Here is a 142,469-nt window from a genome sequence, read left to right as displayed (position 1 = left end):
AATTTAACTGAAAGCATCAGACTAAAATTATGACTTTTTTTTTTTTTGAGTTGCATATTTCTCGAAAGTTACTCATTTGCTCGCAAAGCACAGTAGTACTAAAGAGCCAGGAACAGCTTTGTTGAGTCATCGGGTTGCTTAGAAGTCTTCACAATATTGTCAAAATTAAACTCAGAGACATGAAAAACTTTCCTTTTTAAAAAAATCTGAGTATTTGTGGAAAAATATTGAGATTACTGGAAAAGGTGGACTGTGCGTCTCCTCTTGCTGATGTTATTTCTTGACTGTTCTGAAGAGCAAATAGGCCCCAGGGGTAGCCTCACTGAAAAGGGCTGGCTAAGTAAAATGGCCTCATCTATTATTTTTACAACCATCTTATATGGGCTGCCAAGGGCAGTATTTGTCCCATTGTTGCCGTAAAGCTGATTGAACAAATCCTTAAGAATCCTTAAGGATTAAACTTAAAGGATTTTGTTGGGGTTTTTTTCCCAGAAAACTGGTTGTGTGGGAGAGAGTATAATATAGAATGCAACCAAATCTCCACATTCTTTTAGGGAAAGCTGAGACTTCATCCGGTTGAGATGTACTGAAATAATAATAATATATGGGAAGAGTTACATAATTTAAAACTTCTGGGGTTATAATGATAATAAAATATTGATAAAGTTCAGTAATGTGAAAGTATTTGTCTTCTGCAATTTTAAAATTGTAACCAGTTCATAGTTAGACATGTTTTCCACCTTCCAATGTGTGACTCCTTCAGCTGCCATAAAATGTACCTCTGTTTAATCTGAAGACATTACTGTAATTTCTAAAGAGATACACTCTGCAAAACCAGTTTTGCAGTAGCTCACTGATAGAGTTCTGAATAAGTGTAAAAACAATGTGGTTACTTTTAGGATTAGGCCAAAGGATTTGATAATGCAATTTATGCTATCATTGCATGAAGAAGTTATTTTTTCCTCCTACTGTAGATTTGTAAGTAGCAACATTTTTAAAATCTGTGCTGTGCTCTGAAAACCTATTCTTCCAAGAACCATGCACCAAACCAGGCAAAATTGCTGTCTTGTGTATATAGATTCGCACCTTGCGTACACTAACACGAAGCTATATGAATTACAGAATACTGACAAGAAGTAAAATATCTCTGCTCTGCAGGTCTAGGGTGGGGAAAAACACAAGATCACTCTGCTTCATGTATTGTTTGCCATATATACAAGCTGCCGCCTGGAAAGCTAACAATGCATGGGGAATGTTTGCTTTTCCTTCCCAGCCAGTAGTTGTCTTTGATCAAACAAGCCCAGAGATGTTTGTATTAAAGTAGAAATACCCTCCGAGAATTTACTGAAGGATATGCAGAAAATCTTTCAGTCAAGCTTCAACAACTACCACAAAAGGCGCCAGCAGATTCTTCTTCAGCAGGAAGAAAGGCAAGTTTCGATGCAGCACTTTCTTAACTCTGAGCAAAGTAGTCTTAAGAAACAGTTCCCAGTTATGGATTACCTCTAAAAAGAACAAGAGAGATTAACACTGAAGGTGTTTCATGGCTATAAACGAGTAATTTGTGAGCACATTGTGCTCAGAGCACAAATAGGACCAGGAATTTGAAGCACCCCTAGCTGACCAGCATATACATTTATTATTGGTCTGGTGTAATGAAGATAACCTGATAAAGATCACACTATGAGAGTTTTTCTTTTGCACTGTCTGCTGAACAGTCAGAAGAAACCTTTTTCTGCAGCCAGCCAACTATTGATCCACCTCCTTACTGCCAAAGGTGCAGTTAATGGGAATTCCACAGGCAAATCAAAGCTACATTTTGTCTTCATTTTCGTCTGAAATATGAGCTGGTCTCTCCAGACAGTCATTTATTACTCCTTTTTTTATTGATGTTTATGAGTTGAAGCATGAAATGATTCTCAAATGTGGTTTAGTGGAGGAAACAGTGGATATTGTGACCATGACTACTGCTGCACCATCAGCTGCGTTAAGTCTGTAAATCAAGGTTTGCTTTCCATTCATCTTCAGGGCAGAATACAGTAGAAAGTATCCTTAAAATGCAACTTTGCTGTAGTTGAAGAAACATATCGATTTGTCCGCACAGGGACTGAGGGGGGAAAAAAATGCCCAAAGGCCTTAGCAACAGCAACAGAACAGTACAGTGTTTCCTATTACTTTACATTCAAGGGCTTTTCCCCACACCACATCTTAGAAATAATTTGCAAAATAGTCTTTCTCATTTGCTTTTTAATATTTTTCTCACTGAGTTATTACTAACAAAATGAATAGAAGAGCTACCATACACACAGCAAGAGGAAAAGCCAAGGCACTCGATTCATTTGTCAAATGGTAAATGACAATCGATACTGTGGGGTAGTATTTTTTATATGCGGTTATTAACTCATAAGCTACAGTATATCCCATCTCATTTCAGTAACAGCTGATGTCTTCGTTTCCCCCTAGAAATGCCTGCAGGTCCCATTAGAAGAATCATAAATAATACGTGTTAATGAGATATGGATTGAAGATCTTGGAAAAGCTGACATTTTCATCCGTCATTCTAAATTATGTTTAACGATGGATTACCAGCAAGTAATTCCTCTGATATAAGATTAAATAAAATAGCAGGCTGTTTCAGCAAGCTAGTCCAAGGGGATAGCAATAAATCTGTTCAATTATTTTATTACCAATCTGGTTTTCACTGCTAAGGATATTATTATTTCATTTAGACTTGTTCATGCATCATAGATTATTTTATTTCAGTCAGTCAATGGGAGAAACTGGAGTATTTTACTCTCAGAACTACAAATAGCCCAGCTTTGAGAGAGCACAGTACGTGCAGCTCAGTAAGCCTCAAGCAGACAGAAAAAACGCTACCAGGCTCCTGTCAGACCGAAAATGCATTGTGAAAACCACATTTTAGAAAGTAGCATTTTGTTTTCAACCTAGTTTGCTTCACTTATTTGAAGTGTCTCAACCAAAAGATACTACTGAGAAGCTGACCCATTGAAACGGAATTATTGGATCCTCTATGATTTGTTCTTCACCTTCGTCCTGTCGTATATCGAGAATTAGGTCATTCAGGCTGTCTTTGGTCTGGGAAATTAGAATGCAAATAACTGTAACAAAAAGAGTGCTTTTTTTTTTTCCCTCTGCCTCGTGCTCGGGAGGGGGGACAGCATGCAAAGTTCATTAGTAGAAGCTTACCACCTTACAGTCCTGATAAACTCCCCTTCCTTGCAATGAAATAAAAATGAAATAAAAGATGTTGCACTTCACTCAGTGCCCATGTTCTCCCCAGACTGTTTTGTAATGGCAGATAGTACTACAACACGGAGCATGTCTCGTGTCCAGCTAAGCCACCCAGATATGGGGGAACTTTTAGATAAATGGGTAAGTTTTAAACATCTATCCCAGACCGCAACTCAGTGGAGAAGGTGGTCTGTGGAAAACACATCGCACACTATCATGCCATTTCTGTAAAAGAAGAAAGGATAAGAATGATGGTTCTTCCACTCTCCAAACACCAGAAAAGTGACAGCCTTGCAGTGGCAAGTTGTAATCCATTCCTTTCTCTAACCTTGATCCAAAACTTGCTTCCCAGGTTTTTGCAGACCTGACCCTTTCCCTGTGCTTATGGGCATCCCCAAAATAAAGACATCTATAAGGTAGGATTTTCCTCAAAAGCAAAACCACAAGACAACATACACTGTAGTTATGGAAACTATGCACTTAAGTGCAGTAGCTAGATAGAGAAATGCAAGGAACACAGAATTTATTTCTTCCCCAGTTTTATCACTCAGGTGTCAACCAAGAATTAAAAGCTGCTGAAGCACAGTGGAGAATTCCCTTCAGTTTCCTGGAGGAAAGTTTCTTCCCTGACATTCTTGTTTCTTAGTCCATCAGATAAGCTTTTATCTGATAGATGGAAGCAAGGACAGGTTGCAGAACAGTGCCCCCATGGAATCATAACCTCAGTATCTATGCAGTGCTGGACTAACTTAGCTAACTTAGGGAGTCAGTGTGGATAGGTCTTAAAATAAACAAACAAACAACAAACAAACAAACAAATAAAGCCAGTTTGATTCTCATCATTAGTCAAAAAGGCAAGGAGAATTGTTAGAAGTTATTGGGACAGGAGTGGAAATAAAATTCAAACATGGTTATATCACTTCTTTGACTAACATCACCCATTCAAAAAGGATATGGCAGAATTAAGAGATGCAATGAAATCAGGAGTCGAGCCAGGCCTAACCTATTGAATAAATATTAGAAAAATTTTATCTCCAGCACAGCTAGATTCCAGCTACTGCTGACTTGAAAAACCTCATCCTGTTAACACACCAACAGCTAACTGCTAATTTTGAAAAGACAATAAATATGTCACAGATGTCTCACTTCAAGGACGCACAGCACTGCAGATTTTCATTTGGGGCACCTTGACAGTGTTTACTCTGTACGGATTTCTAAATGTATTCATGTTATTGATCTCTTCGTCCTTGACAGTCAAAACAATCACTCTGAACCCTGAAGATAAACCCAAAAGCCAGATAATTCAGTTGAAGGACAAATTCCACACATTATGTCCAAAGCCATGTACAGAAACCACCCCCACCTGAGCACATTTATGACGAGGTTGCTCCCAGGGCACAGACTCCCACAGCTGCGTTTGGCCGGTCTCACAGTTTAAAATCCCTCTGCAGATCCTGGCACAAGGAACACGGCTACCAAGGGAAGTTCTCAGACAGACAGGCTCCTTATTGGGTAAAAAATAAGTAGTTTTTATATTGCAGAGACATAAGGGGTCATAGGACATCATCACTTGGAGCAGACAATGGGCATTGTTAATATCCATTTTTCACCTGGGACAGCCAAGAGATGATGATTTCTGTTTTCTCAGACCAATTTTTATTTTTCCAGACTACTTTCCTTTTCTTCCAGGTAGAACAGCCAATAGCTGTTGCCAATTCCTACCTTCTCAGGATGTATCCCTCCTTTTCCAAACTATTTTTCACTTTCCAGATGATAAGTTGCTGTTACAGTTCCTTAGTTTTGTGCTTATCAATGGTATCACAGGATGTCTCCATTTATCGGTACTGATTGCATTCAAAGATGCCAGCTGTGCTTCTCAAGGATGTTCCTGGTTCCCAGGCTGCAACTGAGCTCTGCTTAGTCTTTAATGAATTGACAATGCTTGACTCAGAAAAATGGTATTTTGCAGATGCTACAGAATGATGGGAAAAAAAGGTGTTCTAAAGATGTAAAAATGCCATCTCTTCAGCATACAACTTTTTTTACCTCCTCTTTTTACTTTTCTTCTGATTCCCACCTTGCCATTTTTTTAACAACAGGCCGTATGACATTTCCTGAAGCTACTAAAATCTCCCTTGGTATAAGAAGCTAGTAACTCATGTACTTGCTCTGAAAAGCAAGGAATTCAATCTCTGAACTGTAGCACTGGATTGCTTGTAAATAAATATGAAGGAGCCTAAAGGAATTGCCTGATGGCATTTTTTTAAATATTTTCTCCATGCTATGTTGTTACATCAATTTTGATTCCTCGGTTTCTGTGATTTCCATGTTTAGGCCAGACTTATGGAGGCTGAAGTCTGTTTATTTGATGTAAAAACAATAATTCTAATAACAACACAAAAGGATCAATGAGAATGTTATATTTTTTCTGATGCTGGCCAAGGCTGCTAGGCTTTGAAGAGGAAGTGTGTGTGGAGAGTGGAAGTCTGGCTGCCATTCCTTTGCAAGGCAGCCCCATTTCTCACGCCCTGCAGCCTTCCTGGCAGCCCCAAGGGCTGATTCACAGACCCAGTGGGGGAAGAAGATAGTCATCCAATGCTTTGCATGGTCGCGAGTTCCTAATTTTACTGACTGTTAGAGATATAGTTTCGCACATTTTAAAACTTCTTCTGCAGGAAAGAATATTCACTTGTATACTCAATGCTAGTTAGCAGTTTTTGAACCATCTGTGCAAATATGCAAAAAGGTCCTCGGTGCAGTGCAGATTTAGGGAGATAAGCCCTCTTCTCTTCCTGGCAGGAATTACCTCCCACCATCTTAGTGAAAGCAGGGAGAAAAGGATGGAAGGTAGCAACTGTCCCTGTTTGTTTTCCTGCACAGCAGTAGCTGGTCCAGTGCCCTTGACTTTCTCGCACCCAGACTTCCTTCTGGGTTGCACAAACAGGATGCAGTTAGTCCCCTGCAAACACAATGGTGCCAGAGCAAACAGCTCCCACTCGAGAAACTGAGCAGCAGCACCCATTGCCTATTTATAGCCTGCACACTCCAGAAAAATTATGGAATGGAGGAGCGGATCAAGAAAGCAGGAGTACAGATGGCTGAGGCTAAGGTGGCATTTTCTTGCTAAGCCAATTCTTGCCTTGCGTAACATTGATGAGCTGATAGGCTTAGCATGGATGAAATAATAGGCCAAGTGTGCTGTAGTGCTATCTAAAGACCACTAAAGCTTCAAAATGTAGCCTACTAGGTAAATGTTGATCTGGTTACCTCCGGCTCCTTTCTGCAGTACACGCATTCGGTTGGTCAAACAAAAGCCCTGAGAAGCTGTCATCGGCCAAGACAGGAAACTCGCTGTCAGACATCCAGAGAGAGTTTGGATACCTCTGACAAGCACCCCCCCATCACCACCAAATGGCCCTTCTGTCACCCCCTCGGTGCGGGTGGCAGGGAAGCCCCGGCTCGAGGCACAACATTACTGCAGCCTGCGGGGAAGCTCATAGAATCATAGAATCATTTTGGTTGGAAGAGACCCTCAGGATCATCGAGCCCAACCATAACCTAACCTAACTCCTCCCATTGCAGGAGAGCGGAGCAGCCCCCCATCACCTTGCACCCCTCTCTCTCTCTCTCACCTAGCTTGCTCACAACTGGACCAGCTGCTTTGAAGTTTTCCATGTGACGTCTATTCCAAAAGAAAGAGAGATGCTCTAGCTTGGTTACCAAACTTTTGTTACCTTGTGTTGCACTTTTCCAGAAATACCCTTTTTTCCTGACTCTCTTAAATGGGTAAAAAACTTGATCTGTTTCAGTTCAAGGAAGTGTCTGCCAACACTAAATAAAAAGGGTAGTATTCACCTTCAGGGCATCTGAGACAGATTTTTTTTCTCTTTCTTCAATAACTGTGAGAGTTTTTAAAAGCCACAACAAGGTGAGTTCCCTTTCTTGGCCATATTTGTCCAGCATTGTCGGTTACACTTGCATGCAGCTGCTACTACCACAGCTAGGTAAATCTTCTGCCTCAACAAGTGATTTCTGAGTAGGTTTTTGTTAGCTTGTCTGCCCCACCAGTAACTGTATCAGGAAATCTAATAGTGCAGAAAGTTAGAAAGACATGGAGTAATCCTTCCTTGCTTTCTTTCATTGCAGCATGCTATCCTTCATCTAGGCAGACAAATACTCATCTTTTTCCTTGGTCAAAACTGCAAATCTACTGTATCTCCTTGTGTTAGTAGCTCAGTTTCCTGTCAGATGTGCATGAATACATAAATGAAGATAACGCTAGTGATGTTACCGTGGGTTGTTGAAAACACAGTATTACTTTCATTTCAATTGTTGCAATTCAGCAACATTTCTGCCTGTCGCACCTCCTGTTTAAGCCTCCTGTTTTCTCAGCCATTACTGAAATGGCAGCATTATACTGATGGCTTCTCAGTCACTGGGGGCATTTTCTCTGAGCTGATGTTACACAACAAACCTTGTCTCCAAGAAATAAAATGATGCTATTTATCAATCTTAACTAGTAAGTCTTTATTATACTCTTATTTAACACAAAACCTGGGAAATCTACCCTAATGAAGTTAACCTCTGTCACCCCTGGGTGGGGCTTACCTGCACTGGGTATTTCAAAACAGCACCCACACGCTGGTCGAGGGAGGTGATTCTGCCCCTCTGCTCTGCTCTGGCGAGACCCCACCTGGAGTCCTGTGTCCAGCTCTGGAGCCCTCGGTGCAGGACAGACATGGACCTGTTGGAGAGGGGCCAGAGGAGGCCGCAAAAATGATCAGAAGGATGAACACCTCTCCTGTGAGGACAGGCTGAGAGAGTTGGGGATGTTCAGGGTTGTTCAGCCTGGAGAAGGCTCCGGGGAGACCTTATTGCAGCCTTTCAGTACTTAAAAGGGGCCTGTAAGAAAGATGGGGACAGACTTTTTAGCAGGGCTGCTGCGACAGGACAAGGGGTAATGGTTTTAAACTAAAGGAGGGGAGATTCAACCTACACGTGAGGAAGAGATTTTTTACACTGAGGGTGGTGAATCACTGTCCCAGGTTGCCCAGGGAGGTGGTAGATGCCCCATCCCTGGAGACATTCCAGGCCAGGCTGGACGGGGCTCTGAGCAACCTGATCTAGTTGCAGATGTCCCTGCTCATGGCAGGGGGTTGGACTAGATGACCTTTGAAGGTCCCTTCCAATCCAAACTGTTCTATGATTCTATGCACCGTGTCTTCAGCAGGATTTTGAACTGGATTGCCTGCCACAGGGTAAAAACAGGCTAAGTTATGCAGAAGTGACAAAACAAACTTTGTGGACATTTTCAACCGTGCTGAGCCTATACAACTGAAAATCATTACAACCGCTCATCAAAACAGAGACAATCTGTTTCTGTGTAATTATTCTCATCCTTTTTTTTTATACGGCAACCATAACAATAGGTTCTGCATGTGTTGCCATAATACAGGTTATCGTGTTTGTATTTTGATCTAGTAATTTTGGATATGTCTTATCTGTTCTTGTATCAAATTGACTTCCAAACCCGTATATGATGTTTATAGCTTTAATCTTCCATGCACTTCCTCTTTGTAAAACGAATTTTTATTAATTATGGTTTCAGATTGCTCCCTACAGCCAAAAGTATACATATCCTTTAGGTATAAATTTTTAATCATGATAGTGTATTTTTCTGCAGGAACTGTGGTTTTGCCTGCTAGTATTTTTTCCATTTTAAAAATCTTTGTATTATTTACCTCCCTAGATATTTAACATTTATTTATTTTGTTCTATCTATATCTCTTTTATTATAGTAAGTTCAAGCTCTTTTGATACAGAGATGTTTAAGACTGGTTGGATCCTCAGAAGAAATTGCTTCTCTTGATACCTGAATCAAAGTATTAATGAAATACTGCCTCCAATAGTACATGATTTCCACAAGGTCCATTGTTGCTGTTGATTATTAATAGGAGAGAATTATTGCATTGTCTCACATTCACATGTCTGTTTAAGTCCTTTGGGATATATAGATGCCATTATGTTTTGTTACTGCATCAGGAAAACAAATCACAAGTTGTAGCCCAGTAAATCTTTTGCTTAGTTTAACTTTTTGTTTCTGTCCCTTTAAGTCTTAGTTGCTGTATTCAGCAGATATTTTACCTTTTACATCACTGATTAAATTAAGAGGCAAATTAATTGAAGGGCTCTGACTGCTCTTGACTGTCAGCAATTTGGATGCTTATTAAGTGGTTTAAAGTATATTTAATTAAGGATGTATCGCTTCACATCCAAGAATCAGTAAAACATTTAGCACTTATGTCTTCTTAAATTTATTTAAGTATTATCACTGTTTTCTGTAGTTCCAGAATGAGAGTTTTAAAGGCTGTATGCATAATTTCCTCATTCTGAAAGAATGACGAACCACTAATCGCTCTGAATATAGTCTTCTTGCCTGTCTTTTATAATTAGAAAAATTGATTGGTCCTTACAAAGTGTTATGTCTTCGCTTGTTCCTAATAAAAATATTACATTGTTGCTCACTACCTGTTTGAAAGGTTAAGAGAGACTGTGGATCAGAGGAGGTCAGCTAGTAAATGTTAGTAAATGTGTTTGGAGTTTAGGCATTGAGTTGTACACTGTTCGGAACCCTTTTTTCTCTCTTCTTTCCTCCCCAAATTAAAAACCTATCCTAGAAAAACAGCCTTTTTCATGCCTTCCAAAATAGTCCCAAAGGTGTAGCCACATAAACAAAACCAGCCATGACAAAGAAGGCCACGTAAACTGGTGTTTCTTGTGAGTTCATTATGCTTTCCTCTTCTCCAACATCTTCAGAAAAGTTAAACCATCATCTCCTGCCTGCACCTTCCCCACAAATCCTTTGGCCGTAACTACCAGGGAGGCGGAGGAGGAGGCCTAAGTGATGAAAACAAACCCTATGACATTTCTTTGAAGGCTTTTGGTGAGGAAGAAGGGAGCACACAGCAATTCAGAGTGTGTGACTATGCCAGCTCCATTTTAAACCTGGAAGGAAAATCCTGGCAGTTGTGGATATTTTTCACTTCTTTATAGAAATATTTATTTGGGAATACAAAGAAGAGATCATGGGCCCAATGTGAGTTAAAAAAAAAAAAAAAAGCATCAGTGACTTCTCCTTGTTTTTGAAGCTGAGTTGTTACACAATAATGGGATATGTTGAGAGTAATCAGGACATGACATCCTTCCCAAAACAAGCCAGTCTCTTTTGACTTTAGTAAAAGGAATTTGGGGTTTGATGTTTAAAGAAGCGAAAGCAGAACTGGAGATTTCTGCAGCTGGTTTCTGTGGAGATGAATTAACATCCTGAGGTTTATTTGCTTGTTTATTAAGGTCACCTAGGACTCCTGTTGAATCAATGGAAAACTACACCTACCTCAGGTGTCCCCCCGTTCCTGGGACGAAGAGGGGTTGGATCTTATTCGGGGACTTTAGACTGGACATGAGGAAGCATTTCTTTACCCAGAGGGTGGTCAAACACTGGAACAGGTGTCCTAGAGAGGTGGTCAATGTTCCCAGTCTGTCAGTGTTTAAGGGGCATTGGGACAATGCTCTTAACAACGTGCTTTAGCTTTTGGTCAGCCCTGAAGTGTTCAGGCAGTGGTACTACAGGATTGTTGTAGGTCCCTTCCAGCTGAAATATTCTATTCTATTCTATTCTATTCTATTCTATTCTATTCTATTCTATTCTATTCTATTCTATTCTATTAAGGTAGGGATCCATAGATTTGTCTTCTGCTGCCCTAGAATCACAGAATGTCCTGAGTTGGAAGGGACCCACAAGGATCATCAAGTTCAACTCCTGTCCCTGCATGTGACAACTCCACAGGTCACACCATGTGTCTGAGGGCCTTGTCCAGTCTCTTCTTGAACACTGTCAGGCTTGGGGCCGTGACACCTCCCTGGGGAGCCTGTTCCAGTGCTCCACCACCCCCTGGGGGAAGAACCTTTTCCTAATGTCCAACCTAAACCTCTCCTGGCACATCTTCCTGCCATTCCCTCGGGTTCTGTCATTGGTTGCCAGAGAGATCAGCGCCTGCCCCTCCTCCTCTCCTTGTGAGGAAGCACTACACCACCCTGTATCGCCCTATGCCACACTCACCATGTTTGCAGGGTGCAAGACAAGAGGTGGGAAGGGCAATGTCCAGACACACTCCTTCCCCGGCGCTTGGCTGGCTGGAGTGTGCAGCCAGACACATTAAGCTAAGCAATAAAGGCATCAGTGGAGTTTTCCTTGCTGGGCGGGTAGGGCTGTAGGGTTGTGCCACTGCTGTTTGCCTGTGTGACAAGCTGCTTCTTTTTTTAAGTTGCATTAGTTGCAGGTGCCCAGGAACTGGTGGGGAGGGGGCTGCAGGGGCCTCTGTGAGGATCGGCCGGGGATGCCCCACGCCAGATGGTTCCAGCTGTCTCCAGTGGACTCACTGCAGGGCACAGCTGAGCCCCGCAGCCAAGGTGGTGGCTTCTTAGAGAAAGCATACATAAGACAAGGCAGAAACAGCTGCGCAGGCAGAAGAGGAGGAAAAAAAAGTTAGAAACAGCAGAGGGAACACCCAGGTCAGAGGAGGTACTCCATGGCAGAGCACATACTGCCTGAGCCCGTGAACGACCCACAGGGGAGCAGAGGAGAAGCGGGAGAGGGAGGGCACAGCTGAGAGGCACGTTTGTGTGCCGACCATAACCCCCTTCTTGCCACTCCTTACCTTGCTGAAGGGACAGTGTAACCTGCAGCAATAACAAGGGGGAGGAGAGGAGCCTGTGGTGGCATTGATGCTGGGAAAGAGAAAAGGTGTTTCCCCTAGATATTTTAATGTTCTTCTTCTTGTTTCCTAATATCCAAATCAGTAATATATGTATATTACTTGGCATAAATTAATTTCCCCAAATCAAGTTTATTTTGCCCATGAGGGTAACTGGTAAGTGATCTCCCTGTCTTTATCTCACCCCATGAGCTTTCCTGTTTCTGTTTTTCCCCATTTCCTCTTCCCATCTCACTGGGGAAGTGGGGACTGAGTGGCTGGGTGGGAGCTTGGCAACCAGCTGGGGCTAACTGGCCACAGAAGTCCAGCAAAATACAAGTTGTTTGTAAGCTTTGGGCTTCAGAACAAACATGAACAAGTAAAGGAATTCAGGCTGCCAGTCACTGTGTTCACTTTGTGTCACTGACATGGGTTGTCCGTGCTTCTTCTCCATGTCTGTGCACGGAACTTCACATCAGAAAGTTAGGACACTTTTCATTTTAAACCGGTTTAGTACTTTGTATAGCTATGAAACGACAGTTTATACAAGATTGATTACACAGTTCTTTGAGTAAGAAAGTCTGTTTGATCTTTGCAAAGTCAGTGAGACCTTGAGCTGCTCAGGCTTTGCACAACAGTTTACAAGAGCATTGTTTCTAGAAACTCACTGGAAAAATAACACATTTTAATCTGCAACTCATATCCAGGTTAATAAACACAAAGGTATATACCATCCCACATGAACAACTTCCATGCATCTGCCTATATAATTTTCTTGTCGAATAGAAGGTATATCATTCTTCAATCTGTTCAATATAATTCCTACTCAAGAAACCCTTATTCTGTAAGAATCTCGTGATTCTTTCCTCAGCTCCTTGCCTGAAGGAGTACGTATATACAACACAAACTTCAAAATCTAATACAAAACACCCTACAAAAGACAGAGTTGTAAAGGATAATGGAAATCACAGACTCATAGAACAGTTTGGGTTGGAAGGACCTTCAAAGGTCATCTAGTCCAACCCCCTGCAATGAGCAGGGACATGTTCAACTAGATCAGGTTGCTCAGAGCCCCATCCAGCCTGGCCTGGAATATCTCCAGGGATGGGGCATCTATCACCTCTCTGGGCAACCTGTGCCAGTGTTTCACCACCCTCATTGTAAAAAATATCTTCCTCATGTCTAGCTTGAATTGCCCCTTGTCCTGTCGCAACAGGCCCTGCTATAAAGTCTGTCCTCATCTTTCTTACAGGCCCCTTTTAAGTACTGGAAGGCCACAATAAGGTCTCCCTGGAGTCTTCTCCAGGCTGAACAACCCCCACTCTCTCAGCCTGTCCTCACAGCAGAGCTGTTCCACCCCTCTGATCATTTTTGTGGTCTCCTCTGCCCTCTCTCCAACGGGTCCACGTCTTTCCTGTACTCAGGGTGCCCGAAATAGTTACAAAAGAAACAAAGCAGGCATAATAAAAGTATTCTTAAAATAAAAAAGCAGCATTTATTATGAGATTATAACACATGCCAAAATAAAAGTGAGTTTTAAATCACCAAGTATCTTTATGAATTGTATTTACAGGTTTTTCCTCCCATTTTAAGACTAGAATTTGGTTTTGTATTTGTGTGCATTGCTAAAAATAAATTTTCAAAAATGTGATTCAAGAGCAGATGCATGCTATGAAGTAAAGGGATCCTTGGCTTGAAATGGAGCCATTCCAGCAAAAGTCGAGAGCAGAGAATGTATTAGGGTTGAAAATTTAAATACGTCCTTTTTAAACTGAGAGGGTAAAATTTTGTAAAAACAAGAACAGGTCATCTAAAAATTAACAATGCAAGACTTTCTTTTTTTTTTACAATATCACATCAAACTTACACAGAAGACCCCAGTGATCACTAGGGAATCTGCCACAGTCTAGTTTTTCCAATCCGATTAAGTCCATACTTCGTGGAATAATATGTCCCCTGTCTGCTGCAGGCCGAAAGTAAATGCGATCAAATCTCAACTTGCACTTGTACTCTGCATTCAGGTTGGTATTGGAGTAGGTGTCCCAAGTGTAGCGGCAGTGTTGAGGTTTACCCAAAAACTCCCAGATATCCATGATGTTGTTAGGTAAGTTACCCAGTTTAGCAACCTGAAAGTAGAAGGGGAGGGAAAATCCACAAGATACTGAATTCACAAATTTTACCTTCAAAAACACAGCATCCCTTTTTTTCTGCGAAACATGAGTTGTTAAAAACAAAGATATGGGAGACGTTTCTATATTGTGGTATTTCTCAGGATACTCTAAAGCATGACCAATTCCTATCGTACCTTCTAAATCCAAAACATGTTACAAAATAAACATTCAGCTCTGAAATTTTGAGGTATGGGGGTCAACACTATGTCCTTGAAATAATGTCATTCCAGCTTACTGCAATGAAATTTCATGATAGGGAAAGATGAAACACTGACCTTTTAGTAATAAAGCACAAATCTAACTTTTAATATCAGCAGTCAAAAACAACTTGTAATTTTGAATATCTCTGTGATGGGGTATTAATTTTAAACTCCCAAGATGTATTTCTCCAGAGCACCCTCTTCTTGCATTAACTCTCTTGAGAATCAGAGAGCTGAGCAAGTAAAGGTCAGGTTCTCAATATCAGAAGATGCTTTTCAACTTGAAACTTCATCGACTACCCCTGCATCTCATCAGACATAAATATTACCAATGAAACATTTTGTTATTTGGGGGGGGAGCTCTTCATATACACGACCTCAGCTATAACAATGCCTCAGCATAGCAATGCCGCAGCTTCCACTTAGTCGTGCTTCCACTTTTTAAGAATAAATGTTGCGTATCTCTGTTCTGCCTAAGCAGGTAATTTCTCATAAAGGCAACAGAAAAGCCTGAGAAGATTTTGTCAGGGTACCTTCTCAAAATAACAAAGTTGCTTATTTCCATTTACCTCACTGTCTCTGAGGTTTGTATCCCCTCCAAATATAACGGTGGTGGACTCAGACTCCTTCTGCATTTTGTTTAACACTATTTTCAATTGCTTCATACGTTCTTTAGAGTGATCTTTAGTGCTCTCCAGATGAGAAGTCATAAGGCAAAGTTCATTACCAGATATGCTCACCTGTGCATGAAACAAAGAGGCAATGTTACTATCCACATCAGGATAAGAAGTTCAAAGACAAAATCTAATCACAAAGTAAATTATTGATTGACAAAGCTCTGGTTAATATTAGTTTTACATTGAAGTGGCTGACAAGTGGATAACAGGCTTTCAGTTTTGTTTTCAGAGGTTATGAGACTTGGAAACAAAGTATGGCCAGTAACTTACATAAAGATCTAAGTTTTTTAGTATCAAATGCAACTGGGTTTCTGTGTTTGAAGAAGTTTTTCTGCTGTTTGAGACTGTCACAGAGTAAAGCCAGTCCAGCCTTTCCTGGGATTTTTTGTTTTGAAGGGAGAAATACAGCTGTTCAGTACATACTGACTCACTCACATGCACAACCAAAAGGTTCCTCATCATAGAGGTTGTTGGAAAAGGTATTATCTCACATTTCAGTATCTTCACTCTTGATTTCTTCAACATTATAACAGTGAAATAGCCATCTATGTTACCTAAAGAAGAACAGGGAAAAAAAATGGTCGAGGATATCTTCTGTCATGCCATAAATAAGTTAAGGTTCTGCAAGAGACCTTTTTACCATGACCTGGGAGAATCGTCTTAATTTGTAAAATTAAGTCATTAGTTAGAAGTTTCGTAATAGTGGTGTGAATTTTTCAGATATTTTAAAAGCAAATATTAAGAAATGACTTCTCTATGGCACTTTTTTGGCTACCCTTGCTGTCAGTCTTTCAAAATGCAGAAAAAAATACAAAGGAAACCACCAGGCAAGCAAGCTTTTTGCATGCATAATTTGCATCAGACTATATCCTGATATCAAAACACAGAAAATAATTTAAGTGCTTTCTTCTTCACTTTCCTCCTTTCATTCCTACAAATGGTCAGAGATTTAGGTAGGAGAGACAGAGTAAAACCTAACTTACTTTTTCTGATTTCTGTCTTTAGAAACTGAGGGTTATTTCTTACCTGGAATAACAGTGTAACTGCTCGCTCTCATCTCTAGAAAACGGAGATGTGGTTGGACGACCTCTTGTAAAAACACAACATCTGGACTATATCTGAAATTGGCAAGAAAAGATTTTAAATTAACCACTACAGTCTGGGGCCAAATGGAAGAGGATCAGGGATTTCAGGTGCACCTTGCCCTCATATTCCTAGATATTGTAAAAATCTGTTGGGTTTTTTTGCTTGTTGGTTTGGTTTTGGTTGTCAGTTTTTGTTTGCTTGTTGGTTGTTTTGTTGTTGTTGTGGGGGGGGGGGGTTGTTGGTTTGGTTTTTGGGTTTTTTGGTTGTTTTTTTTTTTTTTAAACTCCATCATATTTAGCTGCATATAGACACATTGCCATAAGGGAGGAAACTATTATTATTATGGAGAGGGAACTGACAAGGTAACAAAATGCATTACTTCCTTGTACCTTGATCTTGCAAACATTTGCACAGGTTTCATATACCACATACATGAGGAATTCAACTTATGCAGCTTTGGAACATGTTCTGCAACATCCAAGTTCTCCAGAAGACTCCAACCACCACCTCATTCCCTTACAAGAAATCCTCCCAGGTAATCTGCCATTAATTTTCTCCAGTCTCATCAATACCAAGCTCTTTTATTTCTTAAAGCTGTGCAATCAGTAACAGTTCATGTGGGGCAGTAGTCCTGAAAATACTGGTTTAGATATGACTTTATAGCTGTCCCTATTTTTGCTACACTGCTGAATAACCCTCCTCTAAGCAGGTGAAGGACAAACCTAAGGCCTTATTTACAGAAGAAAAATACTGTCACCCCAGATTAACAAAATCAAGTGAAAAGTGATTTAGTCATGGTGTTTCTGCTGTTTTAAGAATTTAAATGATCATTTGTTTAAATAATTTAATTTACACTGACAAGCTACTGTATTAGGGAAAATCAATTTATGTAATTGTTAAATTGCTCATTAAAATATTCATAGAAGGCTACCACTGGTGAAACTATAAAAGGTAATCACACATTCTATCATTTTTCTCTTGCCTTGCACATTTTGTTTTTTGATAGACAAGCAACAGCAATGACAAGATGGCAACTTTTCACATTTCACTAAAAAATAACCTTTTTTGTTGTTTCAAACAGTTTGCTCTAGTGTAGAGTTATTTATATTACTGGAATGAGACAAAAAAGCTTCTTAAAGTAGTATTATAAAAAACCTTTTTAAACTAGAAAGCACAAAGTATTTAACGTTCAGGATGCTGCATAGGTTCACACCTCTTCCAACCAGTATATCAACTTTTATCCAGCTATTTAGGATTTATAAAGTGATTGTACTGTTGCATCTAAAGTTAAGATAATTTGGGCGTGAAGATTTGTAAACAACTAAAACGAGATGCTTTTTCCTTTAAAGCTGGGTACACAACAATACAAAGATGAAGCTACACTTACAATGCCAGGTAAGAACAGATTCCTCTAGCTCTTTCTTTTAGATTTCCTACATCCAGCCCATCAACGTTCCAGGTTATCAGTGAGAAGCTGCTGTCATCTTCTTGTTGCCTCGAGTCTGCACTATTGACGCCAGCATTACTAGTAGTCGCATCTCCTGTGAGGTCAATACTGAAGAGAGAGTTTACTTGTTTGTCAAAATGCATAATACTATTCTTCCTGCAATTACCTTCCTTATCTTCTAAAGAAAAATGTTTTAGACCCATCACAATTTACAGGTGGCCATCTAAAATTTTTCCAACATATAAGTTAACATGTATTGATTTCAACATCATTTAAAAGCACAGTAACTGAAACATACAAACCTCAGTCATACAGAGCCTTGGTACACAGGTGAACTAAGTGTTTTTTCCTCTTCCTTATAAACACAAGATAACAGTTATCATTCTGATTTAAGTTAATCACATGGTGACCAATGTAATCCAAAGCACTTGAGTAATTCAACTCTTCCCCATTGAAATATAGGGTGGCTCTGTATATTAGTTTTTCAAGCATTTTTCTAGCATATAAGAAATAGAGAACTGCAGCCAGGACTTGCTTTTATGTGCCCATCTTTGTAGTACAGCTGAGATTCTTTCAATCGTGGAACCCCCTAGGGAGGTACATGTACAAACTTATTCTCGTGACAAACTGATAATTCTTTTATTTGTGAATATTCACCCCAATTCCCACCTGAAAAACACAGGCCCTGTCTACCCTGTTGATCTGACAAAGGCTAAGCAACACTGTCAAAGTTTAAGTGTCCTGTCTAGTAATTGTTTGGGGACTGTGTTGCTAAAGACAACCAGACTCTAACATGGTTGTGCTGGTTTGGCTGGGATGGAGTAAATTTTCTTGATAGCAGCTCATATGGTGATGTGGTTTGGACTTGTGACCAAAACAGTGCTGGTATCCCAGGGATGTGTTAGGTGTTGTGAGCAGTGCTTACACAGCATCAAGGCCTTCTCTGCTTCCCCTGCCGCTCCAACAGTGAGTGGGCTGGCGTGGGCAGGAGGTTGGGAGGGGACACAGCCAGGACAGTTGACCCAAATTCACCAAAGAGACATCCCAGACCATACGACATTGTGCTCAGCAATAAAAGCAGAGGGAAAGGAGGAAGAATCCTGCTTTTCTGGAGATGGCTGAACACCTACCTGTCAATGGGAAGTAGCGAGTGAATTCCTTGTTTTGCTTTGCTCGCATGCATGGCTTTTGCTTTACCTATAAAAACATCTTTATCTCAACCTGTGAGTTTTCATACTTTTACCCTTCCAATTCTCTCCCCCGCCTCACTCTGGGAAGAAGAGATTAAGTGGGTGTGTGGGGCTGAGCTGCCCACTGGGGTTAAACCACAGTACTGATCCAATGTAAATTCCTTGAGTAAAGGGAAACTCTGTAACAAAATACAGTAAATAGCATAGCTAAGACTAGACAAACTGTATTTTGGTGAAGCTGGGATACTAGAGTTTTCGTTTTGAAGGCACAATTTGTATATACACATGAAAATAAGGTCTTGACCCAAACCAAATCTATTCCCTAGAACTTAGCACTGGTTTTGTACTGGGTGCTGCACAAACAATGTAAGATTCCACTACCATGCACGTGTAATCTAAACTCAACAGAAAAACAAAAGCAAAGGAGAGGAAGCTAATGGATATTTAAGTAGTCAAATAACACAGTATATGCCTCCAATATTTCCATGACTATTTTTTATATTTATATTGTAATATGAAGGATTATGAGATAAAATATGAAAGTCTATGTGATCTTCCTCTGACTGGGAGATCTCCAAATAGTCCTCCCTCCCAACACATCCTGCATACAACAGCTCAAGGCAGAACCCACAGTGCAAAGACGGACAAAGGCTGGAAAAGAAAAAAGTGCTGCCAATTTGATAGAGATATTTTCTGACTCATCATAGACTACCTAGAGACCAATGCTAATACTCGGTAGGCTTGCATTTTTCATACATACACATCAAGCAAAACCAGGTATGCTGTCATCAAATACCTCTTATTCATAACTATAAAGATCATAAGGGCTCTCCTACACAACATGCAAGTCTGTAATAAATAAATCTACTGGAAAAAAGCTTCCCTTGGCACTGCGAATGACAGAGATCTGTAAAAGCTCAATTCCACACACAGCTGAATACCCTTGGTATGCCCCATGGGTATGCTGTGAGATCATCTGTACAGGTAAGGCACAGAGCTCAGGTCCTAACTTGCACAGGTATATTTAACAAGGTGTGCAAGTATCTGTCAATTTTATTTACAGAAATATAAATACATCTAGTATATGACATACATGCACAGTTTACACTTATACAAATGTGTGTATGTACAGTAAAATCTGCATATGTATTGCTACACAAGGCAAGACCACAAAAAGAAAATGACCCTGTCCCTTCTCGAAAAGGCTCCCCATCTGCTAGCCCTGAGGAAGGCGGCTGAAGCATCCACAGAGGGATGAAGCATCCTCTCAAGAGAAGCTGACTGTTCCCCTCGAAGCGGGCAGCCTTGGGAAACAACGAGAACCAGGGCAGAAACTTAAGTGCGAGGCACGGAAACCACCTGCCCCACCACAGCTCAGCAGAGGTGCCGGGTCAGGCGGAGAGCGGAGCGCTGCTCCCGGGGCGGGGGACGCTAGGGCCCGGGAGGTACCTCTCCCCGGGTGCGGGGGCCCTGCATCCCCCCGCGGAGGGGAACCCGCCTACAATCGGGAGCACCGCTCCCCTCGCCCCGCCAGGCTGGGCGCCCCCGACCCGTCGCCTGCCACATCACAGAATCAATCACAGAATGTTGGGGATTGGAAGTGACCTCGAAAGATCATCTAGTCCAATCCCCCTGCCAGAGCAGGAACACCTAGATGAGGTTACACAGGAAGGCGTCCAGGCGGGTTTTGAATGTCTCCAGAGAAGGAGACTCCACAACCTCCCTGGGCAGCCTGTTCCACTGCTCTGGCACCCTCACTGAGAAGAAGTTTCTTCTCATATTTAAGTGGAAGCTCCCGTGTTCCAGTTTGTATCCATTGCACCTTGTCCTATCAATGGTTGTCACCGAGAAGAGCCTGGCTCCATCCTCATGACACCCATCCTTTACATATTTATAAACATTAATGAGGTCACCCCTCAGTCTCCTCTTCTCCAAGCTAAAGAGACCCAGCTCCCTCAGCCTTTCCTCATAAGGGAGATGCTCCACTCCCCTAATCATCTTCGTTGCCCTCCCCGGGTGTCACCTACCAGCTGCCAGGCCCGGCGCTGGCTGCCGCCGCCTCCTCCACATCCTCCTTCGCATACTCCTCCACATCCTCCTCTTCCAGCGGCGGCTCGAAATAGGCGTTCAGCGCCCTCTGAAACACAGAGGCAGACGGCAGGGAAGGGGCCGCCGCCACCGCCGGGACAGCCCCGCGGCCCCGCCGCCGCCTCCGGGCGTACCTGCAAGTGCCAGTCGTTGTCGGCCAAGAAGCTGCGCGCCACGGCCGCGTCGCTGCTGGTGACGGCGGCGAACTCGGAGCACAGCACCTTCCTCCGCTTGGCGAGGTGCAACTCGTCCTCCTCTTTCTTCTTCTTCTCCGCCGGTAGCGGGGGTTCCCTCCCGGCCTGCGGGCACCGGCCCTCCTTCTCCTTCTCCTCCTCCCGCCGCCCCATCACCGCCGCCTCCATGGCTTCCCCGGGCGGGGAGCTGCAGGCGGAAGCCGGGGGGAAGCTCCTCCCGCCGGGGTTGCCGTTCCGGGGCGCGGGCGGGTGACCGTGGGGCGGGCGGGCAGCATGGAGTTGACGATGGAGGCCCTGAGGCAGGCTATGAAGTACATGGTGGAGTCGCAGGGCTTCGACCGGGTGCTCCGCAAGGTACGGGCGGGCCGGCGGGAGGGGCACGCGGGAGGGTCTCCCGCGCGCCGCGGCCGTTAACGGCAGCGACAGCCTCTGGCTGGAGACACGCCGGTTCGGCCGAGGCGGGGCTGCTCGTTCGAAGACCGGTTTTTCCCCTCGCGGAATAAAAAGCTGCACCGAGGGAACAGCAGGAAGATGTGCCAGGGGAGGTTTAGGCTGGACATGAGGAAAAGGTTCTTCCCCCAGGGGGTGGTGGAGCACTGGAACAGGCTCCCCAGGGAGGTGTTACGGCCCCAAGCCTGACAGTGTTCAAGAAGAGACTGGACAAGGCCTCAGACACATGGTGTGACCTGTGGGGTTGTCACATGCAGGGACAGGAGTTGGACTCGATGATCCTTGTGGGTCCCTTCCAGCTCAGGACATTCTATGAGGTGTACTTTCCTTACAGGCAGTCTCGCTGCCTGAGGCTCGGCTGAGGCCTGGCGAAGCCATGCTGTCTGGCCAGGGCAGTGCCCACCTCAGGTGCTGCTTCGGGTGGGCAGCAGCACGGTGAGCAGTGCCCCTGGGCCAGGCCACCAGAGCTGGAGGAGGCCAAGGCCCGTGGTGGGTGGGTGGGTGGGTTAGCCAAACCCCGACTGCCATGGGGTGGCTGTGGGCACATCAGAAGCCTGGGGATGCAGGCCTGCCCCTGCTGTTGCTTTTTCACAGATTCACAGAATGGTTGGGGTTGGAAGGAACCTCTGGAGATCATCTAGTCTACCCCCACTGCTAAAGCAGGTTCACCCAGAGCAGATTGCACAGGAATGTGTCCAGGCGGGTTTTGAATGTCTCCAGAAAAGGAGACTCCACAACCTCTCTGGGCAGCCTCTTCCAGTGCTCTGGCACCCTTAAAGTAACGAAGTTTCTCCTCATATTCAGATGGAACCTCCATTTTCCCTGGATTCAGGATTTCCTAACAGGGATGTGGGGCCCTGAGGGCAATGCACAATAGAAAACACAGTTATTACTCAATAACTCTTTAAATACGCTGCCTTCCAGTACCTCTCAGGAGACAAAGATTGTGCTGAATAGCTTTACCATGAGTTATTTAGTAACTAGTATTCTCCTCTTCGTAGTACCTGTGACTTAGCTAACTTACAGGATTGTGAAATTATGAAATGATTTATTACTCTTCTCTGTCAAAAAAAGAAAAAAAAATAGCTTGTTATAACATCTGACATTTCACCTGGAAGCCAGGCCAAAACCACAAGCGCTTAAGTGCTCTGTGAGCTTCTAGCAAGACTCAGTATAAACAAATATATTTGACTGATATGGCTCTAATGTAATACTACCTTACAAACAAAAAAAGTTGAAATGACGTTACTGTGTCATCTTAAATTTTGTAGTGTGCAGCTGATGTGTTCTCAAGCTGCTGTGTAGGGTGGTCCTATGAAGTAGTTTCAGTGTTCTCATGAAATTTAGCAATGCTAGAATTCTCCATGTAATTTCTGTTATATTTCTTTTATTTCTACGAGGGCAAGCAGAGGGAGTTGGGCTTGTTCAGCCTGGAGAAGAGAAGGCTCCAGGGAGACCTTATTGTGGCCTTTCACTACTTAAAATGGGCCTATAAGAAAGATGGGGACAGACTTTTTAGCAGGGCCTGTTGCGATAGGACAAGGGGTAATGGTTTTAAACTAAAGGAGGGGAGATTCAGGCTAGAAAGGAGGAAGAAATTTTTTACAATGAGGGTGGTAAAACACTGCCACATGTTGCTCAGAGAGGTGGTAGATGCCCCATCCCTGGAGATATTGGAGGCCAGGCTGGACGGGGCTCTGAGCAACCTGATCTAGTTGCGGATGTCCCTGCTCATTGCAGGGGGTTGGACTAGATGACCTTTGAAGGTCTCTTCCAACCCAAACGGTTGTATGATTTTGTTTATTTGTGTAACTGTGACATGGAATGATGCAGTAAATGTATCTAAGAAAGCCAACCATGTCCAGATTTATATGTTTTGCATTGTAAAAGAGCAAGTGTAATATTGGAAGCAGTGTTTTTATTGACAGCTCCATGATCTGATACATTTAATAGAAAGTAATTATTTGCAAAGCAACTGTCCTTGTCTTGTTTCCCCAAGACATTTTGGTCTCGTATATAAAAAGTATAAAGCCTTAAATTTAAGAAGCTTGTTTATTTGTGGAGCTGAATTAGTTCTTAGTCAGCTCTTCACTGTGATAACTTTACTTTTCCTTAAAATCCTATCAAGTGGAGAGCAAATGCAGTATTTCAGCTCATAAAGGTAACTGGCTAGAAGTGAGTCTTGGGAGACAGGCTTCCTGCTTTGCTCCAGAATACTTTTAGACTTTTTCTGCAATCTCCTTATAGAATTATGATGCTGCGAACATAACAATAAAAGTATAGTTTTGTTTTAATTTAAAGTATCTGATGTTTTTCTGGGAGGTAACTGAAGCCTTTCTTACCATAACTAAATATGACTAAAGATTTTTCCTGTTCTGGAGAAGACAGATTTCAGTCTGAAACTTTACAGCTCCTGTATCAGACTTAGTTTTTTGTTTAATTCCAATGTAGTATCTACATAGGGCTTAACAACCGTGTTTTTTAAAGCTCTTTCTCCGAAGAAGGAGAGCATCGCAGTAGTGGCTGGAAGCCAAAGCAGCATACTGTTCGCTGAGGTAGATGCGTGGGAGGACAGGCAAGAAGAGCTGTGAGAAGTACAAAGCAGCAGCTCTGGCTGGAAACATTCAAATACTGAGCTATTTTCATCAAGGAGAGCAGGCAGCTAGTGCCAGATCAGAGCAACAACAAATGAAACCAGATGCTTTCCTTGCCTGGCTGATGGATTGGAGCACTCCCTGACGGCAGTGGAAACCATCTGCTCCCAGTGTCAAGCATCAGTAAAGTCCTCATTAGAAATTCCATCAGAAATTTAGGCCTCCAGTCAGCATGCCTGTTTAGGACTTGGGATTTTCATTTATCAAGGTGCTGTTTCTATATTAGGACACTGCCTCTGTGATTTCCCCTCTGCTTAATTCCAATTTTTTCCATTCGTAGATCGATTGTGTACTGTGTCATCGTTTATCTTAGTATCATTTCTCTGCAAAATCTGGATAAACTTTGGCCTATCAGAAAGGGACATTGGCTGAAACTTGAGTTCTTAGGCTGCATTATAAATAAGGAATAATGAAACTGGAGACATTTCAATCTTAATTCCTTTGAAGATTAAAAAGATTTAAGTCAGCTCCAGTGATACAGTATGGAAACATTTAAGTTAAAAAAGAATAGTAAAAAAAATTACAAAATCAGTAGGAATTATAATAAATATTATGCTCACATTTGACTTGTGATACAAGTACTTCAAAGTCATAATTGTAGATGTAGATGTATATGCTGAACTTACCCCAGGTTTGCATTTGCTTTCAGATTTTGAATACTGTGCAACTAACTAAAGAAACTTGAAATTAAAAAAGATTTTAAAATACTGAATTGCAATAACTTCTTGGTTTCAGAGGTCCAGCTTCTTGTGTTGGTTACACGGGGAAGCGTGGTACCATAGATGTACCGTAATTTTTCTATTTAACACCTATGGGCTGGAGTAAAAGTGTGCATGCAAATCATGATGCTGTAATACAGTGTGATACAGCCTTGGATACTTCTACCCAGGAGTATGAATTTCAGGTCAGGGAGGCCAATTTGATTAGCATTTCCAAGGCTTATTTCAAAATACTGATTTTTTACTGAAGTTGCTCTAGTATAATGATTAATTAATTACTGCCAGTCTCATTTCCATTTCATGAGCTAATAAGTACACTTTCACAGCTATGGTACACACAGAGCAGTTTTGTGTTCTCTTTAATCTGGCTTTTCAGTCACAGATTAAAGCAAAAGGAAAATTGGAGAAGAATGTTGTCTTCTGAGCAGTTCCTGAGAGCACAGCAAGTATTGAAGTTTTGTTAAGCTGTCAGTTTAAATATTTATCTACACTAGAAGTACAAATTCTTCTAAGGCTCAGATATGGAAATACCTGAAGTGACAGTTGAATTACTACATTTTCCATCTTTTAATTTGTCTCAGGAGTCCAGAATTTAAAAAGATTTACTTTCAGTTTAACTCAGGGTAGTATCAGGTGTTGGTACTGTTGTCAGTAAGTTTTTTATTCCTTTTTTGGTTATACAGGTGAAACTTCTTTCTGCAACTCCTGGAAAAATTGTTTGTGAAATGAAAGTAGAGGAGGAGCACACAAACAGATTTGGCACATTACATGGAGGCTTGACAGCCACACTTGTAGATGTGGTGTCAACAACAGCATTGATATACACAGAAAGAGCAGCGCCTGGGGTCAGTGTGGACATGAACATCACGTAGGTATCATCCACCGTATTTACCAGAACACACTAATGTTTCTTCCCCTAACACAGTATTGGCTCTGTTGTATGTCATTTCGACACTGTAGTGCTCACTTAAAACAAGTGTTTTCTTTGGTTTCAGAAGTCTTGTTTTGATAAGGGGGGGATGTATTTAAGGGTATTGCCATTTGGTTGCAAAATGTGAGTTGGACTTTAAGCTTTTATTTGTTACATACATGTAAGAATTGGTACCCATTCATTCACAGAATGTAAAGGGATGTCAATATGTGGTAAATTTTAGTCTTATGAAATTGGCTCAACTTTTGTCTTTGCTTGTGAAGGTATGTTAGAGTGCATCCTCAAACACCAAAATCTAGGGTAAGCAGCTTTCTATAAACCCCTTTTTTTAGTATTAGTCCATAAAATGTTAAAACATGAAAATGATTAAAACTGGAAACAGTTCAGCTCTGTTGTATGCACAGATAGAGGGTGAATTACAGATTGAATCAATTTCTCACTGGGGGAAGATTCCTTTGCTCTAGGTCATTTCAAGGTAGTTTTATATTGAGAATAGTTCTTTCTGTAATGCAAATTTAAAGCACCATGTCGTTAAAAAAAAAAAAAAAAAGTTCTGAAACCTTTGATCATGTCAGCTTTGCTTCATTACTTTTAATGAAGAGATTATAACTGATTGGAACTAAAGTAATCCTACTTGAAATAACTAGCACAGAGCATTAAAAATCTTGGAAAAGTAACCCCTCATCAAAACTGTCTTTAAATTTTAAATTAAAAAAAGCTTTAAAAGTGTGTGGGGAGTGATCTGGGTCTTTGCCAGATTCCCTCCTTTACCTTCAGCACCCTCTGATTTCTCCACTGGGCGGGTGGGACTGGAGCATCTATTTAAGCTTTATACTACCACTGTGATTACCAGGAAGTGAAAACCTGAAATTCCTCTATGATTATGTATTTTTCCCCTACACTAGTATAACAAGAGGCCAAAATCTAAATTATTTACACTATCAAGTATGCCTATTCAGTTACATAAAGGCTAAAATCTTAAGATAGTGCTGTCTCTAGAGGTGATCCAAAATGACCGAGTAGCATAACCTTTAGGAAATGTTATCTGAAGCAATATTAATAGCTTTGTTTAACCTAGACTGCTGCTTTCAGTGAACAAGTCATATTGGATATTGAATATTGCTATAATACAACCTTTTCCTTTTTAAGAAAGAGCTTTTTAAAAGGCTGTCATGAGGAAACTATTTCAGTAATGGGAAGAACAGAGAGAAACAGAGAAACTTTTTTTAATCACAAGAGGATCAGCAGTAGCCTCTAAGAATGAACTAAGATTGAAACCCTGCCCCTGTCAACTAATGGAGCTTGCAGTACATCAGCATTAGGTGTGACTGACATACTTTTGGCATGGTGTCATGTAAAAAAAGGCTGGCTGATGAAATTTATCTCAATAAGATTTATATCCAGCAATTATACATTCTGCTTTGTAATATTGTTCCCTTGCCTCAGATCATGGTTGGATCCTGTTCTTCCTAATTCTTTCCAGCCATTTTGTGGGGGAATTTCTTCCTATTCCCTGGAGAGTGTATTTTAAAAGCACACCCTCCTATTCGTGTAAATAAAACCAGTTATCTAATTAATGGAAACAGCATTAAACCTGGGAAGTCTGAAGGGGTCCTAGATTTCCATGACTTTTCTCTGACCAGGGTATGGGAAGCCGTTAATCTGTGCTTAGGTTCCATACAGAAATGACCTTCAGGAGCCTTTGTAATGGAGACATTTTGCAGCTCAACCAGCCAGACTGGTTTAGAAAGGCTGTAGGGAGCCAGCAGTGGCTGGAATAGGACTTGGAGCTGAACTTTTAACTGAGGTCCTTTATACCCAATTGGTTTCTGTTCCAAAATGGACTTTTCCTCAGAACCAAGCCAATGGGTTTTTTTCTATCCTCCATTTTCTCAGAGAACTCTTATACTGAATTACCGCTGAAGTACTTGGAGGAGCTCAAGGGCTTTTAAGAAGTGAGGATTTGCAAGCAGGCTGTTAGAGAGAGATGTGTCTTTATTACTCACTTTTGCTAATTCCCTTCATGATAATCTAAAATACAGAAATATTCTTGGATTTGTGCTCTGTACAGCCTCTTACCTGTTAATTTTGTTCTTCATTGAAGATATACTTCTGCTGCTAAGATTGGAGAAGAGATACTGATTACAGCTCAGATTTTGAAGCAAGGAAGAAATCTTGCATTTGCCAGCGTGGACTTAACAAATAAGGCGTCAGGAAAGTTAATTGCACAAGGTAGACATACAAAGTATATAGGAGATTAATATAAGAAAGTAATTTAAAAATAATTATATTGGGCTTAAGAATCCCATATAGAATTGTTTTCTAATTTATGCAGTAAGACATTACCTGCACAAAGGTGTAATAGTCTATATAAAGTAAATTAGTCTCACTTCCATAATAAATCAACAGATTTCTTGATTATCACCAGTATTGCTACAAGCCTAAAATTAGTGCCTATTTTGGAATGAACAACAGAGTATGATAGCATGGGGATGCATCTGGCTATTTTTGGTCAAGCCAGCAGAAAGGAAGAGTCTTTGGACCAGCCATATGGCTTACCAGCATGACAGTGTTTTAAGAGATCTGGGGTTTTTTGCCTGTGGTGTCATTGTATGACAAAGCAACCCTGTCTTCAGGCCCATCACAGTCACGTGCAATCAATACTGTATATGCTTACAATGAAACTACCTGTTCTGTAAGATGATTGTACAGATTTTCTATAACATAGCGTGAAACTGGTTTGAAAGTGTAAAGCAGGCTAATACAGAATGTAATTTACTGATGCTATTACAAACTCAAAAGTATTCAATAAAGCTTTCTGAAACTACCTTTTTAAAGATTATTTAATAGTTTTGTAACCTCTTTGCAGCAAGTAAAAGCTTGCCAGCATGGAGTGGTCGAGAGAGAGTGTGGTGGAACCCTTGTACCCAAATTCACCTGAGAGATTTAATCTGTCATTCCAGAATGTGAAAATGCAGTTGTATCATCCAGGCTTTTTAACTCTACGTACATGAATTTCTGGCTATATTTGTTTCAAAAATCATCAGCTGAGAGTTAGAGATGCATCAAAATAAATTTGGTGGGACTTCCATCAGGCTAAGGCTGTAGAGTATTTGACTAGGGTTGAATTTGGTGGAGTTAAGCTGCTATTCATCAGCTGAAGACTTGTCTCTTCATGCACTGTTGTGGACAAGTTTAACTGCTTTCTTCAAACTGATGATGAACAATCCTTGGCAAGGCTATCACACTGTAATAAAAACAGCAATGCTACATATGCACTGCAAGTTTACATAAACCATAATCTTAGTTTTTCTTCTGTAGTGGAAGATTTGGAAAACTTAATCTACGCTAGTAAAGGGCATGCATAATTATTTTGTCATGGGGATTGACTCACTGTCTCTAGTGATTTGAATTTTGTGATTAAATGTGCAGTTAGGGCACTTTTTTGTGCATGCCTAAACCTAAAGAAATAATTTCCCATGAGTAAAGTGACCTGTTCATGCGGACTGATTTTTAATATTGAGTTGAACGAGTTTCTAATGTATCAGCAATCTTTCCAAAAATGGCTTTCAAACACGTGAGATAGCTGGTAACTTACCCTTCTAGTGGAAGTTCTGTAAAAACAATACCTAGAGTGGGCTTTTGCTGCAAGTTTAGAACAGTCTTTCATGGTATATACAACTAAAGCTTTTTCTCTGAGGTTCTCCTGGAAGCACACATGGCTTACATGCCTGTGGCTAGCTAAACTTTTAGTAGTAGCATGCTCTCTTCAGCAGTACATCCGTAATTATTTTTCCCCAGTACTTGCACTCATGCTCAGAATCATGCCTGGATCCCATTTTGTAGAAACACAATGCTTTGCTAAAGCAGTTCTGTGAAGACAGTTATTACAGGAGCAACCTTTTTTGTTTTAAGTCCTTGCTCAGCAGAACTATATGCTTCACTGTGTTATTTCTGACTTTACAGCTTCCTCTGCCTGGAGATCAATTACGAGTCTTAAGCATCTCTAGCTCCTCTACAATTACTAGGATAAGCAAACAGAGAGGATCCATCATAGCATGATGTCACACCTGGTTGGTTTAGCAATTGCTGTTCTGGTCACTTCATGTTATCATGTTCTGGCATCTCCAGTCAGCTTTTTTCTCATTCTTAAGTTGACCAGTTTTCTTCCATAGGTTACCCATGTAGTAGAGTGTAAGAGGTGAAGGAAATAGAAGTGTGGATTAAAACTGCTCCCCCAACTACTATAAACCCAACCCACTCCCTGGAACACAAGAGTGATTTTGACTATTTGAAATAAAAGGCAAGAGGCTGAGAATGAAGGAGGTACCAGATTCAAGAAGCACCAAAAGATTCAGAATGCTCCCAGCTCTGTATACTGGGGCTGCTCGGTCCTTGTGCAACTGTCCCACTGCAACTTAATATGACATCGCTCAATCAAAGCTGGTTGCCACAGGAACCTACCAGAGTTAAGTGATCTCATTCTATCACTTAGCATTCATCATACCTACATAATTACAATTGAAAGGTGTCTAGGCAAATTAAGAGTGGCAAACCTCAACATAGAAACTATATCCTCCTGTTACCATTTGAGCCTGGCAAGGGCTGCTGCAGGCCAAGAGGGAAACTGAAAAAAACCCCCTTCCTAAAGTAACTAGTGAATTCCCTTCTATCTTATAACAGACTATTCAACAAGAGTATTTTAGTGCTGCCTAATTAATAAGAAAGAGGGACATCATTAATATGCAGGCCACTTATTTTAGAAGTGGTTCATTAAACTGATTATTTTAAGATGACCTTGTCTGTTATCCCTCTACCACCAGCAGCATGCTGTCCTCATAACTTATTTCGCAACTTAACTTAGGGTTGGAGATGATCGTAGAAGGAATTGTCACCATTGGTCTTGCTTAGCTTTGGCAGTAAATTGTCAAACAGACTTAATATTTGGAGGTGTTCTTTACTGATTTCACCCTAACCCAGATTTTGAAAAATCTGCATCTTACTTCTTTTCAGACTCAGCTAAGGTAACAGAAAACAATCATTGTAATAAGGCCAAATGGCACATGGTTCCACCTGGCATCAGAACAAACGTTTCCTGTGGGGTTGACCTGGTTCCATCACTGCAGATTTAGGTATAACTCCCTTACAAGCGAGCAAATAAGGTGACTTGATGAGATCATCTTGTGATTCTTATTAGTATACCAGATTACATATCCAATAACCGACAGACCTCTGTAAGCTCCATATCTTATAGCTGCAAATAAGAATGTCCCTCCCATATTGTGCTGGTTTTTGGTTTATTTCTCCCCCCCCCCCTTTTTTTTTAAACATATCAAACACCTACACTTCACGCAATATATTGGTCAGCCAAGTGATTGATGCTGGTTTCACGTCACCCCTATTGCACAAGTGCATCCAGACTGACAGCCAGGTACTTGCACCATGGTAGAACTGTGCACTGCAGATCCCTTGAGAAAATGAGGAATTAGAGTCATTCCTGCTGGCATTTAAAAGCAAGACTCCAGATACTAATACTGATCACAGGTGAAGGTACTGTGAGGATGGATTTAGTCATTAAGAATTCAAGCTCTTGGGAAGAAGCAACTTGTGATAAACTGGGGAGCGGAGGGAGTAAGGAAGGACATTACTGCTGAAACAAGTGTTAAACCACCAGGACTCCTTGCTCACCTTTCAGTTTGAGGCATCTGTCACAGGGGTCTCATGGCTAATCTGCCAATTTAATTACGAGCTAGTTGGTTTACAATTCTCAAATTGGCAAGCATTACCACCTAAAGAGAATGGGGCGTTGGGGAGAATTAGCCTGTTAAGTAACTGTTCTGAACAGCAGTTCTACTCAGCTTCATTCACTGGCTCCGAGCCACTACGAGGGCATATGGAAGAATTTCCAGCAGCGTTTTATCACTATTTTAGAATTCTCCATCTGCAGAAACCATTTAGACAGTGGAAAGAAACACCAAAATGTCTCCCTTACCTCTCCATGGGAATGAGGAAAAAAGCACTTTGATTGCTGTCTGGCTACTTAAGAATTCAGGGACAACATGACACTTACTGCCTTTATGATTCTGTAATGCATTCACTGAATGACTGCTGTTAGCAGATCCCCGGGTCCCAGGCTGCCATGGTGCATGTGGGACACTGCAGCATATACAGTTTTGCCTAAACCAAAACATGTTACCTGCAAGCTCTAATTAAACAAGACAACATTGGCTATCCTCCAGAAAAACAACAAAACAAAACAGAACCACATGCAAACCACACACCCCACCACTTTTGTTCTCCAAAACAGTACCTGGGGCTGTACCACAGTAGTAAGAGTCTGGATCTTTGATTTATTTTGCTTAAGAGCAGTAGCTGCTCAAATAGATTGCAAGAATCTAGAAAAACAGCTTGTAGAGTGGGTGCTCTAGCATACAGTAATTGTCCTCAAATTAAGGGACCTTTCCATATGCAAATCCTTTCCAAGCAGAACTAGGTCACAGATATCTTCAGCCCTAAAAAGCATTTCAGTCAGCCATGCAGAAGAGAAATCACACTCACATATCACTTAGCTTGCTTTAGTTAACCCGCAGAGCTGGTGCAGCCCTCCACAGCCTCAGCATGGGATGGTTTCGCAGCCTTGCAAGTGCCCAGCTGTGGCGCGCAGATCAGCAAGCAGTACTGACTACTGCAGATGGAACTGTAGTAGTGTTCCTGACAGCAGAATTCATCTGTACTCCAAGAACAGCACAAGGGAGATTTAAACACCAAATTAATACAAAACACCCAGCCTCTGTGCACTACAGCAGGGAAAGAGCTGATGGAACTCCAGTTCTAGTGCAGACGCTATAGTGATCAGTCTGAAGCGTTTATCTCCCAGTCACACTGAACCCTTGCAACGAAGTGGCAGCAACCTGGCAGGTACACAAGAGGCCTTGCTTTCACACCACCAGCATGGCATCAAGTAGTACAGGTGCAAAAAAAGGCCAAACTTATACACAGAAATGTCCTTTTTGTGTGCTAATGATCCTAAGGGACAAGTAGCAACATTTGCCTTATGGTTTGGGAAAGAGCGGTTCGTACATAAAAATTACTAGAAAATGTAGATTTGTTCCACAAAAGGAATTCCAGAATAAACACTACTCAGGCTAGTACCATCCCTCAAATCTGCAAGCTAAGCTTTTTTTCCTTTTGTAAAACACTATTAAAGCCCTTTATTATTTCATGCCAGAAAGCTGTTCCAGGATCTGTAGGCTTATGCAGCTTCTGAATTTGCTGCTGCAGTAAATGCAAAAATGGGAGAAGCTTTGCCAGGCTAATGAAAGAAAACAGCAATTAAGTAAACTCATACCACATCTGTCTTCCTAGTGGATATAAGCATAGTCTAGTAGTTCTTGACTTCAACAACTATCATACTAGTGGCAGGAACCTTAGTGTAATCTTAAATTGATCCTGTAACAGTCAATTAGAATAATGTCACACTTAAAAGAGCAAAAAACCCTGAACATTCTCACTGTTCAACCCCCAGAGATCCAGATTTAACAGGAGGTGGCATTCATTAACTGCAAATAATCTAATGACTCGGCACATGACAAGTGAAAGAAAATGTGGTGTCCTCCCAGCAGCAAAACAGAAACGGGCAGGGAAAGACACCTGTAGAGCTCACAAGCTGGGAGTGTGTACAAGAGGCAGGAGTTTATGGCACCTGTATCAGGTTTTAAAGTAATTTTAAAACTGATACATTATGCCTTAATGTGTCAACAAGACGGGGTCATTCACGAGGACTAGAGCACCTACCTGTAGTGAACTGGTCCGCTGCTTGTTTTGTATTTTGGAAGTACAGAACAAGTATGTCTTTCAGAGATGTAATTTTTAAAAAATTCTGGCAAATTGTAATTGGCAAAATCACCATCTTTCTACTAGCTCTTGTTTCTAATAGTCTTAACATCCTGCTATGCAAAAAAAAAATCACCTTGCAGCAAGAGATCATTAGCTTGATCTAAAAGCTTTAAATGCTGAAAGAGTAGTTCCAGTTTGAGTAAACTTTTTTTTTTTTTAAGAAACACTGAATAATCCAATTATGTTTCTAGTACCTGTTGTATCACCTAATACAGCAATTTTAGTGTAACAAAATAGCTTTCAAGAAGCAATTTATGTTTCAGACCTGAAAAAGGGCATCAACTCCAACTAGCTACAGGCATATTACATTTGGGCAACACTTGCACAAGCAGTTCTGTCCATCTTACCATATTTTTAGTAAAACCTGTGCAGCTGAAGAAGCTTGAAAAGTGAAGCGAAACTATACAGCCCACACACGAGCTATGATATTCAAGAAGTTTCTCATCATCATCTGAGAAGTACATGACACAAGCTTCCCTTCACCAGACACTTCATTTAGATGCAGATTTAATAGGCCTCCGTCTACTTCATTTTGCTGCCTTCACATTTCTCCCTGCCCCTTTCACACTTGCCAAGTTCACATGACAAATCCTCAAGCAATAGCCTGGTAAAACTCCCATATTCAGGTGAGATTGAGCATATTTCAATTCTTGGGATTAGCATATCCAAAGGAGCAACACAAGGACTTGACAGCACATAGTACCAAAAATTCTTGTGTCATAAAAGAGCCATTTTTGTATTGAAAAATGGCTCCACTGAATATACTAGGTTTACACAGCTATAAACTGTGCTTTGTAAACATTATTTTGCAAGATAAAACCTACACTTTGAAGTTAAGAAAGCCTACCAAAAAGCCACTAAACTGGTATAGAGGGCCTGAAACCAAGCGCTAGGTATTGTGAACTGCTTCCATTCACTTCTGAAGCGCATTTTGCTGAAGAATATTCTGAGATTGAACTAGATGTTCCACTGAGAGAGTGGGACAACTTCAAGTTTAAACTTTTCCCTTGAAAGAGATACCTTTCAAGGATGCCAAAGAACAAACTCTAACACACTACCCAGAGATTCTCATGCTCTGAAGCCTGTTGTTCCCTTTGTTTTTTCACACAATGTAGATGCCTATCAACTCAATCTGATAGCAAAGGCGTAACGTTTGTTAGCTGGGTTAATAAAATTATGTTCTCCCAAGAAAGTACAGCGTTATTTAACTCTAGGATCATTGTCAAGAACAACTCAGTAGCCTGTGCATCTTATGCAACTCATACAAAACAAAAAGTGTGATTAAACTGAATAGGTTGTTCCATGTAACACAGAGAATTAAAGTCAGGGATCATATCATTGCTGACACTTAAAAAGCATTTGTACACAGCCACTCAGGCCAACATCTTGAGGCTGCTTTTAAGAGAACCAGAATGAAGAAAAACAAAATTCCTACAAAAAAACTACTAAGTTGTTTGCTTTGCTAACCAAGATAACTACGGTGATATTCTCACTACTGTGAGATGATGTCCAAAATGACAAATTAAGAAGAAACAGATTGCACTTAGAAAGCAAAATCCAAACTTATGAAACTTGAGTGTTCAAGATGCTACAAAACCTCTTTCGAGCTTCATGTGGACACCTGGTATTATGTCTTACAGGCCATTCAAAGAAAAGACACATTTAGCTAGGAAATCAAGTACTATTAGCAAGTATGGTGGTTACTAAATATTCCAGGAAGTCTTCGCATCCTGTAGAGCAGCATTTTCAAGACATTTCTTTGTAACTTAAGGCATTTATTAACACGAAGTTGCAGCTTTCAGATGGTGTTTTTCTAGTGTGCTCCAGTTTAACCTGTAGGACCTTATGACAAAAGAAGTGAAAAATAGTATGTAATTGGATTATTTCTGACAGCTGCTTTTCAAAACAAACACATTGCCCACACATGTAAAAACACCTTTGCCACTAATCTTTGTTAATCTTAACATCATTTTACAGTATATACATTTTCAATGTTTGCAGTGGGTGACACTGTCAAGATGTAAGACACTATGAAATTCAATTCATAAGATTTCCATAAAGAAAGCCAGTCATTTTTCACCTAATTTATTTTTCAATTTTTTCCAATTCCAAACAAAAGCTAAATACAAGTTTTAAACAGGTAAGCACTAGTTTAATCCAAAGGGAGCAGGCTTATGCAGTTTTACTCCAGTAAAGTACTCAACCCTTAAGCAGAGCTTTCTGTCATCAAAACTATACAGTAGTCTTCCTTTTATCATTGCACAATCTTAATGTTCTGTCAGAACCAACTTTTGACACTCCAAACACTATTTTACATTGTTTTATAATGTCTATTTGAAAAGAAAACAACCTCAATGGGTTTTCTGTAAGAAATGTTTTAGAAACCAGTATTTCCTGCACAGTTCACCTGCAAGTTTACAAGTCTCAACTCTCAAGAAAAAATAATCCTCTACCAACATTGTTTCTGCAGCTATTATTTTACTTTATTTTTAGCTGCTTTAGCAACTTCAGACTCCAGGTCTGCCTCATCTGTATGAATGCATCCAACTCAAAAGAATACTTTCATACAGTTATACAGCAACTTGGGGAAAGAGATCCAAAACCAAAGTGCCAGTAAACTTAGACGTGGCCCAGCAAAATAAAAGTGGCAAAAAATGCCTAAACATTAAATGAGATGCTTTTTCTTAAAAAAAGAAAGATTTCTTTCCCACACTTCCTATTGTAATAGCCACTTTTCTGTTCATTAAAATGAGTGATAGTGCTCTTTGATACAATCATTAACAGCAAAGCTATAAGGCTTTTATACCCGTTACATTCACTTCTCACCCTCCAAATACTGATGGTTAACATTATAGATGTTAGGGGGCATGACCAGCACAAATGGGAACACCACCACAAATGATCACCTTGTGCTTTCGGATACATTTGTTTCAGTGTACAGTCCCTTCATTTCACATTTTAGTAAGATGCTGATGCAGTGCAGAAGTGTGCAGAGCATCCTCTCTTTCACAAGGTCCATGCAGAAAACATTTTAAAAGAAATTGTAAAGTTCTGAGATACAAATGACAAAAAAAAAATCCAGGATGATCAAGTTTCACAATGTATAGTTCTGAACATGAGTCCATTTTCTTCTAAATTCTGAAAGAATAAAGTGGTGAGGAAAGTGAAAATCCACTGCTGCATTCTGTGATCTTCCCCATTTTGCTGGCCAGTACCTTACTCTGGCATGTAAGGACGGAGGTGATCCTCAATGGTACCAACCGTCCAGTGAGTGAGCTGCTCCTGTGGCAGATACAGGCAGATGCTGCATAACTTGAAGATTGTAGCTTTGTTTTTTGGAGTCTAGAGGCAAAGAAAAAACACTATTAAACATGAAGTTAACTCGAGAATAACACGCAGTCCCCCAGCAGATCCAACCCAGTTATTAGGTTGCTGCTGGTTGTGGAGGAACACCACAGGCATTTAAAAGCCACAGTTTCATCTGTATAAACAGTCTGAAATCAAAACTAGTCTGTGACCTCTACTGCCTAAAATATTTTCACTATTCTGTTCATTCTTCACTTGAATAATTTGTGTAATATCACCCAAATTAAACCAATGTTTTAATCTTTCCAAACCACTGTTAAGTCTATTTCAGAACTTAATTTTTAATACAAGAACATTAAATTAATTCTATGTGAACACATCTGCAGTCTTTAGCTAGTTTTCATATGTATGAATCAGATTCATAGTGCAAGTTTCCTCTGAAACTGCTAAAATGCAAGCATGAATGCATGATCAATTTTTCTACTTGAGTATTTTGCAACAAAATACCGGATGTTCCCAAGAAGAAAACGCAATTTATGATTAAAACATGTGCATTAAAAAGAGGGACAAAAGTAAGCTTACCTGCAAGTGCTGTCTGTCAATGAAGAGAAACACTGACTGATTAGGGTTGTTGACAACAATTCCAGTCTTGTCCTTTCGGCTCAGAACATGCAGAAACTGTTTTTCATAGTCACCATGATGAAATTCAAACTTGGCCTGCATTGTGCGAGGGAGGAGAATAAAGTATTTACTAAACTGAAGCTCACATAACTACGTAATTTCCTCCAATCTGGGGCTTTACAACCACTTCTGTTTCTTTCCTTTTCTCCTCTATGAAAAGCAGAAATCAGGGACCACAGTGACAATGATGCACTCAAGCTGTGGCACAATGTAAAGAATTGCCTAGTTTCATTCTGCCAATGCAGCTATTACTCATTACAATGACATATTAACAACTCAAAAGGTGCAACTTTAAATACGGTTTTATATATGCAATTAAAGGTGCAACTTTAACTGCATATATAAAACCAGATTTAGCTTGTTCTGTCAGAAAATCCCTGAGTGTCAACAATACAGCACATTTCTTCCAGTAACTTCCTATTATACAGAACCAGCATAGAAAATAGACACAACGTCATTCACAAGTCTGAATGTAAACAGCTAAAGCTGGCAACTGAAAAAAATAGTCCAAGATGTTTAAAGTTTATTTCAAGGTAAAATTATAATGCAAAAATTCCATCAATCTCAGAACCTCTTCCATCTTATAAAATACAGCAACTTGGGATACTCACAGAATCTTGATACATCCTCATAGTTAGACAAAGATTCAAGTGTACTAAGAGCCACATCTGATCCGCTTCTACAAATACTAACATGGTATATGTATTTATCCATACATGCCACTTGTAAAGGGTCCTTCAGACACCTAAATTTTCCAAGCACTAATATAACAGTCCATAGAGGAAGCAGAATTTGGCATCCAAAACATTTACTGCTTTAAAATAAAAACAGCCAACAAACTTTCTAACAGCCACAGAAGTCACATGTTATCAACTTATTGGTTAAGAGAGAGTACTTGTCCTCACTTCAGGTGTAAGTTACTTATTGAAGTTCAAAAAGAAAAAAAAAATACCTGAACAGGCCTAAAGGGTTCATCAGATCCCTTCCACCGAGAAAACAGGAGACAGACTATCTTCTCAATATCATTACGAGGCCAAAGAATGAAGTCCATCTCCTGGGTACAGCCGATCACATCCTGTAAGCAGTAAAATTCCGTACTTACAGTCCCCCCGTTAGTCAAAGACACAGATAAGCAACTTATCTATACAGGCATGTAATTTAAAGGTGGTACTTATTACCACGTTTGTGTAATTTTCCATTTGTATTACTCACAGCTCAACTAAAGCCTTCCTTGCCTTACACTGAGTTTTAATATCAGTACCCAGTTAATATAAATTCCAACTTCAACATTAGCAAAGACTTGTTGCAAGAATTAACACATTCCTACTAAAGGACAAGGACAGCAAGAAGATGTAATTCTCAAGACATATTTGAATGAGACAGATGAAAGGTAAAGCTTGAGCACTACATATTTACACAAAATTACAGAATACATGTGCTGCTACCCTTCAACCTGGACCCCATAAACACAGGCCCCCCAGAACCCTTGTGGAGCAGAAGAGTTGAGAAAAATCAAAACAGCAGGATTATGCTTAACATTCACCAAGAAAAGCACGACTGTTGAAAACAAACTAAGAGTCAGCAATTGTAAAGAGTAACTTTACCCTGCGCATAGACTGGTAGCGGGGTGCATGAAGCTGTACTACATCCTTTTGCAGAAGCTCTAAGGAACTTTCCAAAGAATAGCTGGAATCCCGCACACCTTTCAGGATATTTTCTTCATAATTATTGGTCATGACTGGTATCACTTCAGACACTTCAAAAAGCGCTGACTTTTTCTTCTAAAAAAAAAAAACAACCCACACCACCAAAACACAGGTTACATTAGGATTACAATCCTTTCTAGGCAATTACAGATAACAGTTTATTTCAGAATTTGTGATTTTGTTAGCATACATGTATGAAATGCATATCCCAAGTTAGGACTCTGACACAAACCACACTAAAATTAACAGACAAACACTTATAAATTTAACAGAATCAGTCCAACAACTTTTTATTACAAAAAAGTTGAACATGTTTTTGTAGTCTCCAAAGACACAAATCTACACACCAATCTTGCAAACATTAAGGCTGTATCTAAACATTAACAGCACCACCCTTTCATCATGCAGAATACATGATTTCAGGCTGACCAAGAGACCTCTATACAATCTTCTCTTTGCAAATCAAGTAACCTTTTCCCCCCTTGCAATACTTTAAAGTTGGTCTTTTCATAAGAGTGAAGTCTTTCAATGCCACATTTGGTAACAATTGGTCATCAAGATCCAACCAGAAGTTAGCTACAAGTCCTCAAAAAAGAAGTATTTTTATTTGCTAAATAACTTTTATACTCACTATAAATATTTCAATCTCTCTCAAGCAAGGCAAAAACATCATGGGGAATTTGGAAAAACAGTTTTTGCTGTAAGTAAAAATCACTTAAAGTTGTAATATCTGCTTCTAATAGCTTTCTTATAGCTCATAAAAAGCCTTGACCTATTTAAGGATCACATGACAGACAAAGCATATTTTTTCCAAATAACCCTCCACAGTCCCAGGCAGAACAGACATAACGGGCAACTACTTGCTGAACAAGCTACACTGAGCTAAACTCCTACTTCAAGCAAACTGGTACTGGATGGATATCTTCAGTTCACTGTGCTAAGTGAATTTTATAGGATTTAAAACATATGCAAGGAATTTCTACAAAGCAGCCAGAAAGGAGTACAAATGCTCCAACTAAAACCACTATAGTCATTATCTAAGAAAAATCTAATTGTTACCACTGCTTAAACATTCATATTTCTCTTTATTACTATGAGACAGTACCAAGAAATTACATCCCACTATATCCATGTCTGTTTGCAAAAAACAAAAGCAAATTGGAGTCAGAAATTTTAAAGAAATTAAATTTTAAGAAGTTCAGAGTCCTCATTAAAAAAAACCACATAACTATTACAGTGAATGCAAAAACCATACATTTGAGGAGATTAAACAATTTCAGTGCTCATCTACATGCATTTCCTGCATTATGTACTATGTTGGTATTTGCCTCGATCTTCACTTCCTCATCATTTGCTCAGCGCATTCACTTACTATAAGCACCTACTTTTATTCACCTGTGGACAGAAAATCTCCTACAATTCCAGTTAGCTTCAGAAATACCAGCAGGCTCCCCAGGCTGGCCCAGACACACAGCAAACACCAGCTCCTTTTGTCCTTCCCTCTCCCTCCCAAAACGACAGCAGCAGTTTCACATGTGCCAGTGCGCTGGGGCCATTTCAATATTGCATTTTGCGACTCCTCGCTTAAACCACCAGGTCCTCCCTTCTGCTTTAACCAGATAAACGAAGGAATTTAGCAGTGACTCCAGCCAGGTCTGCCTTTTCAACTCAACTCTTCACAGACAACAATTCTGCAATTCAGACCCAAATAAAGCTTAAAGAATTACAGTATTAACTTCAACAAATATTTACCGAATATAGAAGTTACCAAGTAATCGTTTAATGAGGCACTGACACCCTCTGCATTACAAAACTACAAACATACAAAAAGCCAAAATGACAAATGTGAAGTAAATATTACAGCAACTAGCAATTAAAAAAATAAAGTTTAGAAGCCAATGAAATCAATTAAGGATAAACTGTAAGATGCAATCAGGCAGCAAGACTTTGCACAGCATAGTTAACATGCATCGCAATAGACAATACAGAGAGAAACATTAAAACCAAGTTACCTTGTCTTTGAACACAAAGGCAATGTACATCTTGAAGTCAAACTGGTCAGCTAAAGATTCTTTTTTCTTTCTAAGCTGAGCACGAAGTCTGTTCAGAGCTTGTTTCTTCCGGGAGTTTGGGTCCCCCATTTTGTAATACAGGTGGTACTAAAGCCTTTGGAAACTGTTGCTAAACTATGGGCACCTCTTCGTAAGACTCAAGTACAACAGAAACAAGTCGTTTTATTCCTGCTAATACGACTGAACAGATAAAATGCGAATGTAACCCAAAACCGCACCTCAGGCAATTTTTTAGGAGAATGTCGTATCAGAGGGGCCAAGAAACAAAGTAAGTAGTTGTCCAGCCATGGCTGGACAAGAGGTTTTACAATAAATCAAGAAAAAAAAAAAAAGAATTTTGAAAAAAAAATAAATGAACAGTTTAGCTGCAGGAATAAGTGGGTAAGAATGAAAAAGAAAAAAAAAATCTTATCACAATTTATGTGTACAATAAAAAGCAACTGGCACAAGCCCAATCCATGGGGGGGTACTTTTGCTCTGCTTACAAAAAAAAAATGAAGCTGAAATCACAAATTGCGTTTTACCCCAGCCAGATTCATGACTCTACTGATTATTATTCTCAGCTTTCCGCTATTGCTATGTTGCCTGTCTCTTTTTCTTTAAAATTATTACACTTGGTGGAGAGCAGAGAAAAGGGTGCAGAGGAGGAGTGCACATCCTGGGAGACAGGAGATTTCTCTGCCAACAACAAAATCAACCACAGACAACACAGCGCTGGTTTGCAGGGGAGCAAAGAGAAAAAACAGCGGAGTCATTTCTAACTTCATCCTGCTCATCATCAGGCACATCATCGCCCTGAGGCCGCTGCTGCCAAAGAGAAGAGGGATCATGATGGCCACAGACGAGGGGCAGGCGAGGGGTTGGAGGGGCAGTATTATCTCACCTAGAGACTAAAACCCAAACCAGCGCTCCAAACCTGAGCTCCTTGACCGGTGGGAGAACCCTACATCCCCCGACACCTCACACGCTCCCTAGGCTGCTGATCCCGGGGGATCCTTCTCTCCCCGCCGCTGCTGCGCTGCGCAGCCAGCACGCTCAGCCCAGGCTGTGCATGGCCAGCGCTTCTGGCTTCTCCTGAGGCCTCTGTCTCCTACACGAGCCGGCGGAGGCTGCAGGGGGTGGCGTGTGCCCGGGGCACCCCCAGTAGCACGGCGTCTCCCCTCTCACTTCATGGTCAGGGTTTGGAAAACGTGGAGAGTTTTGCTCCCAAAAACGGTTTTTCGGTGCCAAAATTTTCACGAGGTTTTTTTTTTTTTTTTACTAATTGCAAGCCTAGGTTGCAATTTTAAACCTCTAAAACACCCTTCTCCCCTTAAAAAAAAAAAAAAAAAAAAAGCAAACCCCCAATTATCAGGTTATTTTCTTCCTCTCTCCAGACATTTTTTTTCCCCTCCCCAAGGTGTTTTGACTAGTCGAGGTTAAAAAAAGTTTTTCGGTTAGCAAATCTGACAGGTTAAGAAAAGGGGGTAAAGTGTACCCCCTCCTCTCTCGACAAATTTAAAAAAAAAAAGGAAAAACAAAAACAAGAAAAAAAGGAGCCCCTCCCAAAACTTTCCCCCCCCCAACTTAAGCAAGAGACTGAGAGCCTCGGGCAGGAGGCCGAGAGCGGGGCCCGCTCGCTACCCGCAGCCGGCGGGCGCAGGAGGAGCAGTGGAGGCGGCGGCGCTGCTGGCAGCACGGAGAGGGGCCATGTCAAGATAAAGCCACGAAGCCGCGGAGCCCCCCCATCCCTGCCGCAGTGGACACGGTGACCGGGCCGCCCGCTCTGCCGCTGCTCGGCCCCAACCTGGTCCCCATAGTCTAGCTCAGCGCCCCGGTGCCGGGGAGTGGGGAAATGGTGGCGGAGAGAGGAAGAGGAGAAGGAGGAAGAGGCGACGGCGGCGGGAGGAGGAGGAGGCGGCGGAGGGTTCCTGCGCTAGCGGCTCCTACGGAGGGCGGCGGGCATAGAGATCCCGGAGCGGCGGCGGAGGACGGTCGGGAGAAGGACGAAAGGGCTGAGGAGAGCCTCTCTTCGCCCTCGGGACGTCCTCGAAGGCGGCGGGAGGAGCGAGCGGGAGCGCCGGGGTCTGCGGCTGAGCCTCGGCCCGGGAGGGAGCGCGGAGCGGGGCTGCGCGGCCAGCACCGACCACTCAAAATGGCAGCGCCTGAGTCACACAGGCGCCGCCCTGCCCGCACTGCGCGGAGCGCTCTGCCGGCGCGTACCAAGCGCTCGGGTGCCCGGGGGGGGAACAGAATCCTGTGCTCTGGACAGGAAGGCTCGGCGGTAACTTCACTAGACACAGACACTCCCTGTGTGGCGAGGAATAGAAGCGAGAACAACAGCGGCAGAGCACCTCCCAGCCGCCGCCACGCCGCGAATCCGGGTCGCGCTTCCTTGCTCCTTCTCCCCCCGCACTGTCACTCCTCGTGTGACCGCCCTCATGACCCACGTGATGCCGAGTCGGGCACAGCCCGCGGGACGAGGACCCGGATGGAGTTGCTCAACGAAGTTCTCGGGGGGGGAGGGGGGCGGGCAGGGAGGCAAGGCGGGGGGAAGGGAGCGTTGCCTCCCCCTCCCCTGCCGGAGGTGGTACCTGCCCGGGGCCGCTGTCCCCCGCTCCGCCCCCGCGACAAGCGGCTCTTTGCCAAATTCGGACTTCCCCCCGCCCCCCGCTGAGGTCCTGCCGTAGATAAAGTGAATACTTAGACTTGTTTCAACCGTAAGCGTCGCGCCGTTGCTGCAAAACGCAAGGTTTTAAGTCTTGCGGTGGTGCCTTGTGTTTAATGTTCTTCGCTGGGGTTTGTATCCAGCCCAGCATGCTCCGGTGAAGTAAACTGTAAATAAATTAAAAATAAATGCAGCCTTTAACTGAAAGATGGTGTGCCTCCAGTGCCGCTCTCGCAGCACAGCCCAGCGCACAGCCGTGTGCGACAACGTGTGTTCCCTCTCTCATATACCTAAGGAACTGATGTTCTGGAGACGCAAACCTACTCCTGGGAGAAAATCAAAGCGTTTTCATTTGTGTGCCAAAAGCAGAGGCTTGTGCCTCCCACCTTTCACCCTTCCCCGCAGCGACAGAGGAGCTGGGGCACGGCTTTTCCCTTGGGATGGAACCACCATCTCCGTGGGCCACCCCTCATGTCTCCCCAAGCCGTGCCGGGGAAAGCCTCGCCGTCCAAAACCGCCCAGACCGGGGGTGCTGCTAAAACGCTGGTTCGCCCTATGCCGTGCCGGAGCGCGCCAAGGGGCTGTCGGCCAGGCACAGGCCGCCAGGGCGGGTGAAGGTGTCGCTCCCCCCTCCCCTCTGTAAGCTGGCGCCTGCGACTCACTGAACTGCAACGATATTAAAAAGATTACAAAGGGGAAGACAAGCGCCGGCACTGTCTATCTCACTGTATTGTGTTTCAAAGCCCGTGGTGCTGACACTCTCCCATAATCTCCAGTAGATTTCAGTCATTATTTTTTTTTTTCCCTCCTTGGTCTCTGCTCTTACTTGTCTCTGCTGTTTTCCCTTGTTCTCTCCTGACCCGTCATATTCGTTATTTCCCTTTGGCGCACCTTTCCTTTACACACACTTCCCCTTGGACACCCCGTTGACTTGTCCTCCTGCCTGTCTTGCGGTGGGCAGCTGCCACGGCTCAGCCCTTAGACCTCGTTGTCTTCACCCGGCGTCAGTCGGGCCCTCTGGTGCAAACACTCCATCTTGCCTCCCCTGTCACAGCCACCACCCAGAACGCTCCCCTCTTGTTTCAACAGGAACAGAGCTGAAACATCATTTTTTTTACCCACTTAGCGCCGTTCACCTCTCAGGGCAATGCCTATTGAAAATAACCCCATATTTGGAGGCAAAAAGCAAGGAATCTAAATAAGAGTATTACATTAGCTCTGCACTGCTGGGACTATTGCAGAATGCCAACATTTTTAATCTGTAATATCAGCCTGGCCTCAACGAGAGCTGTGTTTAGATACCTGCTTTTTCACTCCAAGCGGTTTTGCTTGCCAAGCTGCCCTGTACGGCATTTTGCGCCGCAGCCTGACATTCCCTTCAGTGCCCGCTGCTATTTTAAGCCGTGACTCACGCTTGGCCCGTGACCCTCTTTGTGCCGGCGCAGCCGATGCAAAGGCAGCCCTGGCACAGCAGCGCTGCTTGACGCAGGGATCGCCCCGGCACAGAACACCCTCCGAGGGAACTGGCGCCTTGCCCGCCTGCGAAGGAGAAAGGAAGGAGTTTTCTTCCAGCCCAGTAACTCCAGCTGCCCTCTGGAGCACAGGGATGCAGCCACAGCGACTGGCCTTTGTCACAAGGAGTTGGGCAGCTGCCCAGCCCCAGGTTGAGAAATGCATCCACAATTCTTTTGCTGGCACAAGAACAGGTTTTCTTCTGGAGGACTTTGCAGAAGAGCTATGAGGAGAGGAATATATATACTTAGAGGAAATATATATGTATATACTTAAAGGAAATGGGAGATCGAGCACAGAGTATTAAGTGTTAAGCAGCCACCAGTTGTCTCTTGCAAACACAGGCTGCTCAAATCCTTTCACAACATTTCAGAAGGCAATGGGGAACTGAAATCACTCCAGGTTCCCTCTGCATAGACTTCTGCTCCTCCTTATATAGGCAACTACCTCCCGTAACAAACTCAGAGAAGATTCTTTTCGTTTTGCTCACTGGCTAATAAAGATTTCCTGACAGCATTTACACAAGTGAGTACATCAACCAACCATGATATGTTTATTATAGATATATATGTACAGAAATACCTGCACTATTAAAGCCGTGAGTAATAGCTGAGTTTTGTTCCACTTTTATAAAATCGTAGTTCTATTCCTCCGTTGTGCATAATGAAGAAGCTCATATAGTAGAAAAATATCAGCATCTTAGTTAAAATATATATTCTTGAGTAAAATCTCTTACTGAATGGAGGGTTGAGACTTGGCAAAATAAATATTTGTATGCTGTTGATCCATAATTCTCTTAACCAGACCATTGTGTATGATTGTTATGCTGCTTACTGGTTATGCAATGTTGTATCATTTATAAGAGAGGCTTGTGTGCCTGAAAGCTGATACGTGTTTTACAATTGTAATACTTGGTCTAATGACAGACTGCTTCTCTTCAAATCTAGTTTAAAACGATATAAACTTTATCATTATGGAGAGAGCAGTGTGGGTGGCATACAAAACAAACCCCACAAGTCGGTTGTAGCAGTGTATGCAAAATACGTGACTTCTTTTTTTAGGCTTCGATCCCATTAGCACAGCAAAAATGGTGTTTCTTGTGCGAGTGAAATCTGGGCTGAGCAAAACAGTGGAGCAGATCAGCTTCTGCTTGGTTAACACAGCAAAGACAAGCTGATGCTTTCAGTCTTTCTCCCACTCAGCTACCTTGTAGCTGCAGTCCTGTAGTCTTTGGGGAGTGAAATGCATGCACATGGTTGGTTGGATATTTTTTCCTTTTCTGCTCTGAAAAGCTTGTTTTCTATTTGTCTTTTTATTGTTTCCTTGCTATTTTTAGTGACGTTAAGCATGGTATAGGTTTTTTCACATTTCGGTTGCATAGTAAGTTGTGGTGTTTTCTGTAAATAAAAAGGGATTGAAAACTTTATAGAAACACCTTCATTTTTTCTTTTCCAAAATGTATGTGATTTCAGAGTCTAACTCCTGTTTTCAGAATTAAATGTTTGTTCATAAGCATGTGGGCAAGGTTATACTCTAACGCCTCTGCTTTTAATTTCCAGCTTAATAATTAGTTACTTAAAACTTAATAATTTCTAGTTAATAATTGTTTTTTTAACAGATTGTAGCAGCTTGAGACATATGTTATAGACATAGTTAGGAAGAGATGAGTTGGGTTCTATTATTGTTTCATTTATACTTTCCGTGCATACTGTGCTGGCTGTGTGTGCTAGAAGTAGTATCAGCCCTGAAGGTACTTGCTTCAAAAACAGAACTATGATTAATTCAGTGCCAAATGTTTATGCATCAGACAAAAATAAAGTAGTATTCCTTTCTGAGTTCAAACAAGACAAATTAGGTAGCAATTAAAACTCTTTCATACACTTCAGAGTATACTGTGATTCACTCTTTCTGCCTTGAGAGCAAACATTAGTTGCCAAGGCACAACAGGAATGCTTCTGTGTAGAGAAATGGAAATGTTTAATGTGGAAAACATTCCTTACATCATGCTGTGGACAACTATATATCCACTGCAGAGCTATTGCTACAATATATTACAATATTAATACAATATGTCTGGAGAACAAGTCCTGTGAGGAGCAGCTGAGAGAACTATGGCTGGTTAGCCTGGAGAAAAGGAGGCTGAGGGGAAGCCTTGTCACTCTACAATTCTCTGGAAGGAGGTTGTAGCGTGGAGGGTGTTGGTCTCTTCTCCTGAGTAACAAGAGATAGGACGAGAGGAAATGGCCCCAAGTTGTGCCAGGGGAGGTTTAGATTGGATATGAGGAAAAAATTCTTCATGGGAAGGGCTCTCAGACATTGGAACAGGTTGCCCAGGGAAGTGGTGGAGTCACCATCCCTGGAGATATTTAAAAGGCATTTAGATGAGGTTCGTAGGGACATGGTTTAGAGGTGGACTTGGCTGTGTTAGGTTCATGGTTGGACTTGATGATCTTAAAGCTCTTTTCCAAAGAAATGATTCTATGATATACATTTAAATACACTTGATTATGTGTATTCTCATTTTTTGCTTATCTGGGTTGTGCTTTCCTGACTTGTTTAGGACTGCTGAGTATGGGTGGTTATAATGTCAAAAGTAACTAAAGGTTCTCAGTGCTTTCGCTGAGAGGGTGTCTTCCCAAAACACTGACACCCAATCAATTGCTTCTGTGAGTATGGTAGTCATGAGTTGTTAAACAGCATGGCCCTTTGTTTAGTATAACAAATGCATGTCCTGTCTGTAAAACTTTTCATTTATTCTGAAAATATCTGAAATGCACATTGCTTGCAATTTGTACATAAACCTGCAATTCAGATTTCACAGGATGAAGTGGTTTTGGTATCTGAAAGACTAGTGACTCTTTGTCACTGTGCTGCTTCATTTTTAACTCAAGTTCTCAGTTAATGCTGTGCAAATGCATGTCTTTATTAGACTGATTTGATCTATCAAAACCAGACTCATGTTCCAATGTAGGTTTTGTGTTTGCCCAGCAGCTGCTTGCAAGAATAAAACTTGAAACAACTTCTTTTATTTATTCAGTCTGCAAATAATATTCTAAATACTTGTAGTCAGCAGAATTGGAAGAAGCTTTAGATTAGCGATTCCTAGCCTTTATAGAGAATGTTTCATTTTTAAATCTAGAAGCACTACACAAATGATGGTGGGGTTTTTTTAAGGCAAATCCATAGTTGAGAAGGTTAGGATCTAACTGGTTTAAAGGATGTGTTAGTGACTCACATAGTACTTAATTAGGGACAAATTCACAAGGTGAGATGGAGATTTTTCTTCTAACCTTCCACCTCTGAAGCACTCAGGATCACTGTTCACAGGACAATCTTTTATTCTAAAACACAAAAACTGCAGTGGCCATCCTTGAAAACCAGCTTGCATTATAAATTATACCTGGAGTGTCCTGTGTATATAATCCATTCTTTGGACAGAGTTTTATAAACGTGCAGCCTTCTGTGATGATCACCCTAGGGAAAAGAAGACAACATAGGAAACACTCATCTATGCATTGGAACAGGCCGCCCAGGGCAGTGGTGGAGTCACCATCCCTGGAGGTGTTTAAAAGGCGTTTAGACGAGGTTCTTAGGGACATGGTTTAGTGCCAGAGTTAGGTTAAGGCTGGACTCGATGATTCTCAGAGTCTCTTCCAACTGAAATTGTTCTATGATTCTATACAACGTTAATACCCCAGAAACAAGAGGCTGCGGGAGGGAAGGGTTAGGACACGTAATGCCACGCTGCCACCTAGTGTCACCCGGCGGAGTGCGGGGAACCGTCCTAGCCCTGAAATAAATGGTATTTTTGTTGTACAGAAGGGCCAGGAGAACAGCAGCAGGGGACCCTGAGAGCCATAGTTCCTGTTGATTGATTCAGAGACCCCCAAGACCAGCCTCGGGGTTCCCTCCCGGGACCCTTTTGCGGGGCTTGCACCCAGGGCAGGGCTGAGATATGACACTGACGTGCTCCAGTGGCACAACACCGCGCTGAGTCCCTCGACCCTCTCCACAGCAGTTCTCTGCATCTAAAACAGTTACAGGAGTTGCTTACACTAAATATTAATAACTCAGAAAGCATTTATGATATTTACATAAGAACATAATTTACAAAATAGAAAATGACAATGTAAATTACCTGCACCCAATGTGGCAGGTAGAAATAAAGAGACCATAAGTACCCCGGAGCTAGATAATTATCTGTGGGTTACAATAAAGGCCCTGACAAAAGGCACAATGTGACTGTCAAGTAGAAATACCGTTTTGCCAGTACTTGATTTGGGTAGCAAAGTCCAAACTCTCTCTGTGCAATGCTTAGGAAGTTTCCACACGCCAAATTTAAGCAAAACTCCACAGCCACTGGAGACCAGGTAGTGCCTTCCCACCCATTCCCACATTCCCAGGCACATGAAGTCCACCAAGAAGCTTTTTTTTTTTTTCTGCTGCCATTTGCTGTAAAAACTGATAACTTTTATCAATAGCAATGGAGTATAAAAGCTCTAAAAAGTACACCTTCTTGACTGCCATGAAAAATCTAAAAAATTGGCTGAGCTCTATGGGAAACCTCGGCGTGTTTGCTTAGGCTCACTTGAAGTGCAAATAGTCATAAGTATTCATGACAGAGAGTTTTATTTTTTATGAAACAAACAAGCTGAAATGCATTATATTGCACTCAATCTGAAGACAGCTTCTTCTAGTAGTGAGTTGACAGATTTTTACATGTAAAAAGGCCATAACCCCTATTTAAATTAATTTAACTTTCAGCCACAAAAATGGCAATTCTTACAACAAAGTAACCTGAAACCTTTTTGTGAGATTTTTATATAATTATAGTGGTTTCCCACAGTTAAGACTATGAATAAGCTTCCGATAATAAGCTCTCAGTGTTCTTTCTGACATGGTGAAGGGATTCTTTACAAACGTTTCAAACTGAAGAAACTGAACTGAAGGAAAACTCGGAGACACGGTGGTTCATAACAGGATATGTTCTTCAGCTGGAAAAATTGAGGGAGTGGCACCTTTGTAATAAACCTCCAGATCATTTGCCTCCAGCAAAGAACAAATTAAAAGGAAAAACAAACAGAACTGTCACATCAGAACCATCTCCCATTGCCTCAGGCCCTTTCTAATTATCAACATTTCCAAAAGCGGTTGTTCCACTTCTGAACTGTAAATCTACCTGAAAACTTTTTATAAATTAAAACTGAATTTTGAAATCCTTGAGAAGGTTTCACCTGAAAACATTAGTATTACAAAAATTGTATCACAGCCATAAATGACACATGTTGCCTTTTATGTACATAAATCTATGCATGCATACAATTTAAATATTTTGTCTAAAGCATTTTATATTGCGTATTTATATTGCTATATGACAATACATGAAACACAAAAATAGGACTGTTTTGATCTTGTGCTTATGTACAGCTTACCTGTATCTAGATCTTTCTGAAAGGAGATTTAATACTGATGAGATTTATGTGTATATTTGACCAGAGTTTAGCATATCTGCTAGTGTTTTGGAATATGGAACATTTCAAATTTTCTTCTAGAATCAATGAGAATTAAATTAATTTAAAAGCATGAACACTTTTTTTTTTTTTTGCCAACAGAACAATACCAATTTAGATAGACATTTCTGCCCATGTTATTTTTATTTTCCTGATAGAAGAGAAAGCTTACTGAGGTGACAGCTTGCGGATGACACTATATGGTTCAAGATAATAGCAATGGACCTGACTGAACGACTGCAGAATGGCATTATGGAATTGAGTAACTGGTGAATACAGCAGCCAATGAAATTCAATGTAGATAAACATAAGAGAACATACACAGGAAAAAAAAATCTTAGTTTCACATATCAAATAACAGACTTTGAACTGACCATCATTCAAGAATAAGAACTCAGGGTTACGACAGACATTTCCACAAGAATGCCAGCCCGACGTTCAGCAGTGATTAAAAAGGCAAATCAAAGGGCATACAGCTCACAAAAGAGCAGAAAGATGGAACAGCTTTCATGTAGGAAATGGCTAAGTCGACCTGGGAAGAAAATTGGAGAGCAATCTGTGTAACAGCAGCCTAGATGAAGACCAATTGTTTGCTCTCTCTTCCAGTACAGGGACTGGGGACATCAACTGAAGTTATAGGAATCAGGTTCAAAAGAAAAAAAAAGGAGGGCATTCTTCAGACAATGGCTATTTGTGCTCTGGTACTGCTTGCGAAAGGATGTTATGGACAACGAAAATTTAAATGGGTCAATGGGATACTGAATGAGTTTATGCAAGAGAGATCAGCTTTATTTCCTTATCCTTGTTTAAAGATTTCCCAATACCTCATTTTTTATATTCTGCCTTTCTTTCATCAGACCATGACATTCCCCTTCGGACATTCTCACTAAGTGCCGTACAGTTTATTTCCAAGCAGAAGACTGATAGAGTAGCATGCTAAATAAATACTTCTCACTGTAAATATCCTAATTTGTGTCCTTTACAAGCATTTATTCACAAGTCAGCAGAAGATACTATCAGCATAACTAAAAGATAAACGTACAAATATTTGCAAGAACGTAATTGTAAAGTGGCCTCTAACAAACTTAACAGCATACCTTATGCATAATTAATGGAGAATTAGAGTCTGTATCATATATAAAATTGTAAAGCAGTTGTTGTGGCCTAACCATATTAATTCTGTTCCCTGTTTTTGCAGATTGTAGTGGGGATTTTATTTATGCTTATAAATATCTGAAGGGTGGATGTCAAGAGGATGGGACCAGACTCCTTTCAGTGATGCCCAACGATAGGATGAGGGGCAATGGGCACAGACTGAAGCACAGGAGGTTCCATCTGAAGATGAGGACAAAGTTCTTTACCTTGAGGGTGCCAGAGCACTGGAACAGGCTGCCCAGAGAGGCTGTGGAGTCTCCTCTGCAGACATTCAAAACCCATTTGGACACATTCTTGTGCGATCTGCTCTGGGTGAACCTGCTTTAGCAGATGGGTCGGACTAGGTGATCTCCAGAGGTCCCTTCCAACCCCAACCATTCTGTGATTCTGTGACTTAGATAGCGGTGATAACAATAAAGTGGAAACGTGATTTAATTTGGGGTTGGTAAAGTATCTTTCTAAAATACAACGAATAATGGGAGTGAGAAGGCAGTCAAGAGAGATCTTATCTAGTTTTGAGGTTCAGGGAGATTTTGAACATGGAACCAGACAGCTTCCTACGTAACTCGTTACCAGCCAAGACGAGCACCAGGCAATACCTAAGTGCTTCTTTCCCCACAGCTTCAGCCCCGGCGCTTCCGGCCTGGGGGTGTCAGACCGCACTAGTCAGGCCTGTGCCCCGCACAGAGGCACCAGCAGGGCCACGATGTGCAGCTCACAGCTGACGTGTCTCATATCACAGTGCTAGTTTTCTCCTCGCCTTCCTCACAATCAAAAGCTGCCCCCGGAGCACCTGCCATCGCACTTGCTCTGCTGAAGCTGAAGGAATATTGTGGAATATTCTGGAATATCATGTCCAGTTCTGGGCCCCTCAGTTCAAGAAAGACAGGGAACTGCTGGAGAGAGTCCAGCGCAGGGCCACAAAGATGATTAAAGGAGTGGAGCATCTCCCTTATGAGGAAAGGCTGAGGGAGATGGGGCTCTTTAGCTTGAAGGAGACTGAGGGGTGACCTCATTAATGTTTATAATTATGTAAAGGATGAGTGTCAGGAGGATGGAGCCAGGCTCTTCTCGGTGACAACCAATGATAGGACAAGGGGCAATGGATACAAACTGGAACACGGGAGCTTCCACTTAAATATGAGAAGAAACTTCTTCACGTGAGGGTGCCAGAGCACTGGAACAGGCTGCCCAGGGAGGTTGTGGATTCTCCTTCTCTGGAGACATTCAAAACCCGCCTGGATGCCTTCCCGTGTAACCTCATCTGGGTGTTCCTGCTCCGGCAGGGGGATTGGACTAGATGATCTTTCGAGGTCCCTTCCAATCCCTAACATTCTGTGATTCTGTGAGGCTGCAGGTCCCAGCCCCCTCAGGCCGCCCCTCCCGCCCCTTGCCCTCTCCCCCCGTCCGGCCCCGTCCTCCCGCCAGAGGCCCGCGGGGCGTGGCTCCGCCGGCGGGATGAGGGAGCGCAGCCTGCGATTGGCTCGGAGAGCAGCCGGTGGATCACGTGACCTTCCCCCGCCCCGCCCTCCGCGCTCCTTATAGCCGCACGCCGGGCGGCAGGAGGCAGCATTTCGGTGCGTGGGGTGTCGGGAGGCGTGTGGGTTCGGCTGGAGGTGAGCGGGGTCGGTGAGCTGAAGGGATGGGGGCAGAACCCACGGCCGTTCGGTCTCGCTTGGGGGCGACGGGGAGGCCGCAGGCTCCCGTGGCCGCGTTTGTGTCTTGGCGGGCTCCGGGCTCCCATCCCCATTGGCTACGCCGCCGAGCGGGGGCGGGGCGCTGCGGGCTCGGCTGGCGGGAGCGCGAGGGTGCCGCTTCCCCCCCGCCCCCCGCCATCTTGGTTGAGCGTCTGTGGCGCCCCCGCCGTCCCCGTGGTGAGGTGTGCGGGGCTTTATCCGTGGTGGGCTGGTGTGGCACCACGTGGGGTGTCCCCTCAGGACTTTGCGTTTTTAGGGTGCTTGCAGGTCGTATCTCGGGGGGTGGGGGGGGCGGGGCGCGCTGCCAGAGCTTGCTGAACACGCGGTTCATGACTGGGTTTTAAATGTTGTTTTAAAAGTTGGTAAAGTGCAGTTGTCATGTTCTGTAGCTAGTGTGCCTGAACTACTACTTTTTAACTTTTTTTTTTTTTTTTTTGCAGTGATCCTATGAATTCCAAGATGAAACAGAAACCGAACACAGAAAAATCATCAGGATCTTTACAGGTATGCTTTAAAGCCTTGAAGCTAGAATACAAGAACAGGTAAGGGATAGAAAATAGAAGATGAAATTTATCAAGAGTATCTCAAAACACAGGGTTTGATTTGTTCTGGGGTTTGTGTTCAGTTCTCTGGGAAATGGTCTTTCTGTCTGACACAAGTTTTACATCTACTGGAGGAATACAAAGGGATCTGTTGCAATGTGCTTCCACCTGGCTTATGCCCTGTTGGCTTCAGTAACCTCCTGGCAGGCAGTGGGACTTGGGAACACAGTGTCCTGCTGGGGCATATGTGCTTATGACTGCTTTTTTTCTTACTGCTCAGCAGATCCTTTTTGACACTGAGCTTACTGTCTTTTTGTGTGGTTTTTGGTTTTGTTTTTTTAAGTGGTGACTATCTGCCGCAGTTCAGTTATTAACTCAATCTGGCTGCTAAGGGGTTGTAGAGTAGGTTCTGTAGCCTGTCTGTTATAGGGGCGAACTTACCAAGAGTTAAATTTGTCTTGACTTGAGCATGCCTTAATTGAAATATTCATGTGGGGAGTTCTGTTTCTAAAACTCACCCTCATGAACCATAGTTGCCTTGGAATTGGTGGAAGCACTTAAAGGATTTAACTTTTTAAGAGGTGATTGATAAGAAGTTAAAGCTTATACCTATTCCAGTCTTGTTGCAAGACTCATTTGTTAAGCCTTTTAATGTAGGCACTACTTGAAACTGTACAAATACCATATAAAATAGAGACTAGTAGCCTTCTGTCATGAAGGAGAGAGTGAATGAAAACTTCTGGTATTAATCACAGAATGGTTGGGGTTGGAAGGGACCCCTGGAGATCATCTAGTCCAACCCACCTGCTAAAGCAGGCTCACCCAGAGCAGATAGCACAGGAAAGAGATTAATGGAAATTGCCATTTCATAAGTTTGAGTTATACACATGGTGATCCTGTCCTATAGTGAATCTAGGGTATAAATTCCTCTATGTGGCTTTTTGCACTTTCAGTGAATTAACTTGGGTATTAATCAATAATTTATTGGCAGAGTATACTCAACCCTAAACTTCAATAGCAGCGAGTGGTGTCTGACACGGTGTGCTTCTTGTTCCCACAGCAGTTAGTGTTTGTCCTTTAGTTCAACAGGAGGGTAATTGGTGGCAGAAACTACCGTGGGAAAGGCGAACTCTTGTCATATGAAGTACAGTGTGGAACGGTGACTTTCTCACGCTGCTGTGGCATTGTGTTCTGGCTATTCTTGCTTGGTTGTCTGCCATTGTTTGCTATCCCATGGTGGCAGTGTAACCAACCGGGTCAGAAAGCTTTAATGAAGGAAATGGGTATTTATACATGATAGGAAAGTCGATAAACATACGGTTTATACAAAACAATAGCCTGTCTGGATGGAAGCAAGCTTTAGATCCATTTTAAAGGATAATTGAAGGAACACATCTATTTAAGTGAACACTACTTGAAGGTGTGTTCACAGGTAACAAAAATAGGTACTGCCTAAAGTGATGTGTGTGACTTTACCAAATAAACTTGCAATTACAGTTGCTTTTGTTTCTCCCCTGTTGACAAATACAACTTTGGGAGCTTCAGATAAAGCTTACATGTATTGCCGCACTGCAACTGGCCTTGAAGTCTAGTCAGAATATTTCTGCTATGAGCCCTGTTTGAGTTTCTTGAGAAAGGGTCAGGGTTTTCCAAGAGGCAGGGACTGAGTGTAGCTTCATGTGTTTAAGGTCCATCTGCTACAAATAACTAGATACCCTTCTTTGCACAAGCCTTAACATAAACCAGAGTATCGTCCATTTGCCTTTATAAGATGAACTGTGGGTTACCTTAATGGAAGCATGACAAATATCTGTTTGCTTATGCAGAAAAGAGTCTGAAGCCATATTTGTCTTTTTAGAAGTACCTCACAGACACCACATGCAATGCTGCCCCAAGACGGACTCTTAAAATGATTCAGCCTTCAGCAACAGGTTGCCTGGTTGGCAGACGTAATGAGGTAGGAATTAGAAGATAACCTGTACATGTGTGATTATTTCTACTCATAGTGAAATGCTTTTGAGATTTTTAACTTAAAACTAATATTTGGAAAAACATAATCTGCTAACTAGTGTGACACAACTTCGGCTTACTATTATTTTAGTAGTGAGCAATACTAAAAACTAGAAATTTTTGAGTAATTTGAGAAAATATTTGAGACTTTTCTTGTGTTAAACCCTGTGGGTATCAAGGATGATGTCTGTAATGTGAAGAAACTGGGGCTTATAAAGACTTACTTGCAGTCATTGGTGAGCGGACTTACAAGTTTGTATTGTTTAAAAAGAAAAAAAGCTGAAACATTGCTCTGAAGTTAAATCCTCCTGTGTTTTATGCAGAAGAAATCTTCAGTCAAAAGGAAACTCTCAAATAACAAGTTCACCTCAAAGACTTGTGAATCTGAGGTGTCTCTGGACAAGGAGCAAGAAAACGAGAATATGAACGATGCCATTCAAGCTGTAGATCTCATGATAAAAGGTATGTGGTCCTTCCTGAAATGTTTTATTCCACTTAAAAACGCTGTGCTCCCATTGGAATACAACTCGAAACATGGTTCCTTTGTCAGTTAGATAAGGCCTTAGTGTTTTTATATAATGGCTAACAGGAATTAATGATACATATCCTCTGTAATATAGTAAATAGAATATAGATATCTAATGTTTAAGAGTGATTCTCATCTACTAGTTACTATAAACTCAATGTGCAGCACTGTTAAGAAGCCCCATAGTTTGTTCCTTTGGCTTATCGACAAGCTTTCAAATGTCTAAATTGAAATGAAAGTCTGTTTTGGTGTAGTGTACTGCATGTGCAGTTTCTCAGAACCAGTTTGAAAGTATCTCAAGTTCAGTGAGAGGCTGATTAAGCCAAATGTGTGGAGACTGACTTGGGAATAAGAATTCCATCTTCCACAAAGTATGTGTAAAGACTGACAATTGCAAATGTGACCATCATTTTGCAAAGCCTACTGCCATGCTTGGGGCAGCTTCTTGAAGACTCTGCCTGTATAGCCATTAATACAGTGTAGGATCTCTGGTTTCTGTAAAATTAGGTCTCTAGTTGTAAATTTACGACTAATCTCTGGGAAAATGCTATACAGAGTGAGTTCTTATTGTCACTGTATAGAACACGTATAAAAGTTAGATACCTTAAGATCATCTCAAGAATTCAGTCTTAGCACAGGTTTATTGCGGCTTATTTCAGGAAGCCCTTCATCTCAATATTGGAAAGAAGTGGCTGAAGAAAGGAGGAAGGCTCTGTATGAAGTACTTCAAGAAAATGAAAAGGTAGCTAGTGAAAGAACTAATTTCTGTACCACTGGCTATTGTACTCCTGTTTTTAACATTTTGTTCTTTGAATGCAGCTGCACAAAGAAATTGAACAGAAAGATGGTGAAATTGCCCGCCTGAAAGAAGAAAATGAAGAGCTAATGTCCCTTGCTGAACATGTGCATTATATGACCAGCATGATTGAGGTACTTGAATTTTCAGTTAATGTGAGAAACCAGCAAAAATATTTTTTAATGAATCATGACTTCTGTGTGTTCACACAACTCTTCATTTTAAATTATTATCGAAGCTGTTGCCTGTGGGATTGCTCTAATCCAGAGACATAAAGGCCCTCTAGGGAATGAGTTCTTCTGGCTTAAAATCAACAGGAGTAATGAAAATGTCCTTAAAAGGGGCATTTTTCTGAAGGGAAGATTCAACCTTCTGTCTTAACAGGCTTTGCATCTTAGAGATGGTGACATGGGAAGGAAGGGTTTGTTTTCACTTTTCCAAGACTACTTAAATTTGAGTGTTTAACAGGTTGTGTGAGGTTGCTGGCTAAATGAAGTGTTCTGCCTGTGTCCCCTGAGGATCCAAGCTTGAAATAGGGATACACAAAGTGGAGTGGTAAGAAGGAGAAGGGAGCACATGCTCTTCAAATTCAAGGTTTCACTGAGGCACTGCCAGTTTTGTGGCCCAAAAAAAGGGCCAGTGCACAAACACAAACTCTATTGGATTCATAAACTTGTAAATTTCAAAACAGCTTCCTCTGAGGATTCCTTAGGGATAGGTAGTTGTGTTACTGATTCCATAAAAACAGGATTATGTTGTCTGTAACAGTCTCTGAAGCTGTGATAAGTATATAGCCATGGAACCTTGATATTAAAATCATAATCTAGGTGGTTTTTGTAGGGATTGAGCTCTCAACTGAGATATGAAGCTAAGAAGTAAACTTGATCAAGCTGATTTTTAGTTAATGCAATTATTTAGATCAGTCTTGAAAGACTCCTATTTTGTTACACTAGATTTTTTTTTCTTGTATTCAGGGGGTGCTGCTTGATAGTGACAAACCCACAGGTGGAAATTAAATGACTTCAGGACTTTTAATTCTTTTAAGTTGGAAACTTCTCTGCAGTTCCTGAAGAGTTGATTTTGCTCACTTCTGAGGCTTTAATGAGCATTAAGTGATACATCAAACAACTAGAAGCCTCAAAAGCTGCCTCTTACAGTCCTGTTTTTCTTCCTGGGATCAGGTTAGGTGAGGGACTTTTAGTCTGATCATCAAATACTAGAAACTGCTGGGTCTTCTAGTTCAGCTAGACTTAATGTAGCTTCATTATCTCTGATTGAAAACTATGAACTTAATCTGTAGTAATTTTTCTAAAATTAAACCTATATAGTTCTACAGTAACATTTACTTTGAGAAGCTATTTCCCATGTTGCATAAGATAAAACCTGTCCTATTGAAGAACCTAAGGAAGATTTAGTAGTCAACAAACCAGATGTGGTCTGTGAGTTGGAGGTGGCAATTTGGCTTGAACTCAAATGTCTAAAACTTGTGACTGAGGAATGTTTTAATTATATCAACAGTCTTACCTGCCTAGCTATTAAGTAGAAGAAGTACTAAGTTCACACTTGTGGTTTGTTTTTTGTGTGTGTTGTGTTTTTTTTTACCTAGAGGCTAACTGGTCAAGCACCTGACAGTCTTGAGACACTGAAGAGTCTGGCTGTAGAGGAATCTGAACAAGAAAATAAAGAGCTTAACTGTGGAGATGATGCAGACAGCACTTCTGAGGAAGGGCCAGCACAAGTATCATGTGGCTTAAGGGAGAGTATATCAGATCTTGCTTCAAAGGAAGCAACTCATTTGCAACAGGAATGACAACCTTAAATAGGCTTATGTATGTGGCTTTTAATTGCAGACTTCCTCTTGAAAAGACATAGTAAAACTTCTCAGGTATAGAAATTCCTGTGGAAGCATTACAAATGTTGGGTTTTAACTGGATAATATTATGTAGCAGTGGGAGTATCTGGATTCTGCATAGAAAACTTAATACAGGCTGCACTTAGTTGCTTGTATGAAATGCAAATACTGTGTATTTCAAGCTGTTGTGTAAATATCAGTTGGTCTGACGTGATACATGAAAATTGATAAATAAATCTTTGTCTTACCAAAACAGCCTTTTATTGAGTGGCTAGTTCTAGGTTTGTAAGTCAATTGTGACTACTATAGATGGAAGATTTCGAGTTTTTTAGGGAATGCCTGGGCAGTTTTTAACTCCTTAGATTTGCAGAATTCTGGAGAAAAGCATGGTGTTGGTGGATGGGAAAAGCAAAACTTGTATGCTGTTGGTGAGGCTTCAGAAAGTCAAGAATGGGTAATAAGAGCCATGACTTTAAAATTGTTAGATTTCTGTGTTTCAGGAGTTTTGAAATAATTGCCTCTGCCTTCTAAGACTTTTCCAAGATGTACAGATGAGAGCTTAAGTACAAAGTATTAGACAGACTCTTCTAGAGTTACATTTATTGTAAATTAAAGGTTGGGTGTTCTTGATTGTAATAGCAGCTGTACTGAAAATTTAGGCGGAGACAAGGCAGCCTACACTTCCGGGCTATTGTGAAAGGAAGTTTGTTTTTCAAAGTACTCCTCTGGTATTTACCAAGAGATGAGGCACCTTTTAGCAAGATGGTAATGTTCTGAAGGGTTTACAGGACTAAAATAAATGCTATTTATAGAAGCCTCTTTAAAATGGTGAGCAACTTATCTGGCATCCATATGGGGGGAGTGGGGTGGGGTGAGATGCTTACAGCTGAAAGCACTGAGGTAGAAAGGGAAGAGTATGTTGAATATAGGTTTTCTAGTCCTGAGTGAACTCAGCAGTTCTGTAAGTAACAGGGTCTTCCAAGGACAGGCTTTAAAAGATGGTGGCCATTGCAATGTCTTATGAAGACCTTAAAGTTGAGTGGCTTGCAAGAGGCAGAGATAATAGGAGGGATTCTGGTTTAATGGATCTATCAGGCCTTGCCAAAATGGGTGCTTCAGGACATCTGTGAACACACCTTTGGTGCTATCAGATGGGCACCTTTAAACTCCTCCCACATCTTGCTCCCTGTGGGTATCAGTAGGTTAACATGTTTTGCAGCTGATCAGTTGTGACATTCAGGGAATGTCGGGACCACTGTAGGAAGTAATCTTCCTTCTAGCTACCCTTTCACCTTGAATCTGGTAACCACAAGGCAAGGCATCATATTTTGTTGTGTTAAGTTCCCAGGTGTTCGGGAATAGATTTTTCTAAACAAAAGATGACACCTTCCAGTTTGTGCTCTAGAGGATGCTTAGACAATCCTTTCCATCACTGCAGAAATGGTGACAAATGTATATCCTTTAACTTGCTGTGTTTAAGAAAAAAACAAGCTGGATGCTGGATAACTGCTTTGTAGAGTAACCTGGGTTTTCTGTTCAAAATAAATAGATAATACTGTCAAGTGACTTAAACCTCTTCTATATTGGATTCTAAACAATTTTCATGTCAAAGTAGTTCTTCAATAGTAAATGAGGAAACAAAATTTAACTTGTTAGTCTTTATGCAGTGCAATGTAGTTTGTTATTCATAGTTAAGTCATTCTGCAGAAGTGGCTTTATTTTTAAACATCAGGAGTATTTCGTGTCTGCAGAGACTGTAGAAGGGAAGAAAACACTGTGTAATTAGCTGGCCAGGCAGACCAATCCAACCAAAATGGTAAGTGCAACTTCCACCATTTCACATCTTGCTCTGTGAACTCCTGTAATACAGGTGCTGTTGTTAGAGCAAAGGACTGCCAGACAGTAACAAATCCCGAATTTGCATGCATTGTCTGCATCTGGTTCTTCCTTATTTTTATCAAGATGGTCAAGAATAATGCTTATTAAGTTTAAATCTTGTGCTTTTTCTTGATCAAGTTAAAAATTAAATAACAAAGACGGTTCCCTTGAGTAGCTGGATCCTTACTTCTGGTGAAATGGATTGTGTACAAAATAAATCATGTGAGTTCTTCGTGTAGGCTGATGGATGTATTGCAGCACTTTTTGATGCAAAAAGCTCTTCTATTAAAAGACATGGGTCACTTACTAATAGATGTACTTGCACCTCAAGTCTCTTCAAGGCTACTATGGTTTTATTAACTTTAATTTATTAGCAGAGATAGTAGTTTGCTGTATGAACTCTTGAAAAAACATGCTGTGGGGAAGACACCAGATATGAGACAAATAAGCATGTGCTCTGTCATGGTTGTATTGGACCTTGATCATATAATCTCCCTATACTTATTATATCAGAAATATTAATGTATGAAAGTGTCGGAAGTTTTGTGATGCTGAATTAATTGCAGTTTTAAAAGTGTTCGAAAAGGGTTAAGTTTCATTTATTGTCCTGAAAATACCTGAGTAATTTTAAAAACATGCATGGAGTAGAGCTATCCTGTAGTAAGTATAGGAACTTTGTATGCATGTGTGAAAGGCTTGTCAAATGTGTAGAAGCTCTACAGAGACTTGTGTAATTAGTTCTTTTACAGCCATCTGACCTATTTTAAGTGTATAGGGAAGCTCTTATTTACCACTGAAACATGGCTATGTAATGGCTGAAAATCAACATCACTAAAGACAAAGAAATTTCATATCCACCTGAATTACAGAGAATATTCTGTCTAGCGTAATAAAATTATCAGTTCTGGAACCTAACTGCAGAATGTGATTCTTTCTAAGAAGTCATAACTGCTTTTGTGCACCAACTTGACCAACATGCTGAACTCCTTTTCATTGCAGAGGCTGCAGCCACAATCTTGTCTTTCACTGGTGTACCCTAAGGCTGCTTAGAAGTGGGGGCATCTACTGTGTCCTAGCACTTCTCCCATAAAATGTGGATGTCTTGACAGGACAGAATTTTGGGTATGTAAGACTAAAGTGTGGGGAGACCTGCCTGTTTGCAGGTGTCAGATCCTTGAAGAAGGAACAGCTGTGTGGGGACTAGCAGAGGCAAGCAAACTGGGAAGGGTGGATGCTTTGTGTGAAGAAAAGCTTTTAATTAATTTAGCAAAATCACTGATCTTAGTGCAGACACCCATTGTATTTAAGACAATGCGTGGAGGAGAAGTGAATTGGACCATAATAACTACTTGGCTGGGCAACTGAAGTAATTTGATGTTTGCATTGTATTGTTAATGTGAGGGCCAGTGTTGCAGTGTGGTGTAGCCTGTCCATAAGTAATGAGGTTGGTCATCTGTTTTTTGCAAGGAAGTGCACTGCATATTCATTTACTTTTCCTTAAGGGCCATCTGAGGTTGCTTTCAGAACTGGATTTGAGATTTTGAGCAGGTTTGCAAATCTGCCAAGGCCATGTGTGGTGTTCTTGAAACTGAATTGCATTGTTATCAACACTTCTTCAGCAGAAAATGTTTGTTGTGGATTGTTATTTTTTTCTTTCCATTCTTGTAACAACACAAAGTAGTTCAGCAAATAATGGTGTTCTGAGAAACTTTAATGTGCTGCTGCCTGTAAGGAAATGTGATCAGCCACGTTCAAGGTCAGACCCTTGGCTATGATAGTACCTCTGCACCCTGGGGCACCACAGCCATTTGAAGAGTGTACTGTGGATCCTGTCATCAGGAGAATTTCATTGCGAATAGGCAAAGCAGGGCTTCATACTTCAGATACAGAGTCTGGCAGTCATATTGACTCCTAATTTTGAATGCTTAAAATCAGCAATAATCAGAGTCACAGAATCATAGAATGTCCTGAGTTGGAAGGGACCCACAAGGATCATTGAGTCCAACTCCTGTCCCTGCACAGGATAACCCCACAGGTCACACCATGTGTCTGAGGGCCTTGTCCAGTCTCTTCTTGAACACTGTCAGGCTTGGGGCTGTGACACCTCCCTGGGGAGCCTGTTCCAGTGCTCCACCACCCTCTGGGGGAAGAACCTTTTCCTCATGTCCAACCTAAACCTCCCCTGGCACATCTTCCTGACATTCCCTCGGGTTCTGTTGTTGTTTGCCAGCAAGAAGAGCTCAGTGCCTGCCCCTCTTCCTCCCCTGGTGAGGAAGCTGGAGCCCCATGAGGTCTCCCCTCAGTCTCCTCTTTTCCAGGCTGAAAAAACTAAGACTTTAGCTGCTGTTCATATGGCTTCCCCTCCAAACCGTTTATGAACTTCATAGCCCTCTTCTGGACACTTTCCAGTAGCTTTTTATATATATTATTTTTTTATCCTGTGGCATCCAGAACTGCTCACAGTGTTCCAGGTGAGGCTGCACCAGAGCAGAGCAGGAGTATAACAGATGGCAGCACAGGGTAAAGCTATAATAGATACCTTTCCTGAAGGTATACTGGGTAGAGGAGGAGTCCTACTGATAGCAGCATGGAATTCTGACTCGCTGCTGTTATATCTACTGGGCAGAATGCAGAGGCAATAACAGCGAAAACCACCATAGTTCATGGAAAGGATGAGGTGAGAATAAGCCACCAACTAAACCACGAAGGCAAACCCCTTTTCCTGGTGAGCTCCCTCTCTTCAGCCTGCACTGCCGCTGAGTTAACTTTGGTACTGAAACCTTTTCCTAACATACCTTCCTGGGCTGGTCCAGACCTTTAAATTTGTTGGAGTCAACCTGCTGCAGCCCTAAGAAAGAGCTTTTATAGTTGCTGCTTGCTGGTTCCTTCTTTGCTACTTGGTAAGTGTCAGTCTTGTTGCACTCACCTCTACATGTCTGGTTTTCCCTATTCCACAAAGGAGAGCTCTTACATTAATGTGGTAGGAAAGGGCAGCATTGTCAGCTCTGCAAGCACAAAAGTGTGTAAATTATGAGATGAATATATGATTTGTTCCTTTTTATTTGCCTTCTGGTTTTGGAAGCTTTAAGGTTTGTTCACTTTTTCAAGAGTTTGTTGCCCTGAGGGCAGAAACTTATGGGACTTTGGTTTTGTTCTTAAATGAAGAGTGTGATTTTTGTTTGTTTGTTTTTATATGTTAGAATGTGATTCTTTATTTCGTTTTCTGAAACAGCATTAACACTCAAAGTGGAATTTAGCCTCTACATGTCTATATATCAGGTTCAAGCTTGTCAATGTTGGATACCACAATAGGAACTAAACTCAGTCTAACTGTTCCCACTAAAATTCCTGTGAATTTTCCTCATTGACTTTGAGAGCAGTTTTTGCTCCTGTCTGGTTCATGTGAGCTGTGTACATGGTTTTTAATGGTTATAATGGCATAGCAGATCAACTTTAAGTTAATAAGCTTTTCAAAGGGTGGATTTAAACGATGAGATCTAAGTAGATATAAGCTCCATTTGACATGGTACCTGTATTTGTGAGCAGCCTTGTGCCCTCTGCAGATTTGGCTCTGCTGGATGGGCAGCTCTGTGTTCACCAGGTCTGTGTCATAAGCCTGAATGTCTGCAAGAAGGAGAGGAGTGTTTTCTGTCTGAGACAAGTCTGTCTTCACAGATGGGAAGAAGTAATCAGCAAACGTTTGGTAACAGTCCTGGATCCTCTTCAGCACATTTTTTTGCTCGTCCTTGTGGAGCCTTTCTTGATAAGTATCTTGAATGATAACCCAACGATGTTTTGCTCTAAACTTAAACCAGGAGTAGCTAGAAATGTAGGGTACTAGTGCTTGCTTGAAAGTAAACTTGTCTCACTAATTCCTAAGCAACAGTTCAGAATGTACCCTGTTTCCCTGAAAATAAAGGCAAGGTCTTATATTAATTTTTGCTCAAACTTACTACTTTTTTACATGTATAGCTGCCTGGACACTATTTAAATTGACTTTTTAAATGAACTGTAACTAGGGCTTATTTTTGGAGTAGGGCTTGTATTTTGAGCATCCTCAAAAATCCCAAAAATCATGCTAGGGCTGATTTTCAGCGTAGGTCTTATTTTTGGGGAAACAGGGTAGGACCTATAACCTGATGACTTCATAGCTTTTTGCTTTAATGAAATTGTGTTCCACACTGTGATATGCAAACTACAAGAAAGCTCTTGACAAGGTGCTATGTATTACAGGTAGGAGCTTTTGACAGATATGGGAATATAAGAATATTCTCATTTTTTAAATAGTGTATGCCTATTGCTGATGCTCTGGGATGGGTGCAAGGGCCCGCACAGACATATTGGAGCAATCAGAGAAGGAACACAGAGGGCATGGTCCTCCCCTTGCTTCCAAAATAGCATTTTAGTTTAAAACTGGCATTTTTTAAATTAGCTTTGGTTCACCTCACAGAGGTACAACTAAGAACTGTAATTTTCACTGTAGTTTCATCCCTTCTCTACTTTTCCTGCTTTCCTGGTTTGTGTGTTTATTTCAATCACTAAAATAGTTCGCCACTTACACCCCGCCTTGGCCAGCAGAAAGATGAAAATGCAAGAGTTGTGCATATTAAAGCACAAGCAAGTATTGCACCATTTCTGCTGCTGCACAAGAAGTCACAGTTCTCTGTCCACCTTCAGGCAGTAGTCCTTGCTACGTGCATTGTTCACTTGCTCTAATATAGATGTTTTTGTAAGACCCTAATGTTCTTTTAAGTCTTAGCAAAGCTGATATAGTATGAAACACAAATCATTTTACCCTGTAAGAAATCTAGCAGATGACTTCTTATAATTTATATAATTTTTTTGAGATTGTTGTAAAGTGTTGTCCTGGTGACCAGGCTTGAAAAGATAAATACTCCCTACAAGGCTTTTCCTTTATTATGATTGAACGACTCCCTAATGGTTTGTCCCAAATCCAGCTGCAAGTATGTGGCTCTTGCTGAGTCACCTCTGGTGCTGGGAGCTACTCCCATGATGTTTGAAGGTTGTATGAGCCTCACAGTGGAGAGGTTGCTGATAGAGTGACTATACATATGGACTGATGTGCTTAGTAGTTAAAAAATATTTATTATAACTTAAATGTGATAGGAAATATGGTGAGTACAAATGCCACATAATTAAATGGAAAAAAGGGGCGGGGGGGGGAAGTCTTTACAAAAGGACACCTTGGAAGAATTCAGCTGATGGAATAAGCATGGTATAAAAACCATAACATGGTTATTTCGCCTCCTGCAAAGAGTCTGTAGCCTTCAGTAACAAGTAAGCATTTTGAACTGTACAAAATGTACTTTTTAAAAGGAAGAATATATATATTTATAAATATACAGATATGTACATTGTTGTAACATTCACAGTAAAAAAAAAAAAAAAAACCAAAAACAAAACAAAAAACCCCCACACCAAAACAAAATGACCCTTGCCTGCCAATGTCTTCGGCGCACAAGGCTTCCTTTTGATGTGAATTGTTTGCAATCTTTTTTATGTAGCCTATGCAAATTTGGATACTTTAACTGACATCTAAATAGCATTTCATGCATAATGAACACAGTACAGGAACAGTCTTCTGTTAAATTCTATTCACCTCCTCTGTTAACTTAAGGCTCGTAATCAACAGTTTGAAGCACTTGCTGTCTTTCATCCTTGCAGTGAGAGGGGGAACATGTTCTCTTCACCCTCTGCTTATTACTCCCTCCTAAGTCCTCTTCAGTCTGTTCTAGTTCTTTACATTGAAATCACTCAATAGAAGCTATGATTCACTAATTAGAGTATACGGAATCCAATCCTGCCTGTGACTTACAGGACCAAATGGCTTTGGGGACTCATGCAATTAGCTGTATTCACTCCTCTGAATAAATAAATGTGCTTTACCTTTTCATTTAGTTTTTGGAAACCTACGTGATTGTTTGATTTCCCCCTCACAAATCTCTGGATTAATGATGGCTTGTTGCTGGAGGGCAAGAGAAAGGAAATAAAAGACCAGCGGAGGCATTTAGAATGAGTCACCTAAGTGACACTTCTCAGAGCTTACATCATGCTGTTTCTGGAGGCAAAACTTGAAGAAACTTGCTATGTATTTCATTACTGAGACAAAACTGAGAAAGCTGAGTGGTGTTCCCTGCTTGCTGGTGTGTTGCCGGGGACACTGCATGGCAGCAGACAGCTCAGGGTTGAAGAAAAAGCATCTTTGCAGTCCTGCTTAGGTGGCCTCCTGCTTGTACTTGTTAAATACAATATCACACACCTCAAGCTTTCGTGACAACTTCAAGGAGGGAAACGTAGTAGTAAAATATACAAAGATGCCAAATTCTAGAAACTCACGGAAGTTTGTTGAGGCTGAATAAGTGCAATTACATTATTTGTTATGAATCAGTCACCAAAGTATAGTTCCTCAGCATCCAACTGTTCCACCATGAGCTGCAAAGAGAAGCCAATAGGAACTCTTGAGCTGGGTTTTAGATTTTGCTTTTCCTTAAGAAGTCTGTAAATTGCTACATTTTGGGACACTCTCATAGAATTCTTTGAAGTCTTTCTTCTGCTCCCCACACTGAAGTGCAGCTCCATCCTACTTGAATGACTGTTAAATGTAGGCGGGTTCTTTTCCACCTAAAAAGCTGTGGCAGCTTCAGTTCCACGGCGGCTTCCAACTTTAACAAATTCACGGGGAAATTTGTCCAGCTGTTCGTATGCCAGTCTCCCATCCTCACCTGAACGCAAAATGTTAAAGCATAATAATGTATTATATCATTGCACAAGTCTTATAAGGAGTGCCTGAGGGAACTGGGGCTGTTTGGCCTGGAGAAAAGGAGGCTGAGGGGAGACCTGATCGCTGTCTGCAACTGCCTGAAAGGAGGTTGTAGCATGGACGGGGTTGGTCTCTTCTCCCAAGTAGCAAGTGACAGGACAAGAGGAAATGGCCTCAAGTTGTGCCAGGAGAGGTTTAGATTGGATATTAGGAGAAATTTCTCCACCAAAAGGGTTGTCAGGCATTGGAACAGGCTGCCCGGGGAAGTGGTGGAGTCACCATCCCTGGAGGTGTTTAAAAGGCATTTAGGTGAGGTTCTTAGGGACACAGTTTAGAGATGGACTTGGCAGGGCTAGGTTAACAGTTGGACTCTATGATCGTAAGGGTCTTTTTCAACCTAAATTATTCTATGACTGCCCTACAACATTTGATATACTGGATTCTCTGCTGTTAGAAACTACTGATCTGCCAGTAACTTCTTTCCCTGTTTAAAATTTCTTATCTTGAAGGCAAATTCAGAAATTACTGGGAAAAATTTAATGTGCTGTGAATGTTCACATTATTTTTTAAATTTTGTCTTGTAGTTTGCTTGTTTTATCTAGAGTAAAACAGAAGCAGGCGTGGCTTGTATGATTAGATGACAGTATCTGTACACTTGTCTCAGTGAACAACCTATTGTGCTTGTCAAGGTCTCAGCTGCAGCTGTGATACACTTGAGGCAGGTGAGGTTTACCCACTTCTACTTTGGACAGTATAAAGTTTCCCCACTTCTCAGTTCCTGGCACTTTAAAGAAGTGAGTCTAGCCACATCTTTACTTATATATTGCTGAAAAGCAGGAAGCAGTATGTGAAATTTAACTATTTGTGTCTCTCAGTTCCTTTTCTCTTAGGTACTGTCACTGATAGGCACCTGCAGATAGCATTGAGCTTAGTGTGCTGAACTGGCCGTTAGGAATCAAAATGTTCTCTGTATGTCATCTCGAAGAATGGCAGTACAATCTCCCAGAGCTTACAAGATTGTCCCTGGGCTCATTGTTTTATAACTTGAGCAATAACATGTCCAGCAGCAGAGCGAATTCCTGCTGAACCAGTGAATGAAAGAGGGTATGTTTGAAGAGCTTGCCTAACTACAGTTACAGATGGACACACAACCATGAAGTGGAAATTCATGCTTAGCCTAAAGGCCAGATAAATACAATTTTTCTGTTCCGCTGAAGTATTGGGGCCTTGAAACTGTGCAGCCACCTTTGCAGTCACACACTGCTATGCAGCCAGGTTACAGGTTAATGAACAGGCTATCTGTTGTATCAAGGACAAATGAAGGTCAATACAAGGTGCCTGACGCACTGTGTCAAGGAGGACTTGCAGGCTGGGGTCTGCCCAAATAAACACATAATGACAATTTAGATTCAGTGAATGATGGGCAATGCTAATGGCACTACAGGGGTGACAGGAGGGGATCCCCGAGAGGAGGGTGTATGATACGCAGCAGGCGGTGTGCCAGTCCTGTCTCCTCAAGGCTGCTTGGTGTTCAAATTCATTATTAATTATTTCTGTTTGTCAGCTTCTCCTTTGCTATTTTTCCTTTCCTACTTCCCCTTCCAGACTCACACAATTCTATTTCTCTCTTTTTGGTCCATTTTCATGAATTTCAAAATTATTCATTTCTAAGAATACATATTTTCTAACCTGTCTGAGTCTCTAGGTGAAGTTTTGTTTTGATTCAGTGTCTCACATTTGTCTAACTCAGGTGCCTTACATGCTGCCTTGTTAAAAAAGAAAATCAAATACTTCTCTAAGACAGGCAACTCACCAAGTGAGAGCAGGGTTTCAGACGCCACTTTTCTGATCTCTTCGTTGTCAGACTGGCAGAGCGTGACCAGCATTTTAATACTCTCAGCAGCCTGGGAAGTGCAAAGAGGACCGCATTAGCACCGCATCATACACCATGGTTTTATTTCACAGCCTTGTGTGGAAACAGTGACCATCCTCTGTATTGCCCTTCCTACTCCAGGGGGAGGGCCTTGGTGGGGACATGAAGAATGACATGGACCTGTTGGAGAGGGTCCAGAGGAGGCCACAAAAATGATCAGAGGGCTGGAACAGCCCTCCTGTGAGGACAGGCTGAGAGAGTTGGGGTTGTTCAGCCTGGAGAAGAGAAGGCTCTGGGGAGACCTTATTGCGGCCTTTCAGTACTTAAAAGGGGCCTGTAAGAAAGATGGGGACAGACTTTTTAGCAGGGCCTGTTGCAATAGGACAAGGGGTAATGGTTTTAAACTAAAGGAGGGAAGATTCGGGCTAGACAGGAGGAAGAAATTTTTTACAATGAGGGTGGTAAAACACGGGCACAGGTTGCCCAGAGAGGTGGTAGATGCCCCATCCCTGGAGACATTCCAGGCCAGGCTGGACGGGGCTCTGAGCAACCTGATCTAGTTGCAGATGTCCCTGCTCATGGCAGGGGGTTGGACTAGATGACCTTTGAAGGTCCCTTCCAACCCAAACTGTTCTATGAGTCTATGATTCTATGAATGGGGTTTCCCTGAAAGGGAGCATCTAGGAGAAGGCATATTTTCTGCTATCAGTGTGGACCCTTTCTAATTTCCCTGCGCTACGTGCTACATGCGTAACTCTGGCTGACCGCCTGCGTCTGCCACTTCTGACTGTAGGCTGGGTGGTGGTCCATGGGACAAGGCCACAAGCGTGCCAAGGCATGGGTATGGCAAGGAGAAGAACGGGAGAGAGGTGGTGAGGGAATGAGTTTCACACAGAGTCTGTCCAACCTGGCAGGTCTGACAAGGCTGTTCTCCCCAGCCCATGTGTGTCTACAGGGGCATGTTGGCTGACCAGCCCGCTCTCTTCCCTGCAAGCTCCTCACTGACACCTGCACTCACCGACATTTCCACATTTCTGCCTTGCCTCTCCTATTTTGGGGAGAAAGCAAGGAATAATCCTGTTCTCTCCTACAAAACTGTCAGGCCTTTGGGGAGAGCAGCTGTCAGAGTGTCTCTGGCAGGTGTTTAATACAATAAGAGAGATGAGTGAAAGGAAGGGCAGGTATTGCGCTGTGTGGCACATGGAAGATGCTCTGAGCCACAGAGCCAGCATGTGCGTGAGCCTTGTCGACCTGAGGGGCTCAGGTCAGGCCTAGAATGCTCCGAATCAGGGCTTAGCTACTGCAGCCATTAAATCTCCCCACCCCATCTTGAACACGGTCGCTTGTGCTTGACTCGGGGCAAGACTGCAGTGGGTGCCTACTGATGACTACAGCTCAAACGCTGACATGAGTGATGGGGCCACAGCAACACAGAGGCAGAGTGGGACCTGGTGCAGCCAGCGTGGTTTGATGTGGCTGAGGCTGCCATTGGGTTAGCTCATCCACAGTCACCTCTCAGTTGGAGCATTCCCATCCTTGAAATGGTATCTGCCAGAAAGGCTTCAGCTTTTTATTTGAAGATCCCAAATGATGGAGGTCCTTTCCCTCACTAGGTTTTTTTTTGCAGCAGCTGCCATTCTTGCTGTTCGAGATGCATCGGGGTGACACTGCTCAAGTCAAATGTGTCTAGCACCAGTTCTCACCACTGGTTCCCAGTCTGCCTTTCCCTGAGAGATCACAAACCCTGCTGCACCCTGTATGCAGCAAAGGTGTAATGCCCTTCACCGTTGCCTCTGTGAGATTCCTGCCAGCATCTTGTTTGCGGAAAATGTTTTTTCTGTATTTAAACAATATTGGATTATGTATTGGATGTTATCAGTTCTGTCTGGGATGAAGTTACATTTTAGAGATGTCTTCTCCAGGCGCCTGTTTTGAGGGAGAAATAGTCAGTCTGCAGTGGGTCTGTCTGGTGTAACATGTTTTTTTGGCTCAGTGTCACATACCAGCTGGGCTTAGGCGACTGCTATTTCCCATGGCTCTGTACAGCCAAAACAAAAGAAGCATTTTTCCTTCTTGTCATGGGAGTGCAGAAATGGTACCAGACACTAGCTGAAGCTGTAGCACCCAGATGTACCAGCTATTTGTCCATATGGTTTGTAGTTGCTGCTTACAGCCGCTCTGTGTGGTGTCACAAAATGAGCTGCGACCTGTCTCTCCCCTTCTCTTCTCCCGCTGAAAACCAGATGCATTACAGCTAATTTTATCCTGAGAGAGGACGATCTTTTCCCCTCTCAGTCAGTACTCTGCAGATGAATATTTTTTTTCTCTGTAGCATGGAAGTAAGCCTCCCAAAATCAATATGAGAGAGGAAAAAGCTTTGTCATTGCCACAGAGCCCAGCTGTTTTTGAAACAAAGATTCTAAACCACTCCCAGACAGCACAGTACCTGTAAAAGGAGGCAGCGCAGCAATACAAAACAAAAGCACTGCTGCTGCTGCTATTGTAGTTTCTATTATTTGTACCTCACAGATGTCCATTCTTTTAAGTAAAGCCTAGTGCCACAACTGAATTCCTTGTCTCTTACCTTGAGGTATCTTAGAGCCAAACAAGCTGCTTTCTGCAGCTGGAGGTTGGGCTGGGTTAGTGCTTCACAGTAATAAATCAAGGCCTGAAAACAGATAAAGAAGCAGTGAAAACATTTCTGCCTGTGTGGAGCAGAAGGGTGAGTGTAGAGACTTGTTGCCTTTGGTATCTGTGATTGACTCAAATCTTAGATCTCACAGCCGAGCTGTGTTCACCCAAGGCAGACCATCCCCTCCAGAAATGATAGGAGGTCCCATAGATGCCAGCCTCCTTTGAAAAAAAAAAAAAATCTCAGACCTACATCTTTGCACGTTGATGATGCTGGGGACTGTTGCCTTGAAGCCTTAGACTGAAGCCAAGTCTGAGGCAGGCCGGCAGAAATGCTGAAGTGTGGAAGATAGCTGGAGAGCACAGCACTCAGTAAGTACTCGCAGAGTTTTGGTTAGTACATGTTTAGTGTAATGACAGGTAGAAGCAGACTGGCATCATGACAGAAACAGACCTGGATATTTGCAGGAAAATTAGGCAGGAAATCCCTTAGGAACAGTTTAAATCAAACTTGGAGTGATTATTCTATATGCGTAGACATTTGAGACACTCTGGCAGAAAAAATGTCATGATGATACAAGTCTCTTATGCGATAGGTGATTTTCTGCCACTTACCTTCTCCCTGAAGTGCCTGTTTTCTGCAGTAGCTGTCAGAAGTGATGCCACCGTCTCACTGACTTCATTTTTATTTTCATTGAGAAGTAAAGCCAAAGCTCTCAAAACTTCTTGCTGTGGTGGAAGGTTGTTGGAATTTATTTTGGCCACATTTTGCTGCAGTTTTCCATCTTTCACTGACTGAAGCACTTGAATCACAGAGGCTAGAAGTGCAGGAGGAAGGTCCTTGTTACTTATTTTAAATTCTGGGTATTTCAGGCTGTTCCTTTCCCTGCTAACAAGCATCAATTTCTACTATACACACAAAGGACATGAAAAATCCCCATCTGAGCAATTGCTATGGATCCAAATTGCAGTGTGTCTACATGGGGGATTGTCTGGGCCAGTTTCTCAGATGTTCTGCCAGAAGAAGAGATGAAGAGATGGGCTAGGTGGTGCACTGTGGCACTTACGCCTGCCCAGAGTTAAGGACATACCTGTCAAAATGTCATTTTCTGCTGGCAGATGTAAATCTTCTCTAGAACAAGTGAAACCCAATATTGTTAGTGTATTTGTAACCTCATCTAGGTGTTCCTGCTCTGGCAGGGGGATTGGACTAGATGATCTTTTGAGGTCCTTTCCAATCCCCAACATTCTGTGATTCTGTGATTCTGTGACTTCCTTCCAGGGCATCTTTGCGAGAACTTTTCCTAGGCTGATTGATGTCTTCCACCGAACTCCAGGGCTAATGTGCTTCGGAGGTGGGCTGAAATGCCTTTTTCTTTCCAGGTTTTTGAGCAAAAGCTCCCCAGTATGCCCAAATAAAAATGAAAACGAGGCAAGATTCCTCAAACTCCCTCTCCAATAGAGAAGAAGAAAACTTGGCTTGCCAGGGATTGCAGTCTAGCATGCTCTGTGGAGCGTCTGCTTCTCTCTTTAGCTTTTGGTAGCAGAGCCTGCCAAACACTGAGGTGCTGTGATCTCTTGGCTCCTGAGGAGATCTCAGCACTTCAGAAGGTCTCTCCATAAAGGATGGTGAAAGACTGGAACATCATCCAAGCCATGGGCACAGAAAACTTCGCAGAGCTTGGGTCTAGCCCACCACTATTAGCTGCTTCCTAAAAACTAACTCTTTCAACATATTTTTTTCCCATTCAAATATGGAAACAGAAATGTCTGAGGGTGTATCTGCATCAGCCCCTTTCCCTTTATATGTATAACTGTTCAGGTGCATTCAGACTTAATATCCAAGGCACTTTCTTGCCTCCTTTCCCTACTTCTTTTGTAAAATCAGCCTCAGGGCTGAACTGATTTGTGCTGAGCTCAGAAGGACACCAATGTACTCCCCTGTTAGCCACCAGAATTTAGATATCCTACCTTCTTTTGCGAGCTGCAGCAAATAGCTTCCAAGGTCATTAACACTGTGGCTGGCAAAATAGTTGTAATACTGAAAGACGGTGATGATCTCGGAGGACATGCTGGAGTAGAGGACAGGCTCTGTCCGGTCCAGGATCTGAGACACCAGGATCCTGAAGACTGCAGGCACCGCAGAAAAAGGGAAGCGTCAGAGAGGGCAAAAGCTGATGGTAAAATGCCACGTTTCCACTTCAAAGACAGAAACAAACATATTTGCAAAGCCAGATGCTTTCCATCAACTGTGGTTAGAAGCTAGACAGACCTTCTCCCTGTCTAGCTCTCAGCACCAGGGGACATCTTTGTAAGGATGAACCTCTGCCAGTTTATGGATGGATAGTGCAGCTTCCTATCTGATACAGCATCCTTTCTACCCGAACGATACCCTGAATCGCTAAACACGTACCCACGTGCACTGCCAGTTGCATCTTCGCAACGCTGCTGAAGCAGGGGAGGTGCGCACAGACGCAGGATTTGGCTTTACTTGTTTTATGTTCCTGCATGAGCATGTAGCATGCAGAAAGCCAGTTTGAGGCACTGTCTGTGAGAGCTGTAGTGCAGAGCAGGAAGAAAAACACTATCCAGGGCAATGCAGGTGCCCATATCTGAGGAAGTCACCCTATATCTCTGTTCTAGCCCAGGGAGAGCTGGTAAATGTGGTACATCTCACTCCAAATAGGAACCTATATATTCAGATAGACTCACTTGGATGCATATTAATTCCATCCCAGTGAACTGTAATGGCGAATGGACATTATAGACACATAAAATTAAGTGACAGGATTCCTACTTCACTGAGTTACTTACAAACCTGTATTTTGGAACAGACTTATTCCTGATTAGCTCATAAACCTTAAAACAATATTTTGTTTTCTGCTGACCTCACCTTTTTGTCCTATTCTGATCTGATTATTTTGGCCAAAACTGTTTCAAGAGTTGTGGGGTTAGTTTTTGAATGAGATCTTGGAGCCATGGCCAAACAGGTCTCCAAGGGGTTAGAAAACAAATAAATGAAGGTTGAGTAAAGCCCAGTATACAACTGTTCTCGATTTTGATGACCAACACGATTTTTTTGCAGCACTTGGTACCTGTTTCTGCAAGTCCTGGACACTCCTCATTCACAGTGGTGGCAAAATTGATATCCAGTTGCTTCATCATCTTGTCTGCAGACGTGTGATACACTCCTGAAGGGCCAGTACACTTTATCCAGAAAGCCAGCAGTGATAGTTTCTTGTGGAACTCTGGAATAGCTGGAGGAGGAAACAAAAAGAATGATGAAACTAAGCCGTGCTGGACACATCAGCTTCCAGAAGAGAAAAGATTATAAGAGTGGAGGAAATCTCACCCCAGTCCAATGATGGACAGTTGCTGCTTGGTGGGTCACCCTGTGCCATTACCTTCACAGAGCATGATCACGGGCTCACCCCAAGCTCATAACACATTTTTTGTTTTTCTGTTTCCCCTGGTAGGATGTGAGAAAATTTACTCCTGATTCAATTCTGGGCACTGACATCTCATCCTTTTAAATACCATGAAATACCAGGGGAATCGTGCAAATGGTCTGCACAAAACTGGTCCCTGTCCTAGCACTGCTCTGTGGCCTTGAGTAAGTCACTCAATTTTTCCTCAATTTTCTGATAAACAAAGTAAATAGACCATGGTGTATTTACCTATCCTGCCAGAATGTTCACAAGGGTGAGTAACTAAGTGTTTGTCAAACTCTTTCAAGGTTTTAAAATAGACACAACACCAAATATCTAAATAGTTCTCCACAGAGATGACTAAAAATAGCCTTTTGGATAAACTGTTTGAGGAGATGTCTTATGCCTCTGATAGTATAAAGGCAGATCCCGTTTTTCCTCAGGAAAGAGAGGTGGAAGATTTTGGCTCCTCAGAGATGGCAGCATCCCCACTCCACTGCAGCAATGACCTCTGTGCATCTTCTGTATATCAAGCAGGATAAGTCCTTTCTCTTCTCACCTGCTTATTTCTGGATACCAACACTGCAAATAGAATAAGGCCTCTGACCAACTCTACTCACTGCTACCTCTTCTGGTAACTGTGAGTTGACCTTACTATGCTGGCATCTCCTGTAGCGATGGTGAGGTCTGCACAGCGACTATTTCAGCAGGCGCACATGCCCAAACAAACTCTTTTTAGCAATAACTGCCCCCCAACTTCTCTCTTACCGTCAGTAAGGGAGGCGATGTTTCCTAAGTTTTCAGTGGTGATCTCCGCAATATTCTCCATCACGAGGATCTGCCTGGACAGCTTATCCAGGAGGCCTCTTGCCACGAATGGTGTTTTACTGGAGAACACAATTTGCTGGTGAAGACAGATAGGAAGAGGTCATTGAACAGAAAAAAACTCCACAAACAACAGACAAAAACAAAACAAAAACCAAACTAAACAAACAAAACCCACCAAACCAAAACAACAACAACGAAACAAACAAACAAAAACCAAAAAACCCCTAAACCTCAGAAGAAAACAAAAGCCTCAAAACACTTGGCGCATGAAGAACTGCAATGGCAAATTTATTGCCTGAAACCTTGTGATCTCCTTAACTTCAAAAGTTTTTTGTCTCTTGGAAATTTTATTGTCCTGGTTGACATGTGTTGCTGCTTATATCTTTAACACCTACATTCAGATCCAAGCCCATCGAGTATCCGAGCAGCCATTTGCATAAGTTAATTTCTGATTTATACACACTGCAAAGCTGAAGGAATCCATTATCATAAGCCTTAAAGCCAGAAAATAATATTAATCTGACTTTCATATAACACAGGCCATGGACTTTGAGGACATATCTGCCTGGAGGCAGACTACAGGTCACTCCTTCTCCACTCCGTTTCAGCTCTGATCAACTATTCAGGTGTCTTTATTAATTTGGTTCTTTTTCCTTGCTAATACTCCCTGCTGCTGACATCTGCATTTTCTTCAGCATTCCATGTAAATATTGTTCATATCAAATATGCTCCGTGTGTGGACATAGTTCAAGCTCGCCTCCCCCAGCTGCATATTTACTGTGTACTCTTGTATTTAAGCCAAAAACTTCCCTTTTTCTCATACTCGTGAGCCAGCAGAGTGTCCAGCTCAGCACTAAGGGTGCTGGAATCAAACTTGCTCTGTATTGTTTCAGTGGACCTTTGGGAAAATAAAGCTAATTATGTCTAAGATGGAAGATCCAAATAATTGCAAAGAGGAAGCTGCAGTACGTTTTGATTCATCAGGAAAACCCTGATGCCCTCACTTGCTAGAGTGGCTTGCTGGAGGGTTAAAATCACATTTTCCGTGCTTGGGCTCTGAAAGGAAGCCCTCTAAAAGGTTGCGCTTGTTAGTTGTGCGCACAAATAGACAATTTTGATGTCCCAGGGGGCTGTCATGCGCTGCCTTCACTGTGCATGCTGCAGACAATCTTTCCAGCTCACGTGCAGAAATTAGTTTCTGCTCCTGAAAATCACAGCCTTGTCTGGGGCTTGGTTAAACAGTGGGGCCATGGGCTTCTGTTTTACCTCTGAAGACACGGGCTGCCTTAACCAGGGACCAATCTCACTGAGGACATCCCGGTGAAGCTAGTGGACATTCGTAACCCAGAGCGGGGGCTGTCCCTGTCATCTGCTGCGCTGCGCATCAGTCCTGCCGGGCAGCACCTGCAAAATTCCCTGTAGTTTGCACATCAGGTCTCTGCTGTGAGATGGACCAGTACAGAAGTGATGGAACGTTTTCTAGTGTCACCTTCACCCCATCATGATGGCTGTCCCAGCCCTGTGGCTCACTGCTGCTCACGAGCAGCGCTGGTTTTAAATAAAAAGAGGGGACATTCAGGCTAGACAGGAGGAAGAAATTTTTTACAATGAGGGTGGTGAAACACTGGCACAGGTTGCCCAGAGAGGTGGTAGATGCCCCATCCCTGGAAACATTCCAGGCCAGGCTGGACGGGACTCTGAGCAACCTGATCTAGTTGCAGATGTCCCTGCTCATGGCAGGGGGGTTGGACTAGATGAGCTTTGAAGGTCCCTTCCAACCCAAACTGTTCTATGATTCTATGAGTCTATCTGACCTTGCCAGCCTGCACACACCCCACATCGCAGTCACACTAGTGCCTGCAGGGAAGATTTTGAAATATGTGCCCTAAATGAGCTGGGTCTGGTACCTGAATGAGCTGCGTGCAATACTGCAAGTGCTTAACTATGGTGATATCGAGGCTATCGTTCCCGGTGGTCAGAGGCAGAGGGCTGCCGGCCACGCTGGTGCCCACACCCGTGTCCTCGGTGAGAGCTTCGCTCAGGTGGCCTCTGGCTTCTGGGTGCTCCGTCCTGTAACTGGGGAGGGACGAGGGAGGGAGGTCAGTGCAGGGCCCGCCGCTGCGGCCGACACACAGACACACACACACGCTCACTCAAGACGACGAGCAACGAGAGCAGCAAAAGAGCCGAAAGCAGCCAGAAACCTCGCGATGAACACATCATATCACCAAGGAGCAGTGCTGCTCTGGCCGGGCGCGGAAGGGCTGTCCCTGCCGAGGGGACAGCTCTCTGTCCCCTGACCAGTTTGCATCCAGCCATGCGATGCCCTCACCAGCAGGTCTTGTTAACCTCTGGTTACTGTCACTTGGTGGTGACAGTGTTTTCTCCCACCTGTTGGTAAATTATCTCCCCAGTGCTCTGGGTTAAGCACCGTTAGAATTTGTGCCATCCCAAGCACCCAGCTGCTAAGAACAGCTCTGTGCTTTCGGTGTCCTCCTGGTGCCAGATTTAATGCTCATTGCAGAAGGAAAGGAAAACCACTGCTAGAGTAAGAGACATGATGTTTTCATATGCTGTTTTAGGCACAACGTGTACAGTTTACTTTGCCAGTCATTTCTGTAAGAGTGTAAAGCTAGTTTCACTGTGTTTTAAATCATTATTTCCAACATTGTCTTCTTGTCCAAATGGTCCTCCCTATGTTTAAATGCAAAGGCTGGGGTCAGTCCCAGATGGCAAGTATACTTGGCTGCAAGTTCAGAAGTTTCAACACTTGCAGTCTTTACACTCAGTCACACACTTACACATCTAAAAATGGAAGTGGGAATCTACACTGTCCAGGGATGAGCCAGAAGGGAAGAAGGGAAATTTTAACTTCTACTTTAACTTAAAAGATTTCAGTTCCTTTCTAAGTTAGCTTATAACTAACTTAATTTTTTGCTGCTTAAGTTAAATTTATGCTAAAGTGCCTAGTTAAAGCCAGATCCTTAAATCAACACAGATTGAACTAAGCTCAGAGTGCCAGTTCAGCAAGCAACACAATTTTCCAAGTTTTTCTTCCCACTAAGTCTTATTCTGGAAAGAGGATATGCAGTGAGATGATGGGACCTGCATGATGGTTGCTTGTTTGCACCCAGAACTGTTTTAAACAAGCCACAAGAAGCTGTGAGAAGCACAGCTTCCTAGCTGGAAAGCTGTGAGGGAACAATGTTCTTTTTTCTCCCAGCTCTAGTGCCACTTATGTGCCTGTTCAGCATCATGCCAGCTCTGAGGATGCAAACATGCTTTTAGGATCTAATGATTGAAACACAGCATCTTAAGGTCACACGACAATGGCAGACCACGGCACAAACACCACAGCTTTTTTCTTTTTTTTTTTTTTAATCTCAGAAAGACCAGAAGTGATGAAAGAAGGGCAGGTAACACGCAGGGCCATGAACAGAGTACCAGTCATCACTCTTACATTCCAAAGGAAACCTACACCATGCTGCTTAAATCTGGCCCTGTGTTATTGTTACTGACAAGCTTAATCCACTGCAAAGACTCATTCGGCTAGAGAGAAAAGACAAAGGGAGGGGGGAAAAACCACAGTGGAATTAGTAATTACATCCAAAGAAATCCAGGTCCAAACCTATGTCAAGGAAGAGGCTCTGCCAGTATTGATGTCAGCTTAAATTAAGTTACACTTTTCCTTTGGAGGACAGATTGCGTATATTTGAAAATGAAAAAAAAATATCCTGGAAGCTAAAGATTTTGTATGCAGCAGCCACAGGGAACCTCTGACCCTATAACTCATCAAGCATTAGTCAGTCTTCCTTGAGTAATGTGTGCACCAGGAACCGCTGTTAGCGACAAAGAGCTCAGGTATCAGTTTGGCGTAAGCACAGCTGGCAGTTACTACAAACTTACCTATTCTTCTCAATCTCAGTATCTGAAAACACTGAGTCTGCACCTCCTCCACCATTACAAACCTCCACACCACCACCATCCTCATCATCAAAGTCAGAAGTGTTCAGGAAATCAAAGCTTTCTAAAGCACTTTCAACTGTTAGACTTAAACTGGAGGACCTGCTTCGGCTTACTGCTGGCTTGCACTGCAAAGGCAGAATGAACCAATGAAAACCCCAGATATTAGCTACTACTGAAAGAAAAGGAAAAAAAAAAGATAAAGCTTAAAACTTTCAAATTCTTCATTTTTATTTTTAAAACTTCATTTTATTGGATGTTTCATTTCAAACCTTCATATTCATAGCATATACAATCAAAGCCTGAGAAGTGGAAAACCCTTCCCTTCCTCCTCCCATCCCCATCCTACCCGCTTTGTTCACCAAAGGAAAACCCTCAAAGGCAAAATTTGGTGTGTTTTATAGAAACAAGGAGTGCATCTTGAATCCAAGTGACACAGCTTTCAGCATCCTCCAAAAGGAGAGATGGCAATTAACGCACTGGAAGTTGAAAGCAGAAGGCACATTCCATAATCACTTTTCTAGTTATATGTATCCAATGGCACTGTCGGATTTATTCCAGATGTAACTCCAACTGAGCTTAGCCAGGGATGGATTTGGTGCCATATCTGCAGATTTAACCATGGAATGAGATGGCCTTTGAAGCCACATGGCTTATCAAGGAAAAGGCAGTCACGTGTTGGATTCCTAGGTGACAGAGAAAGGCAGTACTATAACTCAGGAATTAACAGTGCTGGAGAGGGGAGAAGCCATGGCATCTTGCTGCTGGGAAGAAATGCGATGGAAGCCTTGCTGCTGCTGTAGAAAGTATCAAAGGCCTTGGTCCCATGTGGCGATTCATCCAGACTTGCCTGTAGAGTTGCTTCCAGGGCCACCTTGCAGGATCAAATGTAACTTGAGGGATCACCTCCATCAGTTTGTGCAATGACTTCACTATGTGATCAGAAACCACCAGGAGCCACCACTGCCATTCCACAAACTGCATCTTCCAGGCCCAGGCAGATGCCAGGACTTTGTCTTGGCTTGTAGAAAGAAATGCCTTGGCCTCTGAGTTCAGACTTGGCACCGTATCCTCTAGAACTGAGGAGGCGTGGAGTTTGGTGTGCAATTCATTAATGCTATAATGGTCATACATTAGTACTTAGGATGCTTGACACCTTAAGCTGTCTGTGTGGTCAGTAGCTCATCAAACACACTTCCCACCACGCCTGTGACACAGATGGGTGCTGTATCCCGCTTCCTCAGCAGCACCGATGATTTTAGCTACCATTTCTTTCAGGGCTGCTAGTGCAGCTTCTTCAGGCAAAAGCAAACAGCAAGATGTGGGCTTCTCCTTTCCTCTGCCCATCTGATACAGCCAAGAATGATTTCTTCAGCCATAGCTGGATTCCAACTCAACCTTTGTGCATGGGGAGCCCAGCAGGGCTGCTGGTGATGCTGAGCGTTGGTCTGCAAGCTGATCAATAGGCAGCACACGGACATAAAGCAGATCTGGAAAAGGCGTCCTTCTCCAGTGTGCAGGAGTCCTGCATGCACACATCCATTCTCTCTCTTCCCCTGCATGCCATGTCTGTGCCTTTTAATTTCTGATAAAAGGAGTGTAAATAAACAGTCTCCATTGTCCCTCTGCTGTTTGGATAGTTGACCTATTTGTACAAGCTGCAGAGCAGCCAAGAAGTTAAAAAATTATAGCAATGGTAGCTTTGCCTGCTCAAATACCCTTGGGAAATAATGCAAGAAACGGGGGCTGCAGGCTGTCAAAAAAGCACTTAATTCAGGAAAGTACCATGCAGCTGCAAACACCAATGGAAACAAAGATGTTAACAAAGTTTCTTTGTAAAAAGATAATGCTGAAGGATAAATGCTTCCCTCCTTCCTCATCAGCTATGTTTTTAAATGATGAGGCTTAAATGATTAGCAGACCAACTTGCATATGAATATGAAGCATTTGAAATGATTATTGCCCATATAATACTCTTTGCACAGTAATGCGTCATGAGTTATTATTCATGGAGGAGATATGAGTCACAGTGATCGGCAGTAAACTTATTAACAACACACATGCAAAACTCTTTTCTTCTTTCTATAATACTTTTCAACATGTTATGTCCATCCTGGTGTAATGACAAGATGTTTCTCATTTTAAAAATGGATGAGGGAAAAGAAAAAGGCTTGGGAAAAGCCTAAGTAATGTAAGGACAGCAACCTTCAGTGAGACTTGTGCTTCTAAATCTCTGGCAATTTAGAAAATTCAGCTTCTATGGCTACAAGGCCTGATCCTCAGCTGGTGTTAATTTTGCATAGCTCCACGGAGTTCAGGGGTAGTATCCTAAAGTACGCCCACTGAGGATTTGACTCATAGATTTTAAAAACGGAAGGTTGGATATAACCTGGTCTCCACTATGGCACAAGCAATGGGTTCACAAGTGGTTTCTTCACAGAAGGTTATAATTTAATTACCCCTCTGCCACTGCACCTTTTTCTCTTTCCCCCAAGTTTCCAGTAGATTAAAAGGTCCATTGCTTGGGGATACAAGGCTATAGTAAGCATGTTGCAGACCAGTTTAAAAATGCAACACTATGACAGGATGCTCCAAGCAGGAGCAAATCTACTGCAACTAAGGAATTTTACTGATCTCCAAAAAGCCTACTTTGATGTTTGTGAGGCAGGGGAGGAGATCCTACCTGCTAAGATTTTCTTTAGAGTAGTATTTTCCAAAAACGTACTCACTTTTAGGATGTCATCCAGATGCATCACTTCTTGGTCCAGGTCCTGAAACTCTTTATACTGCTCTTTATGTGGCTCAAGAGCTAAGAGAAGCCCTTGCAAGGCTTCTTCAATGCTTCCATCGAGATAAGACTTATATCCTTCTGATTCCCCACTAATGGATCCCTCACACGGCAGCTTCTCTGGGGTCACGGTTGCCTCTGCCGACGTTAGCCTTTTCACCAGCTGCTTCGTGATGTTGCCCTCGTAGGTATCCAGCTCCACAGGCTTAAGCTCCGAACCTTCATCCGTGTCCTGCAGCAGAGACACCGGGACGCTTGTCTCTACAAAGACACGATCGCTCCCAGCGTCAGAGTTTTTTTGGCAAACATCAGGAGCTGCCCTTGGGGTGACCTTGTTCTCAACCGCTGCTCCCTCTCCCTGGGATGGCAGGTCCTTGGGTTCAGCAACAGAATCTCTGCGGGAGTCGCTGCTGCTGCAGTCCAGGCTTGAGCTCTTGGAGGACGTGAGGGCTCGGTGTTGGGTGGGGGTGGCCGTGATGTCAGGGCTGGAGCTGACATGAGCAGAAGAGGACTCTGCTGCGTTGGCGGGGGGCACGCGGTCTTCGTAAGGCAGGTCGCCAAAAGTGAAAGAGAGAGGCCGCTTCTCGGTGGTGGCAGTTCCGTTTTCAAAGACGTCATCTGGCAAATTCGACTGAAAAGGTGATGAAGAGAGAAAATATTTTTCATGTAGCCGTGGAAAGAGAAACAATACAGTATGTGCCCAGGAAGCAAAAATGCAAGGAGAAAGATTAAAGAAGCATTCAAGACTTGAGAGATGGGAAAAATATTTCAAATCCAATTTCTGCTTTCATCTGGCACGGGTCCTGATTTCAGCAGGAAAACTGCTGGAAAACCCAAGCTCAGCATCTCTCTGTTAAGCAGAGAGCTCTAGGAAGTGAGTCCCAGAACAGAGACCCAAATTTTGCTCGTCCTACCAGTTTTCCACTGTACTGCTCCAGTTCCTGTGGCATGTGTCTTTTTAATGGGGTTGTACTTAAGCCACCTTGGCTGCATTTTCATATCCATTATAGTTTTCCATTGTATTTATTTTCTGACTTCTAAAATAGCAGTCCCTAAAATTTAACACAGTTTGCTCCAAAAGTTTCTCTAGTGTCATGGCATTTTAATAGTGATATTACTATGCTATTTCTTTTCTGTTGAAAGTATGTTCTGTGTATGGCATGGGTATCTCTAAAAATTGTTGAACATGAGTTACATAGGAGTCCTTTTGAACAGATGTTTCTGCTGAAATGAAACAGAAGAATTTGTGTGGTGGTGTATTGACCAGAATATTGATCATTTAAGAAGAAAACCAGTGTATACAGACTCGAAAAAGATCGCAGCATATATATATATATATATGTTCATCTCTCTGACTGACCTATGGGGAAAAATCACTATAGGAGTCACAACCTGCCTATCTGACCTACAAATCTCACTTTGTTAAGTGACCAACTCATGGAATTGCACAGCACAGATGAAAGGCAACTACTATTTTGCTGACAATTTGCTGGAAAGAACTGTAGGCATTTACATGTTGGTATGGTGCATAAGATTAAAATGTCCAAAACTTGCATTTTTTTTTTTCCCCAGCACTATTAGCAGCTTTTTTCCCTAAACATAATTATACTGAAAGGTTCATTTCTTCTTTTCCCTGATGGGGGTTTGCTTTTAGCATCTGAAAATCATGTTACTAGGCAGATGTATAACACCAATCAGTGTAGCAGGCCATTTTTAAGTATCATGCTGACTTGTATTCCTGCCCTGCTCTCTGCCCACAGATAGCTGGCTTCTGATCATTATCCCTGCAGAAACCAAAAGGAACTTTGATTTAATGCGAGCAGCATGGGCTCTCACAGTCATGTTCTCTCCTCTAATCAGTCAGCAAAATAAGTGAGTTGCAACAGAGAACAACACAAGAAGCATGCGTGGGAATGGAGGTGCCACACGGGGACCAAAAACACCCTTCACCAAACCAAATCCAGGACTCACATATAGCTCTAGCCCTGCTTTTGGGCTTAGCCTGAGCGATGGCAGGTCACTAAAAGAATGACTGCGACGAAGCTTGTCAAAGAAAGTGTCTTGCAGAACATCTAAGATTGTCAACTTTGGCCTGTCTTGCAGGGGATGCAGCCATTTCTTCAACAGTTAAAGCAAACAGGGTGTAAGGGAGGGCAAGTTAAAGGAATGTTTTGTAGCAAAATACTAAATTACAGGCATGGGATGCAGCGCTTGTAAAATTCGTATCTGTACAGATGGCCTATTCAGCTTAATACACAGTCTTGATTAAGCATTCAGAATTTGATTCATGCAAAATGTAAGAGCACCCTGTCAATATCTTTGGTACAGGGGCAAATTTGACCATGGGATGCATTAAAAATACTAGTTCTAGAACGGTTGCTACAGTTACAAAATGAACACACATTTCATAAAGATTATTCAAGTATTATAGCAGTCAGGCAAGAAGAATAGGTATGCAATAATTGGCCACTTAGTTTCAAACATGCCAGGATCATAGTCACATTTTAGGATTAGCAGCTAGGAATGCACTTGCTTTGTAAGTATTTGTATGGGTAACCTGCTCAAACCAGGGGAAAAAAGCTTAGACATGTAAAGCAATGAAGCATTTGCAGTGTTTGAACTGCTCTAGGGCTTCTCATTATGTAAACATGAAGCCAAACGGAGCTTACAAAGAATGAGTGGTCCTTGAAGGTTGGCGTTTCTGGAGTGCCTTGGCTATACATGGACATTCTTCTCTGGAGAGCAGATGCCTTGCTCACATTTCCTGTGGATGGGGTCAAATCTTCAACATCAAAGGGGCTACAGGCACAAAAGCAGAAAAAAACAAAACAAAACAAAACGTTGTTAGGTTGAATGAGAAGGAATTTCAGGTCCATGGAAAGGATTTTTGAAAAGGTCGTTTATTAGCACATCAAAACCTGGAGGTGGCAAGTTTTTTAACAGAAGAAAATGTCGTTAATTAGACAGCAGGCTCAGAAGTGTGGTTTTCAGTTCTGATAAAAGTATTCTACTCTCGGAAATCGTTTATGTAGCATAGTCTGATGTTATTCTTCTCACATGAAAAGTATTCTCGGATTTGAGCTGACAAGTGTCACACATACTAATGAAAAAGTTGCTCTACTATAATAAAGCTCGTTGCATTATAAAAGACACCAGTAGCTGTTTTTGCTGGCTTTATGTTTATTGCATTACAAGAAACAGCATACATGACTGTAAAAGCCAAAAGCATCAATGCTTCTTGAGGAATGACAGTTATCGATTTTGTTAAAGTGCCATGAGAATTGTGTTTGGATCCTAACACCATCAGCTCATCTATGTTGACCAACGCAGATAGAATGATAGAATCATTTTAGTTGGAAAAACACTTAAGATCATCGAGTCCAACCATAAATCTAACACTAAATCATGTGCCTAAGCACTTACAATGGACAATGCTGGTTTTGCCACCACCTTCATGGTGTATGAAGCCCTTTTAAGCCAGCTTTTAAAGATGGGCCAACTTCTGCACTTGGCTATGCCAGCGTAAAACCAGAGCAACCCCATGGAACTTCACACTAATATTAAAAAACTTTAATGAATATATGAGGACTTGGTTATGCTGCTTTGTTGAGCTTGGAGAAGAAGTATACACTTCAGGCAATTCTATGATCTCTCATCCCTATCTGTTTCACATGCCTCATGGTGTCAGTACTCACCACTTGTACTGTAACAGCTGAACCTACACAGAAACCCATTTGCCACAGGTAACCTGTGGCTCACCATGAACTAATTCTCATCTCCCAAACCTGGGCCACAATTTCTTCCCTATCGCCCTCAGCAGGGAGCAAAAAGTAGAGAAGAGACCACATGGATGTTTTCTCTTTGATTTAATTTTTACAACTGCTTGACCCAGTGACCAACCAGACGGCTCTACTTACTACCAGGTGATTTCAAGATTCAGCTTTATTGTGCCAAGGTCGTTAATGTCTACTGCAACCACCTGAGGCCGAGCTGCAAACAAGTCTTTTGTTTCACAGGTAACACTTCCCACAAGGATATGAGTGGCAAGTCCTTTAACTTCTGTGACCTGTAAGAGACAAGAACAAGATACCTGGGACCACACAAGGCACTGCAATCTTTAATTACAAAGCAATGGTTTTGATTTTCTGAGCTGGACCCCTTGCTAAAAGGCTTCCAAAATAGGACTATGTTTGTTGCATTTTCATCACTTAGGGGAAAAATCAGATTTATTTTTTGAAACAAATATATAGTTGCAATATGATCATGCTTCTATATTTTCTTTATGTTTTTATGAGTGTCAGAAGAGAACAACCATGCTGGCTCAGACCAAGGGGCTGTCCGGCCTTGGTATTTAGTCTTTTGCAGTGACCATCAGCGGAGCCCAAGGGGAGAGTAAGAAGAGGGAGAGCATATTGGATGTTTTCCCATCTAGTACTCTCCCAGTAACTGACGATTTTCATGGCAGGCAATCTCCTGATGTAACTGGACTACTTAGTAATTCCCAGGAGAGCTCTCTTCCATGTGTTCGTCTCCTGTAATTCTGAAGCCATGTAATTGTTTGCATCTACGATGGCCTTTGCTGAGGACTTCCACAGATTTATTGGCGAGGAACAACCTCCATATGTTTTTATAGTAAGAGCAGAGTAAAGCACTATTGATACTTACAAATATATCTGTCTGAAAAGTTAGAGGGACAGTTATATATGCAGCTCCAATACACAAAGAAACCTTTGGCTACTTGCTTGAAAGTTATGTGAAAGTCTTTGGAGAGAGTCCAAAAGGAGTGAGAATATGCACATTAACCTTAATAGTACTGGGACTCTCATTTGTAGCTCTTATGTACTACAAGAAAGGATTATCTCCTAAACTTCCCTCTAAAAATTGTGGTGTTAGATTAGGGAGAGTGAGTCACCTTGTGTCACAACTTGGCTGTCTATGAAAACCTACTGTCTCACATATTTGGGATTATTTTGTCGGTGGTTTTGTAATTGCTTGCATTTTTTTCATGAAGGTTTTGTAGTCTCTAAGTGGGACATTTCCCATGAGACTTTCAGGACACTCCCCTGTTTAAGCTGCCTAAGCAAAGACACCTGGCATAATTATTAGCAGCAATTTCTAGACAGGGGTCAGGGAATGGATATCTCTGGGTTGGAGGTTTGATGGAAGGAAAGCACACGTGTGCATGGACCTTCAGCCAGCAGAAAACTGTGTGTGGAAGCCTGGAGTAATGAGGGGATGAAGCCATGGTGGAAGGACTCTGGTCTGGGAGGAAAAATCACTGCTGACTGCTAGGAGTTGCAGAAATTGCTCTTTCCCTGGGGAATGGGGCACAGAGCCAGAAGAAAGGAGAAGCTTGCAGGCATTAAGAAATTTTGGGACCTGCTGTGCTCTAGGAAGCTGCCAAAAAGTCAGAGAGGTTTTTCTACAGGCCCCCATCTCACTGTGAGCAGAAACCTCACAGCACTGCTACCTCACACTGTAGCGCTGCCGTTCTGCACAGGAGAGTGGGACTGGACCTCAGGGCTGTTCCAGCTTATGCCCAACCGGCCCCTACCTGTGTTCAAATGAGAGACTTGTCTATTTCTCCAGATCAGCAGATGCTGCTCTCTTATCTGAGCAGTATTAAACAAACTCAGCAGCAGTGGGATTTTTTGGGTTTGGGTTTTGTGTTGCTGTTGTTTTCCTGAATGCTGTTAGCAAAACAGGTTCCCAGTGTTCCCTTGCTTTGGTGCAAATAGTCTGAGCTGCTGGAGAGCGATGTGAGGCAAGGCCTGTGTTAGTATGGTTATGACACCAGTCTAAGCAGATTTAGGACAACCTCTCCCACAGGACTGCCCAACTGATTACAGTCTTGCAGCATCTAGATTGGACAATACTATAGCATTTCAGTAGGTGTGTTGGAAATACTAATGATGGCTCATTTCTGAAGAGTTTAATGATGATCTGCTGTGTTTTTGCTGATCGCACACAAGAAGGCAGGTTCTTGACTCCTGCCTTGCTTGCATGTGTACCTTAATGGAGATCAGTCCAACAATGAGAGGGAGGAAAACCATTTCTTCTCCATCCCAGCTTTGCTTGCCATTCACTTCTATCTTGCCTTTCAGTTTCCATCGCTGGCGACCATAACGCATGAAAATCTGGAAGAGAAAAATCCTCTTATTTTCTTGAGAAATCTGGTCCCTCGATGCACAAACACCAGAAACAGAACAGGGGAAAGGGTCTGAAATAGGTTGGAAGGGTTAGTGGCGCAGGTGCTGCCATTCTGCTTCCCATCGAGCCAGAAGGAGAAGGTCTGTCCTGCAGAACCTCTGCCTCTCAGCTCTCCTAATGACTCCTTTGGGCAAGGCACCCCTCACCCCAACTTTCACCTTCATGTAATAGATGACTAATAACAAAGAAGCTGCAGGAGTTTTAACTGTCTTTACAGGGAAAGCAGCAGTGGGGGAAGCAGAAGATTTGTCAGGGGCAGGATGAAAGTCCCTGTGGCCTTTCCTACACCTACAGCTCCTGCAAATTTCCTGCAGGGTTAGCTCAGTTCTGCATAGAGCTGGAGACTTTCATTTTAATCCACCTCCAATTAACCTGCTCTTGATGTTCTCCACTGGAATGCTGCAGTGACTGGAGATCCTGACGTTACCTCAGAGCAGGTAACATCTGGGTCTCAAGAAATGATTCTTCTATGTCTTTCTGCTATTCTGCTTTATGATGAAGTAAAGTCTAAGCATTCAGTAAAGGATGCTTGCAAAGACTTGTTCAATTTGCTCTGTGTGCATGGGATGGGGCACACACTTCTTTTTCAGGGAAATAAGAAGCATTTATCATGAATAAGACAGTGAGAAGGAGACAAAAGATAAGCAGGTTTTGCTTTTTTTAAACTTTTTTTTTACTTGTTTGTTTGTTTTAATATAATTTTTTAGAATTTAAAAAAATAAAAAAGCTTGTAGTCCTTGGAATGGCCATCACCCAGTGCTCTGAATGTAATTTTCAGGTCTTCTGACAGATGCCCTGACATAGGCAGACATGAAAAGAACTACAAGGTTTTTCAGAGCATATACAGGGACGACAATTATAGCTGTTTCTTGGGGTGCTGATGTGAAAAGGCTTTATTCATTGCGAGGTAAAAAGCAGCAGAAACCTGCCTTCCTTTTGATTCTTTCTCTATTAAACAAACCGTAAACCCACCCAGCCATACCTCGTATTGATCTCCGGGGCAGAGCCGAGCGAAGCCAGCCAGACCTGAGGAGGAAAGACACGGAGGGGCTGTGGGAGGGTCTGGGCTGCTGAGCACAGGGGTGCCCAGCAGCGGGGTGCAGTGGGGTGCCCTGGGGCCACCACTGCTACCGTGCTTGGACAGAAGAAAGCAGCAGCCCCCTGACAGCCACTCCCCAGGACAGGTTTTTAATCCCCCTCTTACCACTGCTTTAGCGCCCTCTAAACCAAGATTATCCCCCGCCCCCCAGTATTAATTTTCTTTCTCTTTATTTATTTTTTTTTCATATAATTCACTGGGTTGTGGTTTCTTCCATATCAAAGCTTTGCACTTTCCACCTTTTTCTCCTACAACAACTCAAACTATTCTGTGATAGTTATAGAAAAAGAAGAAACAGCTTCTTGATGTCATCTGGCTTCAGAAACCCAGCTTTGCACCCCTGCTGTCGTGAGGCGTAGGTGAGCTGCTGAGTACCATGTAGTGCTTGCTGCTTAACACTAATCAGACCGAGCTATACATTATAACGCAGATTCCTTTTTAGTACATCCTAATAGAAACACAAGAGGGTATCCTGCTGTTTGGCGTTTCCATGACACTAGCATTCCCGTACCTGCCCAGTTTCTTTCAGTGGTAAATACATCAATAAACATGACTGACATCTGTAACAAGAGGTTTATCGTCTTTCCCCAGAGGAGGAGAACTAGTGCAGCAAAGCACTTGTGGTATATGTTTGCTTTTTTTAGTTGGTTGGCTGTGGGGGTTTTGGTTTGGTTTGGTTTTTTTGTTGTTTTGTGTAATTTGTTTTTTTGTTTTGTTTGTTTTTGGCAGTATTTCTATGTTGGCACTGTGCATATGAAATGGAAAGTTTCCCAGGGCTTGTGACCATCCTGAAATCCCAGGCAAGTTACCATTCCTCCCCTGGCCTTGTGACCTGCTCTTCTACAGGGCACAACTGGTTGTTTATCACTAACCTAATCCTTTCTCTCCACAGAGGGAATCTCTCCTTTCACAGAGCTCCTCAGTAGGTAGCTATGGCACTTGTTGTAGTATAAAAATTTACTTGTAGCAGCTGCTGCAGCACTATGAGCTTGCAGGGCAGGTTTGTCTGTCCTGCTCGATCCATGCTCCTAACAGGACTCAGCTTTGCCTGCATAAGCCTAGAACTACACTTGCAGTCCTGCAATGCCCCCCCAAAAAACAGCCTGAGGACACATACAAAGCCTGTGGCAGAGAAAGGAATGAAAACAAACTTTCTGGGGTCTTTGGGCTTCATTTATCCTGAAATGCCACGACTGAACATACATGAGCGTGTTAAAATCAAGGCAAGTATGATGAAAAGCTGGTGTTGGCCTTATTTACTGGGCTGAATTAGTCCTGCTAGCTGGACTGTAGGAACAACCAGATCTCTGCATGCAGTCATGGCCTGTCCCTGTGATCTGCTGATCCTCCTCTTCCATTTCTTTGACCAGAAAAGAGTTTTCTTTGCTCATCTTACTGTTTAGCAGAACAGAGAGGCCCTTGCTCAGAGCTCATATTACCAATTCTTTTCTAATTTATTTACTGTTTATAAATAATTTAAGCTTACTAGCAATTCACTGCTGCTTCTCTCTCCCCGGGCATGCTTTTATAAGTGAATTTGATCTCTGTTGGGACATCACTGAAAGTATCTGAGGAAAATAAAAGGCCCTTTCTTTGCTCAGTGGATGGGGTGGAAGGGGAGAAACAGCTTAAAACAACACAGGGACCTTGTATGGAGTGGAGGTCTGTGAGCGGTGACTGGCCCAACCAGGCACCGCTTTGGGCTGACAGACATGGAAGGGAGAGGTGAACCTGGAACTGAGCTCCTGCAGTGGTAGGTGATGGTCAAGTCTCCACAGCCTGATGAAGAGGGGGCTAAGATTACACGGAATAGGTACTTTGAGCGGAAACAACCTTTTTGTAACCGAATGGCTCTTGGGGACTAAATGTATGGCAGGACCCAATGGCTCTGTTGTACCATTTCGAATGTCACACCTTGGTAAAAGCATTGTCCTGGGCTTGCGATGCAGGTTGGACAGGAGGTGGTTCCTGGGGTGTCAGCGTAAGTAATGACGGGACAGAGTCATTACGTGGCTGTGGTAAGGTGGCAGGACACTCATGTCCTTCATTGGCGGGGCCACCTGAAGTCCAGGCAGCAGGTACACCTCTGCTCACGTGCAGGGTGCTGGACACATGGACTGTGGTTTCTGGTGCTGGGCTTTGTGTTGCAGAGCCACTGGTGCATCAGACCAGTGTATTGCTGTCCTCAAGTGAAATGCTTGAGCATTTTGTCTCCTGGTGTCTTGGCACTTCCAACAGGTATAGGAGCACTTCCCCATATACCATAAGAGAACAAGCCAATTCCATATAAGGAATTCTAAATTTCCACATTGGGTTTCCCTGTTTAGTTTCAAGAGCTGATTAATCCCGAGCAATAATCAGAGCATGCTGGCAAGTTTATTATTTTGAAAATGATTTTTTTTTAAAATATCAGTCATAAAATCACAGTATGGATCCCCTTCTTCCAGACAGCACTGTGTAGGTTGGCATACTTTCAGTGTAAGTGACGGAGGGCACAAAATAAAAATAACTTTCACTGGAATGGCTAGGAACAGATAAGCTTTGGAGAGAGGAATGCTTTGATTTTAAATTAGATCCTAAAGTTAGTTAGATATGCTGCAAGTGTAAAATAAGGGGGAAGCTTGCTGCGTGACCTTTTGTGCTAGAGCTGTTGTGAGTACTAGCAATGGCTGGATTGTCCTATTGGATTCCTGTTCCTAAGGAAAACTATCTGGATAGAAATCTTAGCTGTCCTCATTAGAGAACACTCAATGATACAACATTTCTCTTTGCAATTTTCTAATTTGGGCTTCCTTACGTTATGAGAACAATGTTCAGAAGTCGCTGTTGTTTGTGGTTTGTGCTCTGCTCCTGCACGTGAACGCAGCACCTGGCTCCTGGAGAGCCCTTGAGCTTTGCTGGAGGATTTGGGTATACGAAAGCAAAGGGGCCAGACCTTTTCAGCCCAGTCATTTGCGATGCCACAACAGCTTCTGCAACGTGTCCTGCTGTCGGGAACTGTACGTAGCACTGTACTTACAGCAAGTAAGGAAACGCTCCAAGGGACCTGGCCTAATGCAGTTCCCTTTCTATGCTGCATGACCTCATGTTTCCTTCAGCATGTCCACGCTGAGGTTCTGCTGTGGGTTTTTATATAAAAATATCTGTCTCAGGCTCTGTGTGTCCATCTTGTAACTTTACATCTAGGACTGCCTTTCCATTACCTAAGAGTGGGGCGCTTAAAAACCTGAGGTTTGTTGCTATGCGATGGAGCTAGGAGAACTACAATAGCTGCTGCGCTTGTTTTCTCTAGTACGGAAGCATGGAGTAACTATTTTAAATTGATCTAAGCTAGATCATGCCTCATTCACTGCAACCACTGGACACAAGTAACTCACAACTGTGACAAAGCAGGCAGAATCAAAACCATGTATGAGATTTGTGAGCTCTAAAAACTCCACCAGAAATGCAGTGATTTTTTAAAATGGCAAGATTTCAAGCGAAAACTTAAGAGTGCATGAATATTTAGATGCCGACTTTGTTTTATAGAACTATTTTCAAGGCAGTAGTGGAGGATCCAGAAAAGATCCCCACACAATCTCTTCTTTAAAACATTGAGTCTTAAAGAGATAACAGCATTAGCAATACCTCGTGATTCACTGAGGCTTCAGGTAAAACTAATTCCATTGTATTCAGACCCATAAAGTCCCCTGTCATAAAGAGAGGGAATAAACCAAAAGGTGGATACCACCACTGAGTTATCTTGGTATTTAAATGGTAAACTACTCCCAGCTCTTTCCTTTTTTACATTTGTTCAAAAATAGTAGCAGTCAGCCTCAGCAAAAGTAAGCGACAGAGAAACAGCTGATGTCACATTAAGAAAGTATTTCGAACTTCAGCTCCACAGGCATTCACATAATTTCCCAGTCGCCTTCTTAAAGGATTATGGAAACAGAGGCAGAAGGTACAGCAGCCTTTAAAACTGAATTGCTTTGGCTGTTGGGAGGAGCGTTTGAGGGAGGCAATTAGCCTTGAAAACGAGATGCAGCATCTCAGAAAGTCAGTCTGAAAGCTTTGACGTTCCTCGCTCTGTCATCCTTTCCACTGGGCAGGGGTGTAAATTGGGGGTTTGAAGGGGGTGGGGGAAAACCACACCTATCATAAATGCATGTCAGACTAGCCTGTCTCAATGCCCTCAATAATGTGTACAGATACTGCTACTGTTCAGGGGGAATGAAGGGAAAGGTGAAAAGGCAATTACCTTTCATCTTGATGCAAAACTCCCCCAATAGGTTTTCCAGCTCTGCTTCTATGGTACACATGTTCTGTGTTGGAAAAGAGAATATTGAGGTCAGACAAATCTTCTTTCTGATTTTTTTTTTTTTTAAAGATCTATTTGGAAAGAGAAGCTTCTGCTAGACAGTTGAAAGATATTTTGCAATAAAAACAATCTGCCAGAGCCATCCTTGCTGTTTAGCTAGGTCTGGCCCTAAAAATGGCAGCTATGCCTACTCGTACCAAGGCTGAATGTAACCCTGTGCTCTTCTTCTGTTGTTCTCTGATCCTTCTGTTGCCAGAGGGCAGCTGTGATGCCTGAAGCATGACCTGGTCACTGTCCCAGTCCTCTCCAGCCAGGACATGTGCCAGCAGCAGCAGCTCCATGCTCCAGAGTGGCTCCCAGCATGTTTTTAATCTCTCAAGAATGTGGACTACATTAAGAATAAAAAGACTGTGGGAGACGGGTATCAGCCCCTCTCCAGTTCGTCCTTCAGATTTCAGAAGGATGTCACAGCTTGTGTGCTGGCATGTTTGCAACACTATTAGACTCTTCTTCGTCTACTGCTTGTTCAGTAAAACAGATGCTGATCACAGCAAGTAACACAGGGTAGAATGCAGCAGATGTCTGTACATAGATGGGTTCCAGCCAACCTGCCACACCAAAATCTGCAGAGCGGGATGGACATAGTAAGCATATATGTAGTTTCAGGGAAGATTTATGCTTTTTTCTTGTGCAGCAGTTCCTGAGCATAACCCTGGTTTTGTCGAACATAAACATTATTATCTCAAGGCACTCTTTGGGCCCCTGTCAGCCATCTCTGTAAGTCGTCGGGTGTTCACCTGAAGACAAATGAATAATTCCTCTTTGCTGATTTTGCTTTTAATTCTTTTATCTCAATTAAATTCTCCCTGAAATCTGTGGCAAAGTTCCCACGGCCTTCAAACAGTGCAAGAGAGAAAGCCTAAACTGATGAGGATGTACCTCTGTGTACTCCTTGTAACTCCTGTTGATCTCAGTTAAACTCTCTCGAGCTGCTTTGCTGGCAGGAGACATTGCAAAGGCTTGCTTCATTTTACTGGCACCATCACAGAGACGTCTTTGGATACAGTAGGCTTCATAAAGCTCATCCACCTAGTGGGAACAAGGAAGGTGAATTGAAAAAAAAAAACCAACAAAAAAAACCAAACACAAAAGCCAACAAAATAAACCCAACAAACAATTAACTTCTTTGCATTATAAGGAAACTCAGCCAAACTGTTAGATCCATTGGAGGGGGTGAGCAAATGAAGCTGTGATACTGTTACAGTCTATGAATAAAAAAACCCCACAGCACAGGGTAAAAATAACTTCCACTGTAAAAGCTTCATTACAGCTACACTATATGCTACCAGCAATTCACCTGCTTGCCCTGCATGTCTTTAACCATTGCAACTCCCTTTCTCCCTGTAATAGCAGGGCAGACATGCAGCAAGCTTCTCAAGCATATCAGTGTGGAAGAGCTCTTTCAAAGCCAAATACAACATCCACACTGCCAAATGGGACTGGATGCCTTAAATGGCATATTTAACAGGACTAGCAACATCTTCTGTTTTGGTAACATCAGCTGCAGATAGAGGCTGTTGCAATATTTGACTAATAGGTAGTACTGGATGCAGAGAGCGATTCTTTGAATTCTCACTGCCCATCCTCCAGAAGCTGGGAGTCACAGTCAGAATCTGCACAAGTAAAGGACTTAGAAACAGCTGATACTAAGTTAAGAAAATATTTTGAACTTCAGCCCCACAGGCATTCACATAATTTCCTCATAATCTTAAAGGCCTTTGGCATGACTTAGGCACCCAACATTTTGAAAGCACTCTGGCACTTCTGCAAAACCTACTCACACACAGTTTAAAGTCTCACCTGGATCTAGCTTCAGTGTGCAATGGATTTCCGTGTGTCTCATGCTTTTGTTTCCCTTCTCCCTCTGATCCCTGCACCGAATGTATACATTTACTCCAACTGAGCTGTTTGGTGGGAGTCTACACTGGTATAGCTGGAGTGTATGTGTGTGTATATATATATATATATATACACATACCCCCCAGCTATTTATAGTGGTATATATTTATATAAACTTAATCTGCCAGATACAGGAGATGTAGATTTTCTCATCTGACTTTATCAGAGTGAGGAGAAGGAAAGGAATAGAGGAAACTGTCTCTTCTTGCTGCCTTTAATGTCCCTGCTAAGATAGCATGATACCTGGTTTTTACCTAGAATAACTATTTCCTTTGTTATCTCTGACATCAAGTGATCACCCTGTGCCCCATGGTGCTCAGTAGCAGATTTTCATAGCAGAGTCTCTCTCTGTGAAACGTTCCAGTGGGTTGGGTTCCTCAGTCTATGACTTTGTGTTGCAGCATTAAGAGATGACCCTGATGTGACAACCTAGGTGTGTTCTGAATCCCATTTTCCAAGCCTGCTTAACCTCTAACAAAATGCCTGTTGTTCCTTATTTATTCGGAGCAGGACTTGTCTTCCTGACAGCTTCAAAGTGTTAGGTTGACTTTTACACAGCTAGCTTGCATACTTCGTGGCCAAAGTCTCTGATTTGAGGGATCCCTCACCAAAACAGGGACTGCTTTGCAAAGTGAAAGAGTTCAGCAAAGAGTAATGGAGGCATAGGTAGCATTTTGCCATTTCGAAGTTACAAAAAAAGCTTCTTGGAGTCATATCCACTCCTATTTCTCTTGCAAGTCAGCAAGCTAAAGCCAGCTACTATAAATGTCACTTGGTATTTACTTCTGCCATTGGGTGGAGTGTTGACCCAGGACTGGCGTCCTGCTCCTGCCCATGCAAGAGTGGCTAGGGCGCGCTCATCTGCCCCCCTAAATACATGGGGTCTGCTGGTGTGCCATTTCATTTTCCTCGCTTTGCTTCCTCTACAGAACATCAGCACATAGAGGGCAGAAGGCATCGCTGCGGCCCTGATTCAATACAGCTGAAAACAACCTTCTTCTATCAGTAGAAACAAAGATGTTTCTTAACCTGCTCAAGCCTGTACATTTTATAGAATCATAGAATCATGGAATGGTTTGGGTTGGAAGGGACCTTCAAAGGTCATCTAGTCCAACCCCCTGCAATGAGCAGGGACACCTGCAACTAGATCAGGTTGCTCAGAGCCCCGTCCAGCCTGGCCTGGAACGTCTCCAGGGATGGGGCATCGACCACCTCTCTGGGCAACCTGGGCCAGTGTTTCGCCACCCTCATTGTAAAAACTTTCTTCCTCCTGTCTAGCCTGAATGTCCTCTCTTTTAGTTTAAAACCACTACCCCTTGTCCTATCATACACCCTGCTAAAAAGTCTGTCCCCATCTTTCTTATAGGCCCCTTTTTAGTACTGAAAGGCCACAATAAGGTCTCCTCTGAGCCTTCTCCGGGCTGAACAACCCCAAATGTTCTAATGCAGCACAGCCCAGTTCCTTTTCTCTCTGTTGCTGTGAGTTACGGAAAGTGAACTAATATACTCGGTAAGCCTGCGTAATAGTGACCAGCATTACCTCTTGCGTTTGGTGCTTTTCAGTCCTATTATCATGCCAGAAACCATTAGCTCTGAGAAGGCTGGAGTGGGAAGGACTTGAATGGAAATGTTCTCTAAGCACTAATTTTGCTGTTCATGTTGCCAGCAAGAGAGAAGGTGGTTTGAGGAACAAAATTTCAGTCTCTCACCTAATGTGAGGAGACTGAAATTAAAAGGCTTGGATGGGTTGTGGTAATTGGAGCACTCCAAGCTGCACGAACGTTTTTCAAATTACTCTCAAAAGACATTTCATCTGTCAAAAATAATTCATTCTTTTGTCAGGCTCAGAAAAGCAACTAATCGCTAGCAGATATGTTTATAACTAAGAGAATACATGCCATGGATTTTGTCCAGCTCTAAAATGTATTAGTATAAATCACAAGTACATCTACTGATTATTCTCACCGATCTAATCAAGTGGATGTGGGCCCCAAACCACGCAGCAGAAGTGTTAGTAGTGAAATCCAGGAATAAATCCAATCTAGCTGCTGTGTACAGTAGAGACAACTGCCAAATTAAATTACTTTCAGATGCAACTATCTCTACACCTAAGGTTTAACAAGAAGCATGTAGTGAGATTTTTCCCAGCAAGCTCCTGACCCTGTGTTCTCTCTGTACTTAAAAGTGAGAGGGAGTGTCTTGCAGCACGGCTGGACCTCAGGGGCTACGAACCATGTGGGAACCCTTTCCTTGGCTCTGACCATCAGCCCATTGCAGTAAAAATACTGAATCTGGGAGAGGCTTTGTCAAAGTGGTCTCCCCGGAGCAGAGGGGTAGCAGGAGGTCAAGGGTTTGTTTTCCTAATAACATAGGAGCAGATGCAGAAGAAAGATGATAGGAGCGCTCGTTACCTTGCTAATGTGGAACTCCAGCCTTCTCATGTATCTTTCGACCGCTTTGATTTGCTGAAGGAAATGAAGAGGCAGAGGGTGAGGCACATTTAAATAAATCAGTAAGTCATCACCACACTAGCTCTGCTCGGGTCTTCAGGTCCCTGTGAGGCTCAGAAACTCCTCCTTAAAACACACAGGGTTTTGTTGCCTGTGAATCTGCTATTAGCTGTCCCACATCACTACCACTACTTTGCTGATGGAAATGGAGCTCACTGACTTCTGTACTTAATGTATTTTAAAAAATTTAAAAGTTTTTCTTTGGTGGGATTTCCTTAGGTTTTTGAATTCTTAAAAAAGAAAAAACAAAGTATCAGAGCTTTTTTAGCTGAACAGATAGTATTTTGAGTACTTTGAAAACCTGCATTAATCAGGTTTTGCATTTCAAAATCCATTCTGTTCTTCAGCAAACTGTTTTCGACAGCAAAACCAAGCTTGGCATTTTGGCTGAAAAAAGCCAGACTTGTTCAGGAAACTTTTTTTTTTTTTGAAAGCTTTCCTTTTGTTTCACCCAAATTCTCCTGCTGAGAGAATATTTTCAATTTTTCATTTTTTCCTTCCCCAGAACTGGCAGGAGCAGGGGATAAGCCAGGGCTCGACCCGGGTCCCACAGCCACCCCTGGCATGTCCCTTCCAGCCTCCCCCTGTCCTGGAGCCGGCAGGGCCACGGTGCACAAGGTGATGGACTTAACAGCCCACAGCTGACAGAAATCGGAGGTCTCGCTCCTCCACCTCCCTCCTCCCCTGTGCCTGTCCTGGAGCCAGTTTAACTCGATAGACCCCAGGAAAGGGCTGATGGGGTAAGTTTGACGCTGGGTTAGTGAGCACAGCTGGCTGGCGGAGGCGCCTGGCAATACCAGGACCCCTGGGAACAGGAGAGGAGCAGGACATCTTCCTTCGTGAATGTAAATTATCAGGTAGCTTTTCCTTCAACTGTGTTGGCCTGGGTAGTAGATCCAGGCTAAGAGAGGCTTCCCATGACAGCTACGTACACCGTATGGATATGAACGCTTCCTTGCAAAAACAGTGCCAAATGGAATAACGTACCTTATCTAAATCATACAGGACTCCCTGCAACAGAAAACATGGAACTGTCATTAATTTTGCAACATACCAGCACCACGAGAAACTAATATTTGTCAGTCAACAGAAATCACAAACAAGACCAAGGAAATAACAGCATCAATGCAAATCCCTTATATCCCGCTCGCATCCCCGACGGCTCCAGCACCTTGAGAAGGTTACTGTGCATCCGTACCACGAACAAGCGTGACACATACCAGGCGTGAGTTTCTTTTCATGTCTTTTAACTGAGTAGTCAACTTATCCAGCTCTGTCTGGTGAACTTCCAGATACTCGCTGTAAACACAAACCAGAGAAGGGATGCATGAGTGCTGCAGCACATACCGAGCTGGCTGCTGACCATCCTAAAAGAAAATCTGTGCAACAAATGGCTTTCCTCATTGGATCTGCTTTCAGACAAAAACTAATTTATGTTGATCTGTCCCAAAAGCAGCTCCCTACTACCTTTTTAGGAATAAACAGGAGCCATTTATTTCACTGTGTATAAGAGCTCGGTGTTCTCCTTACATTGAACAACCAGTTCCAAGTAAGCTAATCTGCTGCTTAGTTTACAGGCTGGTGCCTCCCAATTGCTGCTCTTGTATCTGGCTGGTAAAAGCCCCATTATCATCTGGGATGTTCTCTTAAGGGTGATACAAGCCTCTGATGGGACGCTAGGAAATTCGGAGGAAAAAAAAAATCTAATGTTGAAATCCCAGCCTTCAGGAGCTTTCCTAGCAATTTGAATGGAAATGGGATTCTGCCTCCTGTATTTCTGTTTCTCATACAAATATTTCAGATCCTAAGTCTTACAATCCAGGCTCCAGGAAGTATATTTTCCTCTCCTAGGGTTGAGGATCCCTGTTCCTGTGATATGTTTCTGTAGGGTCTAAAATGTCACAGAAAGCTTCAGTCAACAAGCAGGATAAAGGCTCTTACTCCAGGCCATTCTTCAGGGCTCTGTAGACCTCTTCCACCCTTTTAGGCTGGGGCTCTTTGGGTGTGGTGCTGTTCTTATGGCCCAGATTATGCATTTTCTTCACCTTTGCTTGTGGCTTCTTGACTGCAGAGGAATTCTCAATAAAGGAGTTACACCTGCAAAATGAACATTAAAGAGGAGGAAACCCCTATAAATCATAATGATCTCAAAGGAGTGTAGCTTGAAGAAATCTTTCGATATTACCTCTGCTAGCAGAAACAAATCTGCTTCTGTGCCTGCTAGCTAAAGGACTGCATTTGTTTACAGGTTAAGAGTTCTAAGCACTCTGGGACAGGCGCTGTCAGCTTTTGATGTGCCAGTTGCCTTGCCAAGATACGAATGCTGATCTGGAAATGCCAGGCTGAGTCTGAGGCTCATCAGACGCTTCTCTGTTTTATACCATGCCTGTCCTGCCTCATGTTCCTCAGACGCAGCCATAAAAGGGCTGAGCTACATCCAGGTGCCAAAAACAAACAGGAGCCCAGATAATCTCAGGCTTAAAGCCCGAGGGCTGCTAAAGAAGATTGGGGCTTAGTTAAGAGTGCGTTTGGAGGACAGCATCACACCACTGGTCTTAAGCATGGACCATAGGTAGCTCCATGTGGCAAAGGGAGGATAGTTGTGCTGCATATAGGTGATTCTTCAGTGACTCTGCTGGGGGTTCATCAGCATCTAACAACCATCACTGGCTTGAGCTGGTGATGGGAGGCTACATTTTGCCTGTCAATCCTTCTCGATTGCTAACTGGTGGTCTGACACTCGGAGACTTTGCACAAGTTAAAATTAATCGTAAAGTAGCCTCTGGGTGCCTCAGGAGCAGGTTGACTTGATAAGCAGCTGACTCAAAGTCCTAAGCCTTGTCTAGCTAAAGGGTGGTGCGAGGAAAGGCTTTGCAGCCAAGCTCTGCCCTGTTTCCAGCAGGACACGAAGGCAACCCTGCAAGCGAAACAGAGCTGTGTGGTAATGAGAAAACTGTCTTTTAGGTAGCAACGGTCTTAAATTGGGGGCAGTGGGAAGTGTATCATGTTCCTGCACATTTCACACACTGAAAAGATCCCTGCATACTTTAGCAAATTAAAATGATTCTCTGAAATTCTCTCACAGCTCTGAGGCGTGTGAGGAAGCCCTGCATTAACAGCGGAGAGGCAAACAGGCACTTGGTTGCTAAGGCAGAGGGCAACAGCTTAATTATACAAACAATATCTAGAGAGATTTTTAGCCTAGAAGACATTATTCTGCAATCAGGGAGAAGGCAGCCCTCTCTCACCTCTTTCCCCCCTTCACCCTCCCTCAGTACCTGATTCGGATATTCCCCCCAGAGAGCATGGCACTTGCCTGGAGCGTCTCTCCTGAAGCCCGCTGAAGCCAGCAAAGGACTGGCTTCTAATAATCCCATTAGGACCTCCTGGAGAGAATGAATGTGATCCTATTGACATGATTTCAGGAAGCCTGGAAGATATTCCTGAAAAACAACAGAAAGCAGGTCAGCGATGACGAAGGGTAAGAGGCAGGCGGTGAGGCAGGGACTGCCTGGTGCCCATCAGGCATGGTAAGGGGTAACTGAACCCCACGAGAGGCCACGAGCCAGAGCAATAAATCTGTTTGCATTGCCAAATCGTCCCGCCTGAAAAATAAAATGGTCCTGTTTTCACTTCTGACTTACGGTCCATAGTCTACTGAAAATGTGCTGCAGACACAGAGGGAACTTGGGACTAGAAAACAGATGCTTCTGTGCACCAATCCCAATGCTATCCTCAATTTCTGCCATGCCTGGCAGGCTTCTCCCCTAGCCCCATGCCCCATCTGCTACATCAAGGTGCTCCAGAGATTATTCTGGGAGCGTGTAGAGCTCTTAGGGGTCACTCACCATCACCGTGAGGTGTCATTACATATATTAAAATTTTAAAAGGAGGTTTCATTCAGTATGAATGAAGTCCTGAAGCCCTGCTTTGATCCTTGCTCATTTTCCTCGTGCCTGTTCCTGCCTGGCTGCTGAGAAGGAAGATGCGGTGGGGGTATGCACAGCCACGGCATGCTGTGATGTGAGAGGGATGCTCTGCACCACAAGAGAGGAGTAAACAAGCTCCAGGCACCCTATGCTCTGCGTTTCACATGTCCGCGGTGGGGGCCTCAGCACCCCAGAAGGAAGCCCTTGCTCTGTGTGTGTGTGCGCGCGCATTTTCAACACCCAGCTCAGCATCTGCACCAACCTAAGGTGATTTATATCCACTCACACAGAAATAACAAACAAGTGCCGTGGTTCTTATAACAGCTCCATCAGCTTGCTGCTGCCATGAGGAGAGAGGAGGACATCTCCCTTTTTGTTTCCTCCTTGCTCCACTGATTTTCTTGTCTTGACTCCCGTGCTTGCTGCCCTCGGCAGACAATGAAGCGGATTTTTCCGCTGCCTTGGTTTTGTGCTGCTCTGGTGAGATGAATGGCCTCACCGAGCTGTCTGAGGAGCATCACAGCCAGCTGTGCCCAGGCAGCAGGGTAGGGAGTGGGAGGAGGATGTTGGAGAGGAGGGCACTGGTCAGCAGATGCTGCCAGGGACCTGCTCCCCAATCCTGCAGGACCCATCCTCTCACCCTCTCCTTCCTTCCCAGGGTGCCAGCACGGCTGCTAATGCCATTGTGCTGTGAAAAGGATTGAAAAACTAGGCCAGCTTAAAAACAACCTGACAAAAAATGAAAAAGAGATTTTTTTTTTTCCATTTATTTTAAAAGGTAGACCAAGCATGCCCCCAGTTCATTTCACTCCAACAGCTGGGCTGAGGGGTGAGTTTGATGCCCAGGCAGGACAGCGTGGCAGGGGCTGGGGTTGCCCACAAGCAAGGGAGCTGATGCCCTGCAAAATGGTGACCTATGATGCCAAGAGGGGTGACAACAAGTCTAAACCACCTTCTCATCCCCACAGACTAGGAATGACCACAAGCACCCAACAAAGCAGCCACTTGTGAAGGCCATGGATTTGCAGTGTAAGCCTTCACAACCGAACATATTTATTAAAGATAAGCACCACTCACTGGAGAAAGCAAACACACTGTGAAACACTGTGCGCAGTCCAGTTATGTTTAATTTGTAGTGCTAAGCTGGGCAAATGTTCTTTGAGGTGGCAGTAGATGTCATGGTGAGCTACTGCTTCTCTGTGGAGAGGACTCCATTGCGCAAGGAGCTGCTTTGTCAGGAGTATTTCTGCAAGAGCTCCACCAGAAATACTCTTTCCAGTCCCAGCATTGTCAACGCTACCGGTAACATGAAGTTTTCTCTATCACACAACCAAAACAGTGTAAATCCTTCTGTTTCAGAAGCGAGGGCTGCCCCTTGAGACTGGGCAGCCCTCCGAGATACCACCTGGGCTGCAATTAATGCCAGTTTTCTCCTCCACTGTGGCCAGCAGATAATGGTGCTCCACCATTCATTCCCGTCTGAGCCCAGACACAGCATGTCAAGCTCAGGGCTGAGCCAGTTTATCCACAGCAGGGACAAACCCTTGGGATAGAGAAGCTGCTTTCAGGCAGACCGGGGCTGTGAGCACCCATGCATGGCCAGGAAAGTTGGGGGAAAGGGACAGGGCTCAGGAGAAACTGCAGTGAGGATGTGCTTCAGCTAACTCGCACAGGGATAAACATGCTCCAGCCACAGCTGGAGAGTCAATGAGAGCCCAAATTTGGCCCTACACTCACCTCTACCTCCTTAAGGCTCTCAGCACACCCCTGCAGGGCTGAGCTCTGCTCAGGCTTGCAGATACCCAGCTCTCGGTAGAAGCCACTTCGCAGCTTCCAAGGTCAAAATGCGCATCCCTGCAGACAGTACAGCATCTACCCACACCAGCTGCCATCTAACAGGTCAAGCCCTGCTGAGAACCAGCTCCTGAAACACCAAGTGCAAACCACTCGATGACAGTACTCCGGGGGCCCGCGCAGCAAGTTCCCTTCGGTTTTGCAAATAACCTTAAGATGGTTATGCTGCGTGCTGTGTGCTCCCATTTGCATACAAGGATTTGCATTAAAAGTGAGGTCCAGAGTTCTAAGGAGCAGAAAATCCCTTGCAAGTGTTCAGCACTTGCCCCATTTGACAGGATGATTAACATCTCCGCTGACAGCCTCTGGAGACCGATGGGGGTAGAAGCTAAACAACGACGGTCAGAGGAGATTTAGCTGCATACACATCAGCGATTCCGCAGAAAATAGAGAGAATAAAACCAAACTTGAAGTTGGCTACTATTCATGACCACATTGGCTACAAAAATGTAATTATTTAGACTCAAAACTCTTGTCAAAATGCTAACATCTTCCACATGAATATCTTCTGTATTAACGTGAATGAAAGATGAATGGGTTTTGCCCCAAACAAAATCTTTGTGTGCATGCATGACCATGTGCACACATTCTGGAAGCATTTAAGTTTGCTTTTGCTTTGGGAAAGCTAAAAAAAAAAAAAAAAATTCGAAAACGAATTTATTTATTTATTTTTTTTATTTTGCCTAAGCACTCAGATGGCTTTGCAATGCTTTAGTAGCTAAGAATTTCTTCGAGATACCAGAAGGAATTGTGGAAGAAGTGCAATTGAAATGCAAATTAAAGACCTGCCTGGAGCTACTTTTGCTTTGCTTGTGCATAAAATGCTGAGAACTCAGAGCCCAGATAGGCTTGTGTTCTCTCTATATATATTATATATAATCTTGGTGATTAATGTATGTTTCATTTCTGTACAGAAGAAAACTGTGATAAAAGGAGGTAACAGAGTCAGAACTGATGAAATTTCCCAGTTCTGTTCTAGTTACTTTTCAGTTTGTCAGAGTAGAGGTTGACTCTATTGTACAAACACAATCTGTTCTTAAGATTTAAACTTACATTGCTGACATCTCAGATACTTCCAACTGACCTCACAAAATCACACCGACGCTGCCGAGCAGCAGCAGCCCCTTACCCCAGATTCACATAGACAGTGGCTGCATATGGGCTCCATGTTGATGGATTATTTATGATACCTACATTCAGCAAATACACTTCGAGTCATGAGTATTTGTCACATTGTTGTAATATAATTCACAGAAGGGGATTTTTCTTGCCTCTTAAACCATTCACAGGCCTCTGTACTACCAAATAAACAAACTCACCTCTGAATTTAATAATACAGTCGTGTTCTTACGCATAGATGTAGTCACTAGTAAAATTTCAATAAGGCTCAGCCCACAAGGACTTACCCAGATCTCCTGTTGACCTGACGAGTATCCCTACAGATGAGCACTATTGCTAAGGAGATTTTTGGTGCTACTCCAATGTAGTGACCAAGCTTCTAAGTCTGTGCTTGTCAGTTATGTGATATACTGCTACTGTCTTCTAGATACAGTATACATTTTGCTCTCAATATAAAGCATATTGCACATCTAAAATGATATTAAATGCTTTTGAGATTCGGCAGATCCAACTCAGCAGTGGACTCAATGAGTACACTTACGTTTTTAAATCTATATATGTAATGAACCACTGATGTTTCATTTGAAAAAGTCCCCAGTCTGCTTACTGCTAATGTAAGCATGTGCTGTGTAGGAGCAAAATTAATATAATTAGTATTGCCCATGCTAAGTGCACGGCAGATGAATGACGAGCCCATCAGGGATAAGGTGAAATCCTATCAGTACTCTTTCTCTGCCCTATTCACTGACAGCTTGCAGCAGGGAATGGCAGATAATTGACGATGTCTCTGTCCCCAGGGAAATAAAAGTCCCCTCTCCCAGCTCTCCTTTCTGTCTGGAAACAGGGAGACAGCTGAGCCTGAGCTAATCAGAGGGGAAGGGACCACTGAGCCACTCACATCCACAAGACTGCCCTCTCATCATCATCCTCAGCATGGACTTCCACCTCCCATAATGCCAAAATATTGGATAAACAGTGTGGACTTCAATCCAAGATAAGAGAGAAGAACTTCAGTCAGAAACACATTTGCTAAATCTCCACCGACTGTCACATGGTTCCTTTTTGTTTGCTTTCCACCATGACCAATCTGGAGACGATGTTTTTTGTTCACCACACCATGAGGGGAAGCTGGTTTTGCCACATGTGTGCTAGCAACCATGTAAAGCTGCAACAAATATACCAGTGGTCGCAGTGTCCTTGATTCCTCCTGGTCCCTCCTTCTCACAGGTGCGGTGACGGCTCTGGGTCTGGGGTTTGCTGTAGGGTGTTAGGGAGCTGTCTGCAGCTGAGGGTTCATGGAACAGAGGCTTCGAGGACACTTCAGGATTATGTGTAATCCTTGATTAAATAGAATGGAGGGTAGGAGTCAGTGACTGAAGGGACCCTTGATAATCCTTTATTCCGATTTTTGTGTGTGTGTGTGACACATCTTTCAAAGGCCATTCTGCATCTAAGGAGCTGCGGTCCCTACATACAGTGAGACAGTTTGTATGTTCTTCCTTCTGCTGATCTGTAGTCTGCAGGCTGACTGTAAAAAATTCGTGGTAATTATTTAGGTTAGGGTAAACTGAGGGGATCCACTAGACTGATGCAAGCGGACAGCTACAGAAGTCAACTGATTCAGTTTTGCATGCTAGGAACATTTCTTACCTGCAAACCTGGGGTATGTCTAACAAATGAAGTGGTATCTTCTTGAATAAGGAAAGAAAAGAATATGTTCTTCTCTCGTCTGTCAAGGTCTATGTTTTGCTTATCAGACTAGCTGCCCAGTTTACAAAGGTAAAAACTTTTAATTGCAATAAGATCTCATTTAGGAGTGTGCATCTCCAAAAGAATAAATCCGGTAATGGAAGAAACTGATTTTACCCTAGAAGTCATGTCCTCCCAGACAACCAATTCTTTCTGCTTTGCGCTCGTAGACTCAAACTGCACAATTCAATTCTAAACTTACTCAGGCTGAGTTCAATGCCAAGCTCATTCAGTATGCCTTCAGCTGATGTTGCTGGCCTTTGTAGCCCAAAGTCTAGTCATTTTTAATATTAATTTTCCAACTTCTCCTTCTGACTTAATTGAATCACCCTGGCAATATGAGGCCAGCATGGCCAGTAGCCCAAATAACCACCTGGAATTTATGGTTTCCATGTTGCCTGGACTCGTAGAAGGCACAGAGGTATGCACCTTGGATGATAATGTAGACATTCTTGTGGATGTTTTTTAATATTAAAAAATGGCAATAATATATGGTTAGGGGCACTCAGGAGCATTATAAAAACTTTCACAAGAAATTTAATTCTTTCACAAGAGTTTTTACACTTTCGTGACAAAAACTCTTAGGCATTATTAGTGCACAGGCTCATAATTCCCAAATCTGCCAGGAACATTTCTGTGGGATGGGATCTCCTGGAAGCACCCATAGAAGGGCACCTTCTGTTGGTCATTGAATTACACAAATCATGGCTTTCATGGCACATTTTTTGCTCCCAGTGACTGGGCTCCTCTTTCCTTGTGCGGGGTAGCATTTGCCAGAGTTGTACAGACATGTGAGCTCCATCTGAAGAGCTATTCTTGGTTGCCAGAGCAAAATCATGTGCATTTTTTCCATCAAAGTCCAAGGCTATGAAATTATTCCTAAATAGCAGCATATGGCTATACTGACAAGCACACTTCCCAAGCCTACATCAGCCGGTGAAAGGCCAGCAGATCTGCGAGCTTCGAATGTTAATTTTAGCGTACAGGAAAAGAGCCACGTAGGCTCACCAGCATGGCTGCGGAGAGCAGTATTGCACGCGGGAGGAGCTACAGCCGAGACGGCTCCCTCTCCTTCAAACACAAGATGTGAGAGCACCCAGGTCACACTTGGGTGGGCATCAAAGCTGTTGGTAACCACGCATTCCTGCCCCAGCATAAGGAGGCAAAACTTCTGCCCCATCTCTTGCAGCAGCTAGAATCTTAGTTTAACCCATCACAGCTTGTCCAGCCCTCGCTGGCAGCCCGAGCTGGGTCTCTTCCCCCGCTGTGGATGGACATCCAAGCCTTGCTTCTCACATCATCGGCTGTCCAGTGGGATCTCTCTGAAGGCTTGTGCTCACTTTTCACTAACAGCTTTATCTGCACTAGTGATGCCTGCAGTGATTCTTTCTTTTATTAGTCGTATTTCAATAGCTTCAGTTTGGGTGGATTCAGTTTCTACAATGCACAAATAAGTCTTTATGTAACTTATGTATCTTTTATAGCTCGACTTAAGCCCATAGCTGGGAGCTTTACTTTATAATGCAGAAATCCCTCCGAGTGAGCACAAGGTGCTGCTACCTGTTTCTAATAACTGAAAACGTTATCTTTGGGTGCTTCGGTACCAAATCTTAGCTTTCATTCCAAACAATATTCTTCCCAAAACTTGATACTAATAGCAAGACTTGTTTATCGTGTCTTTTCTGTAAGAACATTTTTTTATGTTGACGTAAGGACATTTTCAACTCAAATGCTAAAATATTTGCTAGTTCATCTCTAGACACCCTGAGCAGAAACACAAGTTGTCTGCCATCTGGAATATCTCATGCTGTTTGTTCTATTCCTCCTACCCAAACTGGATGAAGTACATAAACCAAAGAGCAATCATAATAGTAAGAAGAAAGCTAACAGTCCAGGTCAATAGCAAAATGGTAAAGAATACGTGGCTGTAAATGCATAGGACCTGATGCTTGATGCTCCCACCACAATATTGCTCTAAAAATTCAGTAAACATCAGTTGTCTTTTACACCAGTCTAGGTGCCAAGTCAGGGTAGAGACTTCTAACTTCATCTTTTATTTTTACTGTAAAGCATACCTTTGGCTCTGTCGTCGCCTCTCTAGCACAGAAATACTGACTGACGGTGGCTGAAGTTGCCCTTTCCTCTGCTTAACCTCCCCTCAGAGAAACACCTGCAGCACCGCTCCTTGCCCTTGTGTTCAGCACATGCCGAAAACATACGGAGAGGGAAATGCAAACGAGTTATTTCACTATAATAAACCCAAGGAAAAGATATTTGATCGTAAATGGCTCTTGCACACAACAGATGGGTTCATGGTAGCTGACCTCGTTTTTTTCAGTTCTAACATTTGTTTTGCGCTGGCGGCTGGAGTGAGTGTGCGCACAAACCTCACGCCGTGCCCTCCCTAATGCCATTCCTTACAGCACTAGGAGCACAGAGAAATCACATTCAGCATGTATGAGCGTGGCTGAGGGATCAGAATCCGGCTGTCCAATTAGATTTGACATTCACTCATTTCAAACCCACCCTGGTATGCAGAATTGTCTTTGATTAGAAGTCAACTCCAATTCTACTCATCATTGATTATTCATCATGTCAATTAAAGAATTAACCAAAAACAAAGCCCCTCCACCACTCAAGTGCTGGCAAATGATCCAAAGGAAAAGCATTTCTGAAAATCAACTGAGAATGATCTCCTTGTGCCTTAAACCCACTGTGCATCGAATCCATGACAGCAGTCCAGCGTGAGTGACCTGCGCACGTCATGTATCACACTGTCATTTTGGCAGCACTATGCAGCAGTAAAGGTGGAAGGCTTTGTGCTGCTCTGTTATCTACCCTTATACTAGGAGATAAACTACAAGGAGCGATCCAGTGAGAAGTAGTAAGACCAGCCGGATGCAAAACAGGTTGTAGGAATGACTCTGTCTAGCAGCAGCCTGGTCTTTCTCTACCTCTTTTGGCATTTGCACTGAACATGGTCCTGTTGACCACATGAGTTGGGTGGAATTTCAATTTCTCAGCTCAGATCACAAAAAGTGATCAACCTATTCTGCGTTTTTGCAAGCATTAGCAGTAAGGGAGGTGTGGGAAACCATGAGTGGTGCTGGTGGTCTCCCTTGTCCCTTACAGACCAACAGTAATATTTGGATGAGCCCTTGAGTAAAAGCTGAGAACAAGTGGGTAAGTCAAACCTGATGTCAAAAGAGGCAGCTCCGCTGGGAGTCTTTTGGCACAATCCATGATGACTCTGAGCAGTGACCTAAATTTGCATGTCAAGTGTAAGCAGTGGAGTGGCTTCACTTTCTCAGACTGTGGAAGTAACGAACATAAAAACCTTCTCACTGGCAGGAGAGAAAAGCAATGACCCAGCAGTGTTTCATATAAAATCATCCTTAAGAGTACTGCTTTCTTTTATTACTTTCCACCAGTATTTCTGCTGTTTACAACCTTCATTTAATGCAGATGCCAGCAGCATGGGCAAGGACAGCAAGACAAGGCTACTACCTCTTTGCATCTGCAGGAAAGTAAATGCATCAAGTAAACACACATAGGACAGTTTAGGTAACCAGTGGGCTGCTCTAGAGATTAGTTGTTTGGCTTTTGCCAAGACAGACAAACTGTAGCTGTAATTTGTATCCACTCCAGGTACCCTCTAATATAAGCACAAGCGAGCTAAATTAAACAAATAAGATGGGCATTTCATCCCTGAAAGGAAAGTAAAACATCATTGTTGTCAAATCCTTTCAGTCGCTAATGAGATACAAACGCGTGGGATTAGAGTGACTTAAAATGCCTTGGATGTTTATATGATTGTTCTGTTTCAAGGGCTGCCTTACTGGCACATTGCTCACTAAAATGTTGTTGAAGATGCATCGCTATATGTTTTAGGACAGAACATACTTAAAGCTGGTTGTTCTTGTCCCTGATATGAGTATTGCAGCAACAGATTTATTTAATCTTTTTGACACCTCACAAGTGTGGCCATTTCAAGAGCATCGCCATAAAAGTCCTGTGTTACTTCATTTATATTTGGCTATAGCATGTGCCTGAAGCTTTCTTCTAGTACATCAAGTGGTTGAACACTGTCCATGCACAATCAGGAGAGGCTGGTTGCTCTGATGTAACTCTTTTGGCTTCATTTCATTTAAATTCAAAACTGAAATCTTGTACTAGAGAAGATCTTACATATATGACTTCAAAAACTTAGTCTTCTGGCTAAAATCTTTTCAATTTTAAAAAACTCACTAAAGCACAGGAGGCAACAGTGTACATCTAATACCATCAATAGCCTAAACTTTCCCCAAACTACCATCATCTTCTCTAGCCAGGATCATTAGAGAAGCTGCAAAAAGCAGCTGAAAGAGATTTGATGCAGGATAAAGGGGTAAAGGGAGTCCGTGCTAGGTAAAGAGTGCCTGTTGGAAAAGCTTGTGTTAAAGACACTGGTACTGGAGAAGAGATCTGATGAGCATCAAGGCAACTGCACAAAACACAGAAGATTATTGCTACATGTGGATAGCTGGGAGGCACAGATATCCCAGCTCCCTGTCCCCACACTGCTGTTTTACATGGAACATTGTCCACAAGCACAAAAACCAGGACAGCTTTATAGACACACAAGCCTTTACAGAAACCACTTGAAAAAATATGTAGAATTTTATGGAGAACTGCTGTCCTCGCCGCCACTTTCTGAAACCACTTTTCGTTTCAGGAGCTATCAAGTATAGAAAAGCTGCTCCCTCTTGAACCTGTGAGGGATTTCTGCTCCCTGTGGCAAAGGAGGTTACACTGCTTGAGCAATCACTGGCACAGATTTGGCTGGGACTGGTTAGCACTCTCCCACACACTTACTGGGCATGGTTTGGGAAGCGGCATAGGCCAAGGAGCATTCCCAAAGCAACCTTCACACGCTTCCCTCTTTTGGACAACAGGGCAGTTTAATGCAATGGATACAGGCTGGTCTTTGCCTGTTGCCATTAGTGCCTGAGAACAATCTCAAATGGCCATCATGTAACATCACAGACACATCCAATGCAAATCTAATGAAAACGTTAAATATACAGTAACTAGATCTACTCAGGTTAAACTGGTAAATTTAATCTGTAGTGAACATTAACAAAAAGAAATATTGAGTTTAAAATGTCATACGCTCCAGACGTGCTATAGGATTAGTTACCATTTGAGTCTTCTAGAGACAGAGACATTACAGATAAACTGAGCGTGGATTAAAGAGATCTGACAGCGTTTATTGTTCCTGAACTACAAGGTAATTATCTTGTGTAACTTTTCATTGCACAAATTAAGGCCGCACACATCTCGGAACAGCTCTGCTTTTCCACAGCCTGCCATTTAAAGGAAAAACCCACTGGGGCCATCACAGACTAATGAACAGCATATAGGAATGATGCCGGAGTTTGTCCTCTGCTGCCCTTCCACTCTTTTCTCTTTTCCTTCTCTGTTGAGATTTCTGCATTTTCCAATTCACATCATCCTTCTGGCTATAGGAAAAGGAGGACAGAACCATTTTATGCTTAACGAACCTCAGAGCCTTTTATGAGGACTTAACCAGGTGGCTAGATGATGGCAAAGCAGTGGATGTGGTCTATCTTGATTTCAGTAAAGCATTCGACATGGTCTCCCACAGCATCCTTGCTGCTAAACTGAGGAAATGTGGTCTGGACGATCGGGTAGTGAGGTGGACTGTGAACTGGCTGAAGGAAAGAAGCCAGAGAGTTGTGGTCAATGGGGCGGAGTCTGGTTGGAGGCCTGTATCTAGTGGAGTGCCTCAAGGGTCAGTTCTGGGACCAGTACTATTCAATATATTCATCAATGACTTGGATGAGGGACTAGAGTGCACTGTCAGCAGGTTTGCTGATGACACCAAGCTGGGAGGAGTGGCTGACACACCAGAAGGCTGTGCTGCCATCCAGCGAGATCTGGACAGGCTGGAGAGTTGGGCAGGGAAAAATTTAATGAAATATAACACGGGAAAGTGCAGAGTCTTACATCTGGGCAGGAGCAACCCCAGGTTCCAGTACAGGTTGGGGAATGACCTGTTAGAGAGCAGTGTAGGGGAAAGGGACCTGGGGGTCCTGGTGGACAGCAGGATGACCATGAGCCAGCACTGTGCCCTTGTGGCCAAGAAGGCCAATGGCATCCTGGGCTGTATTAGAAGGGGGGTGGTTAGTAGGTCGAGAGAGGTTCTTCTTCCCCTCTACTCTGCTCTGGTGAGACCTCATCTGGAATACTGTGTCCAGTTCTGGGCCCCTCAGTTCAAGAAGGACAGGGAACTGCTGGAGAGAGTCCAGTGCAGGGCAGCGAAGATGATGAAGGGAGTGGAGCATCTCCCTTATGAGGAAAGGCTGAGGGAGCTGGGGCTCTTTAGCTTGGAGGAGACTGAGGGGTGACCTCATCAATGTTTATAAATATGTAAAGGGTGGGTGTCAGGAGGATGGAGCCAGGCTCTTCTCAGTGACAACCAATGATAAGACAAGGGGTAATGGATGCAAACTGGAACATAGGAGGTTCCACTTAAACATGAGAAGAAACTTCTTCCCAGTGAGGGTGCCAGAGCACTGAACAGGCTGCCCAGGGAGGTTGTGGAGTCTCCTTCTCTGGAGACATTCAAAACCCGCCTGGACGCCTTCCTGTGTAACCTCATCTGGGTGTTCCTGCTCCGGCAGGGGGATTGGACTAGATGATCTTTCAAGGTCCCTTCCATTTCCTAACATTCTGTGTGTGTGTGTGATTCTGTGTATATGATGATGCAAAACTATTCTGTCCTTTTGCTAAGGGAAGCAATTGTCTTCCTCACCTGGTGGCTGCATGACATGCCCACGAGAAATACACTGGCTGGAGATAGCATGCATACAGAGTTTGTTTTATGCTCACATGGGAGCTGTTATGCTGGATCCACCAGTGCTGCCTTCTCTACTGGGAAGCAGGAGGATTATTTTCTTTTTAAGGGTAGAGCCAGGAAAGAATGGGGAAAAGGCAACCCCTTGTTGGACAACTGCAGATGAAAAGCCATTTAACCTTTGGGGAGTTTCTCCTTCAGTATTCAGCATGGAAATCAAATATATTGCAAGCACTTCCAGTCTGGCACCTACATGCGTGGAAAAAAGGTTTTGTGGTCCAGATGGCATCTGGGGAGATGAGAGCAACATCTCCCTCCGATTTCAAAGAAAGCAAAACCTTGGTATATGCAGACAGAATTTTAAGCTGATTATTCTCCAGCCTCAGCTGAAGTCTTAGCATTTTTAATATGGCTTTGGTTTGGTTTTGTGTAGCACAGATGACTCAGTGAGCATTTCCAGCTCTTGGTTTTATTATTCTGAACATCTAATAAACTAAACATTCACCTCTGTTTACTTTAGCAGATGTCTACTCTTATTAATAAGATTTTGTGTGTATCTAAGTAGATGTGGCCTGTGAGTGCTACACTGAATTCAGGAAAATGCCTCATGGTTCAAAGAGCACCTCACAGCCCATTGCTTCCTATCCCACAATCATCCCTCTGGGAAAACCCAAGTCCTTCTTCAAACTAACAAAATGGTATTTTGCGGATGTACCAAACAAGACAAGGAAAAGGCAGTCAGCCATGCAGGACTTGACACATTACACACTTAATTGAGCAGTGGCATTTGTTCCACAGCATCATCACCCACAGATGTGCCTGTATGGTTGGGAGAGTGCACAGGGATCGCTGTTGCTACCACAGTCAAGCAATACTTGCAGCAGTGAGTGGGGGAAAAAGGTGTCTCCACACCCAAAAACTACTTGCACAGACTTTACTGCATGAAGCTGTAACATTCGCCCCTACTTTTGTACCACAGCTAGAGTTTTAGAACCAAACATTCGTAAATTAAATACCAACAGAGGATGTCAAGTTGCTTAATTGAGGAAAAGGACCTTTCCCTTGTGTCATATGATAAGAAAATGCCCATCAGACTTTGAACACTGAGCTACAGCAACCATCCTACCTGTCTGCCTGGGGCAGTGCCATGGACCAGTGCCACTATCCCAGCCCCAGGCATCAGCTCCTCTCCCCAAGACTTCTGAGGCATCTTAAAGGGATGTATTCACTACAAATCATATTTTTTCCTCTGTTTTGCCTCAGTCTTCTAGCAGAAGTAAGATAACTTTGACAAAGAAGAAAGACACCTCACTGAGGGACAGAGTTGTTTTCAGCTTCTCAGACAGTGAGATGATAATTTAGGGAAAGAGAAAGGAAGCTGCGGTGCTTAATCTTGCCCTGTCTGTCGAAACACGAACCTCCTGCAGCTATTTGCAGGTGCTTATTTGCCTGTCTATCGCTAACAGATTTCACTGTAGATGAGTTCCTTCCTTTGGTCAGCTCAAATAGAAAGGTTTAAACAGTAATAGATAGAGTTGGTCTGGCCTGATCTTTGCAGAGGTGAAGGCAAAAGCAAAAACCAGAACCTCGATGATTAGATAGATTTTTTCCTGCTGCAATTGCTTTTTGGAGTTGATGGATGACTTGAAGTTTTGCTGTTGGTGATACTTTCAGGACAAAATCAAGCCTGACAAATCTTTGGGTGTTATAGCTAAATGTTTGGGTTTTTTTTGTTTTTTTTTTTTAATGGTTTCTCACAGAAGGGATTATTTGAAACAGATCTGGTATCACTGAAGGGTTACCAGCAGGCTTCCTGACCTGGGAAGCTCTAGCTGCTGCAGCTAATCGGGCTGTTTGGGGGCTGTGAGAGATGGTAGGCTGTGAGCAGTGGGACAGCAGTAATGAGGTGGCTGGCTCTGCCAGCCAAGGTCAGCTTACTGGAGGCATCAGAGACCAGAGAGCTTCTGATGCTTTAAAAGGACTGGAAGATAAAATGTATTATTGTGACGACTTCATGTGTTGCACTGGTTCCAGGGAACTGTCAGCTTCAATTTGTTCCTCCCATTGAAAAGAAGAAAGATGCTCGCATACTTCTGTGCTAATCCCTCATTTCTTTGTCCTGGTTGGGTGGTGAAAATTACAGGATACCTTTGTAACATAAAAACACAGCAGAAAAAGACAATTTCAGAAAAAATACAAAAACAGTTCTTACATCACGCTTAGAAGACTTGCCTTTTATTGAGGCCATTGGGTGCAGAGCTTGGATACAAAGACCAAGGCAAGGTCTGTGCTTGTGGCTGCCAAAAAGTAATTCAAGAGCACCAAGGAACCTGCCCTTAACTCCACACCTTCCAGGGAGCGGGGCAGCATTTACCAGGACCTGCTTTCTCATTACGGCTGGGATACAGCCAGTCCCTGGAGCCTCGCTGGCACTTCTTAATTAACCTGGACCTGGTCAGAGAGGGTGATCCTCTTTCTTCACAATAGCACTAGACCCAGCCCCAAAGATACTTCAAAGCTAGAGCTGGAGAGCCAAAACTCAGGGGGTTGAATCCAAGTCCCCTGGATGCAGGCCTGTTGTGATAAGAGAAGGGGCAATGGCTTTAAACTAAAAGAGGGGAGATTCAGACTAGATATGAGGAAGAATTTTTTTTTACTATGAGGGTGGTGAAACACTGTCACAGGTTGCCCAGAGAGGTGGTAGATGCCCCATCCCTGGAAACATTCAAAGTCAGGGTAAACAGGGCTCAGAGCAACCTGATCGGGTTGCAGATGTCCCTGCTCATGGCAGGGGGGTTGGACTCAATGAGCTTTGAAGGTCCCTTCCAACCCAAACTATTCCATGAGTCTATGATTCTATGATAAAACTGCTGCCCACTTGCAGTGAAACAAGAGCACAAGGTGCTCTGGGGAGCAAACAAGCAGTGCTCGCTTGCAGGAGGATGCTCTACCAGGTTTTGGCATGGCAGCTACTCCAGGTTGTCAAATGGGGGTAAAACCAGCTCCAGGGGAGGATTAAACAGTGCCTGATGCCTTCTTTCCCCTTGAAATACCTGCCCGGAGCAGGAGCAAGAGCATCAGCTTTGTGGGACAGGAGCAGGAATGAGCCAGCCAGGCTCAGGTAAGCAAGGGCAAGAGTAGTGTTTGCACCGAGGAGCAGAAATAAAGCTGCTGAGCAGCTATGGTCAGAAAAATTACGCAGTTTCTGCTTTGTTTTGGGGTGAGCAGGGAAGAACAGTCGTGGGACTCACCACGAGCTGGCTGGCCAGCCTTAGCTAAGCCACTCCTGACATTAGGCAGGGATATATAATACGATTCGGTTTATTGCATCCAGGGTTGGCTCCCACTGCCACTTTCCTGCCAGCCCTCTCACAGAGAGTTGGCAAAGCCCATCCCATCGTTCCTCCTCTGGCTGCCCAGCTCTTTTGCACACAGGCTGCCTTCTTGCCTTGCCCTCGCAAAACTCAATTGTCTGAAGGAGAGTGAGAGAAACAAAGATGTTGTCAAGCCAGCTACAGGGAGGAAATTATTTTCTAGTTTACACTGTTGCAAATGCAAAGTGGAGCCACCACAGTTTGTGAAGTCCCCGTAAGCAAAATTACTTCTGGTGTCAAAAGACTTTGATTTTCAGTTCACAGTGGGCCAAATTCTCTCTCTCTGCCTTCTAGAAGGGTAAGCACATCTTGGAGTCAGTGACACAATTTGTGCAAAACCGACAGGGGGGGGAAATAAAAATGTCAGTGCATGCTCTTGCTGATTAATTTTGAAAATCTCTTGCTGAGAAACCTCTTTAACAATGCCCTTGACAGACGAGCAGTGAGCACTGAAAGCTGAGTAAACAGAACAGTGACCTCCAAGCTCCTGCTAAGTGGGAGAACAACCAGGTTTCTTCCCGTTAATAGACTCATCCAGGAACCACATAGCTTGGAAGTGATGCGACAGGCTCCTGTCTGATACTGGTCCTCTCTAATGAGCTCATGCCAGGAGCGTGGTTGAGGCATCGCTTTCCTCACTCCCTTCCCTGTCTGCTTCCAGCTGATGCTCTGTGCCAGCTGAATGGCCACAGACACAAGCCACCTATCTCCCTGCTGCTTGCAGCTTAGCTTGACTGATGAAAACTACCCCAGTAAGTGGGTTGTCCACGAGAAGCTTGTCACTGCCACATGTATAGGATGAGGGGGAAAAAGAGGGGGGAAAAAAAAAAAAGTCAGACCAGCCATCCCTTTTTTGGAAAAAGCCAATGCTGCCTTTGGTTCTCATTCCCACTTCTTCCCAGCAGGGAAGTGAGGCGGCTTCCCCCAGAACAGGACCTTTCCCAGCAGTGTGATTTGTCTGGAAGTTACCTTTCTGCTTGCTTGGGTTTTAAAAACATAAAAGAGCAAAAGGTAACCCTGCACGGCATGTGACCATGCTGCCGTGAGTTTTAAGGCCGTGCTTCGTACCGCTCTTACCCTGAGTGTTTGTTCTGTGATACAGGTGAATAGAACAGTCATGTGCCTTGCCACCACAAGAAGGTAAAGCAACCTTCTCACTTAGGAATGCTCTTTCACAAATCACCCTGTTCCACCCTTACACATTCCCAAGTGTTTAAGAAATCTTAATTCCGTTACAGAAAAACCTCTAAGGTATAACTGTACTGTCATTCTAGAGAGGAGTAGAGATGTGGAAAAGCTGGTTACTCTGTTCCTTAGACAGGATCCTGGAAATAAATTCAACCTGTTGCTTGTTAAAAAGAAAAACAAACAAACAATCAAAACCCCTGAAGCCCACACCTTGTCAAAGAAGTGGTATTTCGATGTCAAAAATTAAACCAGCACTGGGTTACAGATGCTGGGATTTTAAAAGTCCACATCACACAAGTGCTTATCTGCATTTTCAGAAGCACAGACACCATCTTAAGTTACTGTTCTAGTGATTTAGTTATTGGCTGAGAAAATCCTGAATTTATGCAAGAAAAGATAGATTTTGCTGCCTTTAGACTCCCACTGTGTAATATATACCACCCACACGTACTTAAGTGTGGGGCAATCTGTCATGTTTGCCCGTTATGGTTATAAACCAGGGCTCCTAATTCGTCCCAGTGGATACCTTTCTCAAGTCTGGCCACAATAAACTAGAACACATTATATCTCTTCCTGCTGTGTGAAGATCTCGGAGGTGGCTGGGCAGTGAACACAGAAACCTTCCAGGAAAGACACCTTCCTCTTGCCTCCCTCCTCAAGCCTCCTGTTTGGGTATGCTCCTATTTTTGTTTATTCAGAAGGAGAGAGATGCTTGCGAAAGCTAATTAGCCACTGGAGAAGATGAAGATAATGTTTCTGTTTGGGAGTGTGTTCCCTGCCCCTGGCTCCAGCTGTGTGACAACAGCTCAAACACGGTAATTAAGATGAGCGTGGCTGAATGCACGGCCAGATTAATGAATGCAGAAATTATGCTGAAAATACATTCAACTCTTCCCAGAGAGATGTATGAAAGGGTGCAAAGGCAGAACGGCCACACACAAAACGCACACACATGGTTTCTAGAAAGCTTTTTGAAACTTTGAATGAGAGACAGTAAAATGGTCAGTTAACACAGCAGTAGAAAAATCAGTCATAGGATTAGGATGACCTTTTGTAACCGGGGCATTCAAAGGTAAACTGAAGTGCAATGCCAGTGTGTAATATGTTTGCATCAGTTCCTGGGAATGAGCCAGAGACAGAAATGAGAACTTAAGAGGGTCTAAGCTTTCCTCACACCAGTAATACCATAAAAGCTCACTGGAAATAGAAAGTCAAGACCTAAGGGAACGCTGAGATTTTTTTTTAATATATATGGAAACCAGGCTAAGCACTTCCATGCGCTACAAGAAAACATTAAATCAGTTCCCCACAACAGCTTTTGATACCCCTCAGCGAACACCGACAACCAAGACTTTCTTCACATTCCCAGCCTAAAACCACACACGAGAAGCCCCACAGAAGCCCGGCTTTCCTCCTCAAAAACCTGTCGCTGCCTAAACCCCCGCAAGGAACAGGGGACGGGGGCCGCTCCCGTGACAGCGGCTCCTCAGCCCCGCAGCCCTCGGGCTCAGCTCGGCCACGTCCCGCCTCGGGAGCAGGCAGCCCCCCTTCCATCCCACGCGGGTTTCTGCCCCCTCCCCGAGCCCGGCCGGGTACCTGTTGCTGCCGGCGGGGCTGCCCGAGCCCGCCGCGGCTCACAGCCCGCCCCGGGACGCCGCTCGCCCGCCGCCGCCCAGCGCTCCTCGGGCACCGCGGCGCCCCATGCCCGGCGGCAGCGCCCGCAGCTGCAAAACTAATAATAATTAAAAATGATAATTTAAAAATTAAAAATAAAAAAGGAGGGGGGCGCGGGGAGGTGAGCCCGCCTCCGATCGAAGCGCACCACCGCTCTGCCAGCGAGCGCGGCCGCTGCCGGCTTTTCCTTGCGGAGCTGCGGGAGGGAGGAGGAGGAGGCGGCGCTGCGCTGCGCGGCCCGCCCCCGCGGGCGGTGCGGAGGGGTGCGGTGCAGGGGGGTGCGGTGCAGGGAGTGCTGAGCCCCCCCCCCGGCGTTGGGGGGGGATGTTGAGCCCCCCGCAGGCCGTGCATTGGGGTGCGGGTCCCCCCGCGGGCGGCCCCCAGCTCGCCCCAGCGGGGTGCGGCGAAGCCGGCGCTGCCGGTGGTTCTGCACCTTCTTTGAGAGCGGCGGCGGGGCTCTTTTCCTTTTTTTCATTCGGCGCTGGTTGCCCCTCGTGACCGGGGGAGAGGGTTGACCAAAGGATGGGACATCCGCAAAATACTGCTGATGCGTCCCCCGGGGAGCGGGGCAGGGAACGGGGCTGCCGGCGCTCCCCTTCCCCGTGTCCAGCGAGCTGCTCGCTGTAGCCTCCGCTGCCTTCAGTAGCGTGTGGGAAAGCAGGCTCTAAATGTGGGTATTGGGAAGGCTGAAGACAGCAGTTAAACGTGAATATAAATGAAAGAACATTGCAATGAGTGGAGCTTAAATTTCTTCCTTTGAGCACTCTTTGCTGTACTACCCTGAGCTAGATAAAAAGGCAGGAAAGCTGTGTTTTCCCAGAGATTGTGGGGTATTTTCTTCAAATTCTGTCTTCCTTCCAAAATATATAGTCCTAGTTATTATAAGTGGATCTCGCTATAGAGGTAAAAATTTGGAATATATTTATTTCTGGCCTTAGGACTTCTTAATTTCTCTTCTGCCACTTTTTTTCGTACTGGACTTTACTTCAGCCATCACCCCTGTCTTATTTTCTGTGCGATTTGCTGGCCCCCTTCCAACCTTTAAAGCTCCTTCAACATACTATCCCTTCTGTTTTTTAAGCAGTTGGAAGTGCTTCTTCTTGGGGGGCAGAGGGAAGCCATGGCATGTTTATGGGCACAATTTGGAAGATGGCTTGAGGACGCAAGACTGACTCTCCCTATATGCCTCTATCTTTCCCCATTTGTTTTTCATGGAGCACACAGACCCGTCACACACAGGATGATACTGTATGGAGGAGTTTAGGAAATGACATCAAAGAATAAGAGTTGGGGGTTCACAGAGCATCATATATGGAAAAAAAACCTCACTGAATAAGAAATCCAAGCTGCCAATTCCAGCAGACCTATCATCTGAAGTAATTTCCAGCAGTGATAATGAATACGTGGTATTTATATCGTATGCTGAAAATAAACAGCACCCTGTAGCCTTAAGAAGTAGAAATGAGAGAAAATTACTCCAGATTCAGTAAAAGCAGGAACGGATGTTCTTCACACTGGCATGCAGACCTCTGGGGCCTGCGGGCCATTTCCAAGGTTTCTGAGTTTAAATGGGCTCTATGGCAATCACAGTGGCGGCATTTCCAGAGGCACCCACTTCTCCACTGGAAAAAAGTGTAGGGGCCATTGCCAACACAGTGCTACTGCTGTAGCTCCAAGGCAGAATTTTTAGGGTGACCTTTTTATGTCTCTGACTGAATTGACTATGCCCCTGTTTCATGTGTTTCACATAGGACGTGAACTCCGAGGCCAAGGCGGAGAAGTCGCTTTCTGGAAAAAGCAGCTGTGTGCTTCGGGCTGTGGAATGCCAGGGGAAGAGGAGAAGGAATATTTGTGGCAATGCTGAAAGCTATAAATGTCTCATCATGCATACTTAATATGCTTTTGAGTCCATTTCAGCCTTTTAGGGGGTGGCAGCTCTCACTATGGAAGCCTGGTTAATTTGTTAAAGGTTTTCAGTGCTGTATACTAATTGCAGCATCTTACTTCAACCTTGAGCCTCCTACAGTAGTTCTTGGCAACTACTCTCTGTGTAACCTGTGTTACAAATTCCCTCTGGCCCTTTGCAGAAGATTTTCTGAACTTAAGGTTGCAGATGCAAATACCTCATTCATTTGCAGCCTCCACTTTCAAGGAAATATTCTCTATCCTATGCAAATGTGCATACTAGGGAGGTATGAGCTGTTTTTCTTGGTTTCTCAATATAGTTTTGCATAGTAAACGCAGAAAGCTAATTTCCTTCTCTCTGTCACCCCCAACCCTACACACATTCCCACTTCCCTGTTCCCAGTACTGTAGCTTGCTGAAACTCCCAGGAGACTGAGTAGGTTTGTGGATGCTCTAGATAAAATTTTTGCCCCAGTTCATCCTTCCTAACATGTATTCATCCTGACACACATGCTTTTGAAAGGCTTGGGTCATTCCACGTGTGTCTTGTTTTGCTAATTCAGTGGAAAATGCCAGAGAGCTCTGCCTCCCTCCATAATTAGGCAGGACTGAAGCTGCTGTTGTATTGTGGCTGTGATCATGCTACTACTCCTATAAATTATTCACTGTATTGCAGTGTAATCTGCTGTTATGTTAAAAATAGGTCAGCATGAATGTCCCCAGTGAAATTTCTAAGTGACAACAGCTGATTCCAGCTTTGTCTCCAGAAAACAGTGACCTCTCCAAACCAGTAATTGCCAATTATGCTGCACTTCCATCTCCCCGCCAGCTCCAGCGCACCTTCACAAACACTAATTCCCAGCAATGGTAACCCCACATTATGCTTGAGAGAACTAAGCCAGAGTTCCTAAATTACCTGCTGGGCTTTGCTGGAACACTTTGCTTTCTATTAGCCTTTGCTCCCAGGCCAAAGAGTAAATCAGGATTATCAGAGAAGAGATTATAGTCTGAGAATACCTAAATGCTCTGCTCCTCCCAGGCACCCGGAAGGCTTCTTGCAAGGGCTGAGCAGGATTTTCTGGCTGATATGCATCAGTTACACATCGCTGTGGGGGTTGGATAAAGTGAGAAGTACTTCAGTTTTCCCAGCGCCCCATGGACTCCAGCCTGCTGAATCCTCTGAATTAGCAGAGCAGGAGGGCCCCCAGGTTTTCAGGTCCATGGCAGACATGTCATCTAGAGAAACCGGGAAAGGAGGAGTGGGATGTGGTAGCCTGGATAGAGGTCTGAGACGAACCCTCTTTCCCCGTTAGATACTTTGAGGGAGGACTCTGTGAGGACCCCTGTGAAAATGTGGGATATTGCTGCAAGTTCCCTGCTTGCTGAGGGGATGTATGTCTGTTATGCAGATACAAAGACTTAGCCCAGTCTCCTGGCTCTCTCCAGACACCTGAAGGTGAGGGTTGGTGGTGGTAGACAGCTGAGTGGCAGTGCTAAGCAGACAATGCAGAAGACAATTTGCATGGATGTATCTCATTAGGATCTTTGGATCAGTGAGAGGCCAGAGGAGGTGGGAGGATGATTTGAGGACTTTTGAGCTTTGGATGTCTGAGGTAGATCAGGCCTACCCTATTCTTTGAGGAAGACAATTTGTATATGGGTTTTTCCCGCTGTGACTCCTCTTTGCTGTATTTGTGTGGAAGCCCCTTGCTCAGAAGGGAGTGCCTGAAGGCACGCAGCATCTTTGTTTCACTGATAGATGCTCTGTGGGACATCTCCAGTAGGTATCACACCCAGGCAAGCCTCCTGTGGGAGCACAGGTAGCAAACCTGAGTGCTCTTACCTGGGGACCTCAGTCCAAAAAAGAGATGAATGATCAGATTTGAGAGTAGGGAGAATGGCAGGTGCGAGAACCATCAGTTGGAAAGTCTTTTAGGGGAGAGGTAAAAGACAAGACCCTGACTGCTGCCATGAGGAATCTGGGCAAGAAATGAGCTTTAGCTTGCTGACCATACACAAGTTCACCATTACTCTTTCTGGCAAAACATATTAAAGTATTGCCACAGCTCTCCTACTGTCTATACTACACCCTGCCTATGCTGATCTTTGGGTTGACTCTGTCCCTGTATTTATACCTTCTCTGTCAGACGAGCCTGCCTCGTACAGCTGGCTTGCACGTATCATCATCCTGTAACATGTCTTGCTCTCCTTCTAAAAGCTTTTGATGCCCACTTGTTTTTCACTGCTGACATCCTCTAACCACTGTGCAACCACTTCCCCGCTTTTACTTCCCATCACAGTGTTGCTGCTCCACCCTCAAGTTCCTCATTTCTCTTGATGTCGCTTTTGCAAAGCTTTCCACCTGCAGCTCTCAGGACACTTTGTGGGAAAAAGTTATCTGAAATGATCATCTGCAGTGACTTAGGAACAGATTCAGTCTTCTGGGACTTCTGGTCAGATGCTCAGCACTGCTGGATCTTTGGGAATGACTGAAGCATAATGCAGTGGTTGTGTCCTGTGGCATGGTGGTCAGGCCACACTTGGTATACCAAGGAATAGCTATGTGTGCAGAGGGATAAGTCTAAGGACAGAAAGAGGAGGTGCCTTTAGCTTTCAATGCACCACAACAGATAGTGTTTTACATAGGTAATCCTTCCTTTGTCTCTTCTTTGTCCCACTGTGATGCATTTAAGGTGGTCTGAGATAGCTGCCTTCAGAGCAAGAACACTTCCCAGTGACTGCCAGTGCCTGTGTCACCATCTGAAGACAGCGAGTTAACTTTGGGAGGTGTACACACAAACATACACTCTACCTGCCCTCACGTGTGTAACATGGGGGAACAGGAGGAAGGAGCCACTGATTGCCTTTTTTTCCGCCTCCCCCCGGACTGTTCCCTGTCAAAATCAGCCCTGATGCCTCTTCTGGACAGGTTTTGGGTGGCAATGGGGAGAAGTTCATGGAGGGCTGGAGGGAAAAGCACATTCCAGTGTCTCAGAGTGCTTAGCAACCGCGGCCGGCTGAGCTGCTCTTAAGTGCGCACCAAGTGTGTGAATGGCATGTCTAGTACTGCAGCTCTAGCTTTATTTGTTTCCCCTCTCTTGTTTTTGAAAAACATTCCTTGTTTTCTAATTAAGGTGCATGAAAAACTGCTGGAAACTTATTTCTGCTTTCCTGGGCAGCTGGAAGACAGCTATGCAATGTGGTGATCAAAGCTGTGGTAGCGATCAGAGATCTGAAGCGACAGGTATGGCGCTGTCGGCCTGCTTTTTGGGACTGTGGCTGCCAGACCACCTCTTCTGTGCTGTTGGTGATGGGCTGGCTTGAAGTCCTGCTGCTGGACAGCCCTGAAACCCTCTCTCCCACCGTGTCTGAAGGAGAGTGAGATGCAGTGCTTCCCAATGGTCTGCAGTATGTGAGATACCTGCTCAGGGCTGCCTCTCCCAGTACAACCAACAACTATAACGTCAAGAAGACCCTGTTAGACCATCTCTAGGAAAGGATTTGGCTTTGTAGACAGAAAGTCAATCCGTCTCTTTTCTGCTGCTTGGCTCTCAAGTGCCCAGACCCTGGGGTCCCTGCCATAAACTTCATCTTCCATCATGACAGCGGGCTGAGCTCCCCACTGTGTTTGGGGTCTCAGGGACTGATACCATCTCTACCCATGATATCGGACAGTAACACCAACACCCACCACTGAAACTTGCTGGTTACATCAGAACTGCAGTTAAAATGTGGACCCAGCCCATGTCCACTTCCAGACTGCCCTTGCAGCCTCACCTGCAGTTGAGAGGCAAATTTTGGGCAAGCTCTGAGGCACAGAGAAGGAGAAAGCCTTTCTTTGTACATGCACACTCTGGTTAGCAGTCTCAGGCATGGCTGGGCCAGCCCTATTCTTGTCCATCCCATCTTATGAAGTAGGCAATTGGCCTGGAAGGACCAAGGATCATGAAGAATAGCTATTATATGAGGCAAGACACTGTGGGACATGTTAGCGATCACTGAAGGTATCCTAGGTCCATGACTGAAAGAGCAGGTTGGGAACATTGGCCTGCCTTTCTGTGCCCTTCAGCAGCAGTGTAGAGACAACCTCTGCCTTCTTTCCACTCAGTGTGTCCTACAGGTCATGGCAAGAAGGGCAAGAGCTGCAAAGATGACGAGCATGGTCTGGGGAAAATGATGGTCAGACAGGAGAAGAAGGCAAAGGCTGAGGTGGAAGGAAAGGAGCAAATAAAGCCAGACAAGTTTCAAAATCAAATGTCACATACGAACCCTGCAGTGCTGCACACCTGTATTCCTGCATGTTCTTAACATGGCAGTTTCATAATAGAAACCTGGGAAGAGTCGTCTGGGGCAAAGGCTCCAAGCAATTTCCATCCTCAGTTACACTAGTATAAAACCAGAGTTGCCCTGAAATCATTTTCAGATGGACAGTAGTATGGGTGACCCAGCTGGGTCCCCAGTGTGGCCAGTGACCTGAGTTGACCGTGCTCCTCTTTCCTTCTCCTCAGCCACAGCTCTGCACAGAGCACCACAGCTTTGAGAAATTATTTCCCTTCCCTTCCTGCCTCTAAGATACCATCACAGCCCTCTTTTCCTCATCAGCGCATATTTCTGTGGCTTAAATATAGCAAATATAAAACAAGTGCAGCACACACAAAATGCCATTCGGGGGAGCGCAATGAACATGCTGCCTCTGTAACGTAATGAGTCCCAAGTGCATTTGCCAAATATTTGGGCTGAGATTCCAAAGGAGAGGAGGGGTCCACAGCACAGACAACTTCACCACCAAACCCTCAGGCCAGTACCCCTCTGCATCTTTTAGGGGGATACAAGTTGCTTGCTGGTCCAGCTTACCTTCACCTGGAGGTGTTTAACCCCTCTCAGAAGTCATTTCCTCTAGGAAAAGTGAAGAGCAGCGTTTTGTGCCACGTCACTGGGGCCGTGAGTGGATTTGAATTAAAAAATCACCAGTGACATGTAATGTAAAGCAAATAAATTGTGTTTCTTTAGGGGTGTGGTCTGGCTTTGTGGCTGAGGTTAAATGACACCAGTTAAACCACGCCAGTTTTTGAACATCTGACCCTGGGTACTATTTTCAGTGCAGTGATTTTTGAAGTGATTAATGACAACAGCTTGGCACTAATCAGTGGCTTCTGTTGCTGATTAAGCTAACTCTTCCTTGGCTCACAACAGGCATCAGGAATAGAAAGGGCAGGAAGCTCCCCAGAGCAACAGGAGAGGCAGAGCAGACCAGGACCTCCCGAGCTGCCTGCTTTTCCATGGGAAAATTAAAAAAAATAATAATAAAAAAATAGCCATCCAAGTTTAGAGCTGAGCTCAGCAGTACTGGAGGGCTTCATTTTGCTCTGAGAACATTTTTTTATATGGACCCTTTTCAACATTCCTGTCCCTCTCAATAAAAGAAAAAGGGCTTCACTTGTTAAATGTATGCTAATGTTGCTAGTGTGGCACTCCTTGCATGTGTTAGTCGGAGGATCTCAGAGATGCTACCTAGTTTCAAATCTATCTATGTACATCTATAAAATCTCTCCTTTCTTCAAGACACTTAAGGAAATCTGTTAGTTCATTGTGAAGGCTGCATGTTATGACCTGATCCATCAGTCCTGATGTAACCCAAACTCCCCAAATCATCCAATTTGCAAATGAGACAGATTCTCCAGATGCTACCCCATAACTCAAGGAATCCCTAGAGGAAGCAGGCTGTGCTCTCTCTGCTCTTTACGTCACCTCCATTAAGAAAATGCAGTGACCTCTGCTTGGCTGGTGATGTTTCAGACAGAAAAAGGTCCCATTTCCTCAGTGCTACTTCTGTTATCTCTGTGACATTACCTGGGCCCTGTCTTATCTTTTGTTTTTTCCTTCTCGAGTGAGAAAACCCAGCAAGCAGGACTCCGAGACTCACAGGGAGCTGTTGCTTGGCAGACTGCACTTCTACACAGTCACAACCGCTCTGCTAAAATGGAACACGGTGGCTAGTAGGCGACATCCGTGTTCGCAGCAGAGCTCTTCCACCATTCCGAGCTACCATAAAGTGAGAAGGATGCGAATGAAGCTCCATTTGTGCTGCGGAGCCTGAATGTCAGCCAGCCTCACTAGCCATTGGCATCTTAATCACAAACTTCAGAAAGCCATAGGGGAAAGACGTGAGATTTTACAAGCTCAGCTCCAAGAGGGTTCTGTGGGAGTCCTTGAAAACTTAATGTCTATGGTAATGACAATATATTCACAGAGCTTTTGGCCATCCCATTGAGCCCCTCACAGAGGCTGTCCCTCTCTCTTCTGCCACAGGTGGCTCTGACACCCCTCTGGGGAAGCTCCCAGATTGCTGCTTGGTTCCTGAAATGTAGGAGCACTCCTTAGAGGAGCCCAGGGAGCTTCTCTCTCTGGTATTGCACAGCATGAAGAGAAGATCACTTGCACAAAAGCTCCTCACTGCAGGTGACTTCCCCTCAGGCCGGGTGTGCAGCAGGCAGGAAGGCAGGGCTGGCCCCCAGAGGAGCCTGGCATGATGAAAGGGGAGGTGTTGCAAGCCTTTGTGCAAAATGCTACACACACCTCAGACAGTTCTGTCTGAGTTTTTGGGGCAGTTTTAGGTTTTGCTTCCCAGGGCAGTCATTTCACCTGGGATTATGGGCTTAAGTATTTGTGGGGCTAGGGTATTTTCAGTGTCTTTTCTTCTCTGTGGGATGGATCATCATTAATTATAAGCAGGATCATGCATAGAATGATAGAAACATAGAATCATTTTTGTTGGAAGAGACCCTAAAGATCATTGAGTCCAACCTTTAACCTAACTGGCACTAAACCTAAGAACCTCGTCTACACATTGTTTAAACACCTCCAGGGATGGTGACTCCACCACTTCCCTGGGCAGTTTGTTCCAATTCCTGACAATCCTTTCCGTGAAAAAAGTTTTCTTAATACCCAATCTAATATCTGTATCTAATAATCTAATATCTATAACTAATATAGCTATTCAATGATGTGATGTGGACAGTAAAGGCCAGGCGTTGTCCTGGCATGGATCTGGTTTGTGATGCTGCAGGAGCAACCTGGGCGCTGATCCCCCCACTGTGGTGCCACAGGGCAGCACCCAGCACAGGCTGTTTTCCCAGTGGGGCGTAACCAAAAGCACCGCTGTGCAGTGGGGGAACCTAACCCCAGGCCTGTGTTGGCAGCACCTTAGCTACTGAGTCCTGTTTGGAGGCAAAGTATGAGTAAAGTATCACTTTAATGGTAAGAGAGCTTCAACGCTGGGACCTGCTGTCACAAAGATGACCCTACCTGGCTCCTGCAGTGGTTCTGCTTCCCATCGCCCTGCCTGGGGACCAGCCGCCCTGATGGACATACGTGCTGCCCTATGGACACCAGCCACGCTTGTGCCCACTGCTGCCAGGCTAGCAGCAAGGGACTGCCACCGGCAGGGAAAGAGCCAGGCTCTTCCAGCAGGTAATTAAAGAAAGCATCTCCATTTCCACGCTCTGATTTGGCACCTGGCGGGGCTCCTTGTTTCCATCCCCTGCTTTCCCTCCTTCTCACATGCACAGACACACACGCGCTCACTATAAGGGCAACTTCAGAAAACCAACTTGAGGAGTTAGGGCTCTAAGTATTTGAGAAGGTTGGAACAGAGGTGATTCAAACTGCCCCAGTTTGGGTGCAGCCCAAATGTGTTTGTCCCCTGCCATTTGTTCAGGCAGGGGCTGGGTTGCAGTGAGACTTTCCCCAAAATCTCACTTTATTTTCTCTCTCTTTCTCTGTCGCCTCCTTTCTTGACAACTCAGTTTTTGGTTTCTTTTTTGTTTGGTTGGTTTTTGTTGTTGTTGGGTTTTTTTGTTTGTTTGGGGTTTTTTTGTATGTTTGTTTGTTTTGTTTTGTTTTTTTCCTATCTTTTTATCAACTATTTAAACACTAGGCATCATATCCAAGCTCTGGGTCTCTGAACTTTCCAGTTCCCAAACAATTAAATCAGAGTAAGCCAACATCGGCCCCCATAAGTTATGCAGCATTAAGCCTATTGTGCTCAGGATTTCCATAGTGGTTTTGCCTCACCTGTTATCCAGCTGCCAAAGACACAGGAATATTAGTGGCTCTTCACAGCATAAATGTTTTCCTGCACCCTCCCCACCCAATCATTTTTTGGGTGTGCAAATGCACACCCCTCCCCCCTGCCCCTTGGAAGGTCTGTAGGTTGAGCTGCAAATTCCAGCAGCAAGGAAGGGCTGCTTGGGTGGCAGCCACAGTGAGATCCTCCTTGAAGCCATTTCCCTGCTCTTAGATGCCAGATCAAGACAATATGACTTAAAATTCTGTGGGGCCCGACAACACCCCTCATCCCCTAAGTGATGCTGAGTTGGTAGGAAAAATCCTACTATGGAGAAATCATCCCACTATCAACATTTTAGTGCCCCTGTGACATTGTCAAGTGCTTGACTAGTCTCCCCTCTTGCTCTAATTGACGTTCTCAGACTGTTTTCACTCCTCGCCTTTTAACTCTGAACTTCCTGAGCCGGTTGTTTTGTGACTGTCACACCCTCAGTGCAGCAACCACAAGGCTTTGGTTTTAGCATCCAGGCAGGCGGAAGCTCATTTCAGAGGCAGCTGAGCTGTGCCTCGAATTGTTAAAGGGGTGAAGTTGTTTACGCCACCAGCTCATGCTGGCCAAGCCACATTTATTTTGTGACTTTATTGATGGCACTGGATGACAAAAAGGTTGTGTTTTACAGAGCTTTGTAAAGACACTGTCTAAAAACGGGAGGGGAAAAAAGTGTGCAAAGGAAGGCAGTTTTGCTTCAGCCTTTGGTGAGACACTTGTTTTGAAAGCCCGGAAGGTGGCCTGAGCACACCTAATCAGCGGTTTCTCTCTGGCTGGTACATACCTTCCTCTTTTCTCTGAGGGCTGGTTAAATGCTGCTTGTTTATTTGACCTGCTTTTTCCCCTCGCTGCTGTTATTATTAGTGATCTAGAAATATTGTTGACAAATACGAACCGAACATGTTGCCTTCAAGACACGGAGAAGGAAACTACAAAAAGATCAAAGATCTTTAATTAAAAAATAGGGAGACAACAAAGCAGAAAGTGTCTCTCGTGTCAATCTTTTCTTCAGTTTCAGGGCTCAGAGACTCAATTGTTTTTGCTTCAACTATGGAGTGCACTGCTCTGTTAAAAATATCACCCCAGCTGCCCAGGACAGCTGGAAGGGCCAGGGGCCGGAGCGCTGTGGGTGGGTTGGTGCGGGGGCACCCAGGGTGGGGACAGGGCTCTCTCGCTGCCTCCTCCAACCACAAAAAGCTCTCTCACCCGTCTGCATAACTCTGTGTCTGCCCGTGGACCACAACCAAGAAGGAGCAGCTGCGAGAAGCAGGTGAGCAAAGCATTTAGCGTAAACAGGAATAAGCAAAAATGCGCACCCTCTTTTCCACGCCGCCCTTGTCCTGCACCCTGAGTGAGACTGCTCATGCTCTTGGAGAAAGGTGCTTCAATCTGAGTTTATAGGCCAAATATCCCTTACTACGATCTATCTATCTGTTCGAAGCAGGCACTGTTGCCTTGGTGATGAAGTGATGGGACTTCTCTTCCTCTGGGCTGCAGCGAGAACAGCACACGTGTTCCCCATCTCCAGGAACATGAGATAAGCCAAAAGGACAGGTGGGGCTGGTGGGAGCTGTAAATGTTTTCAGGACCCGTAGTCTCTCAGCAGTCAGGGAGGAGAAGCTCCCATGCTTAGTACATTGCAAGGCTGCCCATCTTTACTACAGCCTTCTCAAGTATAAAGCACTCGTATGCTGGAAAATGGAGACCTGTCAAAAACTGGTTTGGGTGAAAATTTAGGACAAACGATATCTCTGTATTTCTCTGAGGTACACATGTGCTGGAATACCGTACTGATACGTACACAGGAATATCCTTAGAAGACATAATTTGCTTAAAGGTGCATCAGTTTGATGTGCTCTGTGGGCAGGGGACGTGCCTGAGCTGACTCTCACCAAAGCAGGGCTGGGGTGGTGGCTGCTGCAGCCAGCAAAACATGGAAAGAAGCCTGGTCCAGTGGGTCACGGACAACCTGTGACACTGATCTCCCTGCCTGACTTTTAGACAGGTCACTGCAGCTGCATGTCTGAGGAAAGCGTAGTGTCTTGTATTGCTTTAGGGGAAGGACAGGTAGCTTAACCTGAATTGTTGCTGAATAAAAAGCATGTCTCAACTTTAAGTTAACATCTAAGACTTTATCCTCATTTCTCTCTAATATCAGCAGCGATGTTACGATACACCAGGCGGTGCGTATAACCATGAACAGCAGCTACCTCTCCTTTCAGCTAAGCCTCAAAGCTGATCCCAAACCCCAGAGCTAAAACTCTTTTCTCTCTTAGAAAGGGCAGGCAGGCTTTACAAGGATGTAAAATCATCTGGTACATTTTTTGAAGCGTACCTTAGAAGTTCAATGCAATTACAGTTCTGCTGGGAGCATTGATGGGTGGCAGTGCTGGGCAATGTCTGTGTGTCGAGCAGCATGTCAGTCCTGGGCGAGGAGAGGGCCTTGGGACTCTAACATCGTGCAGTGCTCCATCTGAAGTGGGGCTCTGGTCTACTGAACTGGAGCACGCATTTACTGAATGTTATGAAAAAGACAGCTGTGCTTTTTTTCGCCCCATACTTTGGAAACATAGATGGGATTTTTTGTCGGCTCCGGCCTGAGAAGGCAGGTCATGGCTAACGTGAGTACAACCAAAGGGCACATACAGGAGGTGGGAGGTGGAGATGTGAGGAGAGGTTGGCGTGGAGCAGCTGTATGAAAAGATCTGCAACAAATCACAGTCTAATTTCTATTTCTCCTGTGCATTCCCAGTTGAGATACGTTGATCGCTGCTAACGAAGTGCCTGGATCCATATGCGTGCTGTGCTTGCTGAATGCTTGCAAACCCTGTGCACGGATGTGTCTGCACTGATCCAGGAGCTCCTGCTGTGCCAAGCCCCCAGCCCTGGTCTCAGGCTGTGCTGGAGCGGTGGCACCGTGCCTTCATGTGGGAGCCCAGCTCTCCTCCCAGGGGAAACCAGGGCCTGCCAAGAGAGCTGACTCGTGCCCAAATCTCCCTCCCTCCCTGGGCCTGGGAGCTGCAGGAGCCTCCTTGGCTCCTCAGCTCAGAAAGACCCAAGGAACACCAGTGCCTGTTTGGCTGCAGTGATGAGGAGGCTTGTGCTAGTGGAAGTGATTTCTTTTTAATGAAATATTGCTTCAGAATCTCAGGCACTTAGAGTCACTCCAAATTAAAAAGCGTTTTCCCCTCAGTAGGTGTTTTGACCGTACGTAAGACTAAGTGAAGTCACTTGTCTTGAATTAACAGAGGAAGGCCATAAAAGAAACAAAACATATCACTGCCTGTACATTCAAGAGGCTAAAATAGTTCCTTCTTGAAACTTTTGTGTACATCTGTGCCCTGTGAAACTGTGGCCACATGGCAGAAGAGAGGGAGTTGCGCTTCACCAAACCTAAGGACAGTCATTCGCAAAGTCTCCACAGATCCTTTGAAGGAGATGGCACAATGTAAGGGCCTGGTTGTTATTAGAAAACAAAAAAATTAGCTAACAGATTTTCTTTGAAGATGAGCATTTTCAAGCTTCGAATACTTATTGCAAGAGCCAGCCTGATTTTTTGTGAAGATATGCATAGTATACTTTGCCACACCTATCTCCGTGACTTGGAATTTCAATGTACGATAGGGAAAAACATTGCCATTGTAGCATATGTAGATAAAAATGCTGGAAGTATGAGTGATGCTGTAGAAAATACAGAAATTTTCGATGAATGTTTTTGTTTGCCTGTGGGAAAGCATCAGTGCCAGCTTATGGTCTACATCAACGGGAAAATATTTTCCCCTTTGTCTTTCCCAAAGGAGGATTTTAAACTATAGCTTTGAAAAGAGCTATCCAAGGAGCTCTTTGTTGCTCCTTCAAAAACTTAAAACACCAGAGGATTTCCAGAGAGCTATGTGTTAATGTTGTGTCACTAATGACGCAGTAGCCTGGCAGTGGTCCTGCCTCGTTATGGAACAGCTGATCTAGGAGTCATATAAGCAAAATTAAGGGAGATGGAATACAACCAGTGTCACTTATTAGGGTTTTATAGAAAATAATTGTATTGATAGTGTACTTGGACTTTTGTAAGAAACAAGACTTGGTACTGCATGAGATCTAGACCAAGAAGCTTGAAAAAGAGGAGATCAATTTGGGACATGCTGTATGGTTCCAAACCAAGTCCAAATGACAGATGTAACTCAGCTGAGGAATCATCAAGGACGCCAGTTTCTAGTGAGGACCTGCACAGATTGGTTCTGTTCCTTTGGGATTTAACTCTTTTTATATCAGTGACCTGAAAGCAAACTTTAAACAGTGACTGACTGAACATGCAGATGGCACAATGTCTTGGGAAGTGATAAACCACTTCGAGAACAGGCTGCTTGAGAAAGTGAGCTGATTCATCTGGTTTAGTGTGGGCTTAGCTGGGAGCAAAGGAGATAAGCCATAATTACGGGATAGTGTTGACCCTGTCCTGAGAAATTTTAATGCTGAAAGACTTGAAGATTATAGAGTAAAATTTGATGAAGAGAAGACCCTCATGTGATGCTGGGATCCAAAAGGCCTCAAGCAGTCCTTGTACATATTAGTTGATCCTCAAACTGATCCTGACATATAAAGTATGAGTGAACAGATCATGTAACATCTGGATTTGTCCCTGGTGTAACAGTTTTGAAGAGATGGGCTCCATGCTAGTGTCCACAACTCCAGGGACATGGTTCCAAGAATGATGAAAATGCTTAAAAGATTAAAACTCTCATTTTATAAAGAAACATTAATTGATAACAGTCTGCTTGGCAAAGGGTAAGAGAGTTTGAGTACAGTCTGTGGATAGTTATATGAAATATATATATATATATATATATATCTCAGCAATAGTGAGTTCTTCGCACTCCTGGACAAGACGGTATCCAACTCCAAAAAACTAGACAAATCAACACTAGAAGAACTAAGATGTAGTTATCTTTAACTGTGACAGTAGCTAACCATCAGGAGAAGTTAAAAAGGTGGATCGGGAGATTTGCCATCACCGCTTTCCAAATCGAACAGGATGTGGAAAATAAAACAAAAAGCCCACGCCCTAAGAGCTGTGGTCTGCACTGAGCTGGGAGTCGGAGTTCAGCACCTGACAAACGCCTCCATCTGTCCCAAAAATCTACGACTAAGTTTTGCCCGGCGTCTGGGTCTCTGCAGCGTGAGCGTGGTGGGGGCTGCCCTGTGACCGAAACAAGCACAGCTCCTCCCCACTCGGATCCCATCCAGCCCCAGGGACCGCGCTGGGTTGTCCAGGGTCAACGGAGCTCCAGAAATAGCAGCCAAAAAGTTAATGTTCCCCTGCTAACCCGTTCAAGGGAGAGGAGAGGGGGCTGAAGGGGAACTAGCGCTGCGCCTGTGTTGTTCGGGCTTTCCAGCTGGCAGGTTTGGGAGCCAACAGACCCTCTGGCCCAAAACCAGCAGCTGGGGTAGATTTGTTCCCAGTTACACGCAGGTGAATTGAAGAGGCTGTCACTGACGCATGAGCTCATAGGATAACTCAGGTGGGAAGGGACCTCAGGAGGTCATCTAGTCCAACCTCCTGCTCCAAGCAGGGTCACGGAGAGGTTTCTAAAATGTTCCTGCCTTTGAAAAGCTAGCCTCCTATAGCTGTTGCTGGATCAGCCCTGCCAGAAAAAACTTAGCTGAGAGCCTGGAAAGGACTTCTCAAGCACAGTATCTCTCCCTTCAGATAATGCAATATAAATGTCGAATAACCTGCACACATTCCTCACCTTCCTTCCTGTGTTTCTGACTAAGATCACAGGCTAGCAGTTTCAGAAACAGCAAGGAAGCCTAAATCCCACTGGCTTTTCAGAGCACTCAAAAATGTCCATATCAAGTCGGTTATCCTGAGAAACAATGTCCACCTGCATGAGGGCAGGATGCAGGGAATGCAACAGGGCACTTTCAATGCCAGGTGATTTACCCAGTGGCATCAGGTCTTCCCTGGACTATCAGGATTTTTTCCTGAATGCAAATGCTCTGATCCCTCCTTTCTGCAAATTCATTGCTCTTCTGAGCCCAGGCTGGGACACAGCGTGCGGAGTGGGGGCATATATACGTGAGAAATGTATTTGAATACAGACTACTTCACTGAAACTGCTCTCTCTTCTGTGCTGGTGCCTTTCACTGAGGCTCAGATAACTTGATTTGGCACTATTCACTGCTAAGTTTTCCCTACCAATTGCAGCTGAGCTTTGTTTAAATGAGGTTTGCTGAAGCTGTGCTCAAAGTGAGTTTAAAGGTTCACAGTCTTTGGAGAGGATCCAGGCAGCTCTTTGTGCCTTCAACTCCCTTGGAAACTGTGAAGGGCTGGGGGTCGGGAGAAGATTTGCATGAGCAAGTTCTCTGCTCGGCCCCCGCTCAAGTGCAAAGGGGAACAGCCAGCAGATGCAGAAATTAGACACCGTGGGCCAGATTCTTCCTTCTCTTCTGGGTCTTCTTATCTATTTTGACCTGGTAGCACTTGATACACATGTAAACAGCGGCACAAGATGCAAGCGGTGAGGAAAAGAGCTTCGGCAGAAGCAGTTTTAGGGATAAGAAACTGTGGCACCGGCTTTGTGCTCTGGGTTGTGGCACTCTGAGAGAATGAGGCTAATTTTGCTCGGTTAATTTAAGTAGCAAGTCACCTTTAGCCCCTGTAAAGAGCCCCTACTACTTTAACGACAGCTGCACCTGCGGTGTTGAATGCCCGACATGCTACTTTGCATAGCGCAGCCGCTGTAGAAAACACATTTAGTGTCTCCCCAGCTATTTTCTTCTTCAGTAACCTCCTTGCTGGGGAAGCAAGCCACTGAACCAGTGCGAAAGTTATTTTTATTGCATACAGGGTGCTTTTGTTCTCCATTCTCTTAGGAGAAAAAGAGAGTCTGGTCACCCTGTGACCTTGGAGCCCATAGACAATTTCAGATTTACCCGAGAAATACCACCCAAGCTAGAAACTGGTCTCTAGTCTGAGTAGAAGGGTTAGTGTAATAAAAGATGACTTTACCTTCCCCAAAGGCATCATCTTCTTCTCCGGGTGCAGTTGGATCGTCTTGGGTGTGCTGCATCGTGGTGAGGACACAGCTCGGGGAGCAGCCAGAGCCGAGTGCTTGAACCAGTTCCTACGCTACCACTCGACTATTTCCTTTCACCAGTTTCCTCAGCATTTTGGTGATAACAGCTTCCGCATCTGCACTTACGAAAATAGTCTCATTCATATGAATAGCGCTTCTTGTTTTTACGGGCAGCCTTTGAGATGAGTTTAGAGGTGGGGTGTCCCCACTGCTGAGAGAGAAGTTGTTTTTGAGAGCAGAGGCAGGCAGGACAGGCTCAAAATGCACCCTGCCCTGTTGCTGCGAATGCCGCTGCATAGCAGCAGCCCTTTCAGGCCAGGGTGTAAGGGGTTTTGCATATGAATGTGGATCCTTTCTTGTGGCAGAGGTAGAGCAGGGAAACAACTCTGCAGAGTGGCTTGCTTTCACCCCAGGGACAGTTTGACCAGAGTAACTGCCTCCCCCACCCCCCCAGCTCTCTCAGTGCCATGTGTTCAAGGGATTTTACTTTTTATTTAGCATGACAGCAGTGACAGCACGTTCTCATCTACACTGTTGTGACCTATGACCATGGACATGCGGACAAACTGGAAAGCCATACATGACACCAGTTCCCTCATGGGCAGATGCACTAGCAGGGACTTAATTTTTTTGCACTTACGTTTTCCCAAGTCACCATCTTGGGTGCGTTACTAAACATAAGGACCTTCCTGATGATCAGGTGAACAACAGAACATCAAAGTAAAACTTGCTGTCTGTCAATAATAGGCATATTATTTGAGTATCTCTGTCACTACTAATTCTGCATCACACTGGCCCATTCAGCTGCTGTGTTTCCCAAACTTTATAAAGCAAGTTGACTCCTTCCTGCCAAGTCTCTCAATTTATGAAAGGACCTTGCCTACCAACTAACTTTAAAATTGCACAAAAATACATTTGGGCGTCAGGTAGTGTCTGAGCCTTGCATAGTCCTGCTGAACTTCGTTGGACCACTCAGGGACATACATATGCATGTGTGTGCACATACAGATGTGGGCCTAACACCAGTAGTTCCTCACATCTCTGCTATCGGAAGTTAGGGTGTAATGACAGGAAACCTGTACCAAGTTTTGATTACTCAGTCTAGTAATTTCATGTGTCGCCACACCCCTGGAAGCGAGACTCCTAGCACAGCAGTCATGTTTGCTACAGCTTCTGGCAAATGAATCACAAGCAGATATAATGAGCTCATCTCTAATTATCATGGCTTTTTTTTTTTTTTAAAGCTCTACCAGTGGGTTTCCGCAGGGCTGAAAATGGAGACAACCGGTCTCCTAGGCAGTGCACAACTTGAACAAATCTGGATGGAGAAGAAAAGACAGAAGACGGGACAGGTCCATTTGGAGCGCCTAACCTAACCCCCGCCCAGGCCTTAGAGCCATGTTCATTATCTCCTGTAGCAAATCCTGCGGCAGCAATTTGGTCATCATAGAAAGGCGAAAATACTCTTCCCAGCTCAAGCACAACCTTCCCCTGGGCACAGGGTAAGGTGTCTCCTGGTCCCTGGAAAGTGATGCTGCATCCTGCAGAGCTCATGCTTCTCCCTCGCTGTCACGTTGGGTGTCTCAGCTGTGCAACCTGATGGATGCTGCCTTGCCAGGGCTGGAAAGATGTGTTTTCCTAGGGGAATGTGGCCAAAGCCCAGAGGCTCCTAGGACTGGGTTTTGGTGGGGTGGTGTGGCTTGACTGACTGGTCGTTCCTCTGCAGCAACACCAAGCCTTCTTGAGGAACTCTATTCCTAGGAGGCTCCTCTTGTGCTTTGCTTTAGAATCACACTTGTGTAAGTCCTTCCAGAGGAAAGACAACAGATTGGCCCAACTCCTACCCAATGGGTAAGAGAGAGGACTTGTTTCTGGCCCTGCTGGACAGGCTTGGGGAAATCACTTCTCCTCTCAACCTTTTTCCTGCCCTGCTTATTTCAAGTGATTTCGTCAGGCAAGGACCATCTCTGATTAGGTGGTAGCTGCACTTTATTACATTCAACAGGACAGTCCCTCTGCCTCAGCAAGGCCTCCTGCCATGGTGGTGAGTAGACGAAGACGGTGGTACAAAGAGAGAAACACCGTTATGGGATGATGAGGGGAAACAGAGCAGAAAAGGGAATCAGTAAGAAAAAAGAGAGAAGTGTGAGAAGACAAAGGACAAGATGAGGACGTGAAAGCTGCAGAGGAAAAGCATTGATCTGGAGGGAGGGGAGGCCAATGCAGGGGGACAGCACCTACCTGGGTGATGCCTTCCAAGGTCAGAGCTGGAAACTGCTGAGCTTGCAGAACCTGGCGGGGACAACACGGTGAGAATATTGCTGGGGGTGAGGGAAAGCAGAAGTGCTGAAGGAAAGGCAGTCACAGGGTGTACCTTGCCTCAAAACTTCCCGGCAAGAGCCGCTGCCTGCAATGGGCAGCCACTGCCCTATGGTTTCCTTGAAACAGCAGGAGGTGGATGGGAGAAATCTTGAGCCCCTTTGAAGTCAATGGCTAAACTGCCCCAGGGTGCTGTGACGCACATCAGCCTCTGAGGACGGGCATGGGCTGCAAGAAGCTACGCTGTTTATGCTGAAGAGGTTTTTTGGGCTTGATTCAAAGAATTTGCAAGATGAGCGATGCTACACACACAGATGTGAATGACTCAAAACAGGCAGACAGCCTAGCAGGAAGAAAACCAGAGAAAATACCCCACAACAGCAGTGCCAACTTCCCTGTGTTGTCCTGCAATTGGAGCTCATTTGTAAATAGAGCATGGCAAGTTTTAGCCATTTACTGCTTCTTTCAGAAATACGAAGAAGCAAGCTATACTGTCCTGGTTATTGTGGCAGCTCCCTTTTGTGTTGCATTTCCCTGTAACTTAAAGTTATTTCCTTACCCACTGTTTTCAGTCGGCTTCTCCGTATGCCTGTTACCTTGACAGCCCTTTTTTCTTTTATTTTTGGGAATTTAAAGGCATCAAAAGCTGTCCTCTCTCCTGAAAACAACTGTCACCAGAATGAACACACCAGCCGGGCTGGTGATGAATGGTAATGACTGAGCCTCCGCTGCAGACGCACAAAGAGGAGTCGCTTTGATTCGTTCCCGTTTGCCACATCGTCCCTTGACGGCAGCCTCACCTACATCGCTCGCAGCATGTGATGTTCCTCCAGAAACCTGTCCCCCAGGGGATCGTGGTGCAAAACCAGCCCACCTTGCACAGGTGCCTCGGCCCCGCTTCTCCCTGCTCCATTTTTGCATTTAGGGCAGCATAATTTTGCCCTGCAGGTTTGCATGCCCATGTCTTTGCTGTTTACTGTCCTCAACCATCCAAACTAACAAAGTGTCTTCCTCCCTGCTTTATTTTGTAGCCTCTCAGTGTTTTTTTCTGCCCCCCTGTCTCCACAAAAAGTGCTTTCATCTCATTCTTGTTGAGCTATTGCAAAGCATGGTAACTTTTCAATTGTTGGCTAATGAAGCCCCACTTTGCACACACAGAAAAAAAAAAGTTTGCAGTCACTGCAAAGTTCTCACATGTGTGTTTTTCATGAAACCACATCTGATGCTGCTCTCAGAAAAAGCCAACACCCATCCTCTAAGAACCTGTCAATCAAAAGCGGGGGAGACCAGGGAAATGTCAAAAACAAAGGTGGATCAAGCAAGAGGAGGTAGCTTTTAG

General features: G+C 43.6%; 5 protein-coding genes across 10 annotated transcripts; 2 read left to right on the top strand and 3 right to left on the bottom strand.

Annotated features, from left to right (window-relative positions):
- Positions 1–13,524: 13,524 nt before the first annotated feature.
- Positions 13,525–21,241, bottom strand: TDP2 (tyrosyl-DNA phosphodiesterase 2). Its single transcript, XM_065628728.1, has 7 exons — positions 20,999–21,241; positions 20,804–20,913; positions 17,527–17,694; positions 16,080–16,171; positions 15,489–15,607; positions 14,946–15,116; positions 13,525–14,131 (listed from the first exon to the last, which is right to left on the bottom strand). The coding sequence occupies exons 1-7, from the start codon at positions 21,224–21,226 to the stop codon at positions 13,850–13,852; spliced, it is 1,170 nt and encodes a 389-aa protein (XP_065484800.1). The 5' UTR covers positions 21,227–21,241; the 3' UTR covers positions 13,525–13,849.
- A 55-nt stretch (positions 21,242–21,296) lies between these two features.
- ACOT13 (acyl-CoA thioesterase 13) lies at positions 21,297–28,639 on the top strand. Its single transcript, XM_065628727.1, has 3 exons — positions 21,297–21,412; positions 25,565–25,749; positions 27,917–28,639. Exons 1-3 carry the CDS (start codon positions 21,332–21,334, stop codon positions 28,071–28,073), a joined length of 423 nt encoding a protein of 140 aa, XP_065484799.1. The 5' UTR covers positions 21,297–21,331; the 3' UTR covers positions 28,074–28,639.
- Positions 28,640–36,832: 8,193 nt separating this feature from the next.
- On the bottom strand, positions 36,833–43,631 carry C2H6orf62 (chromosome 2 C6orf62 homolog). Its single transcript, XM_065629327.1, has 5 exons — positions 41,414–43,631; positions 39,300–39,476; positions 38,648–38,770; positions 37,597–37,731; positions 36,833–37,050 (listed from the first exon to the last, which is right to left on the bottom strand). Exons 1-5 carry the CDS (start codon positions 41,540–41,542, stop codon positions 36,925–36,927), a joined length of 690 nt encoding a protein of 229 aa, XP_065485399.1. The 5' UTR covers positions 41,543–43,631; the 3' UTR covers positions 36,833–36,924.
- A 1,998-nt stretch (positions 43,632–45,629) lies between these two features.
- GMNN (geminin DNA replication inhibitor) lies at positions 45,630–62,502 on the top strand. Of its 6 annotated transcripts, none has more exons than XM_065627441.1 (7): positions 45,630–46,157; positions 54,435–54,498; positions 56,395–56,493; positions 56,870–57,008; positions 57,732–57,814; positions 57,892–58,002; positions 59,475–62,502. In XM_065627441.1, the coding sequence occupies exons 2-7, from the start codon at positions 54,442–54,444 to the stop codon at positions 59,676–59,678; spliced, it is 693 nt and encodes a 230-aa protein (XP_065483513.1). In that variant the 5' UTR covers positions 45,630–46,157; positions 54,435–54,441; the 3' UTR covers positions 59,679–62,502. The 6 variants fall into 6 exon arrangements, with proteins under 6 accessions (XP_065483513.1, XP_065483515.1, XP_065483516.1 ...); XM_065627443.1 differs by lacking the exon at positions 45,630–46,157 and adding an exon at positions 46,160–46,230; XM_065627444.1 differs by lacking the exon at positions 45,630–46,157 and adding an exon at positions 53,890–53,913.
- A 4,179-nt stretch (positions 62,503–66,681) lies between these two features.
- On the bottom strand, positions 66,682–138,798 carry RIPOR2 (RHO family interacting cell polarization regulator 2). Its single transcript, XM_065627440.1, is given in 23 exon segments — positions 66,682–68,305; positions 68,307–68,341; positions 70,193–70,283; positions 72,837–72,920; positions 73,499–73,701; positions 74,855–75,013; positions 75,979–76,140; positions 77,080–77,215; positions 79,047–79,215; positions 81,046–81,230; positions 83,832–84,521; positions 86,560–86,689; positions 87,808–87,956; positions 89,902–90,027; positions 91,083–91,126; positions 95,440–95,503; positions 96,439–96,588; positions 99,870–99,923; positions 100,956–100,979; positions 101,189–101,267; positions 101,910–102,065; positions 103,285–103,411; positions 138,745–138,798. Coding segments are annotated over 22 exon segments (3,153 nt in total). The 5' UTR covers positions 103,386–103,411; positions 138,745–138,798; the 3' UTR covers positions 66,682–68,143.
- Positions 138,799–142,469: the final 3,671 nt, after the last annotated feature.

This window comes from Caloenas nicobarica, chromosome 2 (genome assembly GCF_036013445.1).
Source record: "Caloenas nicobarica isolate bCalNic1 chromosome 2, bCalNic1.hap1, whole genome shotgun sequence".
Taxonomy (NCBI): Eukaryota; Metazoa; Chordata; class Aves; order Columbiformes; family Columbidae; genus Caloenas; species Caloenas nicobarica.
The sequence above is the reverse complement of the archived record's forward strand: the minus strand, read 5'-3'. Positions and strand labels throughout refer to the sequence as shown.

What these genes read in the sequence shown, in the direction of transcription:
- GMNN (XM_065627441.1), top strand. Translation starts at nt 54,442, where the DNA reads ATGAATTCCAAGATGAAACAGAAACCGAACACAGAAAAATCATCAGGA. An exon ending in TGGTTGGCAGACGTAATGAG is followed by an intron (nt 56,494 to 56,869) that starts GTAGGAATTAGA and finishes TGTTTTATGCAG; the next exon opens with AAGAAATCTTCAGTCAAAAG. An exon ending in ATATGACCAGCATGATTGAG is followed by an intron (nt 58,003 to 59,474) that starts GTACTTGAATTT and finishes TTTTTTACCTAG; the next exon opens with AGGCTAACTGGTCAAGCACC.
- TDP2 (XM_065628728.1), bottom strand. Translation starts at nt 21,226, where the DNA reads ATGGAGGCGGCGGTGATGGGGCGGCGGGAGGAGGAGAAGGAGAAGGAG. An exon ending in AGCGCCGGGCCTGGCAGCTG is followed by an intron (nt 17,695 to 20,803) that starts GTAGGTGACACC and finishes CTCTCTCTTCAG; the next exon opens with TATTGACCTCACAGGAGATG. An exon ending in ATCTGTTCTTACCTGGCATT is followed by an intron (nt 16,172 to 17,526) that starts GTAAGTGTAGCT and finishes TGCCAATTTCAG; the next exon opens with ATATAGTCCAGATGTTGTGT.
- ACOT13 (XM_065628727.1), top strand. Translation starts at nt 21,332, where the DNA reads ATGGAGTTGACGATGGAGGCCCTGAGGCAGGCTATGAAGTACATGGTG. An exon ending in TCGACCGGGTGCTCCGCAAG is followed by an intron (nt 21,413 to 25,564) that starts GTACGGGCGGGC and finishes TTGGTTATACAG; the next exon opens with GTGAAACTTCTTTCTGCAAC. An exon ending in AGTGTGGACATGAACATCAC is followed by an intron (nt 25,750 to 27,916) that starts GTAGGTATCATC and finishes TCTTCATTGAAG; the next exon opens with ATATACTTCTGCTGCTAAGA.
- C2H6orf62 (XM_065629327.1), bottom strand. Translation starts at nt 41,542, where the DNA reads ATGGGGGACCCAAACTCCCGGAAGAAACAAGCTCTGAACAGACTTCGT. An exon ending in CCTTTGTGTTCAAAGACAAG is followed by an intron (nt 39,477 to 41,413) that starts GTAACTTGGTTT and finishes TTTTTTTTTTAG; the next exon opens with AAGAAAAAGTCAGCGCTTTT. An exon ending in AACCCTTTAGGCCTGTTCAG is followed by an intron (nt 37,732 to 38,647) that starts GTATTTTTTTTT and finishes CGCACAATGCAG; the next exon opens with GCCAAGTTTGAATTTCATCA.